General features: G+C 46.6%; 1 protein-coding gene across 1 annotated transcript; it reads left to right on the top strand.

The window, feature by feature from the left end:
* Positions 1-43,352: 43,352 nt before the first annotated feature.
* Positions 43,353-47,579, top strand: LOC125539965 (squamosa promoter-binding-like protein 8). Its single transcript, XM_048703518.2, has 3 exons — positions 43,353-44,482; positions 46,623-46,777; positions 47,036-47,579. Exons 1-3 carry the CDS (start codon positions 43,803-43,805, stop codon positions 47,440-47,442), a joined length of 1,242 nt encoding a protein of 413 aa, XP_048559475.2. The 5' UTR covers positions 43,353-43,802; the 3' UTR covers positions 47,443-47,579.
* Positions 47,580-144,179: the final 96,600 nt, after the last annotated feature.

Genomic DNA, 144,179 nt, shown 5'->3' with positions numbered 1-144,179 from the left:
CCCAGCCATAGAGCGGGAAGAGCCGGTAGACGACGAGAAGGCCTTAGAGCAACCATCCGAACAGGGCAACACGGATAGAGAAACCGAACATCCCTACTCCGGCGAAAACGGCATTCCAGACGACCTCACGCCAAATAAACCTATGGAGCAGAATCTCCAGGAGAGGCTCGTTGCAACTGCACGCAGCCTAAAAAAGCAGAAGCGGAAGCTAAAAACAGCGGAAGATGCACTCCGGATCAGATGGAGCAAGGTAATCAATGCCACAGATAAGTACGGCGACAGTCGCCGCACTAAAAGCTATCCGAAAAGAAAGCTACTGCCTGAATTCGATGAAGAGGCCCTAGAGCCCTCGCATTCAAAAAATGAAAAAGCCACACGGTCGGATAGACGACCCCATAAAGCGGCAAGCGGCGCCGCACCTAAATCGGCATGCGACCCTCTTAAGGATTCACATCATGGCCCAGTCAGGTCCATTTACGGGCCAAGAAAGCAAGCTCTCATAAGCAACGCTATGAAGCCATCATTAGAATCCGGCACACCCAAATACAGGGGCGCCGCACACCCCCTGTGTTTCACCGATGAGGTCCTGGACTATGAATTCCCAGAGGGATTCAAACCCGTAAACATAGAGGCATATGATGGAACAACAGACCCTGGAGTTTGGATCGAGGATTATATCCTCCACATACACATTGCTAGAGGAGATGATCTCCACGCCATAAAATATCTACCCCTTAAGCTTAAAGGGCCAGCCCAGCACTGGCTTAAAAGCCTTCCCGAAAACACAATTGGAAGCTGGGAAGAGCTCGAGGATGCTTTCCGAACAAACTTTCAAGGGATCTATGTCCGCCCTCCGGATGCAGACGATCTTAGTCACATAACTCAACAACCTGGAGAATCAGCTCGGCAGTTCTGGAATAGATTCCTCACTACAAAGAATCAGATAGTCGACTGTCCGGACGCCGAAGCCTTAGCAGCTTTCAGGCATAACGTCTGAGACGAATGGCTCGCCAGACACCTCGGCCAAGAAAATCCAAGAACAATGGCCGCACTAACAAGCCTCATGACCCGCTTTTGTGCAGGGGAGGACAGCTGGTTGGCAAGGTGCAGCCCCAGCGACCCAAGTACATCCGAAACTAGGGATGGAAACGGAAAACCGCGATGCAACAAGGACCGTCGCTGGACTAAGGACAAAAGTCCAAAGAGCACGGCAGTCAATGCCGGATTCAAAGGCTCACGACAAAATCAGGAAAAATTGCCCCCCTGGGATAACAGGGACGATCCATCCAACCTAAATAAAATCCTGGACATGATATGTCAGATACACAGTACTCCCGGGAAGCCTGCTAACCATACCCACAGAGACTGTTGGGTTTTCAAACAATCCGGTAGACTCAATGCCGAACACAAGGGGCTCGACACACCAAGCAAAGACGAGGACGAACCCCAAAAGCAGAGCGCCAGGAAACAAAAGAACTTCCCACAAGAAGTAAAAACAGTGAACTCACTTCACATAACAAAACGTGCGGCGCCCGTAAAGGTACGCACCACACGGCCCAAAGGGTCCTGCCACTGGTTGTCAAAACCGATCATCTTCGATCAGCTAGATTATTCTAGGAATATCAAGAATGTAGGCTGGACTGCCTTGATACTCGATCCAATAATTGGCGGACTCCAGTTTTCAAATGTCCTTATGGACGGCGGCAGTGGACTAAACCTGATATATCAGGATACAATCCAGCACATGGGGATAAACCCAGCAAGAATCCACCGCAGCAAAACCTCCTTTCAAGGGGTAATACCTGGTCCGGACACCCATTGTACGGGTTTTCTCCGGCTCACAGTCACATTCGGCTCTGTCGATAACCTCTGTCGCGAAAAGCTGACCTTCCATATCGTCCCGTTTTCAAGTCGCTATCAAGCACTATTGGGACGCGAAGCTTTCGCTCGCTTTAACGCAATACCGCATTATGCATCTCTTACGCTTAAGATGCCCGGTCCACGAGGCATCATCTCTTTGAAGGGGAAGCACTAAAGTGCGCCTCCCCAAGGGGAGGACTGTGCGGCCGCTTTGACAGCCCCACAGCAAAATGGCCTCACCAGCCAAAAAACTTCGAAATAGGTCATTCATGACCACGAACGCGGATAGACGAGTTCGGTGCAAAATCATCATTGATGCAGGCCTAGAAGCCATATACCCCCGCACTAGGGGCTCCACGCATATACAATAAGAGACAATAAAGCTCAAACTTATATATCTTACTTTATACTTTGCTTATTCTAAACTTTTTCGGCACGACCCGTTTTCAACTCAGTTCCTCTCTTTTACAGATGAACGTCGTGCGGCGCCCGTCCAGGATACGGCACAACGGAGACACAGGCGCAGACGTGCAGTAGGGACCCGTCCTAAAGGATTCTTTTTAGATTAAGACCCTACGTAAACCTTTTTTACTGTCTCGTGTTGCTACACATCCCCTAGTTTTTTCTTTCTAAATATAACCAAGGAGGAGGCTGGCGTCTTGGCATGTGGCCACGTCAGAATTTTTGCACGTACCTGGACACTCAAAGACCTTAGGGAGTGTTCGGCGTCGCGAGTTTTGGCATTATATGCATCAGCTCCGAATCATGTCTTTGGTCAAATGTTGGGTTGCCCGGCTCCTGAGTTCGGCTACCTTACGTTCCGCTCTATCGGCTAAGGTAGCACCAGGAGAACTACTGTGATTGTGCCCCCGGTTCGGCCAGGGCGAGCACCTCAGTAGAGAAAGCCGAAAACTGACTGTCATGATGTAGCGTGAGACTGGTCAGCCACTCGATGACCTATCGAAATCTATCAGATTCCCCCGCTTTAATGAAGGGCCGCTTCCCGGTCAGGCACATACGCGCCCCGAATTCGGACGAGCGCAGTTGCCACCAAGGAGCTACCTAAAGAGTCTCATTGTCAAACACATATGGCTAAGTGAAAGTGTTAAAGCATTATAGTCCGGTTGCCTGGCCCGCTGCGCTATCACCTCCTTTGTAGGACCAAGACGTTGGGTTAAGTGTGAAAATGCGTCTTCTGCGAGCACCCCCGCACTATGTGCGTGGGGGCTGAAGCCAACGACTGCCATCTTTCAGATTCTGTATATATATATATATATCTTAAAACGGCCGCATAGAAGGTGTTCACAATACTTGGAGGCACAAGTATAAAAAAGGCCACTACAGTTTATCAAAATATTACTTTATAATTACATATGCTATAATAACATAGCATCTTTCGGGCACTGCGTCTCTATTACACGAGCGCCTTCAAGAACTTCCTGAAAATAGTGCTCGGAGGGTACTCGGCTTTTGTCCGAATCTCGGGACGCAACAACGGTGGTCTCCATCTCTGCCCAGTATGTCTTAACGCGGGCAAGAGCCATCCTAGCGCCCTCTATGCATGCTAACCTCTTCATTGCATCTATACACGGCACCGCGTCAAGGAATTGCTGCACCAAGCTGAAATAACTCTTCGGCTCCAATCTCCCCGGCCACAGGTGACCCATGATGTACTTCATGGCGAGTCCAGACAACCTATTCAGTTCGGCCCATTGAGCCAAACGATCATCCACTGCCAGTGGACGCTCTGGATTGTGAAACTGCGACCAGAAAAGCTTTTCCACTTCGCGATCTTTCTGATCTTGAAAGTGTTCGGTCGCATCAGCAGCACTCGCTGCCAAGTCCAGATAGGTATCCTCCACACTTCACATCCGGTCCAACGGAGCAAACTTCGGATCACAAAATTTCCTTCGCAGCATAAAGGGCTTTCCAGCCACAATCTGTTCGTCCTGACGCAGCTCCTCCTTCGCAGCTCTCATCGCAGAGCGAGCGTCCTTGGCATCGGCAACGGCCTTCTCTAAGTCCGTCTGTCTCGCCCGGTCTCCTTTCTCAAGAAGTTTGCAACGGTTTGCAGCGCTCTTTAACTTCTCGGCCATCTCGGCCATCTCTTCTTTGCTTCGGCAGTGAGCAGCCTGTTCGGCTCTCAGCTCTTCAAGGGCCTTCTCGGCAGCCGCATCGCTTTTTCTGGCTTGCTCCTTAGCTCGGGCAAGTTCTGCCCTAAGATTCTCTACGGCGACCGTACCATCTGCGTCAAGCACACACATTGTAAGACACTGGCATGAAGCCCCTCTTACCTAATGCCGCCCGAAGAGTTACATACCTTGAGCCTCATCAAGCCGCTTGTTGACAAGCGCGATGTCGGCATCTGCCATGTCCAGTTGCCGCTTTAGTTCGGCCACATCATCAGTTCGGCTTGATTCCAAACACCTCGCCACCTACATTCAAAGGCGACATCTTAGACCTGGGATTATGATCCTCTGCGTGCCGTCATTTCTTGACAACGCGCAGAGTCTCAGGGGCTACTATCTACAAAGGGCGCGTCTTACTTATGCGCAACTGACAAAAGTATACGTTATCTAACGTACCTCAAAACCCGTCAGTAAACTTTTGACGGCCTCATGCAATCCGCTTTCTACGGATGAAATCCTTTCAATCACCGTGCCCATCAATGCACGGCGCTCCTCTGAGATAGAAGCTCGCCCCAGCAGAATCTTCAGCTCCTCCGGCCGAGCACCAGACAATGCCGGACTTGTCCTATGGCCTCTTTCGAAGGCCGGACGCAGAGAGCCTTGGGGGGCCACATAGTTATCTTCCGCCCCTGCCGGATTCAGAGAAACCCTCCGCGACGACACCTCAGGGTCGCCCGCCTCGCTAGGCGGTACGGCAGGGGGAGGCGTCCCGCTCTCCATCATCTCCGGAAGAAGATCCCCCGAAGACGAGCTCTGCTGAGAAGGGCTGAGGTCCGAGCTATAAGGTAAAATTTCGGTTAGTCTTCTCAGATATAAATCAAGGATTTCTCTCATCCCTCAAAAGGAAAACCTCTCTCTACTTACGGCTCGCTGGAGGGCTGATCCCCTTGAGGGCATAGTCCGACCGAGGAACTCCCCGGCGTCGGACCCTCTGACGAGGATTTTCTCCCCCGTTTCGAGGCCATGGTCTCCGGGTCGTCAGAGGCGGCTCTCTTCTTCCCCTTAGGAGAGGAATTGTCGGTTCCTCCCTTCGGAGCAGCCTCCTTCGAGGAGGCCATAGCTTCCTTGTCCTCCCCCTCCAAAGGCATTATCTCCAGCATCCTGACCAGCACGGGATCCGGCCTGGTTTCAGGAAGGGGAGCCGGACACCTGATCAGCTTTGTCGTCGCTATCCACTCCTGTTTAAAAGGACGGCTCTTTTAGGGGCAAGTTTATGACAATTATACGGACAGAAGGTCCGGGCACAAGGTTGCTTACTTGAGTATCCGGGCGATTGCAGCTTAGGCCTGCGTCCTCGGTTAAATCCGGACACATCTCTTGTGATCCGAAGAACAGTCTATACATCTCCGCGGGCATTGCGCCCATAAAATGCTGGAGAGCTCGTGGTCCCTCCGGATTAAACTCCCACAGACGAAGGGAGCGAGGTTTGCCGGGCAATGTTCGGCGAATCAGCATGACCTGCGTCACCTTGACCAGGTTGAGGTCTCCTTTTAAGAGATCCCTAATGCGGCCCTGCAACAGGGGCACGTCTTTGGATAACCCCCAATCTAATCCTTTGTTGACCCATGACGCTAGCCGTGGTGGGGGACCCGAGCGAAAGGCAGGAGGCGCCACCCACTTGGCACTCCTGGGAGCGGTGATATAGAACCACTCTCGTTGCCACAAGCCGAGCTCCTCTTGAAAGGAGCCCTCAGGCCATGGAGCATCGGCATTCTTACTGATGACAGCACCTCCGCACTCTGCGTGCCGTCCCTCGATCATCTTCGGCTCCACTCCAAAAGTCTTGAGCCATAATCCGAAGTGAGGAGTAACACGGAGGAACGCTTCGCACACAACGATGAATGAGGAAATGTGGAGGATGGACTCTGGAGCTAAGTCATGAAATTCTAGCCCGTAATAAAACAGCAGCCCCCTCATGAAGGGATCCATCGGGAAGCCTAACCCCCGAAGGAAGTGAGACATGAACACTACGCTCTCGCCGGGCTGGGGACTGGGAATAGCCTGCCTTTAAGCAGGCAACCTATGCAGAATTTTGGCGGTCAGGAACTTAGCCTCTCTCAGCTTTAGCACGTCCTCCTCCGTGACGGAGGAGGGCATCCATCAGCCTTGAAGGTTGGAACCGGACATTGTCGAAGGTCCGAAGCGCCTGGAATCTGGAGCCTAGGGTGTTGGAACTCGAGGCGACGGGCGAACTCGTTTGAGATTAGAAAAAGGAGTAAGGCCTTGGTCTCTTTATAAGAGGTTGAATACCAGGAGCCCTCCCCATAGCCGTTTGGGACTCGCCTTTAATCGAGAAAACATGCTAACGGGCACGATTGGGTTACCCATGTCCGTATTGATGAGAATCCCGTAAAAGGGGGGCACACGATCTCTGCTTTGACAAGACGTGCCAAGGAAACCGCCTCGCAAAAACATGCTGAGGTGGAAAAGTGAAAACGATTCGAGTAAAGGACTTGGCTGTAGTGTGATAACGCACCGCGGAATATGTCAGCAGATTTGATTTGTGTTAATATTATTCTCTCTATGGCAATATGTGGAAGCTTATTTTGCAGAACCGGACACTACTCTTGGTGTTTACAATCTTCTATGAAGGACTTGGAGGAGGAACCCGCCTTGCAATGACGAAGACAATTTGCGCGCCGGACTCGTCGTCATTGAAGCCTGGTTCAGGGGCTACTGAGGGAGTCCTGGATTAGGGGGTGTTCGGGTAGCCGGACTATACCTTCAGCCGGACTCCTGGACTATGAAGATGCAAGATTGAAGACTTCGTCCCGTGTCCGGATGGGACTTTCCTTGGCGTGGAAGGCAAGCTTGGCGATGCGGATATTCAAGATCTCCTACCATTGTAACCGACTCTGTGTAACCCTAACCCTATTCGGTGTCTATATAAACCGGAGGGTCGTAGTCCGTAGGCAATCAACTCCATACACAACAATCATACCATAGGCTAGCTTCTAGGGTTTAGCCTTCTTGATCTCGTGGTAGATCTACTCTTGTACTACCCATATCATCAATATTAATCAAGCAGGAGTAGGGTATTACCTCCATCGAGAGGGCCCGAACCTGGGTAAAACAAAGTGTTCCCTGTCTCCTGTTACCATCCGGCCTAGACGCACAGTTCGGGACCCCCTACCCGAGATCCGCCGGTTTTGACACCGACACTCTCCGTGGGTCATTGAGTTGCGTAGAATTTCTAGGATCAACCAAAATGCAAAATAAAATATGATATGCATGATGATCTAATGTATAACATTCCAAATTGAAAATTTGGGATGTTACAAACCTAGCCCCCTTAAGATGAATCTCGCCCTCGAGATTCAGGTTGCCTAGAAAATAGGTGAGGGTGGTCTTTGAGCAAATCTTCCTCTCGTTCCCAGGTGGCTTCATCCTCCGTGTGGTGGCTCCACTGAACTTTGCAAAACTTAATAACCTTGCTGCGAGTAACTCGGTTGGCAAACTCGAGAATCTTGACTGGTTTCTCCTCGTAGGTCAATTCTTTATCCAACTGAATAGTTTCCAAAGGCACTGTGTCTCTCAACGGTATGTCAGCCATCTCCGCGTGACACTTCTTCAACTGAGAAACGTGGAACACATCATGAACTCCTGACAATCCTGTAGGTAATTCCAACTTGTAGGCCGCTTCTCCCATACGCTCCAAAACTCGATATGGTCCTACAAATCGTGGTGCTAACTTCCCTTTAACTCCAAAACGCTTTGTTCCCCGAAGTGGAGATACTCGAAGATAAGCTCTGTCTCCGACTTCGTAAACTATCTCCTTGCGTTTAGAATCTGCATAACTCTTCTGTCTGGACTGGGCTACCTTGAGCCTATCGCGAATCAATTTCACCTTCTGTTCAGACTCTTTAATCAAGTCAGGACCAAACAACTGGCGGTCTCCAACTTCATCCCATGACAATGGTGTCCTGCACCTCCTTCCGTGCAAAGCTTCAAAAGGGGCCATCTTTAAACTGGTTTGATAACTGTTGTTGTAAGAGAACTCTGCATATGGCAAATTATCGTCCCAACTAGATCCGTAATCTAGCGCACAAGCTCTCAGCATATCCTCCAAAATCTGATTGACTCTCTCGGTCTGTCCATCTATCTGTGGATGAAAAGCTGTACTGAATTCTAGCCTGGTACCCAAAGTTTCGTGTAACTACTTCCAGAACTTTGAGGTAAACTGGGTTCCTCTATCTAATACGATACTCCTTGGAACTCCATGCAGACATACGATCCTGGTCATGTATATCTTTGCCAACTTCGCACTGGTATAAGTGGTCTTTACTGGGATGAAATGAGCTACTTTCGTCAATCGATCAACTACAACCCAAATTGAGTCATAGCCTGAACGAGTCCTGGGCAATCCCGTGATAAAATCCATGCCTAGCTTATCCCACTTCCATTCGGGTATCGGCAATGGTTGTAACAATCCTGCTGGCTTCTGATGCTATGCCTTTACTCTCTGACATACATCACAAACTGCTACATACTCCGCTATATCCTTCTTCATTCCGGTCCACCAGAAAATATCCTTCAAATCCAAATACATCTTGGTATTTCCTGGGTGAATTGAATACGGTGAGTCATGTGCCTCTTGCAAAATCAACTTCCTGATCTCCGGGTCATTGGGCACATAAATGCGGTCTTCAAACCATAGGGTGTCGTGTTCATCCTCATGAAATCCTTTAGCTTTTCCTTTGCTCAGTTTCTCCTTTATAGCGGCAATATCTTTGTTAGCTTTCTGAGCTTCCCTGATTTTATCCATCAAAGTTGACTGAATCTCCAATGCTGCTACATAACCTCTCGGGACTATTTCCAAACATAGTTCACGAAGATTTTCTGCTAACTCCCTTGGTATTTCTCCCGTCATTAACGTATTGACATGGCTCTTGCGGCTTAATATGTCTGCTACTACATTAGCCTTTCCAGGATGATAATGCAATTTCATATCATAATCCTTGATAAGCTCCAACCATCTCCTTTGTCTGAGATTCAACTCCTTCTGTGTGAAAATGTACTTCAAACTCTTATGATCCGTGTACACCTCACAATGATTTCCAATGAGAAAATGTCTCCATGTCTTCAATGCATGCACTACGGCTGCTAACTCCAAATCATGTGTAGCATAATTCAACTCATGAGGCTTCAGTTGTCTTGAGGCATATGAAACAACTCTCCCTTCCTGCATAAGCACTGCTCCAAGTCCTCGACGTGAAGCGTCACAATACACCTCATAATCTTTGGTCTGGTCTGGCAAAATCAATACTGGTGAGGTAACTAAGCGTTTCTTCAACTCCTGGAAACTAGCCTCACACTCCTCCGTCCATATGAACTTGGTATCCTTCTTCAACAACTCAGTCATAGGCTTCGCAATCTTTGAGAAATTCTCAATAAATCTCCGGTAGTATCCTGCGAGTCCAAGAAAACTCTGGATCTCTCCAACTGTTGTTGGGACTTCCCACTTGGTCACGGTTTCGACTTTAGCGGGATCTACTGCTATTCCTTCTCCAGATATAACGTGTCCGAGGAATCCTACTTCCTTCAACCAAAACTCACATTTGCTGAACTTGGCATATAATTGATGTTCTCTAAGCTTTCCAAGTACCAAACGCAAATGCTCCTTATGTTCCTCTTCATTCTTCGAATAAACCAGGATATCATCAATGAACACTACGACGAACTTATCCAAAAACTCCATAAACACTTTGTCCATCATGTTCATAAAATAGGCAGGTGCGTTAGTCAGACCAAATGACATAACGGTATATTCATACAGCCCATACCTGGTGGTAAAAGCTGTCTTCGGAATATCCTGTTCTCGAATCTTCAAATGGTGGTATCCTGGTCGCAGATCGATCTTGGAAAATACCTTAGCTCCTTGCAATCGATCAAACAGATCATTGATCATTGGTAGTCGGTACTTACTTGTTCTTGATCGTTACTTCATTCAATCCTCGATAATCAACAACCATCCTTAACGATCCATCTTTCTTCTCCACTAGAAGTACTGGCGATCCCCAAGGCGAAGAACTTGGGTGAATATATCCCTTATCCAGTAACTCCTTAATCTGCTTCTTAATTTCCACCAAATCTTTTGCTGGCATCCTATATGGTCTCTTTGATATTGGCCCTGTGCCTGGCAATAGCTCAATCAAAAACTCAATATCTCTATCCGGTGGCATGCCTGGCAACTCCTCTGGAAATACATCAGGGAAATCCCTTACCACTGGTACTTCCTCCTGCACAACTCCTGTTAAACAATTTGCTTGAGTCCTCTTTGGCACATGTCGGGATACATACTTGATCCTTCTCCCTTCTGGTGTGGTAAGCAAAATTGACTTACTAGCACATTCAATATTCCCTTCATACTTTGATAACCAATCCATGCCTAATATCACATCCAATCCTTGAGATTCCAATACAATTAGGTCTGAGGGAAAAACATAGTTACCAATCCTTAATGGTAACCGATCACACCATAGACTAGCCACATACTCTGCTCCGGGCGAGGTTACTAACATGGTGACCTAAGGGCTTGGGTTGGTAGGTTATACTTATCCACAAATCCCCTTGAGATGTATGAATGCGATGCACCAGTATCAAAAAGAACGAGTGCAGTAAATGACTTAACCAAAAACTTACCTATTACTGCATCGGGCTGAGCTTCAACCTCCTCCACGCTAACGTGGTTCACCTGTCCCCTATTAAAAGGGTTCGGCTTCTTCCCAGAACTTCCATTGCCATTTTGGCCTTTAGGACATTCATTGGCATAATGTCCAGTCTTCGAACACTTAAAGCAAGTGACTTGGCTTAGGTCCTTCTTGGCTGGGGTTGAGGGGTTGGTGCGGTTCTGGCCGTTGCTTCCTCCATTGCCATTACCATTCTTGGTGCCATTGTGATTGTGCGAGCTACCTCCTCCATGGGTATGCTGAAAATGTCCTCCCGGTCTAGGGGTAAAACGTGGCTTCTGCTGAGCTCCTGAATTGTACTTTCCTTGTCCATACTTCCTCTTGCGATTCTCAATTTGCTGCTGCTTCCCTTCAATCATAAGAGCATGATCTACCAACTCCTGGTAGTTGTCGAAGGTGGCTACCATCAACTGCATGCTCAACTCATCATTCAGTCCTTCTAGAAATTTCTCCTGCTTAGCTGCATCCGTAGCGACGTCATCTGGGGCATAACGTGCTAGCTTAGTAAATTCCTCCACATACTGGCCAACTGTCCGTCCTCCTTGGCGCAAGTTGCGAAACTCACGCTTCTTCATGGCCATAGCTCCTGCTGAAACATGTGCAGTACGAAAAGCCTGCTGAAACTGATCCCATGTGACAGTGTCAACTGGGAAAGTGGCTGTGAAATTCTCCCACCATGATGCTGCAGGTCCTTCTAACTGATGTGCGGCAAACTTCACCTTCTCCGCATCTGTGCATCCTGTTGTGGTCAACTCCCTAGCTGTCTTGCGGAGCCAATCATCTGCTACTATCGGCTCGGTGCTACTGGAAAACACCGGCGGATTCAGCCTAAGAAAACGGGCTAAGTGGTCAACAGGTGGTGGTGGTGGTGGGTTGTTGTTGTTGTTCCCCTGATTCTGATTCTGGACTAGCAATTGCATCAATGTGTTCTGCTGCTGGATCAACTGGGTGAGCTCCGGTGGAAAGGCAAATCCGGGGTCACGTCTAGGAGGCATCTGAGGGTTTAGAAAAGATGAGATATAATAATAGAGGGGGTCTAAAGAGAAAACACTACCCATATGCACATGAGGCAAAACAAACAATTCACTTCAATCAATCAAACAAGGGCATACAATCGATCTATCTATCGCAAAAGTGCTCGGACTACTATATTTACATGGTGGACTACTACTACTGATGAGGTGGTCTACTAGAAATATTCTTCGGTTGCAGACTCCATGATATCTGCTCCAGCTTCATCAACATAGTCATCATCGCCACTATCTGGTTCCGAATCGGTGCCGTCGATGATGTAGTCTTCCGGGCTAATCTCCTGGGGTTCTTCGTCTTCATCTACTAGCGTAGTGTCTCCCATAAATATTCCAATCTTCTTGATCGGGTCGTCATTCTTCTCCACCAATACTTCAATTTCTTCTTCATAATCTTCACGTGTAGCCTTGAGTTCTTCCTCCAGTTCCTTGATTCTAGTCTTAGCCTTCTTCAGATTTATCATGTCGGCGCACATCTGGTTCTCCTGTCGTCGAATGTGCTGGTTTAGCTCCTGGATAAAAGCTGCGATTGATCTATCCTTCCTGGTGTTGATCATCTCCCAGTGTTCATCTCGGCGCCCACAAATCTGGTAGATAGTATCCTTGAGATCCTTGCGGTAGACTTCTCCAATGCGTCCCATGGTGATGTGAGCTGCCATGCTCTTTCCTAGACTCCAAGTTGGTGCATCAAAAGAAAACTCTATGGGCTCGGTGACTGGCATGAACGTCCTTCCTCGAACTTGAACTTGAATCATCCAGCGCTCTTCTTCAGGTAAAGTGGCGTTGTAGATTCCGGTGAAGCTTGGTACTCCTATATTCAGGTATCTAGTGACTTCCTTCAAGTGGCGTCCAAAGGGTGTATCTTCATCCGGTTGCGTGAACTTGTTCCTTGCATCCGCCATCCTAAAGAGTAGAAAAGATGAGAGGTCAGAAGAGAAGAGAGTGAATAGTGATCTAGGTCTTTAGCTTAGTGGTCATGTCCTACAGTCAGCGTGTGCTCTTATACCATCTCTGTAGCAACCAGACCTCAAACAGTCTGATCTCTGTGCTATGGTGTCATCCCTGGATCAGTAATGCTGACACCACACAGTACTCGGAGGATTTATAGCAGAGTAGCAATCACACACTTATTACATCGAGTGTCTCAAAAGAGAACTTATTACAATAAATATGGCTTAAGGCCATCTAATAACGATAACAGCGGAAGGCTTGGAAGATAAGTGAGTCCATCAACTCCAACGGCATCACTGAGTATAGAACCACGACCTAAAAACTCCTTAATCATCATTTGAAAAGTCTGCAACATTAACGTTGCAGCCCGAAACGGGTCAGCACATGGAATATGCTGGCAAGGTAACACATAGAGAGTAATGGGATGAAACAGCTATACTATATGCATATTTGGCTGGTGGAAAGCTCTATGGTTACAGTTTTTGCGTAAAGCCAATTTTTCCCTACTTCAAAGGAATAAATTTAATTACTATCATGGTGGTTGTTAAACATTGAGAATGGTTGACAGCATTCTCAATCCCAAATAAGCATCATCATTAAACATAACACAACAAAATTAATTTAGAGTAACATGTTGAGATTCACATGATAATCCAAGTACTAGATACTCAAGATGTCCATAACCGGGGACACGGCTAACCATGATTACTTTATTACACTCTGCAGAGGTTTGCGCACTTTTCCCCACAAGACTTGATCGCCTTCATTTGGTTTCTCGCACTACATGGTGTTTGAGAAGACGGATGACCGAGACATAGTCTTTCAGAAGCACTAGCACCTTACGATGGGTAGACCATACCACCTACATCCCCTACCTCTGCTAGTCTACCACTGTAAGAGTTCGCACGACTTAGTCAACTATGCTAGAGCCCATAATAGCTTGTGGCTGCACACGGAAGTTTCTAGTATGAATAGTCTCATGATCCCTTTGAGCCTGGGTGGCGGTCCAAAAGAAAACAGGCAAGTCCTGGAATACCCAGGTGCCTCAATCCACCCAGATGTGTGTTTAAGTTGCCACCTTAGATAAACCATTAATTAACAATCTCACATCTGTCAAGGATTTCACTCACCCAATCCACGTCTACTAGCATAGCATGGCATAATAAGCAAACGTAGAAGTAACTCCCAAAGGTTTGATAATAAACAGGTAATAGGTACTACCTCATCTACTTCCCATCCCACAATTTAATTAGATCCTAGTCATGCAATGTGTGAGGATTGATCTAATGCAATAAGACTGGGTAGTAGAAAAGGTTTGATCAAAGTGTTACTTGCCTTGCTGATGATCCGGAAACCTAACGATTCGAAGTAACAGGCGGCGCACTCCAGGTATTCTATTGCAGACAAACAAACAAGCATACAATAAGTACTCATCTAATGCACAGGTAAAACTCAAATAAGAGATCTATCCAGAAGGTTCAACTTAAGAACTCCGGTTGGCAAAAAGAATCAAATCGAACGAAGCAACGAAAGTCAAACGGCGAAAGAAAACAACTTCGTTCTAGAAATATGGATCTAGGGCAAATTTTACAGTAGCAAAATCTTGTTTAAGTTGGTTAAACGGATAGACGGTTTCGAGACGAATCCCTAGGCGCTTGAATCGCCTGATTCCGATAAACGAGCGAAAAGTTAAACTAAAATGAAAATCGGATCAGGAATCGCGATCAGAAAAATTGCGGAATTAATCCGAGAAAAAGAAAAACAACGAACGCCGATTTTTTTTCTCTTTCTTTTTTCGGCATGGAAATCGAGGCGCGGCGAACCTCGGGCTGCGGGATCGGCGGCGGCGGCGGCGGCTCCGGCAGCGCGCGCTAATCGAGGCGGGGCTGATGGGCTGGGGCGGTGCTATTTAAAGGCTGCCCCCTGGCGGTGTCCCGCTCGGGTACGGCCCAAAGTTGGTTCGTTTTTTTAATTATTCCGCTCGAAAGAAAAATAAAAAGAAATACTAAACAGACTCCAAAAATTTCGAAATAAATTTTCACGGGCTTCTAAAATCAAGCCGCGCAAGGTGAACATTTATTTGGGCCCTAAATGCAATTTTGAAAAACGCACATTTTTCCTCAATTCAAATAAAACACCGAAAAACTCTGAAATAAAATCTTATTTGATTTTTTTATTAAATCCTCAATATTTCTTTATTTTGGGAAAGTCATTTTATTCCCTCTCTCATATTTTTGTAGTAGAAATAATTGATGATAAAATAAATAAAATCAAATGATCCTATTCTCAAAATTTGAGAAAACTCAAATATGAAAATAATGAAATCCCCAACTCTCTCTGTGGGTCATTGAGTTGCGTAGAATTTCTAGGATCAACCAAAATGCAAAATAAAATATGATATGCATGATGATCTAATGTATAACATTCCAAATTGAAAATTTGGGATGTTACAATACCACATCAAAAATTCTGTTTTTATCATTTACCTACTGGAGGACGAGCAAGAATTAAGCTTGGGGATGCTTGATACGTCTCCAACGTATCTATAATTTTTTATTGTTCCATGCTATTATATTATCCGTTTTGGATGTTAATGGGCTTTATTTTACACTTTTATATTATTTTGGGACTAACCTATTAACCGGAGGCCGAGCCCAAATTGCTGTTTTTTTGCCTATTTCAGTGTTTCGTAGAAAAGGAATATCAAACAGAGTCCAAACAGAATGAAACCTTCGGCAGCGTGATTTTTGGAACAAACATGATCCAGGGGACTTGGAGTGGATGTCAAGAAACAATGGAGGAGGCCACGAGGCAGGGGCGCGCCTACCCCCCTGAGCGCACCCTCCACCCTCGTGGGCCCCTCATTGCTCCACCGACCTACTTCTTCCTCCTATATATATATTTACATACCCCGAAAACATCCAGGAGCACCACGAAACCCTATTTCCACCGCCACAACCTTCTGTACCCAAGAGATCCCATCTTGGGGCCTTCTCCGGATCTCCGCCGGAGGGGGCATTGATCACGGAGGGCCTCTACATCAACTCCATGGCCCCTCCGATGATGTGTGATTAGTTTACCTCAGACCTTCGGGTCCATAGCTAGTAGCTACATGGCTTCTTCTCTCTCTCTTTGGATCACAATACAAAGTTCTCCTCGATTCTCTTGGAGATCTATTCGATGTAACTCTTCTTTTTGCGGTGTGTTTGTCAAGATCCGATGAATTGTGGGTTTATGATCTAGATTATCTATGAACAATATTTGAATCTTCTCTGAATTTTTTTATGTATGATTGGTTTATCTTTGCAAGTCTCTTCGAATTATCAGTTTGGCTTGGCCTACTAGATTGATCTTTCTTGCAATGGGAGAAGTGCTTAGCTTTGGGTTCAATCTTGCGGTGCTCGATTCCAGTTACAGAAAGGGAAACGACACGTATTGTATTGTTGCCATCGAGGATAAAAAGATGGGATTTATATCATATTGTATGAGTTTATCCCTCTACATCATGTCATCCTGCTTAAGCCGTTACTCTGTTCTTATGAACTTAATACTCTAGATGCATGTTGGATAGCGGTCGATGTGTGGAGTAATAGTAGTAGATGGAGGCAGGAGTCGGTCTACTTGTCGCGGATGTGATGCCTATATACATGATCATACCTAGATATTCTCATAATTATTCGCTTTTCCATCAATTGCTCGACAGTAATTTGTTCACCCAACGTAATACTTATGCTATCGTGAGAGAAGCCACTAGTGAAACCTATGGCCCCCGGGTCTATTTTCCATCATACAAGTTTCCAATCTATTTTATTTTGCAATCTTTACTTTCAATCTATATCATAAAAATACCAAAACATACTTATCTTATTATTATCATCTCTATTAGACCTCACTCTTGCAAGTGGCCGTGAAGGGATTGACAACCCCTTTATCGCGTTGGTTGCGAGGTTCTTATTTGTTTGTGTAGGTACGAGGTGACTCGCGCGTGGTCTCCTACTGTATTGATACCTTGGTTCTCAAAAACTGAGGGAAATACTTACTCTGCTTTACTGCACCACCCTTTCCTCTTCAAAGGAAAACCAATGCAGTGCTCAAGAGGTAGCAGGTGTCAGGGTGTCGGGGTGTGGTGTCAAGGTGTTGAGGTGTCGGGGTTGGGGTGTCAGGGTGTCGTTTTCTTCTTCTTCTTCTTTTTCCTCTTTTTCCTTTTCTTCTTCTCTTCTTCTTCTTTTCTTCTTCTTATTCTTCTTCTTCTCCTCCTTTTTCCTCTTCTTCTTCTTCTTCTTCTTCTTCATCTTCTTCTTCTTCGTCTTCTTCTTTTCTTCTTCTTCCTCCCTCCTCCTCCTCCTCCTATCCCTCTTCTTTCTTCCTCTTCTTTCTTCCTCTTCTTTCTTCTTCCTCTTCTTCTTCTTCTTCTTCTTCTTCTTCTTTTCTTTCTTCTTCTCCCTCCTCCTCTTCCTCCCTCCTCCTCCTCCTTCTACTCTTCTTCTTCTTCTTCTAAACTAAAACTAAAACTAATCTAAAATAAACTAAACTAAAAATAAAAATAACACTAAAAATAAACTAAAAATAAACCAAAGTAAAACTATAACTAAAACGGAAACTAAATTAACTAAAAGAAACTAAAATAAACTAAACTCAAAAAATTGAGGAAAGATCACTCACCTGCAGGGGATCGCCGGTGGAGGGGGAGGCCGCGGCAGGACGGGGCGGGGACGACCACGCAGGGGGGGCGGGGCGGCTGGACGACCGTGCCGCGGCTAGCCGACGTGGAAGGGGCAGCGGCGGGTGGTGGGGCGAGGGGGCGGCGGTGGGTGGTGGGGCGAGGGGCGAGGGGGGTGGCGGCGGGTGGTGGGGCGACGGGGCAAGGGGGGCGACGGGGCGAGGGGCGGCGGCGGGTGGTGGGGGTGGCGGTGGTCTCGTCGGGAAGAGAGAGAGAGAGAGAGAGAGAGAGAGAGGGAGGGAGGGAGGGAGGGAGGGTGGGGGGAGCCGTTAGTTAGGTTTTCTCTTTGCCGTCTGCCACCCTTTATCGTCCGATTTTTTGCTCTTTGCCGTCTGCAAGAGGGGGCCGTTAGTTTTTTTAAGCTGCTCGTTAGTGGGGCCCACCGGTCTCTTTGCCTTCCGCCAGCTGACGGCAAAGATTCTTTGTCGTCCGCTAGCAGATGGAAAAGAACTGGCTGATGGCAAAGACCTTCTTTCCCATCAACCAGTTCTTTGCCGTCCGTTTTCTGTAAGCGGACGGCAAAGACCTTCTTTGTCGTCAACCAGCAGATGACAAAGAACTGGCAGACGGCAAATAAGCTAATTCCAGTAGTGAATAGGGCTCTAGATTGGATCTCGTGGTTCTAGAACTTGCGGCGGCTAGAACTGTGTTTCATCGACTCCCATAGAGTTTCTGGAATATTTGGGTATTTATAGAGCTGAGAGGCGGTGGAGGAGACCCCCGTGGGCCCCATAACCCATCAAGGCGCACCAGGGGCCTCTGACGCGCCCTAGTATCTTGTGGGCCCTATGGGCCTCCCCCTAGGTGCTTCCTTGGCTCCCAAGTTGTCGTTTGGTCCAAATAAAATCTCAAAAAAGTTTAGCTGCGTTTGGACTCTGTTTGATAGGGATATTCTACGAAGTAAAAAACAAGCAAAAAATAGCAATTGGCACTGGGCACTAGGTCAATAGGTTAGTCCCAAAAAATTATATAAAGTTGCTATAAAATGGATATAAAACATCCAAGATTGATAATATAACAGCATGGAACAAGCAAAAATTATAAATAAACTGGAGACGTACCAACTATCTTAACAGACTTTGTTGTACTTGATATGTCCGATGACGACGACATGTCGATATCCTTGGTAGACCCTTTTTGAATACTGTTGGGGCTGTTATTGATTGCAACAAAAACAATGTCACTTTTCATATCAATGGTAATGAGCATACGGTGCACTTTCTGAAGAAACAATTTCAAGTGAATGGTATTAATGTTATTGAAAAGACCCCGAAAAATACTATTGGAAGTTTTCAACTCCCCCTGCCTACTGACAAAAAGAAATATGAAACACTTATTGATGGCGAGATGCATATCCCCGTTGAGGTAACCTAGTGTTTTACAAAAATTCTTCGGGTTCATGCTAATTGAAAGTGGTTGTTAATAATAATTGATCAACCTTATTAATGAATTATTTCCGAGAGGCATGTGGTCGATGAATTTAGTAGGCACAATCTTTTGTACCCACTTTATGTTTTCTGTTATTTTTAGTTAAAAACAATAAAATGCCATGAATATTATGTTTTCTGAATTATTCGTGCAATCAAAAAGTGCACAAAAATGGAAGTGCTCAAATTGACCTGAAATTTTAACACGATTTTTCCCTGAATATTTGAGAATTTCTGGTACTGAAAACACCATAGGGGGGTGCCCTAGGTACCCACTAGGCACCAGGGCGTGTCACACCCACCTGGCACGCCCGGTTGGTGGTGGGCCCCACAAGTACCCCCTCACTCTCTCCCTTTCCTCACATCATCACTCATCTCTAGAAAAAAATCCCTCTAGCTCTCTCTCTTGTGTTCTTGCTCCCAAGGCTGAGATTTTCGATCACTTTGGTCAGAGCTCAGTTTTCAAAACTGTTTTGGGGAATAGCTACTTGGTATGTGACTCCTCCATTGCTCCAATTAGTTTTTGCTTTAGTGGTTTATATTTTGAGTAATTAGCTACTCTTGGTGCTACATAAAATGAGCTTGCATGTTGAATTCTTTGAGTTTCTAGTAGTTTGAATGCTTGATATATCCTATAGACATCCATATGAGTAGTTGCTATCAATATTGTGAAGTTTTGTTGACATCATTTTGTGGCCCAAAAAAATTCAGAAATTTTTTCATAGGAAAAATGGGTATCATCTGGAGGAGTTCCTCGAAGCGGAATGCCAAGGGAGTCCTTGGTGAATGCTTGGACAATGACCTCAACACCCCTCATAGGACGGAGGTCCGGTCGTGCGAATGGCCCCACATTGCCTTCATGAATGAAGCCATATTCTACCAAGGGTTCGTGTAATTTGTTGCAAATGCCGGACTTACCAACTTTCTCGCACATGAGTGTGACCAACACCACCTCCTTACAAATTCTTTTGTGCAAAGATTTCATTTCCTGAATAGGCTCGAACCCCCTGAAGTGCACTTTGATTTATATTATGAACATCATCAGATACCACTTGTTGAATTCTGTTATATATGTTTGATTCCTTCTGTTGGGGAATTAAGAGAGCCTAGAACGGCCAAGTTTGAGGGCTTCCTCCACACTTTAATAGTGGGTGAGGAAAGGGGCGTGTCAAAAGCCACAGCTACTAGTCTGCAATTTCCTTACGTGCATTACTTTGCCTTATTTATAACTAAATGATTGACTGCCAGAGAGAAAGGCAGTATACTTAGTGCCCTTGACCTTGCCATTTTACGTTGTGCACTTCACAATGACCACACCTATAACCTAGGTGTTATAATTGCACGCCGTCTACATAATAACATAACTAAAGGTAAAATTCATGGTGGTATTTATGATACTCGCCTAGCGAGACACTTTAATGTTCAGATACGCCCCCATGATTACTTGCTGCATAGAGTTTCTTTAGATCACCAAGCGATGGAGGACCACCACTTTATTGATGCTCCTGTGCCTCCTCAACACATTCATCATAACTTAGTTTTTCGTGAGGATACTCATGATATTATCTCATTACCTGCACCTGCTTTGTTTAACTCTTATGCCAGGAATGGATACACCGTCCTACAAGAGAAGATTGTTGCCTACCGGAGCACACAGGTAGTGGCAGAGGAGGAGCCCCAGGAGTGGGACGCCTAGGTACCACCACCTTAGCACTTTCACATTGGACTGGATGGCTAGTACGGATGGTGATTACCAAGCTAGGCGAAAGCCTAAGCTTGGGGGAGTACGTATTTCCCACCGACATTACATTCATGTTCACACACTTCATTCCAGTTCAGTGTTCACACTTTTTCATTGTATAATCCATGTTAGTTTTATTTTCTCGCTTTCTTCTTGTGTGTTTGAAAAACTTTGAGAAAATCCAAAAATATTTCTCCTTCTTTTCAGTTTTTCTTTCTAGTTTTAAATTAGTTGTAGTATTAAAAGAAAACCCAAGAAGATTCCCCATTTCTTCTTTTGGTTGTCGGGAGTTTTCCTATGTAAATAGTTTTTCTCATTTTTGTTTTTCTTTCTTTAATTTGCTTTCTTCAAGAAAAATCAAAAACTCCAAAAATATTTCAGTCTGTTTCACTGAAATTATTTTCTTTTGTTGAGTCATACTGAGGAGAAGACCACAATGAAAATGTTGAGTGGCTCTCATATGCATTATTGTGATCTTATAAAGAGCCCATATTATTTTGTCTTCTCCTTTGAATAAAATGTTTGCAGATTCCAACTTAGTCCACGACACTCTTGCACTATTATTATTTTCATATCATTCGTTCATGCAAGTAAAAGGCAATAATGACGATATTTGATGAAGTGACTGCGGCAAGGAAAAGCGGGTACGAACTCAACTTGTTTTATTTTTGTAAATATGTTTAACTTAGTATCCATGATTCAGTGTATTATGATTAAACATGTTTATGATGATAATTAGAGATTCTCGTTGCTCATGCCATGCTTAAGTAGCAAGGAGTGGATAATGATTTATCTTAGATGTCAATATGCATTAAAATGGTTGTGATTTAGTATGATGATATGGTATCCTCCTCTGAATGTTTCAAGTAGCTTGACTTGGCACATGTTCTCACATGTAGTTGATTCAAAACCAACATAGCCTCCATAATATTTATGTTCATGGTGCTTATATCCTACTCAGGTTAGTATTCAATGTCAATTATTCATAATGCATGATTATGACCATTTTTGCTCTCTAGTTGGTCGCTTCTCAACCTATTTGCTAGCCTTCACTTATACTAAGCGGGAATGCTGCTTGTGCATCAAAATCCTTAAACCAAATTTATTCCAGGTGAGTCCACTATATCTACCTATATGCGGTATTACTCGGCTGTTCTAAGTAAATTTGCATGTGCCACCTCTAAATATTCAAATGAACATCTGTTTTGTGTTCCCGTACCGCTCATGGAGTGGCAGGGGGCGGTCAGTATCTTCCATGATAAGCGGGTTATTCTCACGGTGAGTGTTTATTCACTCGTCCTTGCACAAGAGGGGCTGGTAATTGGGATGCCCAGTCCCATGATCAAAACTATAATGATAATGAAACAAACTCCCCCAGATTGTCATTGGTATGGAGGGAACTCGAGGACTCGGCTAGCCATGGCTTGTCTTTGTTGGTGGAGGGGGGTATACTTTACTTTTACTTCTTGGGAACCGCCGCTAATGTATTTAGCATGGAAGATATTGATAACTCTTGGTCGTAACGTTGACAGGAAAAGTATACCTCCCAAAATTATATTTATCTCTGATTTAAGCTTCGAGTCTGGCACCTCTGCAATTCCCTACTTCCCCCTGGGAAGGGCCTATCCATTTACTTTTATGTTGAGTCATCACCTTCTCAAACAAGCACCAGTCCTGAGAGCACTATTGTCATTCTCATGCATTGTGTATAGTTAATGTTGTGTGCGTCATGACTGGATCTCTTCTACCATGAATTACAATGTTTAGTCACTGCTTGAACTTTCGATGTGCTCTGCATTTATGTTTTGCGGTCTCAGAAACGGCTAGCGAGATACCATTATTGTCATATTATATCATGGTTGCTTTAACAAAGTGTTCGCATTTGAGATATTTTATTATTGCTCGCTAGTTGATTATGCCATTGATATGAGTGGATATAATTTCTAAGAGTTGTTGTTTGCATGGTTAGTCATGATATTTACTGAAAACCTGGGTATTATTTAAGCATATATATGGAAATAAGAATAAAAGAGTTTATAAACGTTTTTCTTTATCAATTTCAGTTTGTCAATTGAATTGCTTGCGGACAAGCAATGAGTTAAGCTTGGGGCAGTTGATACGTCTTCATCGTATCTACTTTTCCAAACACTTTTGCTCTTGTTTTGGACTCTAATTTGCATGATTTCAATTAAACTAACCCGAACTGACGTTGTTTTCAGCAGAACTACCATGGTGTTGTTTTGTGCAGAAATAAAAGTTCTCGGAATTGGGTGAAAGTTTTTGGAGAATTATTTTGGAATAAAAGAAAAATATTGGAGAAAATACCCATTGTAGGGGGTGGGCCTGCTGCCCACTAGGCTCCAGGGTGCGCCCCCCACCACTAGTGCGCCCTGGTGGGTAGTGGGCCCCTCGAGGCTCCTCTAACCCTAACTCCAACTCTATAAATTCTTATTTTCTAAGGAAAAAATAGAGAGGGAGAGAGAGAGAGGAAGTTTCATCGCATTTGACGATACAGAGCCGCTGCCACCTCCTATTCTTCATCGGGGGCCAGATCTGGAGTTCGTTCGGGGCTCCGGAGAGGGGGGATCTTCAGTCTTCATCATCATCAACCATCCTCCACCACAAATTACATAATGCGCACCGCTAGGAGTGAGTAATTCCTTCATAGGCTTGCTGGACGGTGATGGGTTGGATGAGATTCATCATGTAATCGAGTTAGTTTTGTTAGGGCTTGATCCCTAGTATCCACTATGTTCTGTGATTGATGTTGATATGACTTTGCAACGCTTAATGCTTGTTACTAGGGCCCGAGTGCCATGATTTCAGATCTGAACCGTTTATATTTTCACTGATAGATTTGTGTTCTTGATCCGATCTTGCAAGCTTTATGCACCTGCTACGTGCTATGATCCGCATACCCCAAGGTGACAATAATTGGGATTATTTCCAGTGATTACCATAGTTTGAGGAGTTAATGTATTCACTGTGTGTTAAAGCTTTGTTCCGGTTCTCTATTAAAAGGATGCCTTAATATCCCTTAGTTTCCTTATGCACCCCGCTGCGACGGGAGGGTTGGACAAAAGATGCCATGCAAGTTCTTTTTCGTAAGCACGCATGACTAATTATGGAATACATGCCTATATTACATTGACGAATTTGATCTAGTTCTGTGTTGCCCTAGATTATGATTGTTATATGACGAATATTATCCAACGTTATCACCAATCCAATGCCTACGAGCTTTTCACATATTGTTCTTGCTAAGTTACTATTGTTGTTGCTACTGTTATAATTGCTACAAAACTACTACTACTGTTGTTACTGTTTTTATTGCTATCGTTACTACTACTACTATCAAATTACCATACTACTTTGCTACTGATCACTTTGCCGCAGATATTTAGTCTCCAGGTGTGGTTAAATTGACAACTCAACTGCTAATACTTAGAAATAATCTTTGGCTCCCCTTGTGTCGAATCAAGAAATTTGGGTTAAATACTCTACCCTTGAAAACTGTTGCGATCCCATATACTTCTGGGTTATCAGTAAACTACTCACGCATCATCGGAGGGGCAGCAAGGATGATGAAGAACCCCTTCGTGATCGTTTCCCCCTTCGGCAGGGTGCTAGAAAAGGCCTCTAGATTGGATCTCGTGGTTCTGGAACTTGCGGTGGCGAAAAAAGTATTTCATGGACTCCCATGAGGGTTTTGGTATTTTTGAGTATTTATCGAGGTGGAGGTAGGTATAAACAATGCCCATGGGCCACACTACCCACCAAGGCGCGCCAGAGGCCCCTGGCGCCCCCTGGTGCCTAGTAGGCCCCACTTTCATCTTCTCGTGGCCTCTAGAAGCTTCCAGGGTCTCTTATCACCAGAAAAAAATCTCCAAAAAGTTTCATCGCATTTGGACTTCATTTTGTACTCATATTCTGCAAAGTAAAAAACAAGCAAAAACAGCAACTAGCACTGGGCACTAAGTTAGTAAGTTAGTCCCAAAAAATGATATAAAGTTGCTTGTAAATGTATATAAAACATCCAAGATTGATAATATAATAGCATAGAACAATAGAAAATTATAGATACATTGGAGATGTATCAAGCATTCCCAAGCTTAATTCCGGCTCGCCCTTGAGTAGGTAAATGATAAAAACAGAATTTTTGATGTGGAATGCTACCTAACATATTCATCATATATTGTTTTAAAGAAACTATTGATCTCTCATGCTTCACTTAAATTATTTTGAGAGTCTCTTGATAGCATGGTAATTTGCTTAATAATAATATGCTTGGTATTCAAGATTTGTGAAACTTTCTTTTGAGTGTGTTGAATACTAAGAAAAGGTTGAAGCATGATAATTGTTTTGAGATATGGAGGTGATAATATTAAAGTCATGCTAGTTGAGTAGTTGTGAATTTAAAGAATGCTTGTGTTAAAGTTTGTGATTCCCGTAGCATGCACGTATGGTGAACCGTTATGTGATGAAGTCGGAGCATGATTTATTTATTGATTGTTTTCCTTATGAGTGGCGGTTGGGGACGAGCGATGGTCTTTTCCTACCAATCTATCCCCCTAGGAGCATGCGCGTAATACTTTGCTTCAATAACTTCTAGATTTTTGCAATAAGTATATGAGTTCTTTATGACTAATGTTGAGTCCATGGATTATACGCACTCTCACCCTTCCACCTTTGCTAGCCTCTCTAATACCACGCACCTTTCGCCGGTATCATACACCTACCATATACCTTCCTCAAAACAGCCACCATACCTACCTATTATGGCATTTCCATAGCCATTCCGAGATATATTTCCATGCAACTTTCCACCATCTAGTTCATCGTGACACACTCCATCATTGTCATATTGCATATCCCGATACACCGCCGGATGCATTCATATAGAGTCATATTTTGTTCTAAGTATCGAGTTGTAATTGTTGAGTTATAAGAAAAATAAAAGTGTGATGATCATCATTATTAGAGCATTGTCCCAAGTGAGGAAAGAATGATGGAGACTATGATTCCCCCATAAGTCGGGATGAGACTCCGGACGAAAAATAAATAAAAGAGGCCAAAGAAGCCCAAATAAAAACAGGCCATAAAATAAAAAAGGAGAAAAGGCCCAAATAAAAAATGAGAGAAAAAGAGAGAAGGGACAATGTTACTATCATCTTACCACACTTGTGCTTCAAAGTAGCACCATGATCTTCATAGTAGAGAGTCTCTCATGTTATCACTTTCATATACTAGTGGGAATTTTACATTATAGAACTTGGCTTGTATATTCCAATGATGGGCTTCCTCAAATTGCCCTAGGTCTTCATGAGCAAGCAAGTTGGATCACACCTACTTAGTTTCTTTTTGAGCTTTCATATACTTATAGCTCTAGTGCATTCGTTGCATGGCAATCCCTACTCACTCACATTGATATCTATTGATGGGCATCTCCATAGCCCGTTGATACGCCTAGTTGATGTGAGACTATCTTCTCCTTTTTGTCTTCTCCACAACCACCATTCTATTCCACCTATAGTGCTATATCCATGGCTCACGCTCATGTATTGCGTGAAGATTGAAAAAGTTTTGAAAAGGTTAGAGTATGAAACAATTGCTTGGCTTGTCATTGGGGTTGTGCATGATTTAAATACTTTGTGTGGTGAAGATTGAGCATATCCAGACTATATGATTTTGTAGGGATAACTTTCTTTGGCCATGTTATTTTGAGAAGACATAATTGCTTTGTTAGTATGCTTGAAGTATTATTATTTTTATGTCAATATAAACTTTTGTCTTGAATCTTTCGAATCTAAATATTCATACCACAATTAAGAAGATTTGCATTGAAATTATTCCAAGTAGCACTCCGCATCAAAAATTCTCTTTTTATCATTTACCTACTCGAGGACGAGCAGGAATTAAGCTTGGGGATGCCTGATACGTCTCCAACGTATCTATAATTTTTGATTGCTCCATGCTATATTATCTACTGTTTTGGACTATATTGGGCTTTATTTTCCACTTTTATATTATTTTTGGGACTAACCTATTAACCGGAGGCCCAGCCCAGAATTGTTGTTTTTTGCCTATTCCAGTGTTTCGAAGAAACGGAATATCAAACGGAGTCCAAACGGAATAAAATCTTCGGGAACGTGATTTTCTCACCGAACGTGATCTAGGAGACTTGGACCCTGCTCCAAGGAACAAAAGAGGCTGTCACGAGGGTGGCCCCCCCTAGGGCGCGCCCCCTGCCTTGTGGGCCCCTTGTTGCTCGTCCGGCGTACTTCTTCCTCCTATATATACACATGTACCCCCAAACGATCAGAACAGGAGCCAAAAACCTAATTCCACCGCCGCAACTTTCTGTATCCACGAGATCCCATCTAGGGGCCTGTTCCGGAGCTCCGCCGGAAGAGGGCCGTCATCACGGAGGGCTTCTACATCATCATAGCCTCTCCGATGAAGTGTGAGTAGTTTACCTGAGACCTTCGGGTCCATAGTTAGTAGCTAGATGGCTTCTTCTCTCTCTTTGAATCTCAATACAAAGTTCTCCCCCTCTCGTGTGGAGATCTATTCGATGTAATCTTCTTTTTGCGGTGTGTTTGTTGAGATCGATGAATTGTGGGTTTATGATCAAGTCTATCTATGAATAATATTTGAATCTTCTCTGAATTATTTTATGTATGATTGGTTATCTTTGCAAGTCTCTTCGAATTATCTGTTTGGTTTGGCCAACTAGATTGGTAGTTCTTGCCATGGGAGAAGTGCTTAGCTTTGGGTTCGATCTTGCGGTGTCCTTACCCAGTGACATAAGGGGCAGCAAGGCACGTATTGCATCGTTGCCATCGAGGATAACAAGACGGGGTTTATTTCATATTGCATGAATTTATCTCTCTACATCATGTCATCTTGCTTAAGGCGTTACTCTGTTTTTAACTTAATACTCTAGATGCATGCTGGATAGCGGTCGATGAGTGGAGTAATAGTAGTAGATGCAGAATCGTTTCGGTCTACTTGTCACGGACGTGATGCCTATATACATGATCATGCCTAGATATTCTCATAACTATGTTCAATTCTGTCAATTGCTCAACAGTAATTCGTTCACCCACCGTAGAATACTTATACTCTTGAGAGAAGCCACTAGTGAAACCTATGGCCCCCGGGTCTATTCTCATCATATCAATCTCCATCACTTTAATCTTGTTTTGCTTTTTAATTTGCTTTTACTTTTTACTTTGCATCTTTATACCAAAAATACCAAAAATATTATATCTATCAGATCTCACTCTCGTAAGTGACCATGAAGGGATTGACAACCCCTAATCGCGTTGGTTGCGAGTAGCTATCGCTTTGTGCAGGTACGAGGGACTTGAGCGTGGCCTCCTACTGGATTGATACCTTGGTTCTCAAAAACTGAGGGAAATACTTATGCTACTCTACTGCATCATCCCTTCCTCTTCGGGGAAAACCAACGCAAGCTCAAGACGTAGCAAATCATCGCAAACGTGGGCCCACACCCACCACAAGACGTCTGGGCGCGCCAGGCGGCCCAGACGCGTGGTGTTGTGTTGTGCCCTCCTCGTACGCTGGTTGGAGCTCTACTTCGGGCGCAAGGAAGCTTATATCCAAAAAAACCGTATTAAAATCTCAGCGCAATCGGAGTTACGGATCTCCGGATATTTAAGAAATTGTTTTCCGCCAGATCTGGGGAACGCGAAATAGAAGAGAACAGAGAGGGAGATCCAATCTCGGAGGGGCTCTCGCCCCTCCGCTGCCATGAAGGCCATGGACCAGAGGGGCAACGCTCCTCCCATCTAGGGAGGAGGCCAAGGAAGAATAAGAAGGGGGGTCTCTTTCCCTCCCTCCCGGTGGCGCTGGAGTGCCGCCGGGGCTAGGATCGTGACGGCGATCTACATCAACAATCTTGCTACCGTTAACACCAACTTTATCCCCCTCTATACAGCGGTGTAACACCTCTTCTCCCTACTGTAATCTCTACTTGAACATGGTGGTCAACGCTATATATTATTTCCCAATGATCTATGGTTATCTTATGATGTTTTAGTAGATCTGTTTTCCCCAATGATCTATGGTTATCTTATGATGTTTGAGTAGATCTATTTTGTCCTATGGGTTAATCGTGATCTTGGTTGGTATGAGTGTATATTTTGTTATGGTGCTGTCCTGCGGTGCCCTCGTGTCACGCAAACGTGAAGGATCCCCGATGTAGGGTGTTGCACTACGTTTATAATTCGCTCATAGTGGGTGGCGTGAGTGCCAGAATGCACAGACCTGAGTAAGTTGGCTATTGCTTATGGGAGTAAAGAGGACTTGGTACTTAATTCTATGGTTGGGTTTTACCTTAATGATCTTTGGTAGTTGCGGATGCTTGCTAGAGTTCCAAACATAAGTGCATATGGTCCAAGTAGAGAAAGTATGTTAGCTCATGCCTCTCCCTCATATAAAATTGCATGAATGATTACCGGTCTAGTTATCTACCTAGGGACAAATGACTTTCTTGTTGAAAAAAGCTATCTACTTCTATTACCTTGCAATTTATTTGTAGTTTTATTCTCGCAAAGTACTCATAGTATTATTCTTGCAAAATAGTGTCATACTTGTTTTCGGTAAAGCAAACGTCAAGTGTGCGTAGAGTTGTATCGGTGGTCAATAGAACTTGAGGGAATATTTGTTCTACCTTTAGTCCTCGTTCGGTTCAACAATCTTATTTATCAAAAAAGGCTACAAACGATCCCCTATACTTGTGAGATATCAAGACCTTTTTATGGCGCCGTTGCCGGGGAGCAATAGCGTGGGGTGAATATTCTCGTGTGTGCTTGTTTGCTTTGTCAGTAAATAGTTTTTATTTTCTGTTCTAAGTTGTTCTCTATCTTTAGCTATGGATATGGAACACGAAACACCAAAAAAATTGGTAGTACTTGCTACTCATGGACATCGGGAACCTCCTAAAATCCTAGATGCTCGTTATGTGAAATAAATTAAACACTACTTTGATAATCCTGAGAAAACCCCATTCAAATTGATAATGGGAGACACGTTGGATCGACGCGAATACTTTAGGGATTATCGCTTGACTCAAAAAGGGAAACTCTTATAGGATCAAATTCATATGTTGCATTGGTATGCTTGAGATATGATTATACTTGTTGCTCTAGGATGAAGGCCCCACGCCTTCCCCTTTCATGTGAATTTAATGATAATGAAACCTTGGCTTCTTATGCTAATGGGAGATACGATTACTATGATGTGGAATGAATAGAAGAATTTATTGCTTTTAAGGGTGCTTATGAAATTGAATCTTTGTTTGAAAATTATGAAGATTATGATGATACTATTTATAGACCTGAAAATTTTGCTATACTTAAATATTGCTATGAGAATTATAAATACAATTCCGATATTGATGTATTTATTGAGAAAGTCTCCGCTGTCCAAGAAGAGACTAATATTTTTGCAGGAGTCTATGGAAGAAGAAATTGCTGAAATCGTGAGCTCATTAGATGAAAAAGATGAGAAGGAGAGCGAAGAGCAAAAGGAGGAAGAGTGGATTAGCTACCCGTGCCCACCTTCTAATGAGAGTAACCCTCTAACTCATACATTGTTTAATTTCCCTTCGTTCTTACTGAAGGATGAATGCTATGATCTCGTTAATTCATTTGAAATATCCCTTCTTGATGAACTTGACGATTGCTATGCTTGTGTCCATGATGCCAATATGAATTACGCTTATGGAGATGAACTTGCTATTGTTCCTTATGTTAAGAATGAAATTGTTGCTATTGCACCCACACATGATAGTCCTATTATCTTTTTGAATTCTCCAAACTACACTATATCGGAGAAGTTTGTTCTTATTAAGGAATACATTGATGGGTTGCCTTTTACTATTACACATGATTATTTTGATGAATATAATATGCATGTGCTTTCTGCTCCTACTTGCAATTATTATGAGTGAGGAACTACATCTCCGCCTCTCTATGTTTCCAACACAATAAAATTGCAAGAAATTGCTTATGCTATGTATTGGCCTTTACTTATATGCATGAATTGTTGTTTTATGACATGCCGATGCATAGGAAGAGAGTTAGACTTCGTCATTCCATGATATATGTTTCTTTGTGCTCATTACTAAATTATAAATCATTGTTAATTCAAATTGTCTTTGATATACCTTGGGATCTGGGTGGATCAATTACTTGAGCACTTTATGCCTAGCTTAATGGCTTTAAAGAAAGCGCTGCCAGGGAGACAACCCAGAAGTTTTAGAGAGTCATTTTATTCTCTTGTGTGATTTTATAAAGTTTCAAAAGAAAAAATATATAGAGGAGAACCTAAAAACTTTTTCAAAAAGAGAAATGATTGAAAGGTGATGCATTGGAGAAATGAGGGTCGACCTTGAACACATCTGTTCATGCTCATGGAATCAATGTAAATTTTTCATGGAAGTTTCTCACGAAAATAATTATCCCCTTGTAAAAGTCCATTGCATTATAAAAATAATGTGCCAAGATTTGCCTTTAGGATGATTCGATTGCTTGTTGGTATATGCGGTGTAAAAACAGAAACTTTTGCTGTAGTGCGTGAATTTTCGTTTTTTTTACCGGAATGTCAAAAGTTTCTGCAACTTCTACACGGTATTGCTATGCAAATTGTTTTTTTCCTATTTTTCAGAATTTTTGGATTTACAAAATTATGTTGAATGTTCAGATTGCTACAGACTGTCCTGTTTAAGATATATTCTATTTTTTGATGCATTGTTTTGCTTCTTTTGATGAAACTATTGATTCTATCGGTGGTATAAGCCATGGAGAAGTTATAATACAGAAGATACAATGCAAAAACAAAATATCAATAGGTTTGCAACAATACTTAAAGTAGTGATTTGTATTATTATACTAACAGATCTTACCGAGCTTTCTGTTAAGTTTTGTGTGGATGAAGTGTTCAAAGATCGAGGAGGTATCGACATGAGGAGGAGGGAGGCAAGAGTTCAAGCTTGGGGATGCCCAAGGCAACCCAAGTAAATATTCAAGGAGACTCAAGCGTCTAAGCTTGGGGATGCCCCGGAAGGCATCCCATCTTTCTTCAAAAAGTATCGGTATGTTTCCGTTTCCGTTTTGTTCATGTGATATGTGTAAATCTTGAAGCGTCTTTTGTGTTCAGTTTTCATTTTTTTTCTTTTATGCACCATGCTGGTATGCGATAGTCCATGATTGATTTATAGAATGCTCATTGCACTTCACTTATATCTTTTGAGTATGGCTTGAATGCCTCATGTGCTTCACTTATATCATTTAAAATTTGGATTGCCTCTTTCTCTTCGCATAGAAAACCGTTATTTAAGGAATGCTCTTTTGCTTCACTTATATTTGTTAGAGCATGGTCTCTTGTAGAAAGATTTAAGCTCTCATGCTTCACTTATATCTATTTAGAGAGTCAACAGGAATTGGTCATTCACATGGTTAATCATAAAATCCTACATAAAACTTGTGGATCACTGAATATGATATATTTGATTCCTTGCAATAGTTTTGTGATATAGAAATAATAATATGTGAGATGTACTAGTGGATGATCGTGTTTAGTAAGATATTGGTGTTAAGGTTTGTGATTTCCGAAGTATGCACGTATAGTCTCTCGTTATGCCATGAAGTTGGAGCATGATTTATTATTGATTGTCCTTCTTTGCGTAGAGGTCGGGGGCGCGCGATGGTTAACTCCTAGCAACCTCCCTCCTAGGGACATGCGTGGTAGTACTTTGCTTCGAGGGCTAATAAAACCGGATGAAGTTCGTGCAAACCGGTCGGATTTTCGTATAATCGGTAGAGATTCGTGCGAACATGAGGGATTTTCATCACAATTCAGATAGAAAAATAGCACAAATCATTTATACATAGCATGCAAATAAGTCTAGTACAACAATCTCTCAAATTTGACGAGATTAACCGGATGTCCAACAAGTTTTTGATCAACGGATCATGTCGTCCCACACATAATGCCCTTCAGCTTCATCCAACAGTGTGTGTACGTAAATGTCCGTCCTTCTGTCTTGTGGTACATCACGAAGCGCGTGCGGGCTACATAATGTGTACACCAACATTGAACGAATGGATTATTTAAACAAATTAAGTAAGAAGAAGCAAAACTTACAATCTCTTCTTTACCGTGTGCGGATGCAAAACAAAGGAAGAAAGGGACATAGTGCGAAGGAAATGAGACCAAAAAGGAGGATTTAGTGGGCCTCGGCTGTCAGAGTCATATGTGATTGTTGTCCACACTCCCGCAACCCCGCCCCACTTTGTCTCCACTTTACAAGAAAAAATACATCTGACTGATACAGGTCCATATTGAATGGCATAATACGTCCGGACTTCAGGGTTCGGGCGGTTGCAGATGGTTTGAGAGGCGTGCCGTAACTCGTCAAATTTAGGGTCGTCATCGACGATTGGGCAAGGCACGTGTACACAGAGACCAGTCCACTCCAGAAATCACATCGAAGGAAGACGACGATATTCCTCACACGTGACTACACCGAGTAGTAGGTATGTAGCCTCTTGAATCTAGACCTGCTGCACCACGATCAATCGATCTCCTTAACCCCCTGGCAGCAGACTATATAGCACTAGGTAGCATAAAATATGTGTACGTGAGGGGAGCATGAACAGGCATGCACATGCACGTACGTCGTGTATCAATATGCATGTAGCCTTCAGGGCATCTATACCTTGCCAGCTACCTCGGCCCCAGCAGGTCCATTCACCCCGGTCACCACCTAGGTAGGTACCTGCAGCGCAGGAGTACGTCGAAAAACGACGGGCGGACGGGCGGACCAACGCATCCAATGCTAATACATCTCGCTACTTGTGCATGGCGCGCAGGCAAGGCAGGTGATCAGCAGCCGGCAGGCCGGCCAGCGACCTGCGTGTCCGATATAGATAGATATCTCGAGTTAATCACCACTGTTCTGACCCCACGCACACGCACGCACGCACGGGCACGGGCACGGCCTGCCCTCTGCCTCCGGTCTCTGGCGCGCACGTACGGCCGGCCGCTGCGGCGTGCTCGTGCACGCACGCGCACAGCAGCGGAGCGCCTCGCTGACACACGACGCGCTCTGCGAGTTGCGCTGCGCGCGCGCGAGCGTCGCTCCAAATGATCCATCCGCCGATCGAGCCGAAACAACAAGGAACGAACGGTTTCAGGTGGCAGGGCCGGCCGGGTGCTCTCCTAGGCTACAGCGATCCGCCTGCTCGCGCACTGTGAAATCCTCACAAAAGGCCCCCATGCATGCATGCATGCACTGCTTCCGGCGCCTGCCGCCCCTGTCGCGCTCCCTCTTTTTTCCTCCTCTTCCTCTGGGACGCATAAATGCCGCGCTAGATTTGCATGCATGCGTCCTTAATCATGGTTGCGGATGAGGATCTCGACGCACACGCAGGAGATCGGTCGGTCTGGCCTGAGCCGTGCCCGCTTTTCGTTCGCTCTGGCCGGCCGTTGTGGTTCGTTCTTCAGAGTTCGGCTCTTCACGTCACGAGCTTTTCAGCGTCAGCGCGATTGCATGCATGCATGCAATGCTGACACACCCACACGCACACACGACACCAGCCAGCCATGAAGAGGACAAGCTAGAGCACTGTTCGCCGGCCACGCATGAACAGTGCATGCGGCTGAGCTTGCGCGCACGGAGTCTAGTGAATCCGGATTGCTCAAATGTGGAAGGATGGATGGCGACCCGACAGACACGGTCGACTACTTGTGGATACGTGTTCTGCAGGCAGGCTAATCTTTCGCGGCCGGGTGCCTTTCAGTGTGCCCGCGCTGACAACTGACAAAGTGTGTGAGATCCCCGCACTGTGGGTGAGTCAATGCGGGTGATGCCGCCACAGTGAACTGGGATGCTTGTCCCCGCCCGCCGGCCGAGAGATTGATCAATCAACTGCCCACTTGCTAAATTTACCACCACTCAGCGGCTCCATCTTCACTGTGTTGCGTGGTTATCTAGAGTCAACACGTCTACATTCTAGTGAGCGTGCCTCTTATTAGGGCCTGTTTGGTTCCAAATAAGTCACCAGCTTATAAGTTGAAAAGTGAAAAAGTGACTTATTTTGCCAAACAGACTCAACTTATAAGTCACCCCAACTTATAAGTCATAAGTTGCTCCATCCCAATTTAAAACTTATAAGTTACCCCCTTTTGCGTGGGTCCCACCACCTTTATATAAAAATAAGATGAGAAGGTGTGGTCAGGTGACAACCAAACAGACGTGACTTATAAGTCACTGGTTTTAAGTCACCTGACTTATAAGTCAAGTGACTTATTGGAACCAAATAGACCCTTAGGCTATCTCGACACAGAACGATAATAATGCACCTTCGTAGTTCCATTTTAAAAAGTTTTTTAAAAGCCTGCGCAGGCGATCACCCTTTTTTGCGGGGATAAAACTTGTATACTTGTTAGGTAGGTTTACACATGGTTTTACAAGTCAGGATAACACCCGAAGACCCCGTGTCTAGCCAAACTGCAGTACGCTGTTGCGTCCTACCAATGGAAGTCAGAAGTATTTTAAACAGCTACACATCTGTAGTAGTCAATTATTAAATATAGCAAATGTTCGCTTTTATTCACTTCAGCATGTCCTTCCAATCAGCAGGATGATGTAGCGTGTGGTATTGCATGTCGAGGATGTTGGGTTTGAGGAAAGGTGTTTGGGGCTACACACTCCTGTAGGACCTATTTTGAAAGGGAAGTACCAAATCTTTCAGGAGAAACTCACTAAAAATGGGGTATCCGTCTCATGGTGGGAAAGAATTTTTAATCAAGTCTGTTGCCTAGTGAATTCCGACATCCATTATGAGTGTGTTCAAACTGCCATTGGGTGGATGTGAATACCTAAATCAGATGAATAGAGATTATTTCTGGGGATCTGAAAAAATGTAAGAGGAAGGTCCACTGGAAATCTTGGGACCATCTGTTGAAACCAAAGAGTCGAGGGGAATCGGCTTCCGAGACTTGAGGCATTTTAATCAACCTTTACTCGCTCGTCACACATGGAGATTGCTCATGTTCCTCTAAATTAGGAGATGTGGGAGGTGGAATCCCCACCATCATTGCCTAGTTTTTCCCCTCCCCTCGATCATCCTCGCCGATGTCGTCAATGCTACAGCATGGTAGTCTTAACATGGTTGTCCATGCATCCACGTGGGTGGATCTGGTCACAACTATAGGTAGGGCGTTTACATAGGCGATGAGCTAGGGTTTCAGTTGAGGAGAGGTGGGAATGCTGTGGTAAATTAGGTGTGACATTAAGTCATCATCCTCTAAATAATTATGATTCATGTTTTCTTTTGAGCAACATTAAATTGCATGCCTACTAAAAATATTACAAAGAGCTCTTGTTGGAGGCACCCCATAATTATTCCTTTTTTATTATTTTTTTGGTTGTGGCATATTGCTATGATTTTTTAACAATTTTATTTTCTTTCTAATAAAGTGCCAAGAGCTACTTTTATCATTGATGATATGACTATAGTAAAGTTGTTGCGAAACTGTGCTTTTTATGTTACAGTAAAAATCACTCACCTTAACTAGAGTGTGATAAATCTTGAAAATTTCACATAACAGAACCATGTATAGAATATTTATGCTAATAATTTTGATTTGTTTTGGACACACAAGTTTATTTGAGACTTACATCATTACCCGCTTGTCAGTTTCGACAGATTCTTTCACAACTTATCTATTAGCTATATGTTTGCATAGTTCTTGGTTTATCCTTGAATAAGAGAGTCTATAATTTTGTTAATTACTGTAGCTACTCCTATACCATGAGTGCCATGATTTATATACAACAAATAGATGTATTTTACTAATTATTTATAGACTAACCATCTGGCAGTTCCATTTGACTTTTTTTATGAAAGTTTTTCCTACTTAGGAGAGTCATAGATATGAAAGGGACAAATTCAATGTGAGCAAGAAGTCCAAGCATGGGCATGCCCAAGGCACCCCCAATTTATTTTATCAACCTTACCGTCAAATCTGCTAAACCTTTCTATCCATGCATTTCTTTATGTGTAGTTTCTTGGAGCGTTATTTTTCATTTTTTTAGTAAAGGATAATCATTACGTGTGAACTTCACCTATGAGAAGGGAGAGAATTTTGCATGGCATAATTATTTACTCTATGTTATTCACTTATATCTGCATCCATGCATGAGCGGGCTTTTGGCCAGTTTGGCCTTATTACACTTGGGCTCCTTTGCTTGTAGCCTTCATTGATTTTGGCCTTTTATTTTTTGCCTTTCCTTTGACTCGTTGACCATGACTACTTTCTTGGATTTTTTGTTGAGCGGCTTGAGCCTTGTTTACTGAGTTGGACTCTTACTGGCCAGTCTGAACATAGTTGACTAGCTATAAAGGCCTGGCTGGACCACCGCATAGATATTTGTTTTCCCTTGATATATATTTTTCACCTCTTAGTTAATCCATCTTCAAGAATATTTTGGTTTTTTTAAGTCGCGAGGTTGGAGTTTAGGCCTCATGATCAACCAGTCAAAGTTAAGTGTGTCGCAAGTCTTCCCAATACTACACCACACATGGATAGAAATTAGACCCGTCGGTAACAATGGCACTAGTGACGGGTCCACATTTCTGCGCGCCAAGCCTCGGCTTTTTGTTGAAGTCACACCGCCGACGCCTCAAATATCGTTTGCCCGTCGGTGTTGTTAATTAGCTCGATCACGCGTATTTCTATAGCAGCGGTACATGCCTGGCCTCGTCGATTCTCTGCGCCGCCCGTACGTTACAGCATCTACAGCTGCTGGACATGCAAATCCAATCCCTTGAACACCCGCAAACGTGACCTGAAGTGTCCGCGGACAGTAATCAGTCACATCTTAAATTCGCTACTCTGTAACCGAGTCTTTCATATTTCAATCCTTAAATTCATACAAAGCATGAAAAAGAAATCCTACATACTACATACTATGTACTACCGTAGCTAATTTCATATTTCAACCCTTAAATCCATAAATCACGCCATGTCGGGTGGACGGCCCGTAGGAAGGCTCTGGCTCCTCCTCCTCGACCTCATCCATGTAGGCGAGTATCTTCTCCTCCTCTGCGGCGTCCTCTATCTTCATCTCCTGCCGACGACGATGTCTGGCCCCCGCACCCGACTCCGAGCAGAGAGAATCGAGGATGGCTTGCTGCTCCGCATGCAGATCTGCGTCCGCAGCGTCCCCCACATCCTCCTCCTCCAACTCCTCCTCCAAATCCACTGCATCCGGAGGTTGCCCCGTGGCAATCCGGGCTTCGAGCCTTGCCCGGGTCTGCTGAAAGAGTTGCACCCAGCACTCCGGCGTTAGAAATAGGTAGCTCCTCATCCGACAGTGTGGGGGCATGGCTACTAGTGCTGGCAGATGGGGAGTGTAAAGTGGCGGCGGCGGCAGACATGAGGAGGAAAATGTGGAGGGGTAGGGTTTCGGTGCCGGCCCTCGGCTTAAATAGCCGGGCTAGGTAGTACGCGCCCGCCGGAACGGTACCACAAGGCGATATTGGTCCGACAGAGGAGACGAGCTTCGGATCGCCGGGTTTCGGACTGTGTTTGTGTGGGACCGCTGCATCCGTCCGACGTGGCAGACGTGTCCGGGTGCTTCATATCCGTTTCATATTGAACTGGATATGACGTGTGTCGGTCAGCCCGGACGTTTCATATCTATTTGAGACGTTCGTCTAAATCGAAATTTCATGATTAGACAATAACCGGACCGTCCGCCTAACATTTGAGACAGGTTGGAAGAAGCCGGCTGTAGATGATCTTGGCGCGGGCAACCAAACCAAAGGCTTCCACGTTCAACTTTAAGTCTTTAGCGTACTGGTCGCGTGTACGTGCTACGTTATATGCGAGCCGCCCGCGTAATATATGAAGTTTGGCGGACGAGAATTTAAAGAGGCGGTACACGCAACATTTTCTTCGTGCTGTGTACGTACTGCTGAGTAAAAGGAATTTGCCGGTGCCAAGAGTGGGACGTACATGGGAAAAAAGATCGTTTGAACGAACGGGGATATATGTAGCGGGTAAGAGCATCTATATCCGGACGCCCTAACTCGCCTTTAAATGCCCGGGCTGCCTGCCCGGTCACCTACCGGTTATGAATTTTTGACCCAGACAAGTGTCTCAAACCGGTCTCAAACGCCTGAGCTATCTGACACCCTTCATATTCAATCCAAATATGAGACAGATATGAGGACGACCAGGCGCGCTCGGGCGCGTCCGCCACGTCAGCCCGGTCCATCATGACCCCACGCCGTCCCCACATATATCCTCAATCCGGAAATCTTAGCTCACTCCGCTCTCGCTCCGTCTCCCCCCTCCCCTCTGATTCGATCCATCCGACAGCTCCAACAACGAGGACGCCGGCGCTGGCTCCTCCCGAACCGCGCGCAGCACCGCAAGGGCTGCGCACTCCGCCCTGACCCCGCGTCGTCCCCTGCCCCCTTCCCCAGTCCCGGCTGCTGCTCCCCCGCGTGGGCAGCGTTGCATGCTTGTGCCCGCCCCGCCGGAGTCGGAGACGTGCGCCGCCCGCCGCGGGAGGCAGCATGCAAGGGAGAGGGATGCAGCGAAGAGCTTTGCCCACCGCCGCCTCGGGTTACCGGCGGAGCCCAACGAAAACGAGCGGCTACTCGCGTGGGTCTACTGCCGTTGTACCGCTGGTCGCCTACGACGGCGCAGACGGACGCTCGGTGGCTCTGCCGGAAGAACGCGAAGGCTCTCCAGCTTGCCATCGAGCGTCTGAGCGGGAGACTAAGAAGAAGGCGACAGAGACGGCTCAGCTGGCCAAGCTCAGGCGCCAGTATGACCAGGCCGCCCAACGCCTTTGAATCCAGTCCGTATGGCGGACATAATTAGGCTTAGGGCCTGCTTGGAATCGGCGTAAACTTTTACATTCGGATTTAATTTACAGATGTATATTACCAGTCGTACTATGATTTTAGCCCGGAATAAAAACGACAACTCGAGGTCTGTATATATTTCACCGGTATTTAGGACCCAACCGACAATCCAATCGGGTCCTTGTGCTCACTTTAGGCTCAAACTGAGCCCGGTCGTAACAATAGGGCAGACAGCATATCCACTAGCTAAGTAAGTGTTGCTTTCCCTGTGAAAGCTAATTAAGTGATTGGCGGTTTTCCTTTCTTTTCGAAAAGAAAAGGAGGATAACCTCTGGCATCTGTATCAAACAATGCATACAATCATTCTTTACTAATTATTTGACAAAGTCTTATAAAGTAACACATCAATTAGTCTCAAACCACTTTCCTCGCACAACTGCGGCTACACCTATCAATTTGATGAAGGGGGTGCACATGATCGGGGCCGCCTGCCCAAACCTCACACCAATGCTGAACATCAAAACCAGAAGCCCCAACCAAGCCGCCCAACGGCGGGTCGGGGGTACAGACCAGTCCAGCGGACTCTTAGCAGGAACCGCATGCGCACACTCGAGAGGCCGCCGCCACCATCTTCCGTCGATCCATCTTCAGAACGGGTATCAACGATTGACCTTGCTAGGCTTGCCGTTGATGCCACCACGACGCTAGACAACACCACCTCTCTACGCGCGTGCCACGCCGCCGAGACTCCTTGTCGTCGATGCGTCGCATGCAAAGCCGGTCCACCGCAGAAATCGTCCACTGGTCCCTCGAGCCAATTAACCCCTCCAAGAATGACGCACCCATGAGGGGAACGACACATGTGCGCCGCCATCATCCGATGAAGGGTTTCCCTCGGAGATAGCAGAAGGAGGTGGGAGCTTCACCTCAATGATACCTTCAAGAAGGATCAACGCCAAGGGCATCGCCATCGCCGGCTCCAGTCCGGCAGAAGACTTCAACGGATCTGCCTCATGAGATTCCAACCGAAATCATGTGCACTGGCCATACCACCTTCAAAGCCCACATCATGCCACCCAGATTCGGCGACTACCCACAGCAGCACTGCCAATGAGGGTGCCCTGACACACCGACCACTGCCGGTGTGTGCCACCACTGGAGCATGGGGGAGAACTGCCACCCCACTTCGCCAAACCGCAAGACGTCGGGAAGGATCCTGGTCCTGCTAAGCCACCAGATCGCCGGTACAACTTCGCCTTGGACATGGGAACCACCATGCCATGTTGCCGAGGGCTGCCTGAGCTTCACCCGCAGCGACCTACCCGGGCTACTGCCCCGGTATCCAGGCCGGACGTCGTTGCTGGCACCAGCCATACCCTCGTACTCCGGCCAATCCCCACCAGCAACACAACAGGCGCCGCTGCCAGGAGCACCACGCCGCCATAGGCCAAAGTAAGGTCTGCACCTCCACGGATCTAGGCGCCCTGACTGCCCTTAGATCAGGGCGAGGGAGGAGAGGCCCTCCGCCGCCGCACGCACGGGCTTTACCCCGGCGCCAACCACCAGCGGTGATGGAGGGAAGGGCGGGGAGAAGGCAGGTTGTTGACAGCTAGGGTTGAGGCCTCCCATGTCACCCGCAAGGGGAGCGACGCGAGAGGAGTTGCCCTTCATTGACGTTTTTTCAACACCACGTGTAGCATATACATAGGTACACCAAACTAGACGCATGTACAAACTCACACAACATCCATTGAAGAATGAATTTCTGGACCTCAAGTTAGATGAAGATATCATAGGCACCTCCCTAGTAAGGGTTACTCTTCTACAACTAAGAGATAGTCCACCAAGATGTACTCTCCATTTTTATTTACTTCACATATTAGCTTTATGCTAGGTCAATTCTCTAAAGTTTGACTAAGTTTATAGGAAACAACATGAATAATTACAATAACAAGCATATATGATGTGAAATATAATCTTGGTGAAGATCTTATAAAAAAATAGAAACTTGGTCAAAGTTTACGAAGTTTGATTCAAGACAAACCTAATATGCAATAAAATGAAGGGAATAACAAATACGATGGCAAACCTTGTGTTTGAGCATTCACAATAGGATTTTTTAGAATTTTTAACATGCTATTCGAAATGCATTTTTCATCTAGTCATGGGAACTAGAGACACATTATTAAGGGCATCGTTGCCTCTAATCAAACTGACCCATCAAACCTCGATCCACGTCTTGTCCTGCCCAAAGGGAAGCCTCCATCTACATACCCAACAAACCTAGATCCAGGTCCTGTCGTGGCAGGCAGGGGCTAGGAAAACTGGTAGGTGGAGGTGGGATGAAAGAAGATGGGGGACAAGGATTGAGAAGATTGGATGTAGAAGAAAGCTTTAAGGGGAGGGGATACAACTAAAACACACATATATAGGTATGTAAATCATGTCGCAAAAAAAAAAACATGTCTAGAAAAGGAAAGAGAGCAGTTACCAAGTTTTTTCTTTTGCGAGATACTCCCTCCGTCCCTAAACAAATATCTCAACTTTAGCACAACTTTATACTAAAATTAGTATAAAGTTGAGACATTTATTTTGGGACAGGGGGAGTAGTTACCAAGGTATATGAACTATGAAGCATGTTGGAAAAAAAACATGTCTTGAAAAAGAAAGAAAACACTTATCAAGGACGCTAATGTGCAAATTTCATCACCCACATAATGACAATATGTACTCCCCTGGACTAGACAGGCGGTCTCAAAGGGAAAATTAAGTGGGCGATGGAATAAGTTTGAGCGGGGGCAATTGGGTTCTAGATTCGAATTATTTGAATATATATTTTTTGTTAAGAATTACACTTGATTATGTGTTCATAGCGAAGAATTGTATAGTTATATTCTAGCTCCCTATAATTGGGTTTAAAATTTATGATTCCATTTCTTGTGGCAGCTAAACAACGCATTTCTGAAATCAAATTCGAAAAATCATTGAATTATAGAACCAACAATGGGAGCCAAACAAAGTTGGATCCGCAGACTAGTCAATATTTACATTACATTACACCTGGAGGATGAACGTACGTACTTTCCCATATATCTGTCGAACGACTTGCTTGCCACACGTATAATATGATCGGTACAGGACGTACGTCCGCAGTATCCACCTCATTACGCAAGCTAGTTAGCTAGCACCGGTCATGGAATTATGGCGTACGTACAATATATAGCCAGCCGTAGAAAGCAAGTCTGATGGCGACGATCGAGGGCATGCACACATCTGCTGGCCATGGCCGGCCCTGTAGATGGGTAGCAACGGAGGAGGCCCTCCTCCTGCACGTACGCACGTACGTACGTCGTACTTCCCTGGCCATTACTAGATCACATCTCATGAATATATGCGTGAACAGTACACCCCCGGGCCGGCCAGGCCCGGTGTCACACACGGCCGGGCCATGCATGCATGTACGCGCCACCTTCCCTCTGGCTCACATGCACATTATACATGCGTGCTATACGCACGTACGTGCGTACCCCCTCGATCTCGATGGATCGACCCATCTTCTCCAAGGCACACATGCAACAGTGTCGTACTCGTACGTTACGATGAAGCTATAGAAAGGGTGGTGGTGGCGCTGGCGCACAGTGTTGCTGTAACCCTACCCCGCGCCTGGCCAAATGGAAATGGATACGGAGGCGAGCAGTGGAAAAACGGTGGCCGGAGACATAACGCCAGCAGCAGCTATCACCGGCCCCCTCACCAAACTCCAATTAAGTTCCATCGCTCCCATCCCCAGCACAGCACAGCCCCCCTAGCTAGCTACCCATAGCCTTTGCTAGTTTTCCTTGTTGATGGACAGATACAGCTTGATCCCCCTCTCCCTCGCCCTCTCCCCCTCTCTCTCCTGGCCAGCGAGATTCATCGGTCCATATAACCAGAAACGCACTCCACCCTCGCTCCTCACCACTCGTTCCTTCGTCCATGGAACCCTAGACGAAAAGTACGCACCCTCCACTCCCACCTAGAGCTCCCTCCCATCAGAAACAAGCTGCTTGGAGAGCCATCGGTCCGTCGAGCTCCACCACGCGGCATATCACACCACACGCCCCCCCATGGCGCACGCTTGTCCCCGGAGCTCCGTCGATTCCACAGCCTCAAGCCAGTGAGTGAGCGAGCAAGGCCGGCCGGGACACACTGTACTTGCACCGCGTCCTCGCTTCCATTCCTAACCCCTTTCCGGCCGTGTTCTCTGCTCTCTATAGCGGATAAATTAAGCGGCCGCGAGGATGATGAACCTTCCACCCGCAGCTGTAAACTCCTGCGACGAGTTCGGCTATGGGGCTCCCAACCCGCCGCCGCCGTCGCTTTTTCCGATCATGGACCACCAGGAGGGGGGCGGCGGCATCCATAGGGAGCACGACCACCACCACCACCACCACCACCTCGGTGGTTACAGCCTCGAGCCCAGCTCGCTGGCGCTCCTCCCCCCGTCCAGCCACGCCACCATCGCCGCCCACAGCCCCCACGACATCCTCCAGTTCTACCACCACCCCACCTCGCACCATTACCTCGCCGCCGCCGCGGCAGGAGGCAACGGCAGCCCCTACGGCCAATTCGGCGGGGGCGGCACCGCCGGCGGCTTCCAGTCGTACTACCACCAGCAGGCGGGGACGGGCGCGCCCGAGTACTACTTCCCCACCCTGGTCAGTTCGGCGGAGGAGAACATGGCGAGCTTCGCGGCCACGCAGCTGGGGCTCAACCTCGGCTACCGGACCTACTTCCCTCCCAGAGGCGGCTACACCTACGGCCACCACCCGCCCCGGTGCCAGGCCGAGGGCTGCAAGGCAGACCTCTCCGGCGCCAAGCGCTACCACCGCCGCCACAAGGTCTGCGAGCACCACTCCAAGGCTCCCGTCGTCGTCACCGCCGGCGGCCTCCACCAGAGGTTCTGCCAGCAGTGCAGCAGGTTAGTATTCACACTTGATACTATATTAATTCGCCATCCATTTTGCCAGAATTCGTTGATGAATTGCGTGTCTGATCGACCGATTAGTAGCTATTCTAAAGAGAGATGGATAGATCTTGTAGAGCCGTGTTGAGTTGGAAAATGATCTCCCTTTCGTGAATCATGACTTGCATTTAAGTGATCTGCAAGTTGCATTCAGTTTGATTGAATGGTTTGGAACCGGAAACAATCTACCTGATCCTGTCACCTCGTTCGATCGCAAAAATAGCCTTCAAATTACCAATCTAGTTTTGAGATCTTATTAGTTTGTTCTCCTGGATCGTGATACCAACATCGATCACCTCAAGTAATTGCATTTTAGTTGGAAAATTAAACAAAGACGAAATTATGGCCTCGAACTTGATGTTATATTTCTTTGCCACATTTTCTGTTACCCCTTTTTAGCTGGATCTTAGAAGTAACGAATCTACATTGCACCTAGTTAGATTCCTCTTCCACGGACGTTCCTACAGTACCTGTCCGATGCTTAACTGCTAGATCGAAACAAAACAAATATGAGCGAAAATTTCGCATACCCTGTTCTTTCACTGTTCTCCCTCAATAAATTCCAAAGGAAACAGTAGCTATTAAGCAAACAAACAACTGGTGTACTGTACAATATACACCTCACCACAGCAAGCCCCTCGATTACTAGGAGTTGGAAATTTTGCAATGAACAATCTTGGCCCTTTTAGCGATGTCATACACTGCCAGACGTCATGCTCTTTTTTGATAAAGGGAGTCATTTATTAACTCATAGTGAAGCATCAAGAAAATACAAAACACAATGAGTAACACCTGGCCTCTGCCTAAAAAAAACACCTGACCTCTACGTAGTTAAGATGAACACAACCAACACCAACACACATGCAAAGAATCACACTGGCAAAAAGCAAAGCCAGACGTTATACTGGTTGTGCATTCATGCTGCTTGACTGATTACACAGCGGAGAGCCAAGCTAGTCACGCCGTAAGACTTGGCTTGACAACCCACATGTGGGCAAGCAAGATTCATTGCTTTATTTGCATGTAATGTATATGTAAAAATTTCGTGCTACTACAATTCTGGATTTGTTAGTGTACAATTTTATGTAGATTAATTTACAGATTAGAATGAGATATTTAGAATGAGCAAAATCATAATAAGTACGAATTTATTTTTACAATAAATTGACAGATTATGTGGCGCTCCGTGATTCAATCATCCAAATATGATCTTGTGATCTCCTCCTTTCTACATATCTTCGCTCTGCCTGTACATGACAAGAGAACACTTATATGCAGACATGTTGTCCTTTGAGTTGCTCCTTCTTCTATCCTCCTTTGCTTGCTGCTCTCCTTGCCATTTATTTTTGCTTCACTTCTCCTTTGCATGCATGTTGGAGTGGTTACTTCAAACAGTATGACCTGTCTGTACATGCAAATGCCTCCCAAAGTCAGAGAAGCATGGCTACTTTCTCCCTAAGTATTGCAAGTTTGTACCACGTACGAACGTATGTACATACCACCACAGGCAGGTTGCAATCGCAAGCATCTCTCTCTCTCTCTCTCTCTCTCTCCTGCGTGCATGTGGCTGTGGTAATAACAATGTGTTGGACAGACAGCGTAAAGGCATTTCTATCAGACCATCCCTTTTACCTGCCCTTTCAGCGAGATCTCTGTTAGGATGCACGTGTGAAGAGTAGCAACGCATTCAAAGGGAAACAGTGGGATCACTTGCAGTGTGACACACCATATGGAGACACTCCATATGAGTCGGCTGCAAAGCTCCAAGCTGTCTGCGTGGGATCGATGGCAACAGTTTGGGATATATGCTTCTCATGTTCAGGATCATCATTGCCTAGCTACTGCATCGGTCCCCAGCCGGAATGTTCTTTCGGTCCAGAATTGATCTCTGATCATGCACTAATTTGTGTCTTACCTAGGATTAGGATTTGCAGCCAGCTCATGCATGCATGCTATGGATAAATTGATGATACACCATGCACATATGTCCCTATTTTTATGTGTGTTGTCAGCCACACATTAGTATTTCATGTGTATGTCTTTTTATACAGTTCTGCTGTTAATTTGTTCTAACCTATTCTCTTTCTTCGTTCAGATTCCATCTGCTTGATGAGTTCGACGACGCGAAGAAGAGCTGCAGGAAACGCCTCGCCGACCACAACCGCCGTCGAAGGAAGTCAAAGCCGTCCGAGGGTGATGCCGCCGACAAGAGAAGGGCACAGGCCAGCAAAGCAGCAAGTGCCAAAGGCAGTACGTGAAATGCATCCGTCCATGCATTTTTCTCTATCTAATCATGCATTGCCTTGACACATACTCCCTCCGTCCGGAAAAGCTTGTCCCTTAAATGGATGTATGTAGCACCAAGTTAATGCTAGATATATCCATTTAAGAAACAAGTTTGGGACAAGTTTTTCAGACGGAGGAAGTATTAATAAATATTACCTTAGTTTTGCCTTCAACTTACCAAGTAATTGACACATCAAAATACTAACAAATAATTGTCAACAGAAGCAGCCGGAAGCAGCAGCAAAAGCACCGGCACCGGAGACGCGATGGACATACAAGTGCAGCTGGGGAGTGGAGACTTGTCTAAAGATCAGGACGAAACCATGGGCCACGGAGAGGTGGTGAAAGAAATGCAGGTGGATCCCAAGGGGAAAGCATCAATGATGCAGCAGCAGCAGCAGCAGCAGGGACACCATGGCCATGGTCTTCACCTGCAAAGCCAACATGGCTTCCCTTTCCCTTCGTCCTCTGCAGGCTCGTGCTTCCCTCAGAGCCAAGCTGTCTCGAGCACTGACAACACGTCAAATATCGGCCATGTGCAGCAAGAACAGCCAGCCTTGGGATTCCATCAGCACAGCAACATCCTTCAGCTCGGGCAGGCCATGTTTGATCTCGACTTCGATCACTAGCTAATTAGCTAATATAATTGGTGATATTTAATGCTCCCTCTCGTACGTGTGTGTACGTCGATCGGATCATTTCTTTCTATCTTGTCTGTATTAATTACCGTAATATGATATAATAATGGTAGTTTGTGCAGTGGCAATCTCCTACTTATATATATTTGGTAAGCGGCGCTTCAATGCCCTCCCAAAAGGTGGTACTAGTACAATTCATACATTTAGTACCTTCAATTTGCCTCATGTACTTGGCAGTAGTTATGCTCTTTGCACGTCACAGCTGATTAATGAGTTGGGGGATCAAACTTTTTCAGTTTCATATATATGAGAGAACAAGTTTAATTTTTGGAAACATATATGCTTTTTATGGGCCATATTGCACTCAAATCGAAAGGAAAAAATGTTTAGTAGATATTAACATAGTCAAAGATAAATTGTTGAAATCAGGCAAAAGTTCCTTGAACCAGAACTAGTTAATGTATAATTTCTCTCACACAGATTGTATTCTAAATATTACAGGATAGAACGGGTTGGGCGCCCTATTATTGAATGCCGAATGGAGGGGCAAAATAAGCATACAAGAGGAAGATGTTCTTGTGAGTCCTGTGTTGCTATGATTTATTCTTGTGGTACGACCAAAAGTCATTTATTGACATAACCTGTGTTTTCAAATCAAACAGAATTGGAGATAGCACTCATCTTCATGTATTTCATAGTTTCGATTTTATTTCCCCAATTTGTGCAAATCAAACAGACCCTTTTGAACTGGAATTTTTGCGAGGCACCGCCAAAAACTTGGATTAATTTTTATTTTACACATCATGTTCTGTCCAAAACTACCATTTTTTAGTTAAAGTTGGAGGAGTGCAACATAGCGCACACACACACACACACACACACACACACACACACACACACACACACACACACACGCACACACACACACGCACTCACGCACACACACACACACTTGATTTTTGTAAAACAAACCAAACTTTAATTAAAGTTTTAATGCATGCCAACTTAACATCAATGCTGATACAAAATTCCACGGCTGATCACGATTTCTCGATTATAACCATCCTATTTATTAATCTCAGATTTAAGGACCATTGTTGATGGAGATTGGACACTAGGTACATTCGTATACTATTCATGCAGCCGATCTTTCAAGCACATCTTAGCTACTTTTATGATGAAAGATCCTTGTAAACTAACAATTTGTCATTGTAAGATTTGTTGATATTTCTTTTCCATTGAAAAATGCATGCTTGACCTATGGCCAATACCACATTCGCTTAATTTGCGGTACACGCAAAATAATTTTAACTACATTCTAGTTATGAAGAAAGTGGTACTGGTGCTTTTCTAACCAGAGTATAACACAGACACATACACACTCACCCCGCCATCTGGGTACACTCAAATAGCATCTGCTGAAGACTGGAGCTGTGGAGCTTCAAGATTGATAAAAATCAGCACATGTGCCGCTTTATCAATGGAACGTCCCCTTATGCCAAAAGAATAATACAGCCACCTCCACCAGCTACCCACCTCCTTCATACATTTTTTTTTGTAAATTAGAGGTTTTAACGATTTATCAACAAAAGTACCATGAATTTCGGTTTCATAGTTTGTCCAACCATAAAATCATCGATTGAAAGCGCACATGTATAGAGAAAACACGTGGCACAATATGTCTTAATCAAATTAATAACCAACAGAAAACGACACCGTCGAACTTCAAAAGAAAAAACGACGCCGTCCTTCTTGAACAAACGGAAGCAGTATGGGGCGACGGTTTATATATCGAGAGGTGCTAGCTTCTTGGTGATGGTTGCCTAAAGACAAAGATATATTTTTGGCTTACATATGCATGCATCAACCTAATCGATCGTGGCATTATATTTGATCGATGGAGCTAATGACGTTACGGCACCGGTTGTTGAGAGGGTTTGACTTATGCACGCGGCGTAACTAACCCCCGATCAATCGAGCGACTTGATGACGATCAGCTCAATCCATGTCGATCACCAAATTAAACCGACCGATCGATCATATCAACCCGCCTTGCGACCCATTAAGAGACGGATCAATGCATTGCCAAGCAGCAATACTCCTACTCTCCGTTGCGTACCTCATATTCTGGTGGCCTTACGGCCATTAATAGGCTGTAACGTAACGTACGTACTACGTGCGTACGTGCATGCATGCATGGAGTAATAACTGCCTGCATACGTACATACATTACGTAAGGTGTACGTGTTGGCGAGCGAAGATGCGCTGTGGTAGCCGTGGTCGATCCATGGACGGGACATGTCCTAAATGCCAATCCCATTTGTTTACCCAGTAGTTACTCTGCCGCGTGTTGTTGCCGGTCGTACGTATGGTACGTACCCAACTCTCCGGTTTTTACACTTCACAGCATGGTTACCCGGCCGGCAACCCAGGCTGAGCGTAGCTATAGCCTGCCAGAGAGGTTGGCTGGATGAGAGGAATGACCGAACGAGGCTGTAAGCTATGCATGTGGGATCGACGATGGATGCATGCACGTTGTACGTACCCCAGCCGGCCGTATGATTCCCAGAGGGGATTACGTACAGTAAGTACTACATGGACACGGCGATGCACGGGCCGGCCGAGCTAGCAGCAGTGATTGATTGGTAACCTGTCAAGTTGGCCATTAATCGCTCACTTGGCCGACCGATCTCTCCTTTCAAGCAGCACAGGTTGGCTAGGGCTAGCTCCGCGACTTTTTCCTTGGTGCCGTCCGTGCTACCAGTTTCTTTTTGTCTATTCGCAAGACAAATATATAGCCCTGATATATTCGCAAGACACGTATCTGTTGTTCGACTGGAAGAGCTGGGACAAGCTCTGGAGTCCACAAAGATACCTAGATGCGATGGAGAGAATATCATGTGTAAACCAAGTTTCAATGCATGAAAACTCCTTGAAAACCACGTTTGAAAGTTTTAAAATATTCTTGAAAATATGTTTAGGTTAAGAGAGGGGTGTTATAAGTTCAAACACAAAACTATTTACGAGCTATGAAAAAAGTCAGAAATGAATAGTGTGTTTCCTGTCAGCGCTATTTAATGTTGATTTTGTTTTATGTACCTCGTAAATGAAATTGTGTTTGAACTTGAAATTTCACATGCTAACAGAACATCACGCTCTTAACATATTGTATTGTTTTATAAAAAGAGTTAAAACTTTGACTACAGTTTTTCATGTGGTTTCCACTTCCACCTAAACTTTGTTTCCACGTGATATTCTCTCTGCGATGTGGAGGCGGAGATATAGCAATCTAATGTGTTCTAGCATTTTTATTAGAGAATGTGTTCATTCTCATGACACAAATTGTACAGGCCCATAAAGAGACTAATGGTCCCAATGTCAGGTTGTGCAATGCCACGGGAGCTATGTCTCACTTATTGTGAGACGTACCTCCGACTCACATCTGGTGCGAGGCTAATGGAAAGACCTAGTAGACTTTCCGAGTTTTTTTTCCTATGTATTTTTCTTTTTTAGTTTTGACTGTTTGCATCGGTTTCTTTGGTTTTGGTTTGTTTTTGTTCAAGTTTCTTTTGTTTTCCTTGTTTCTTTTTACCATTTTCACCGATTTTCCTCAGTTTTTTTTCCTTTATTCATTTTCCTTTTTTTCAACACATGTCTACTCTTTTTCATATACCTTGTCCAATTTTTTATACATCCTGAACATTTTATATATGTTCAATATTTTTTACATAAATGCTTAATATATTTTTGAAATATGTGTTTTGTGTCTACCTTTTCATACACATTTTACATTTTTATACATATAAAACATTTTTATACATGTTTAATTGTTTGAAAATACATGATTAACATTTAATAAAATGCATGTTTTTGAACATTTCTTTGAATATGTGTAAAAAATTTAGAATGATACAAAATAATATTAAATTATGAGAACATTTTCTTACATAGTATAAACATATTTATAAATGACACAAATATTTTTGAAACACATGAACTTTAAAAAAAACTTATGTGCATATTTTTCAATGATAGAAAACTTTTCTTTGAATTGCACGGTCATTTTTTACATTGTATAATTTTTTTCCAAAATGAAATTTACACTTTTTTGAAACATGTGCACATTTTTTCAATCCTATAAACATTTTATAAAATTACACAAAGAAATAAAATACACAGTGTTAATATTTTTCAAAAATGCGGTGAACATTTTTAAGATTATGTAAAAAAAATGTAATATATGTCTTGCTATTAAAACATGATCTACAAAGAAAGAGCATAAAGTGGTGCACATATAAATTCATTTAACTTGCTATTTCCATGAGAAATAAAATTGACAAGTCGGAGTTGGAGATTTTTCTTCTTGCAAGAGATCCTGCGGAAAATGCTTGCTAATTTTTTTACATCCGTCCATTTCATATGCCACTGTAGGGCGCAAGGAAAAAACTACTTTTCCTTGGTCTTGAGAAAAAAAGTGCGTTGAACATAGACCCTTTTTTTATTTTAGTAAGTTATTGCTTATTATTTTTTCACTTGAATTAAGTTTTTAATTCATTGATACTGCAATTTGAATATTGCAAGAACTTATTGAAAATATGGTAGCCAATTTATTGGCTAATTCAAATTTGTTTGTAGAATTCATAAAATTCTTATTGTTGAAGTCCGCAATTCAAGTCTCATGGCTCTGTTTGCGCTTTCTCAGAACGGATTAAAAGATATTATTATTTTTGAAGTTTGGATAAACAAATACTTCATTATGTACCTACGTGATTATGGGCTGGCCGATTTAAGCACCGCACTGAGGCAAGGGGAACGCTCTTTCTCGCTATAAGCTAGACAAAACAGTGCCCATATGAAATGAGCATAATCACTGCTTCGTTGGAGCTTCTGACGGGATTGGTTCGACTAGGGAAGCAGCCTACAGTGCTCGCTCTCTAGAAATTAAAAGGGGCTACCACCTTGCGTGTGTATCTGGAAAGACTAAAGCTTACATTGACTTTAGTTTGTTCAACAATGTCATATCAGAAGGCTCCATTAGGCGTGAGACCTTGAAGTCAGTCAAGAAAGGGGCTCTGCCATCGGAGGGCCTAATCTTGATCAACGTGGACGCTGCAATCTTCTCTAATACTAGAAAATCTGGGTATGGTGTTGTCATGCATAGTCATCTAGGGGTTATGCAGGCTTCTTGTCGAGGCTTAGCTGATTATGTGCAATGCCCTGAAGGTGCTGAAGTAGTATCCATCCTCCAGGCGCTCACGCTCCGGAAGCATAAGAGTTTAGTCATTTCAAGTGGCGTTTGATTGTTTTTCACTTGTTAACAAGCTGCAACAGGCAGGGCTGGATAAGACTTCGACAGATGCCATTGTTCATGATATTAAACTAAGAGCCAAAAAGTTTATATCATGTACTTTTAAGTATGTTAGTCGCGTATGTAATGAGGCATCTTATGTTCTGGCAAGGTCGGCAGAACATGATCATGGATCATGTTGGTTAAATGAGCCTTGTGAAATCACCAGAGCCGTTATTTGTACTGAACAATTGATGAATGAATGAGAAGCTACTTCCCATTGTAACAAAAAAACGCGCCAAATATTCAAGCAAACACAGGTGCATGTGTTCCCTTCGTTCCATAAGTCTTGTCTGGATTTCTCTAAAACCAAGACAAGAATTATGGAACTACAGGAGTACCTTTTTGCCTATTCATTTTTTCTTTTCTTTTTTATCTTCTTTTCTTTGTCCTGCTTTTTTTTCATTTTTACTTACTTTTTATCTCCATTTATATTTTCCATTGTCTTACTTCCTTTTGGTCTTCGGTATATATTCACATGTGCATGATTATTTTTTCAAATGTACATACTTCAAAAAATCATGAACCATTTTCACTAGTAGAAAAATGGCCTATTGTCCCGGTTCGTAAGGGCCTTTTGTCCCGGTTTCTGAACTGGGACTAAAGGGTCGGTACTAATGCCCTGTCCCTTTAGTCCCGGTTCAATCCAGAACGGGGACAGACGGGCCTCCACGTGGCCTGTGCGCGGAGCCCAGGCAGGAGGGCCTTTTGTCCCAGTTGGTGGCACCAACCGGGACCAATAGGCATCCACGCGTCAGCATTTCTGTGGCTGGAGTTTTTGTTTTTTTAAGGGGGGGTGTTTGTGGGTTTTGGGGGGTTAATTTAGGTGTTTCATATATTGTGTTAGCTAGCTATAATTAATAGAGAGAAGTGTCCTCTCTTATGTCCGTGCTTAGTCGACGCTACGTACTATACATACGTATAGAGAGGACTAGACACGCTAGCTAGCTAGTAAGCAAACGAAGGAAACAGAAGATCGTCATGAACATATATGCATACAGAGAGAAGTGATATCGACCACCTCTCCTTCTCCGAGAGATTGGTCGAACAACAAGTTCTCGTATATCTATCCAACACTACCGGCTACATATATACAATAATTATCTCTTACAAATATAATCTCCTAACATACGGACGCATGGTCCACATAGTATTCTCCGTCTTCAGCGATCACGTGGTCAAGAAGGAATGCCGCCAATTCCTCTTGAATTGCTCGCATGCGAGCTGGTGCTAGGAGTTCATCCCGCTTCCGAAACATCTATTTTGAAGAAGGGGGTCGATACATACATACATATATATATATATGAATGAATGAAACTCAACACAAATGATGGTAATAAAATAAAATTGTGAATGTTGTTATTTACGCACTTCATATTGTTTGTCAGAGTAGCTCCGCTCACAGGTCGTGTGGCGGATGGACTCGCAAACGTAGTATCCACAGAAATCATTCCCTTGTTCCTGCCACAACCACTTTACAAGAAATAGAGGTCAATCAAACTGATAAGCAAGAATGCCAAATGGTATTGATGAAACTAGCGCTTGAATCACTAGAAGATGCGCGGAACATGCTACTATAGTACTTACTTTCGGGTGTCTAAATTGCAGCTTCTTCGGGAGTCCCGGAGCTTTTTTGGTGAATTTTTTTCCAAACCCTGCCAGACAAAGAAAACAGTTACTTGATATATCAGGAAATGAACAAAGTTGCTGATATGGTGGATAATGATCGATTTAACTTACTTCTCGAGCATTTGAGTCATGTCCGCATAGTCCTGGGGATCTTTTCGTCTTGAGTCTAAGATGGTTACTAGTCCCTGCTCAAGCTTAATCTCTAGGAGAATATAGTGGAAACTGCACACGCATGCATAACTCATCAATTACATTACTATAACCTTGACTAATATATAAGGGAAACCGAATATGCACAAGACAGTAACACTCACTTGAAGTTGTAAGGAAAGAGTATTATATCTTTGTTTTCATTTATTACCAACGATCGTAGCAAGTTGGCCTCGGTATCTGCGGCATGAAATTTAACCTCAGTTGCATCTATGAGATTTGTGTTAATGAATCCAATATCACCGATTTGTCTTTTCTTCAATTTGGCGATCTTCAATCTGCATATATAGTGAGGATAATTATAAATACATGCAATGAAAGAGCTGAGCTACATAGAGAGACTTAATGACAGAAGTAGTACTACTTATAGACAGTAGCAGGTGACCGTTGCTTTATTGAGGACCAATTGATTGAAAAACTGAAAGAACTCCTCAAATGGAACATGCAACAGTTCAATTCCAACGAGGTCATGCTCCTTTTTAACTCTCACATACAAAGTACTCCTCCCCCCAGACTCTCTGCAGATTTTCAAGTACCAATCATGCAATCTTCGCATCATCGTTGATAGAGATCTTTCATCTTTGACGAGAGACTTCCCGTACTCGTATCTTTGTATCTGCACCTCCATGAAATCATAATGTACATCGTCGGGCAGGTAATCTCCAAGATTGCTATAACCGGGCACCATCCTCGGATCATTAGCGACGATGTCGCTAGGCACCTTGAGCGGGGGGCATGATTGCTTCGCTTGTTCGCCGAGCTGGGCAATTTGTTTCCCAGCTCGTCGTTCTTTCAGCCTTTGATCACTGATAGTACTTCCCGACCGCTCCGCTTCGGCAAATTCCTTTCCAATAATGCGATCATAGTTGCCTTTCGGCGGAGACTTGGGTGGTTTTGTCAGGGCAGCCAGAGTGCGCTTCGCTTTCACCGAATCTACCTTCTCCTCCGGAGGTGGATGTTTCTTTGCTTTCACCCCTTCAAAGAAGTTCCTCACTTCTTCTCGCGTGATCTCGGCGTTCTCCTCTGGGGTCCTCTCGTATGGTAACTTCTCTGGAGTCTTCAGAGAAGGACCAAATCTGTATGTCCTCCCGCCTCTGGCTGTACTGCTAGACGCCGACAGAGCAGACGGAGCGGTTGTCTTCTTTACTTGCTTACGAGGCGAAGGAGAAGGACTACGATGCGCCGGAGCAGCCGGAGTGGCGGCGGGTCTCTTCCGCCCTTGCTGACGAGGCGGAGAAGGAGGAGGCTAGCTGCTCGGGCGCGCCGGCGCAGGCAGAGAAGGAGGCGGAGTGCCGCCACACGCCGGAGAAGGAGCCGGCCGAGTGCCCTGATTGTCACTCGCCGGAGCCATCAAGACATACTCCGGCTGAAGCAGCTCGGTGGAAGCCATGCTGCTTCTCCGCTGAGATGGCGGGGTAGCTTCGGGGGAAGCTTCAGCAGTTCGTTTGCTACGATTTGCTTCTCATTCCTCTATAGCTTGTACCCTAGCGTGCAGCGCCTGCAGTTGGGTCTGCTCCACTTTCTTCCTCCTCTCGTGGCATTTGTAACCGCCTGCGTCCGGAAACCCATCCTTCCATGGAATGGAGCCTGGTGTGCCTCGTGTCCGTCCAGGGTGCTCAGGATTCCCGAGGGCCATTGTGAGCTCGTCGTTCTCTCTGTCTGGAACGAACGTCCCTTGCTGCGCTGCTTTGATATTGTGCTTAAGCCTCTTGACTGGTATTTCCATTTGCTCGTCCGTCCAAATGCACTTCCCTAATACAGGGTCCAAGTTTCTGCCAGCCCCGAAGAACCAAGTCCGGCAACGGTCTGGCTAGTTAATTTTCTCTAGTTCGATCCCTTTATCAACCAGATCATTCTCAGTCTTGGCCCACTTAGGCCGGGCTACGAGGTAGCCACCTGACCCCGTGAGATGGTGATGCTTCTTCTTCACAACATTTTGCTTGTTTGTCGCTGACATCTTCTTACTCTTTTCTGATGTCTTGTGGGCCACAAATGCGGGCCAGTGATCTCTGATCTTCTCATATCTGCCCTTGAATTCTGGTGTCTCTTTGTTCTCGACAAACTTATTCAGCTCTTTCTTCCACCTCCTGAATAGTTCTGCCATCCTCTTAAGAGCAAAAGACTTGATTAATTGCTCTTTAACTGGCTTCTCCGGATCATCCTCTGCCGGTATGGTGAAATTTGACTTCACCTCAGTCCAAAGATCATTTTTCTGCATATCATTGACATAAGACACCTCAGGGTCTTCTGTAGCCGGCTTTAACCATTGCTGGATGCTGATCGGGATCTTGTCCCTAACCATAACCCCGCACTGAGCAACAAATGCGCTCTTTGTCCGGGGGGGTTCAATCGGTTGGCCGTTGGGCGCGATTGCTATGATCTCAAACCTTTCATCCGAGCTCAACTTTCTCTTCGGGCCTCGTCTCTTTACCGAAGTTGTGCTCGATCCGGAGGGCTAGAAAAAAGAACAAAGACTTAATTAATATGTGTACATGCCAAAACAATGAATGCATCAATTAGCTAGTCAGCACAAGCTTAACTAATATATATACCTGGCCGGACTCGGTTCGGTCACTGGAGACGTCATCACGGTCTCCTTCTTGCACTGGCATTGGGTCACCGGAGCCGTCCTCATGGTCTCCTTCTTGCACCGGCATTAGGTCACCGGAGCCATCATAATCATAGCCAGCTGCTTCCAGACCATCGGTGTCGTTGAGAAACAACGAGCAGACGACATCACTTCCTCGTGCGATTATGTCCCCCAACAACTCTTCTTGTACTTCGTCTCGGGCGGTTTCCATAGTTTCTACAAATATTTACAACATGGCAATTATTATTCAAACATGAAAGATGGATATATTAGTGGCAAACGTAAACTAATATTAATTAGTGGCCTCGACGCTGCTTCTCTAGGGTTTGGGGTGGCCTCGACAACGCTTCAAGGATAAAAAAAGAAGAGGAAGAAGAAAAAAAGAGGAGAAGAAAGAATAAAGGAGAAGATCTCCTCTATTCTTTCTTCTCCTCTATTTTTCTTCTTCTTCCTCTTTTTTTATCGGGAACGAGGGTCGTCAAGGGTCAGGGTCGCCGAGCGGTAGAGGAAACCCTAAATAGCAAGTATCGTGGGTGTGAGATACATGTGGCCGTCGGTGTCGGACACTACATCCACGTCCCACAAGTGACATGGGCATCGAAGCCCGCGTCACTTGTGGGACGTGGATGTAGTGTCCGACACCGACGGCCACATGTATCTCACACCGACGATACTTGCTATTTAGGGTTTCCTCTACCGCTCGATGACCCTCGACGACCCTCGTTCCCGATAAAAAAAAACAGGAAGAAGAAGAAAAAAAAGAGGAGAATAAAGAATAGAGGAGTATCTCCTCTATTCTTTCTTCTCCTCTTTTTTTTTCTTCCTCTTCTTTTTTTATCCTCTTCATCCTCTCATGTTCGACGACCCTCGACCCCTCGGCGACCCTAGACCCCCTCTCGACCCTCGACCCCTCGGCGACCGTCGACCCCCTCTCGACCCTCGACCCCTCGGCGACCCTCGTTCCTGATAAAAAAAAGAGGAAGAAGAAGAAAAAAAAGAGGAGAAGAAAGAATAGAGGAGAAGAACTCCTCTTTTTTTTTTCTTCCTCTTCTTTTTTTATCCTCTTCTTCCTCTACCGCTCGGCGACCCTCGACGACCCTCGTTCCCGATAAAAAAAAGAGGAAGAAGAAGAAAAAAAAGAGGAGAAGAAAGAATAGAGGAGAAGTTTTTTTATCCTCTTCTTCCTCTCATGTTCGACGACCCTCGACCCCGATAACATTTTTTTTCTCTGAGAGAGTTAGTGTTCCCGAGTGAACCGGAGGGGGACATTGGTCATATCGGATTCGTCATATTTTCTACGAATGTTCTATATACATACATCCATCGATAGCATTCCATACATACATAGACATCTACATCATATATGAACAAAAAATATCAAAATTCATTATACATACATCTACAGTATATATGAATAAAAATTATAAACTTTCTCCCCAACTCATACATATATACATACATATATTTTGCAAAGGAGCTATATTTTGCAAAGGAGCAGGGGGGAAGGAAGGAAGGGGGGATGATGGGGCGGTAGCTACCTCTCCTGGCGGGATCGGGGAGGAGACGCGGGCGGCCGACATCGGGGGCGACGGCGACGTGGACGGGCTCGGGGTTGGCGAGGGCGAGGGCGACGGCGGGGCGCGCTCGGGGGCGGCAGACGGGCTCAGGGGCGCAGGGGGTGCTCGGGGGCGGCGGACGGGCGGCCGGCGACGACGGCGAGGCAGGGCGCGCTCGAAGGCGGCGGACGGGCTCGAGGGCGCAGGGGGTGCTCGGGGGCGGCGGACGGGCGGCCGACGACGACGGTGAGGCAGGGCACGCTCGGGGGCGGCGGACGGGCTCGGGGGCACAGGGGGTGCGGCAGGGCACGCTCGGGGGCGGCGGACGGCGTGGGCTCGGGGGCGGGGCAGGGGCAACGGCGGCGACGGCGAGGCGCAGAGGGGCAGCCTGGCGGCATCGTCGGGGCGGGATCGAAGAACTGAACCAAAATTTTCACAAGTGTTGTATATATAGACCGAGCATTGGTCCTTTGGTCCCGGTTGGTGCCACCAACCGGGACCAATGGTCTGCGCCTGCCAAAGCTGCGGTGCGGTGGGATGTTTAGTCCCACCTCGCTAGCCGAGGAGCGGCATGACCTGTTTATAAGCCCTGCCTCTCCATCTTCATTGAACTCCTCTGAATTGCAGGCCTCCAGGCCTAATCTCGCACTGCTATGGCTGTGGGCCTGCTGGGCCTTCTGCGGGCCTGAATCCTGGCCCATGGATGGGTTTCTAGTCGTATGCAGGCCGTGGTAGCCCAGTAGGTGGCATTTTTTTTGCTATTTATTTTTTCATTTCTACTTAGAACTAAATACTTATAGTTTTTAGTGATTTTTTTCTTTTAGGTCATAAAAATTATAAACTTTCTGTTAGTGCCATTAGTTTTAAAATTTGAATAGTTTAAATTTGAATTTTTTAAAATTTGTGTGAATCACTAGTTTATGAATAACTGTACCATAAAAATTGATTTTTGAGTCATTCTTTTTCCTGCTATTTAATATTATTGTGTTTTATCATTATACTCAATTTGATAATTTTAGTTAGTCATAACAAATATTATAGGCATTTTTTTCTTTTTTGCTATTTATTTTTTCATTTCTACTTAGAACAAAATACTTATAGTTTTTTAGTGATTTCTTTTGTCTTTTAGGTCACAAAAACTATAAACTTTCTGTTAGTGCCATTAGTTTTCAACTTTGAAAACACTTTTTTTAGTTTTTTTGCTTTTAGTGCCTATTTTTTTTTCAAGTTTTTTTGTTTTGTTTTCTGCATTATTTATTTTCTTTTGTTTTTTGCTTTATTTTTTAATTCTTTTTGCTTTTAGTTTTATTAAAATTATAAACTTTCTGTTAGTGCCATTAGTTTTCAAATTTGAAAACACTTTTTTAGTTTTTTTGTTTTCTTTGTTGCTTTATTTATTTTATTTTGTTTCTACTTACAATAAAATACTTATTGTTGCTATTTTTTTTCTAGTTTTTTTATTTTTGTTTTCTGTATTATTTATTTTATTTTGTTTTTTGCTTTATTTTTTAATTCTTTTTGCTTTTAGGTCAGCAAAATTATAAACTTTCTGTTAGTGCCATTAGTTTTAGAAAAATTATAAACTTTCTGTTAGTGCCATTAGTTTTCAAATTTGAACAGTTAAAATTTGAATTCTTTGAAATTTGTGTGAATCACAAGTTTGTGGTTAACTTTACTAAAAAAATGAACATAGATGCACCTATAGAGAAAATTTGACCTAAATTCATAGTTTTCAAATGAACTCTGAAAAAGTTGGCATAGCATACTCGTGTGTTACAAAGTTGGCATGGTATCATCATAATAGTTGCGGGAGAAAGTCTTCACTTTTTGTTCGCTTGTGTCATTTGCTTATTGCGCCGTAACCATGGATAATCTTCATCGTTTATCAGGATGCTTGGGTCAGCCTTGACATTGAAGGGAGGAATTTCATGAAACTTTTCATAATCTTCAGACATGTCTGTCTTGCCCTCCACTCCCAGGATGTCCTTTTTCATGAAAGAACTATGTGGCGCTTTGGCTCATCGTATGATGTATTCGCTTCCTTATCTTTTCTTTTTCTCGGTTTGGTAGACATGTCCTTCACATAGATAACCTGTGCCACATCATTGGCTAGGACGAACGGTTCATCAGTGTACCCAAGATTTTTCAGATCCACTGTTGTCATTCCGTACTGTGGGTCTACCTGTACCCCGCCTCCTGACAGATTGACCCATTTGACTTAAACAAAGGGACCTTAAAATCATGTCCGTAGTCAAGTTCCCATATGTCCACTATGTAACCATAATATGTGTCCTTTCCGCTCTCGGTTGCTGCATCAATGCGGACACCGCTATTTTGGTTGGTGCTCTTTTGATCTTGGGCCATCGTGTAAAATGTATTCCCATTTATCTTGTATCCTTTGTAAGTCAATACAGTCAAAGATGGTCCCCAGGACAACAAGTACAGCTCATCACAAACAGTGTTGTCACCTCTGAGACGTGTTTCCAAACAACTGCTAAAAGTCCTGATGTGTTCACATGTAATCCAGTCGTCGCACTGCTCCGGGTGTTTGGAGCGCAGACTGTTCTTGTGTTCATCGACATATGGGGTCACCAAGGTAGAGTTCTGTAGAGCTGTGTAGTGTGCTTGAGACCAAGAATATCCGTCCCTGCATATTATTGAGTCACTTCCAAGAGTGCCTTTTCCAGTCAGTCTCCCCTCATACCGCGATTTAGGGAGACCTATATTCTTAAGGCCAGGAATGAAGTCAACACAAAACCCGATGACATCCTCTGTTTGATGCCCCATGGAGATGATTCCTTCTGGCCTAGCGCGGTTACGGACATATTTCTTTAGGACTCCCATGGACCTCTCAAAGGGGAACATATTGTGTAGAAATACGGGCCCCAGGATGACAATCTCGTCGACTAGATGAACTAGGATGTGCGTCATGATATTGAAGAAGGATGGTGGGAACACCAGCTCGAAACTGACAAGACATTGCGCCACATCACTCCTTAGCCTTGGTACGATTTCTGGATCGATCACCTCCTGAGAGATTGCATTGAGGAATGCACATAGCTTCATAATGGCTAATCGGACGTTTTCCGGTAGAAGCCCCCTCAATGCAACCGGAAGCAGTTGCGTCATAATCACGTGGCAGTCATGAGACTTTAGGTTCTGAAACTTTTTCTCTGGCATATTTATTATTCCCTTTATATTCGACGAGAAGCCAGTCGGGGACCTTCATACTGAGCAGGCATTCAAAGAAAATTTCTTTCTCTTCTTTCGTAAGAGCGTAGCTGGAAGGACCTTTATACTGCTTCGGAGGCATGCCGTCTTTTTCGTGCAAACGTTGCAGGTCCTCCCGTGCCTCAGGTGTATCTTTTGTCGTCCCATACACGCCCAAGAAGCCTAGCAGGTTCACGCAAAGGTTCTTCGTCACGTGCATCACGTCGATTGAAGAGCGGACCTCTAGGTCTTTCCAGTAGGGTAGGTCCCAAAATATAGATTTCTTCTTCCACATGGGTGCGTGTCCCTCAGTGTCATTCGGAACAGCTAGTCCGCCGGGACCCTTTCCAAAGATTACATGTAAATCATTGACCATAGCAAGTACGTGATTACTGGTACGCATGGCGGGCTTCTTTCGGTGATCTGCCTCGCCTTTGAAATGCTTGGCTTTCTTTCGACATTGATGGTTGGTCGGAAGAAATCGATGATGGCCCAGGTACACATTCTTCCTGCATTTTTCCAGGTATATACTTTCAGTGTCATATAAACAGTGCGTGCATGCGTGGTATCCTTTGTTTGTCTGTCCTAAAAGGTTACTGAGAGCGAGCCAATCGTTGATGGTCATGAACAACAACGCCTTTAGGTTAAATTCCTCTTGTCTGTGCTCATCCCACGTACGTACACCGTTTGCATTCCACAGTTGTAAAAGTTCTTCAACTAATGGCCTTAGGTACACATCAATGTCGTTGCCGGGTTGCTTAGGGCCTTGGATGAGAACTGGCATCATAATGAACTTCCGCTTCATGCACATCCAAGGAGGAAGGTTATACATACATAGAGTCATGGGCCAGGTGCTGTGTTTGCTGCTCTGCTCCCCGAAAGGATTAATGCCATCCGCGCTTAAAGCAAACCATACGTTCCTTGGGTCCTTTGCAAACTCATCCCAGTACTTTCTCTCAATTTTTCTCCACTGCGACCCGTCAGCGGGTGCTCTCAACTTCCTGTCTTTCTTACGGTCCTCACTGTGCCATCGCATCAACTTGGCATGCTCTTCGTTTCTGAACAGATGTTTCAACTGTGGTATTATAGGAGCATACCACATCACCTTCGCAGGAACCCTCTTCCTGGGGGCTCACCGTCAACATCATCAGGGTCATCTCGTCTGATCTTATACCGCAATGCACCGCATACCGGGCATGCGTTCAGATCCTTGTATGCGCTGTGGTAGAGGATGCAGTCATTAGGGCATGCATGTATATTCTCCACCTCCAATCCTAGAGGGAATACGACCTTCTTTGCTGCGTATGTACTGTCGGGCAATTCGTTATCCTTTGGAAGCTTCTTCTTCAATATTTTCAGTAGCTTCTCAAATCCTTTGTCAGCCACAGCATTCTCTGCCTTCCACTGCAGCAATTCCAGTACGGTACCGAGCTTTGTGTTGCCATCTTCGCAATTGGGGTACAACCCTTTTTTGTGATCCTCTAACATGCGATCGAACTTCAGCTTCTCCTTTTGACTTTCGCATTGCGTCCTTGCATCGACAATGACCCGGCGGAGATCATCATCATCGGGCACATCGTCTGGTTCCTCTTGATCTTCAGCAGCTTCACCCGTTGCAGCATCATTGGGCACATCGTATGGTTCCTCTTGATCTTCACCAGCTCCCCCCATTGCAGCATCACCGTATTCAGGGGGCACATAGTTGTCATCGTACTTTTCTTCTTCGTCGTCTTCCATCATAACCCCTATTTCTCCGTGCCTCGTCCAAACATTATAGTGTGGCATGAAACCCTTGTAAAGCAGGTGGGAGTGAAGGATTTTCCGGTTAGAGTAAGACCTCGTATTCCCACATTCAGTGCATGGACAACACATAAAACCATTCTGCTTGTTTGCCTCAGCCGCATCGACAAACTCATGCACGCCCTTAATGTACTCGGAGGTGTGTCTGTCACCGTACATCCATTGCCGGTTAATCTACGTGCATTATATATAATTAAGTGTCCAAATTAATAGAAGTTCATCATCACATTAAAACCAAAGTACATACATAGTTCTCATCTAACAACATATAGCTCTCCAGAGCATCTAATTAATTAAACCATACATTGAAACTATGTAAAACATTTCAACGCAAAAACAAATGCGATCATAATCGCAACCATGGTAACAATTGACCCAATGACATAATGATACCAAGCCTCGGTATGAATGGCATATTTTCTAATCTTTCTAATCTTCAAGCGCATTGCATCCATCTTGATCTTGTGATCATCGACGACATCCGCAACATGCACTCCAATATCATCTTCTCCTCCTCAATTTTTTTTTATTTTTCCTTCAACAAATTGTTTTCTTCTTCAACTAAATTTAACCTCTCGACAATAGGGTCGGTTGGAATTTCCGATTCACATACATCCTACATAAATAAAATCTATGTCACGTTGGTCGGCATAATTTTCATAAACAATAAATGAACCAATAGTTATAAAGATAATATATATACCACATCCGAATCATAGACAGGACGAGGGCCGACGGGGGCGGATACCAAAACCATCACACTATATAAGATGCAATAATAAAAGTAAGAAAATAATACAAGTATCTATGTAAACATACAAGTAAGAATATTTTTTCCTTTCAGAAAGAAGATAAGAACAAGAGGCTCACCACGGTGGTGCCGGCGATGAGCTCGGCGCGGGTGATCGACGACGGTGAAGACGGGGACGGGGCGTGACAGACCGCTAAACCTAGACAAATATTATGGAAAATGGAGCTTGGAGGTCGAGCTTGGAGAGGAGAAAGCTTAAGTAGTGTGGCTCGAGCATTCCATTGAACACCTTGTGTGCATAGGAGGTGAGCTAGAGCACCACCAAGCCCTCTCCCCCTCGGCCAGAAAAAAACAGAGCAGTGTGCTCTGCTCTTACGTGAGGGGGTATATATAGACACCTCATTGGTCCCGGTTGGTGGCATGAACCGGAACTAAAGGGGAGCCTTTGGTCCCGGTTCAAGCCACCAACCGAGACCAATGGTGGTGGGCCAGAAGCGAGGCCCATTGGTCCTGGTTCGTCCCACCAACCAGGACCAAAAGGTCCAGACGAACCGGGGCTAATGGCCCACATGGCCCGGCCGGCCCCCTGGGCTCATGAACCGGGTCCAATGCCCCCATTGGTCCCGGTTCTGGACTGAACCGGGACTAATGGGCTGACCCGACCTGGACCTTTGCCCCCTTTTCTACTAGTGTTTAAAAACAAAAATATGACTTTTTACATATATGGTTTTTTAAATATGCAACATGATTTTTTTCAATATCATATGTATAAACATGAACTTTTTTCCCATTTTCCCTATTATATTTTTTTCTATTTTATAAAACTAATTAAAAATTACAGGATCTGTTAAATAAGAATGACTTTCGAAGACAAGCTGAACACCAGTCCGGGTCGGCTGATGGACGCGCACACACGTGTTTGCCCAGCAGCAAATAGGAGCTCTACTTCATGTTGGCTAATTATATTCTAAGCGCATTGCGAATAATAGGGAGCGTAATACCTGAAACTTGTGGCAAGGAGCCGGTCCATGATGACGATATTATTATTATTATTATTATCTTTTAAGAATAATATTTTTTATTTGTCACACATGTAGTTATAGCAATGTTGAGGAAGAGAGATAGCTATTCAGAATGTTATATAATTATAAATTTTTAGTACAGTTCCAGCATTTTTTAAGAAGATACAGTCCTAGCACTTCAGTAGAGTCAAACTGTGCAAGCCAGTAATGAAACTAATGGCCCCAGTAGCAGGGCCGACCCGGCGAAACAACAAAGCTAGGAGCTAAGAGCATCTCCAGCCGCGTCCCCAACAGGCCCCCAGGGCGACATTTTTCGTGCCGGTGCTGAAAAAAACCCCAGTCGCGCCCCCAAGATGCCGAAATCCGCCGGCTCGGCCCGTTTCTGGGCCCGACGATCCCGGGCCGAACCCAGCGCACTCAGGGGCTCCAGCGGAAGGGAAAACCACGTCTGGGCCACACTGTTAGGCAAAAATTCAAGACAATCGTCCAGATTCACCCGCCACCACCGCGCCCTACCGCCACCCTGCTGATCCCGACGCCGCCCACTGCCCACCACCGCTAGATAGGCCATTCCCCGCCAGAAAAGAGAGAAGGTTTCACCGCGGCAACCTCTCCACCACCTTCATGGGTGAGTTTTCCGGCGATCGGCCCGCGCAGGGTGGGATACCGGTGGCTGTGCGCCCACCATGCCTGCTAGGTGTTCGGTGATTTGTCTGCTCGGCGATGGACTCAGACGATGAGCAGGCGCTTGCGGCACTTCTGGAGGAGGAAGCCAATGCCGATGTTCAGGATGAAGAACATCTCATGGTCCTCGCCGGCCTGCTCGCGAGCAATGCAAAGTCGTGGCGAGGTGGCTCGGCACCTGGGCGACTGAAAGAAAAGAACCGACATCGACTTGATGGCTATTGCATGGTCTATTCCGACTACTTCGCCGGCGCTCCACTGCACGATGATAAAGTGTTCCAGCGCTCTTATCGGATGGGCCGAAAGCTTTTCCTCAGGATTGTGAATTCCATCTGGGAGTTCGACAGCTACTTCAAGTGCAAGAAGGATTGCACTGGCAAACTTGGATTCACCTCAATCCAGAAGTGCACGATAGCTATGAGGATTCTTGCATACGGAGCTCCTGATTGACTCGACGACTATGGGCGCATGGCCGAGTCCACGACAATTGAGTGTTTCTACAGGTTCTGTAGTGTAGTGGTGGCAGTGTTTGGACCGCAATATTTGCGATCACCCAATGCTGAAGACACTGCTCAGATCTTAGCACAGAATCCAGCAAGAAGATTTCCTGCGATGCTTGGAAGCATCGACTACATGCATTGTAAATGGAAAAACTATCCATTTTCTTGGAAAGGGATGTACAAAGGTGGTTGCAGTGTGGTACTTGAGGCAGTGGCCTCACAGGACCTCTGGATTTGGCACTCCTTCTTTGGTATGCCAGGAACTCACAATGACATCAACATGCTGCATTGCTCCCCTATCTTTGCCAAGCTTGTTGAAGGTCATTCTCCTCCGGTGAACTTTGAGGTCAATGGGCGGCACTACAACAAGGGATACTACCTAGCAGATGTCATCTATCCAAGATGGTCTACATTTGTGAAGACTATCTCAAACTCTGTGCCATGAGGCAAGAACTGACACTTTGCGAAGGTTCAGGAGGCTTGCAGGAAGGATGTCGAGCGAGCATTTGGTGTGCTCCAATCTCGATTTACCATTGTCCGGCACCCCGCTCAGACCTGGTCGAAAGATCAAATGTGGGAGATCATGAGTTGCTGTGTCATCTTGCACAACATGATCATTGAGAGCGAGCATGAAGAGCCAGTGTTTGACATTGAACCATATTACATGTAGGGTCCTCTTTCCCAAGTTGATCACCAGCTACCAGCAACCTAGACTGCCTTCCGTAATATGCGTCAGGAGATTCAAGACCCACAGGTGCATCAACAATTGTAGCAGGATCTGGTGGAGCACCTATGGAGGCTCAAGGGCAACAGCTAGCTCAACATGTGATGAAATATGAGTTTTTATTTGTTGAACTATTTGATATCTATTGATTTTCTATGATGAACTATGTGATAAAAATGACTTCTTTTATATTTGTGCCTATGCACAATGAATATGGGCTGATTTGCGCCGATAGCAGGCCGATTTTGCGCCAAAAGTGGGCTGAAAAGCGGGCAAATTTGCGCCCAAATTGGGTCGATATCGGCGGCTGGGAACCAAATCGCCCCCATGCTGATTTTAGCACCGGCTCGCCCCCAGGCGGCAATTTTTCAAGCCCCCTGGGGGGCCAACGGATGGAGATGCTCTCACCTCCCCCGCGCCATGGGAGCTCGTGGTGGACGCTTAGGGCATCTTCAACGGCAACTCGTAAAATTCCTCCTACATCCGTCTGCGAAGACGGGGATCTGTCCACGTACACGGATATGGAAGGATGCCATCCAACGCTAGCTGTGCACATCCAGCTAACAATTCGAACCAATCTCACGAGATTTGATCAAATCGAACGGAATTCATTCAAGTTTGGATATAATTTACATAAAAAGGTCGATAATTCGATTGTTTTAACTAAAAAACTAGAAAAAACCTAAACCCTATACCAGACGACCACTTCATACGTGTGGGTCCCCTGCCCTGTTGCACCGCCGTCTCTGTGAGTGATGTCGTCGTCATGGTCCCTCCGGCGATGATACGGCACCGGAGGGCCGCGACAGCCTTGTCCGGCGGCGGCCTGCCGCTCACGGAGGAGCCACTCCGCCTCCTACTACATCATGCAGAGTGCCGCCGCGGCCAGTGCCGACGTGGCGTTCGGATCCCTGGCGATGGCCTTGCTGCGGTCGACATTGGCGGAGTAGTCGCTAAGCGACCACTTCTCGCCAATCTTGGCGAGCTCGCCGTCAAGGCGGCGGCGATGCCTGGCGGCCATCTCCACGGTGGTCACGGAGCGGTCAAGCACCCACACGGCGGTGAGGTCTGGGTCATTGTGGACCTAATCCAGCGCGACGTCGCTCTTGGCGAATGCGGAGCGACGACTGGCATTATGCGGGTCGTACCACTCCTGCTGCTGAGCCGCGCACTTCACCTCAGACACGACGGCCCTCGAGCCCGAGGGACTACTGAGGTAGTGGTGGAGGCCGCCCGCGCCTTCTTAATCGCGGGCGACAGCTCCTCCTTGACGACGAGGCGTTGGCGGCACGACAGAGACAACTACGCATCGATGGCGGCTATAGGATCGAATGTATGTCTAGAGGGGGGGGGGGTGATTAGACTACTTGACCAAATAAAAATCTATCTTTTCTCAATTTTAGTTGTGGGCAAATTTTAGCAATTAGCACAAGTCAAGCAATCAACCTACACATGCAATTCTAAGAGTATAGCAGCGGAAAGTATAACACTACACGTGAAGGTAAAGGGAAGGGTTTGGAGAAGGCAAACGTAATGGAGACACAGAGATTTTTGGCGTGGTTCAAATAGGTGGTGCTATCATACGTCCACATTGATGGAGACTTCAACCCATGATGGCTAACAGCTGCGCGAGTCCACGGAGGGCTCCACCCATGAAGGGTCCACGAAGAAGCAACCTTGTCTATCCCATCATGGCCATCGCCCACAAAGGACTTTCCTCACTCAGGTAGATCTTCACTAAGTAGGCGATCTCCTTGCCCTTACAAACTTCTTGGTTCAACTTCACATCACAACGGAGGCTCCCAAGCGACACCTAACCAATCTAGGAGACATCACTCTCCAAAAGGTAATAGATGGTTTGTAGGTGATGAACTCCTTGCTCTTGTGCTTCAAATGATAGTCTCCCCAACACCCAACTCTCTCACACAGATTTGGCTATGGTGGAAGGGGGATTTGAGTGGAAAGCAACTTGGGGAAGGCTAGAAATCAAGGTTCAAAAGTTGGAATGGAATCTCTTGATCTCAACACATGAGTAGGTGGCTCTCTCTCAGAAAATAGATGATGGAAGTGTAGGCACGTTCTGATGGCTCTCTCACAAATGGAGAAGGGGGTCAAGGGGTATATATAGCCTCCACACAAAATCCATGCGTTACACACTTTTGACCCATCTCTGTGGCACCGATCAGAAAACTCGGTGGGACCGATCTGTTCAAAAATATGAATGTTAGGAATCTCGATGGGATCGACTGGAACAACTCGGTGGGACCGATGTGCTAGGACTTAGGTCAAACATCATCTCGATGGCGCTGATTGTATCAACTTGGTGGGACAGAAGTGAAGCAATAAGCAATAGAGAATTTGTCAAGCCAACTCGATGAGACCGATTGCATAAACTCGGTGAGACCGAAGCGAATGCAATAGATCACAGAGCGCTGGCAAGGCCATCTCGGTGGGACCGAGATCCGTATCGATGTGACCGAATCGTTAGGGTTTAAGGCAGCGGCTATGTCAAATGAACTCAGTGGCTCCGGGCAGAAAGAATCAGTGGGGCCGAGTTTGGATTTAGGGTTCGGACATATTTGTACGAAGAAAGTGGTTGAGGTTTTTGGAGCAATATCACTAAGCACTTTGAGCAAGTAAACCATTAAGCAACACTCATCCCCTTTTAATAGTATTGGCTTTCCTATATATGGACCCAATGTGATCTTGGATCACTTAAATAGAAATGAAGAATATTGAGCTTTTGCCAATCTTTGTCCTTATCATTTTGAGGGGTCCACATCTCTAATCAATGCCATGCCAATCATTGAACATCCTGAAATATTTATCTTGAATGCATATTAGTTCAATGAGCTATATGTTGTTATGAATTACCAAAACCACCCGGAGATTAGTTGCACTTTCACTCTCCCCCTTTTTGGTAATTGATGACAACATATAGATCAAAGCTTCAACAAGTGATAAAATGAATGAAATACATCATCTGTTTGAGAAGTATGTGATAACCAAGAGCTCCCCCTAAATTTATGCATTATTAAAAATTTGCGTTTGAATGCAAATGCACAATCGATTAGGATCATGGGTCATTCTTCCATGTCACATACATCTTGGTGGAGCGCACAAAATGATATGAGTGAAATAACATGCATGCATCACCAAGTGAATGATCATACACAAATAATCATAGAGATAAGCGTAAATCACACATTAACCATAGTATGAACAACCACACAACCAAACGTAGTATCTCAAGGGCATAAACACAACCAAGTAGCATGAAACAAACAAACATAGTAGCAACGGGCAATAAAACCCAATGAGCAAAATAACAAGACACTCTCTCTCGAAGCCTATGATCTATACATTTTCTCCCACTTTGGCAACAAGTTAGCAAAAATCTCGAAAAAGTATAGTGCTATACGTCTCTCTAGGCACGATCCTCCGGAGCTCCTGAAGGGATCTTCTGGTTCGTGGCTCCGGTGTGCGTAGACAGCGTTGAGAGAACTGCCTCTGCGAATGGTTCTGCTGAAGTCTGCTGCACTGGTGGTGTAGATACTGGAGGTGGCACTGTAACAGTAGTGGCAGGTGGAGGTGAGTAGGTCTTTTGTCTGCAACTAGCATAGCTGAGGATCTGGCTACCCTTGGCACTGTCTGAAACCTGTCAGTGGTTGGTCTCTCATCTCCATCCTCAACATCATTTCTCAGCTTTTGCACAATAGACTGAATCTCTATGACCTTGACATTGATAGTACATCTTGTCCTCCACAATCCCCTCTAAGCTCTCCTGGTTCTTGGCTAAGTTGGCCAGACTTCGCTCAATCATCAGTGTTTCTTCCAGAAGATATGTCATTTGGTCTTGCTTTGTCTCGAGATTTACTATTGGGGCATTGGGTGCACTGGCTTCCTTTACTGCCCTTGTTGCTGCTGCCCGAGCCTTCTCTTGAGCCTCAATTGAAGTAGGGTGTGAGGGATCCATCACCACTACATTGTCCTTGAACTCTGACTGAAGAGGAAGGCGCTCACGATCAAGTAGATATGTATCTGTACCAACCTTAGAGTTGATAAGCATCTGAATGTGAGGGCCATATCCAGAAGACCTTTTTTGGTTAGCAGCAGTCCTCTTAACTGTCTCAACAATTAAGCTCATAACTTTGAACTTCTGAGGTGGGAGTCAAATAAGTGAAGCAGGTTTATGGAGTGGCCACGAATCATCCTCTCATCTCCAGATTTTGGGCAGAAGAGTGAATCTCAGAATAGTGTTTGTGGTGGCCAACCCTGCTAGCAAATGCTTGACTGACCCATGCTTGTGAGTTTCCAAATCATCATCAGGAATTGTCTTGTACATGTTAGCCATAGAGTTGTGGTCCATCCCGGGCTTCCCATAGACATCAACATCGTCTTCATCTTCTTCAGGGGCATTCAAAAGAGCAGTCCACTCAGAGATCAATGACTGGTACCTGTAGCCCTCAGTCATCCATGTGATCCTCCCATCTGGATAGAAATATGTTGTGGAGTAAAACTACATGATCATCTCATCATTCCACTTTGTAAGATTTTGAACAACAAATGCATAAAGTCCAACAAGTCTGAATCTCTCATGAATGTGGGGGAAGTAGTCTTCATTGGCATCGATGTACTTCCAGTCCACCCACTTCGTGTCATTGACGATGGGCTTCTTATCAAGTAGCACTGTCTCATAGAAGTATTGTCGTTCCCTAGTGTGGAAATGGTAGTCATAGGCTGTCCTCCTCCTCACTGAATATGGATCCACTTTCCTCCATTCCGTCAGACCTTTGTCCTTCCTGAGCATCATGTTCTCAGCAACTAGATGAACATCATCATGGTCTCGGATCTTGGGCTTCAACTTTCTGAGCACTAGTGGCTCATCATCATCCTGAACCTCGGGCACTGGGGTCTGGTTCTTCTCAGCAGCTGGAATGTTTCTAGTTGACCTCTTGGGTGCAAAAACTTTGGGCACTGACTTGGACTTGGAGGGAGAAGCAGCTGATTTCATGGCATCAGCCATGAGCTTCTGAGTTTTAGCTCGAGGTTCTTCATCTTGTTCTTCCTCCTCTTCTGCTTCCCTCATGGAAGGCTTGCCAAGCACTGTGGCAGTGGTTTTACTAGCCCTCTTCTTTTTCTTACCAGCAGCAGCTCCTTCATCATCTGATTGCTCAAGAGTGAATGTCATTGTCTCTTGTGGAGCTGTAGTTTTCTGAGGTTTTGACATAGGAACTCTTTTGGCAGGAGCTTTCTTATTAAGACAGGCTTGGTGGTGGCTGGAGAGCCATATTCCTTCCTAAGAGCTGCTTTCTTCTTGGAAGTGACCTATTCATCTGCAACAAAATCCTCATGCTCACTCTATGAGGTTCTCTTCTTCCTTGTTCTGGTTGCAGTTTTTGGCAAGTTACTAGGAGTGCTTCTAATGCCATCATCATAGTTGTCACTAGGGCTTGTACCCTCACTCAGATTAACATTGTGCTTTGACTGATTCTGACTATCACTGGCATCTGACATCTTGCAAAGCTAAACCTGTGAATAGATGGGTATGGGCAGAGTAGATGAGTATCACAAAAAGTAGATAGTTTTTGAAAAAAATTGAGTCCAAACTTTAGTTTTAGTTTTCCACAGAAAGCATTTCGGAGCTACCGAGTTGATCATCTCGGTGACACTAAAGCTCTCATAGAACCTAAACACACAATATTGGTCAGATCAAGTTGTGGTTCGGTGGCTCTGAGATGCTAGGGTTTCACTGAGATTTTACTTTCGGTCTCACCGATCAATACGTTTCGGTGGCACCGAGTTGTACTTGTGCAATGGCCTGAGCCAATCGATGGGACCAAAAATTTCATTTTGATCGGTCCAAGATGAGTTCGGTGGAAACCTAATCCTAATTTTTTTGTTCAAATCTATTCTAATGGAACTTTCTGGTGGATAGAAGTATTGCAGTCATGGCAAGATACTAGGCATTGTCCTTGTGCATTGAATCGGAAGGGGATAGCACGAGGAGATCGAATCGTACCCTAGCTTGGTGACGATCCTCTATGGCGGCAACGGCGGCGTTGAATGTCGTTTACGGCGATGGAGTCTTGCAACGGTGACGCACATGAAAAGACGACAATGATACGGAGACCAAGGGGGCGACAGCAATGGGGCGCGGGCGCGTGACGTTTGAAGATTTTTTCCAACCGTACGGGTCCACTGGAATATATACCCATGTGTTGTTGGTGGCATTGAGTGGAATAAATCGGTGGCACCGATATGCGAAACTGTGTGCAGTTACATCAACTCGGTAGGATCGAGTCGGTCTAATCGGTAGCACCGAGATGGAAAACCTAGATCAGTCTAATGCTTTTGGTGTGACTGAGTTTGAGTGAATTGTTCTGACCGAAATGTAGTAGAAGGTTTTGAAAGGCAGCCCTTGACAGATCGATGGCTCCGGGTACTCCTCACCCGGAGGATCCAAAAAATACTTGTTCATTTTTTGTGATAAAGAATGAATAGAATATGAGAAAATAAGAGCATAGATAGCTAGAAAAGGTTCTTAGGCATTCTTGTCCATCCATTTGGTCAATAAAAACCAAAACAATCCAAACAAGAAATGGATGTCCTCGAATGGAGAAAATATGCAACCAACATGCTCACACAATAAGATAGCAAATGAAACATGTGTCAAAGCATGCACAATCAATTCTAGCATCTATCAAGCAATTGGTAATGACTAGGTCATCTATATATGAGTATATTGACTGAGGAGTCAAATGAGAACATTTGATCGTAGGTCATACTCATCGTTTAAGCACAAGTGGGGTTACCACTTTTACATAAAGCATTAATGTGTTCACATCATATTTAGAGCAAAGCCCCCTAGATGCGGTATCCCCCCTAAGAGGGATGAACTAACCTTGGGTTTTGTCGATGATGACTTCATGTAGATAGTGAAGATGTGGATGCTCAATATTGATGTAGATCATTTGGAGCAATCCTTTGGAGTGTTGCACTTTCAATACCGACATGGGTTAGTCCCACAAGGAAGATACAAGGATACCCATAGACATAGAGTGAATTGCACAAATGATGATGTCCATGAAAGTATTAGGTTATCTTGTCCCTTGTCTTAACAACAAGAGGGTTTGTGACTCCATGAACTAGTGTAAGATATGAAAGTTGATTGCACAAGTCCTTGCCAAAATGAATATGAGTGAAGTATGTTGGCGGAGACACCCTCAAGAACACTCTAGTTCTTCTTCTTTGGGACCCACATCAAATTGATGGGAATCCTTGGAGTTGTAGTTGTACTTGATGAAGTAGAGCTTGACGTAGTCTTGGGAACTCACTTGACCATGGACTTAGGAGCTTCTTCAAATGACTAAATCTCTTAAGCTTGTCCTTGCCTTTTAGCTTGCGGTCTTGTGGTAGAAGATCATCTTGAGCTTGTGTTCCCTCAAAAGAAGTGGGGTCATACTTCTCTTGTCGAGGAACAAACTTTTTCCTGGGGTATTGATCTTCTTCCCATTCAACTACATTGGCATTGAGCTTTCGTTCAAAACCAATACCTTGATTCTTCCTGTGTGTTCCTTGCTTGCGTAGAATTTCCTCAAATTGCTTACTCCCGGCAAGGCTCTTGTAAACACCTTTCTGTATAATTCCCTTCAATAAGATATTTTCTTGCTCAAGTGTAACTTGGCTAAGAGAATCATTAGTGGAATCAAGAGAACTACTAGAAGCAACAATATTGGATTTAGCATGGTTATTGTTACTGGGGAGTCCTGGATTAAGGGGTCCTCGAATGGTCGGGCTATGTGACATAGGCCGGGCTGATGGGCTGTGAAGATACGAGATAGAAGGCCTTCCCCCGTGTCCAGATGGGACTATCCTTTGCGTAGACGACAAGTTTGGCGATTGGATGTGTAGTTTCCTTTCTCTGTAAACCGACTATGTACAACCCTAGGCCCCTCTAATGTCTATATAAACCGAAGGGTTTAGTCCATAGAGGCAATCATAATCATATAGGCTAGACATCTAGGGTTTAGCCATTACGATCTCAAGGTAGATCAACTCTTGTAACCCCTATACTCATCAAAGTCAATCAAGCAGGAAGTAGGGTATTACCTCCATTAAGAGGGCCCGAACCTGGGTAAACATCGTGTCCCTTGTCTCCTGTTACCTTCGATCCTCAGATGCACAGTTCGGGACCCCCAACCCGAGGTCGGCCGGTTTTGAACATTGGTGCTTTCATTGAGAGCTCCTCTGTGCAGTCCATAGAAGGATCGATGGCTCACCTTGTCGTCAACGACAAAATCACCTCTGGAAGGGCCCTAGCTCCGGGGCAGATCCTCCAGCTCGGCAGCTTTTCCGTGGGCGCCCGCTCATCCGTTAAGCCAAAGTCGGTCCCCCAAACCACCAAAAATCATCTCCGCATTGGCCCCGAACACTCCGACAAGATGGATCCGACAGATGTTTCATCTTTGAACGAACTGCTAGATCGCATTGCCGCCCTAGGGGTCGCGACAGACTACAATAGGATCGGGATTAAATCCGATCAGAGGGAAATTCAAGTCCCCACCGATCACCCATCTGGTTCCGTTTGTGGAGGAGCAGGACAAGGATAACTCTCCCCCTATGCTGAGAACAAGCTATGTTCTGATTTCCGAGCCCTGCGAGCCGGATACCCATCTTCGGGAAGAGACTCCATGTCCTCTGAACATAGAACCAGGCGTCAAGCCTGAAAACCCCCAGGACACTCCGGATCCTGGGCTAGTGACCTCAGAAATTCTTAAAACTTCAGATCCCACAATGCGCCAGGGTTCGGATTTAAACCCACCCACCCACCACAGGCAATATTCCCCAAGCAATTCCGGACCTCCGGACATATGCGACCTAATGTATGTGCGGCAGCAACCTCAGGAAACAGTCCATCACTTTTGGGCCAGATTCCTCCTTGTTAAAAACAAGATCAAAGATTGCTGGCACGACGACGCGATTTTAGTATTTTGCCGCAAATATACGGATGAGGGTATCCTTAACGCCCTCAACCGACACCGCATACTGCACTTTACAGATTTGGCACACATAGTACAGAAATTTTGCGCCATGGAAAGCGCCTGGAAAGCCCAGACAACTCGATGGGAACTGCCTACCTTTAAGCCACCCACCGGACGGGCAAAAAGGTTGCACCCTCACGGGGCACCTGATCATTACTCTATGGACAAGGAAATTAAGCCCTCAATGGGACACGTAACTGTCCTTGATGAATGGCTCGACACGCCCTGTCGGATACACACGACGCCGAATTCCGAACCAACTCACAACCTTCAAGCATTATGGGTGCTCTGGTAGGTAGCCAATAGTGGTGAAGCTATCCTCACTAGTACGATATCTGAGAAGTGCCCTCTGGAGGACGACAACCTCAATGTCTTTACGGTTTTCGAGACCTTCTCTTCAAATAACAGTGTAAAAGGGTACTCCGTGACCTCGCCGAAGTCAACCAAGTAGCCGCAGTAAACCCTTGGAATGATATGGCGATAACTTTCACTGCCAACGACGAGCCAAGGGCTTGATCAGTTCGCGCACCAGCCGCTTTGGTCTTAAACCCAATCGTCGATGGCTTTCGGCTCGCGAAAGTACTCATGGATGGCGGCAGCGGACTGAACCTCATCTACAAGGACACGCTCGATAAAATGCAAATAGACAAAAGTCGCATCGAGCAGAGAAGCACAACCTTTTGAGGCATTATCCCCAACCGAGAAGCATGATGCTCGGGGAAAATTAAACTTGATGTGGTATTCGGCACGCCGTAGAACTACAGGTCTGAAGAGTTAATCTTCCACATGGCACCTTTCAACAGTGGATACCACGCCCTGCTGGGGCGAGACGCATTCACACGCTTTCAAGCCATACCGCATTACAGGTACATGAAGCTCAAAATTCCCGGGCCCAATGGAGTTATCAAAATCACCAGTGATTCGAACATAGCACTCCGCACCGAAAACAAAACTGCATCCCTAGCCCTGGAGGCATTATTCAAGGCCCTTGCGACCGAGGGGCTCACCACTCTGCGTTCCATTGTGGATAGAGACAATGTAATCCTTGATAAAAGGCCTAAGTCCACTTCTTTCAAGCGAGCAGACAAAATAATCAAATTCCAAGTTCACCCGACGGATCCTAATAAAACATCAGCCATTGGAGCACAGCTAGATCCGACGGCCGACGCCGCTCTAAGAGCATTCCTGCTTGAGAATTGGGACATCTTTGCCTGGCATCCCTCGGACATGCTGATACGTGCATTTTGCATCATGCTTTTATATTGATATTTATTGCATTATGGGCGATTATTTCACATCATGTCACAATACTTATGCCTATTCTCTCTTATTTTTACAAGGTTTACATGAAGAGGGGGAATGCCGGTAGCTGGAATTCTAGGCTGGAAAAGGAGCAAATATTAGAGACCTATTCTGCACATCCTCCAAAAGTCCTGAAACTTCACGGGAGCATGTTTCAGAATATATAAAAAATATTGGGCGAAAGAAGTACCGGAGGTGGGCCACCCACCGTCCACGAGGGTGGGGGCACGCCCCCCTACCTCGTGGGCCCCTGGTGGCCCTCCGATGCCCATCTTTGGCTATATGGAGTCTTTCATTGAGGAAAAAAATCATAAGCAAGCTCACGGAAGAAACTCCGCCGCCACGAGGCGGAACCTTGGCGGAACCAATCTAGGGCTCCGGCGGAGCTGTTCTGCCGGGGAAACTTCCCTCCGGGAGGGGGAAATCACCACCACCATCATCACCAATGATCCTCTCATCAGGAGGGGGTCAATCTCCATCAACATCTTCACCAGCACCATCTCATCTCAAACCCTAGTTCATCTCTTGTATCCAATCTTTGTATCCAAAGCTCAGATTGGTACCTGTGGCTTGCTAGTAGTGTTGATTACTCCTTGTAGTTGATACTAGTTGGTTTACTTGGTGGAAGATCATATGTTCAGATCCATTATGCATATTAATACCCCTCTGATTATGAACATGAATATGCTTTGTGAGTAGTTACGTTTGTTCCTGAGGACATGGGAGAAGTCTTGCTATAAGTAGTCATGTGAATTTGGTATTCGTTCGATATTTTGATGAGATGTATGTTGTCATCCCTCTAGTGGTGTCATGTGAACGTCGACTACATGACACTTCACCATCGTTTGGGCCTAGAGGGAGGCATTGGGAAGTAATATGTAGATGATGGGTTGCTAGAGTGACAGAAGGTTAAACCCTAGTTTATGCGTTGCTTCGTAAGGGGCTGATTTGGATCCATATGTTTCATGCTATGGTTAGGTTTACCTTAATACTTCTGTTATAGTTGCGGATGCTTGCAATAGGGGTTAATCATAAGTGGGATGCTTGTCCAAGTAAGGGCAGTGCCCAAGCACCGTTCCACCCACATATCGAATTATCAAAGTACCGAACGCGAATCATATGAACGTGATGAAAACTAGCTTGATGATAATTCCCATGTGTCCTCGGGAGCGCTTTACTTTATATAAGAGTTTGTCCAGGCTTGTCCTTTGCTAAAAAAAGGATTGGGCCATATTGCTGCACGTTATTTACTTTTATTACTTGTTACCCGTTACAAATTACCTTATCACAAAACTATCTGTTACCGATAATCTCAGTGCTTGCAGAGAATACCTTACTGAAAACTGCTTATCATTTCCTTTTGCTCCTCGTTGGGTTCGACACTCTTACTTATCGAAAAGGCTACGATAGATCCCCTAAACTTGTGGGTCATCACATGCCAGGAATCCCACGCAGACTGGCCGAACACAGCATCAACATAATAAAGGGGTTCAAGCCAGTTAAGCAAACGCTACGGCGATTTTGTGAACCCAAGCGACAAGCTATGGGGGAGGAGTTAGCCAAACTACTCGAAGCTGGGTTCATCAAAGAGATTAAACACTCGGATTAGCTAGCTAACCTGGTTATGGTGCCAAAGAAGGACAAATCCTGGCGCCTTTGTGTCGATTTCAAAGACCTCAACCAGGTGAGGGAGTCCTGGATTAGGGGGTGTCCAGGTAGCCAGACTATACCTTCAGCCGGACTCCAGGACTATGAAGATACAAGATTGAAGACTTCGTCCCGTGTCCGGATGGGACTTTCCTTGGCGTGGAAGGCAAGCTTGGCGATGTGGATATTCAAGATCTCCTACCATTGTAACCAACTTTGTGTAACCCTAACCCTCTCCGGTGTCTATATAATCCGGAGGGTTTTAGTCCGTAGGATGACTTCATCATACAACAACCATACCATAGGCTAGCTTTTAGGGTTTAGCCTCCTGGATCTCGTGGTAGATCTACTCTTGTACTACCCATATCATCAATATTAATCAAGCAGGACGTAGGGTTTTACCTCCATCAAGAGGGCCCGAACCTGGGTAAAACATCGTGTTCCTTGCCTCCTGTTACCATCCGGCCTAGACGCACAGTTCGGGACCCCCTACCCGAGATCCGCCGGTTTTGACACCGACATTGGTGCTTTCATTGAGAGTTCCTCTGTGCCGTCGCAATCAGGAAGGATGCCTCTTCCCGTCTTTAAAGACGGCGCCGTTACTAAGGGAGCCTTGGCTGTCGGCCAAACACTCCGGCTAGGCGGTTTTCTCATGACCGCCTGTTCGGCCGTTGCGCCGACGGTGACCTCTCGGGTCATCAAAAGCAATCTTCACGTCAGCTCGGAACTCGTCGAGCAGTTGGATCCAATGGAGCTCTCTTCCGTAAACAAGCTCTTGGATCGCATCGCCGCCTTGGGGGTCACTACGGATTATGACCAGGTTGGGCTTAAACCCGATCTAAGAGAAATTAATTCTCCCCAAGTCACCCATCACGTTGCCGTGGTAGAGGCACAGTGCGGCGACTCTTCATCTACCTTAAGGACTAGCTATGTCCGGATTCCCGATCCCTCCAAGCCGGATACCCGCGGAGGGGAGGATGTAACTCAAGACCTGAACTTAGAATCAGGCAACGGGCTAGATTCACTGGACAACATCCAAGAATCCAAACTTCAGAGTTCGGAAACTCCTTGGCCTCTGAGTCTTAGATTGGGTGAAGTTCCGGATTTAATTGCACCCACCCACCCGAACATAAGCGATCTATCCCAAATCAGGCAAAAGCCCGAAGAAATAGTACATCATTACTGGGCAAGGTTCCTCCTAGTTATGAACAGGATAAAGGACTGCCGCGAGGAAGACAGAATCTCAATCTTTTGCAATAATTGCACGGACAAGGGAATCCTCAACGCCACAGGTCGTCGTGATATTACACGCTTCTCTGACTTGGCGTCCATAGTACAAAAGTACTATGTGATGGAAAGCACCCAAAAAACTGAAACTAAATTTTGGGACAATCCGGCCCTGAATAGAAACCTCGTCCGAAATAAAAGGGTGCATCATCATCAGACACCCGGGTTAAAAACCAAAAAACCAAAACCCTCTACAGGGCATGGAACCGTACTGGAGGGATGGCTTAATGGACCCTGTAAAATTCATAGTACAGAGGATGCCACACCAACTCATAGCCTTAGAGCATGTTGGATACTCTGGCAGGTGGCCAAAAGGGGCGAAGATCTCCTAATTCCGGAGGCCGCAGAAAACCACGTCAGGGACTCCAGTACAGTCTTAACAGTCTTCGAGACTTTCGCATCATATAATATGCGAAAAAGAACACTCCGCAGCCTCGCCGAAGTCTATCAAGTAGCAACAATAAACCCATGGAGTGACACGGCTATTACTTTTAATGCCAGTGATGAACCTAAAATCCGAACAGCTCGAGCACCAGCCGCATTGGTACTCAGTCCTATAGTGGACTGCTTTTGCCTCACCAAGGTACTCATGGACGGAGGCAGCGGATTGATCCTCATTTATGAGGAAACCCTTCAAAAAATGAAAATAGACTGGAACCACATTGAGCGAAGTAGCACAACCTTTAGAGGAATAATCCCCAGTTGGGAAGCGCGCTGTGCAGGAAAAATCACACTAGATGTGGTGTTCGGCACGCCGGATAATTATAGGTCCGAAGAGGTCACATTCCAAGTGGCCCCGTTCAGTAGCGGATACCACGCTCTGCTGGGGCGGGAAGCGTTTACAATCTTCCAAGCAATACCCCATTACGGTTACATGAAGCTCAAGATGCCCGGGCCGAACGGAATCATCACTCTTGCTAGTGATCCGGACATAGCACTCCGCGCCGAAAACAAGACAGCCGCATTGGCCCTTGAGGCACTGTCCGAAGCCCTAGCGGCTGAGGAACTGACTACGCTGCGCTCCACGATAAACAGGGACGATGTGATACTCGATAAAAGATCCAAGTCCACCTCCTTTAAACCAGTGGATGAAATAGTCAAATTCCAGGTCCATCCAACGGACCCCAATAAAACAGCTTCCATCGGGGCACGATTAAACCCCGATGTAGACGCCGCACTGCGAGAATTCCTACGGGAGAAGCGGGACATTTTTGCCTGGCACCCTTCAGACATGCCAGGAATCCCACGCAGGCTGGCCGAACATAGCTTAAATATCCTAAAATGATTCAAACCTGTCAAACAACCCCTTCGGCGTTTCTCTGAGCCCAAGAGACAGGCAATGGGAGAGGAGCTAGCCAAACTATTGGAGGCCGGATTCATCAGAGATATAAAACATCCGGACTGGCTAGCAAACTTGGTGATGGTACCAAAGAAGGACAAATCCTGGCGCCTGTGCGTTGACTTCAAAGACCTTAACAAGGCTTGCCCAAAGGATCCCTTCCCCCTCCCCCGCATCGATCAAATTATCGACGCCACTGCAGGACACGATTCGTTGTGCTTCCTCGACGCATACTCCGGTTACCATCAAATCAAGATGGCCGAGTTAGACCAAGCCGCAACGACATTCATCACCCCATACGGCCCATTCTGCTTCAACACAATGCCTTTCGGGCTCAAAAACGCCGGCGCAACATATCAGCGCATGATTCAGACATGTCTGGCAAACCAGATCGGCAAAACAGTAGAGGCATACATGGATGATATGGTCATAAAAACAAGACATGTCGAATCTCTAGTAGACGACTTGAGGCTTACATTTGACAACCTCTGAGCATATGACATCAAGCTAAATCCGGAAAAATGTGTTTTCGGCGTTCTAGCCGGAAAGCTCTTGGGCTTCATTGTATCCGGTAGAGGAATCGAAGCAAATCCAGCCAAGATCCGAGCTTTGTCACAATTGGATATCCCAAAGGACCTCAAACAAATACACAAATTAACCGGATGGGTGGCGGCTCTAAGCCGCTTTATCTCCCGGTTGGGAAAAAAGGCGCTACCCCTCTATCGCCTCCTTCGGCGCACCGAACACTTCGAGTGGACAGATGCCGCCACAGCCGGACTCGAGGAAATGAAAGCCATATTGGCAACAAACCCCGTCCTGGCCGCGCCAAACATTGGCGAACCAATGCTATTGTATATCGCAGCAACCCATCAAGTTGTCAGCGCAGTACTCGTCGTCGAGCGGGAAACGGACGGACACAAATCCCCCCTTCAAAAGCCGGTTTACTATGTGTCCACTGTCCTCACCCCATGCAAATCACGGTACCCACATTATCAAAAGATTGCATATGCGGTATTCATGGCATCCCGGAAGCTACGACACTACTTTCAAGAGTGTTCAATCACAGTAGCATCGGAAGTACCACTCAACGATATTATAAACAACCGTGACGCAACGGGCCGGATTGCAAAATGGGCCATCGAGCTCCTCCCGTTCGACATAACTTATAGGCCACGGCGAGCTATCAAGTCGCAAGTTTTGGCCGACTTCGTCGCAGAATGGACGGAGGCCGAACTCCCTAAAGAGTACGGCACATATTCAAACTGGATCATGCACTTCAACGGTTCCAAAATGTTGGCCGGACTAGGGGCCGGCGTCGTTTTGACGTCCCCCACAGGAGACACAGTTCAATATGTAGTCCAGATTATGTACACGGACTCCAACAATGCAGCCGAATATGAGGCCCTTTTACATGGTCTCCGGATGGCAGTATCCATGGGCATTCAACGCCTAGAGGTGCGCGGGGATTGGAACCTCGCGATATCCCAAATAAATGGAGATTTCGATGCCAAGGATCCAAAAATGTTAGCTTACCGCAACGCCGTCCTCAAAATGTCAGCTCGGTTTGAGGGGCTCGAATTTCACCATATAGCCTGAGAAAACAATCAGGCGGCAGATGTCCTGGCACAAATCGGCGCAAAACGCGATGCGGTCCCCCCCAACATCTTCCTGGAAAGGTTGTTCAAGCCATCCGTAGTATGGGAAGGGGAACATGGCAATATTAGCCCGGACCCAACCGCACTGTCCGACGCCGAACAATCTGACATAATCGGAGGCTCTGCCAATGAAATCACAACCTCAGCCCACGTACTAATGGCCGTTATCGCCCCGTGGACAGAACCATTCCTAGCCTACCTTACTAGGCAGGAACTCCCAGAGGACCAAAACGAGGCACACTGTATAGTGCGGCGATCTAAAGCCTATAAAGTCCATGAGGGAGAACTTTATAAGAAAAGCACTACCGGAGTCCTTCAAAGGTGCATCTCCGAAGAGGAAGCGCGGAACCTGATGGCTGAAATTCATGTTGGACTCGGTGGCCATCACGCCGTAGCTCGGTCCCTTGTAAGCAAGGCTTTCTGTACAGGCTTTTATTGGCCGACGGCCCGGGCGGACGCTCACGACTTGGTCCAACGATGCGCCGGTTGCCAGCTTTTTGCAAACCAAAGCCATATGCCACCCACCGCCCTCCAAACTATCCCCATCACTTGGCCTTTCGCGGTCTGGGGGCTTGACATGGTGGGACCCCTTAAAGGCAGAACCCACAAGAAAAAATACTTACTGGTCATGGTGGATAAGTTCACCAAATGGATAGAAGCCAAGCCTGTTAAGACAGCCGAATCCGAACCTGTGATAGACTTTATATCCGGGGTCGTACACCGTTATGGCATCCCCCACAGCATCATCACCGATAACAGCACAAACTTTACGGCCGATGAGGTAAAACTCTGGTGCAAAAACATGGGCATCAAGCTCGATTATGATTCCGTCTATCACCCACAAACTAACGGTCAGGTCGAACGTGCAAATGGTCTCATCATGAGCGGCATCAAACCCAGATTAGTGTGGTCCCTCAAGGAATCTAACACGCACTGGGTAGAGGAGCTCGACTCCGTACTCTGGGGGCTGCGGACCACGCCGAATCGCACCACCGAATACACACCATTTTTTATGGTGTACGGCCCAGAGGCAGTCTTGCCCTGCGACATAATTCATGACTCACCTCAAGTATGCATGTACGAAGAAAGGGAAGCCGAGCTCGATCGGTAGGACAGTTTGGATGCCTTAGAGGAGGAGCGCGACGTGGCAAAAGCCCGTTCCGCATTCTATCAACAGCAGGCTCGAAGATATCAAAGCAGAGAAGTGCGGGCCAAAAACTACAACGTTGGCGAATTAGTTCTACGCCTACCGGATAAGAAAAAGGACAAGCTGAAGCCCAAGTGGGAAGGTCCCTTCATAATCGGACAAGTCCTGATTGGTGGAGCATACCGCCTGCGAGATGCGTCGGATAACCGACTCGAGCCGAACCCATGGAACGCAGCCCGTCTCCGAAGATTCTACGCCTAGCACCAGATTCTGTGTTTGTCTCCTTCCTCTGTCCATTTTTTTACATTTTCTGTCTTACATTTCTCTGCTTCCCCTCTTTTCTTTTATAGCCCTTAAAGGCTCCTCAAGTGATGTGCTACTCGCCCTCATTAAACCTAGGGGCTTCTTTAACAGAAGCTTATTTATACGGGCTTCACGCCCACCACATGTGTCAAACTTCCGCATGTACCTTTTCTTCACCATTATATGCATCGATATGACTTAAGTTTTGGCCAAGCTGGGTTGCCTGGCTCCTGTGCTTACCCCTACGTTCCCGATTGTTCGGCTAGGTGGTAAAGGGAGCACCTCTGCGATTGTTACTGCCGGATCAGCCGGATGTGTACCTCAGACTGGGTGAAGCCGAAAGCTAGCGTTCTTAAGGGAATATTCGGTCGGTGAACTAAAAGATGACCTTTTTTACTTATTTATATATATGCCCCCAGATGATTTTCCTGCGTTTGCAGTCCGGACATGCACTTTAGGGCATGCCTCCCAGAGAAAGGAACCCCTAACAGAACTATTCTCTTTGCAAGATGTTTCTTACTAACCATGTAATATAACATAACTAGTTGGGCACTTGTCTGATAAAGCACTAATGACCCCTACGTCTGGTCTCCATGCATACCCCGGTTCTTACATAACCGGTAGGGTATTCGGACACACTCCGGACCGTCAGGTCCTGAGGTTGAAGCGAAAAGGTCGGCAATGACAAACGATCTACAATCCGGCTAGAAGGCATTACACATGTCAATTAAAAATTACATAGTCACTCTGACTGATTGTATTCCTCTTCAATACCATCTAACAGGCTGTCTAACTTACTGTCCTGCTGGGAATACATTGCGCCTAATTCTACTTGGTCGTACACTAAGCTTACAGGGATCTCCTTCCCGTCAGGCCCCACAGGTCCGACCTCGGCCATGTGGTTTGGGTCAGACTTTGTGTACCGCGTCTTCACCATGGCCCAGGCCTCCCTAGCGCCTTGTCGGCAGGCCGATATCTTCCACAACCGGAAGCGCCGCCGTGCTCCCTTAAGCTTCTCCGAAAGCTCTCCAAGGCCCTTGGGCATGGAGTGGGAAGGCCATAAGGCTCGGGCAACGCCTCGCATCGCCTGCCGAACTCGCTCGTGCAGTTGCGAGAGCTCGGGAAGAAGGTCACCCGTAGAACCGTGCATCTCCTCTGTAGGACGACCCATTAGCATACCTACAGACATTACTCTGTTAGTCGACTTCCTCGCCGAACTCTTTTCTTTCAAAGATTCGCTTAAGCACTTACTAAATATGCCGCGTCGAAGCCGCCGATTCTCCTTAGTAGAGTCCGACAGCTGGCCACGAACATCTTTAAGTTCAACATCCAACTTGGTGTTGGCATCCTGAAGATCATTCTTCTCCCGCCTCACCCTTGTCAACATACTCTCACCGGCCTTTAGCCGGCGCAAGAGTTGTTGCCTCTCCGGATCTAGTCCGGCGCCATCTGCAATATGATTTGTCAGATTTACACCCACGCCGCACTTCGCAAGATACTAATCTTTCGAAGTGTATCTTACCAGAGGGGGTCTCTTTGGGCTCCCCTGCCACGACTAGTGCGGCCTCCAGTTGGGATTTGCACTCTTCCAGCTCCTGGGACAGTACGGTATTCTTCTCTGTAAGAACTATTTTAACAAATGATCCTTAAATTAGTTACCCTAACTGTTTCAAGTCTCGGGGGCTACTGGTATATATATATATATATATTTCCCAAAATTTTCTTACCCGTATGTCTTTTACATATTGCTCCGTGGCTCTGGCTAAACAATTTTGAGCGGAATGGAGATACGCATCTCCCGAATTGAAGGCATCTAATGCCTCTTGGGAGAAACAAGTGTCGCGAAGAACTGTCCGGCGACGCCTGTGGTTCATGGCACTCTCCACCTCGGAATTGGTGGCAGACAGCCTGTCCGCATCCTCTGTCGGAGGAGCGTCCGGTGCGCGCCTTGTGTTCGCTTCCGCTTCCGGGCCAGGCGTTGGAGCCTGGCTGGTGGGGGCGTGATTGGCAACCTCTCCGGATGTAGTCCGGCGAGGTCTCTTCGTCCTGAAGACAGCACGAACGTTAATATGCCCTAAAGGAATAACACTAGGGAAAAAGAGGGTGCGCTATACCTTTGTGCCGGCCTCTCAGTTCGGACTACATTCCTTTTTACCCCACGGGGCCCTACGGCCCCTCGTTGGCTAGCCGCCGCAGGTTCGGCCTCCCGCCTTGGAAACCTCCCCTTCAAAACACAACATTGTCAGGAAAACTGGAATGCATGAGAATGGATTCCTTCTCAAGGGGATGAGACTCTGCTCTCTGTTACCTGGGAGGCCGGGATTAACCCTGGGTAATCAGCCGTAATGGCCACCAAGGTATTGTCCTTTCTTAGCTGATGAAACACCCCGTCAATCAGCTCCACCTATATGTCCGGATCCTCTTCGGAATCCGGTTCGAGGGACCGTTCTGGATCCTCGGGCTATGGGGGACGGCTGTTTATATCCTTTACTTCCTGACGCAGTTCCTGCGTTGAAATTGGAAGACTACATATTTAATCATGGGAATATAAAATGGATGGGCAAGCACAATTGTCCACTTACCCAACTCGGAGGGTTGTACATAGAAAATCCGCCCTGCGGGTTGACGTGGAGGAATTCCTCCTCTTCTCCCTTGTACAAAGAGGATAAGATCTCTACTAGAGCGGCAGCTGAGGCTGGCCCCTTACGACCGTAATGGGTGGCGTCATCCTCCCCGTTAAAATCCCACATGGGGTGGCCTCTATATTGAAGCGGCTGCACCCCCCGCATAATGCATGCGGCCATGACTTCAATCATGGTTAGTCCGGAATGAGCCAATAGTCTTATCCGACCCATCAGGTGAAGGACGTCCCTGTTGCCTTCTCTCTGAGAGCTCCGCGGACGCCAGCTTAGGCGTTTCTTTAAGGGAGCACTGTTGAATTCGGGGTGACCGGCCCGGATAGGATCCGACAGCGGGACATCATCTATATAAAACCATTCCGAAGGCCAGTCCTCAGACGCCTTCTTTGGGGTTCCGGATAGATATCCGGTCCCGGCGATACGCCACACTTCGGCTCCACCCACTTGATATATAGACCCCTCTTGAGAGCGGGGCACCAGGCAGAATAACCTCTTCCACAGCACGAAGTGAGCCTCAACACCCAAGAATAGCTCGCGAAGGGCGAAGAAGCCCGCGATATGCAATATAGAGGCGGGCGTGAGATTGTGCAGCTGGAGGCCGTAGAACTCCAGAAGCCCACGGAGAAATGGATGAATTGGAAATCCAAGTCCTCTTACTAGATAAGGGACGAGGCACACCCGCTCTCCTTTGGAGGGATTGGGGGTGCTCTCCGCTTGCTCTCCGCCATTATAGGTGGCGAGTCCGGCTCGGACCGGGACCATATAGGCCTGAGGGAGAAATCCCTTGGCCTGAAGCGACACTAGCTCGCTGTGCGGGATGGAGCACCTCTCCCAGTCTCCAGGTTTAGGACTGGAAGGGCGAGAGGAGGAGCTGCGACGGCTGGCCATGTTGGAATGGACCTTTGCTGGAGGCGCTCTGATGATTACTCACGGAGAGGAGAAGGTGTGGTTTGGATCTGAATCCCCATCCCATTAAATAGGCGGCTCGTTTATGCGGCTAGGGGTGTGAATGTAAAAACACCCCGACTTTTCGCATTCGTTTAACATGTAGAAGACGGACATTGTTGGGCGTGGCAGCCAAGGTGCGCTACATTACGAAAATCGAACATTATTCAGCAGGTACACGGAATTTGGAGAAGAACCCGCCTTGCAATGCCGAAGACAATCTGCGCGCCGGACTCGTCATCATTGAATCCTGGTTCGGGGGCTACTGAGAGAGTCCTGGATTAGGGGGTGTCCGGGTAGCCAGACTATACCTTCAGCCGGACTCCAGGACTATGAAGATACAAGATTGAAGACTTCATCCCGTGTCCGTACGGGACTTTCCTTGGCGTGGAAGGCAAGCTTGGCGATGCGGATATTCAAGATCTCCTACCATTGTAACCGACTTTGTGTAAGCCTAACCCTCTCCGGTGTCTATATAAACCGGAGGGTTTTAGTCCGTAGGACGACTTCATCATACAACAACCATACCATAGGCTAGCTTTTAGGGTTTAGCCTCCTGGATCTCGTGGTAGATCTACTCTTGTACTACCCATATCATCAATATTAATCAAGAAGGACGTAGGGTTTTACCTCCATCAAGAGGGCCCGAACCTGGGTAAAACATCGTGTTCCTTGCCTCCTATTACCATCCGGCCTAGACGCACAGTTCGGGACCCCCTACCCGAGATCCGCCGGTTTTGACACCGACACCAGGCTTTCCCTAAGGACCCCTTCCCATTGCCCCGCATTAACCAAATCATTGATGCAACTACATGACGCGATTCAGTGTGTTTCCTCGACGCATACTCTGGATATCATCATATTAAGATGAAGGAATCCGATCAGTCCGCAATGACATTCATTACCCCATACAGGCCTTTTTGCTTCAACACTATGCCTTTCGGACTAAAAAATGCCGGCGCCACTTACCAGCGCATGATTCAAACATACCTGGAAAAACAAATTGGCAAGACTTTGGAGGCATATGTAGATGATGTAGTCATCAAAACTAAACATATCGAATCATTGGTGGACAACTTACGCCTGACATTTGACAACCTTCGATTATATGACATACGGCTCAATCCGGAAAAATGCGTTTTCGGCGTTCTGGCCGGAAAGTTCCTTGGATTCATTGTTTCCAATAGAGGAATCGAAGCAAATCCGACCAAAATCCAAGCCCTGTCACAGTTGGCAACACCAACAGACCTAAAACAGGTCCAAAACTAGCTGGGTGTGTGGCAGCCTTGAGCCGCTTTATTTCCAGATTGGGAGAGAAGGCGCTGCCGCTATATTGCCTGCTTCGACGTATCGACCACTTGCAGTGGACGGACGTGGCAACAGCCGGGTTGGAAGAAATACAAACTTTGTTAGCAAACAACCCAATCCTCGCCGCACCTAACGTCGGTGAAGCTATGCGGCTGTATATATCTGCAACTCACCAGGTGGTGAGCGTTGTACTCGTCGTTGAACGAGAGGAAGAGGGACTCAAGTTCCCACTCCAAAAACCAGTATATTATGCATCGGAGGTCCTCACACCATGCGAATCCCGATACCCGCACTATCAAAAGATAGCATATGTGGTTTTCATGGCATCTCGGAAGCTGCGACACTACTTTCAAGAGTGCTCGATCACGGTGGCCTCCGAGGTACCACTCAATGACATCATAAATAATCGAGACGCCACCGGCCGCATTGCAAAATGGGCCATCGAGCTCTTACCATTTGAAATAACATACAAGCCATGCCGAGCTATTAAATCCTAGGTGTGGGCCGACTTTGTCGCCGAATGGACAAAAGTCGAGCTCCTTAAAGAGTACGGCACATACTCCAACTAGGTGATGTACTTCGACGGCTCTAAGATGTTGGCCGGGCTGGGTGCTGGTGTCATCCTAACATCCCCCACAAGGGAGACTATCCGTTACGTATTACAAATCATGTATACAGACTCCAATAACGCAGCCCAATATGTGGCACTACTACATGGTCTCCAGATGGCTGTTTCTATGGGCATACAACGCCTGGAGGTACGCGGGGACTCGAACCTCGCAATATCCCAAATAAACAGAGAATTCGATGCAAAAGATCCAAAGATGGTGGCCTACCGCAACGCCGTACTCAAAATATCAGCTCGGTTTGAGGGGCTCGAGTTTCATCATGTGGCCCGAGAAAGTAATCAAGCAGCGGACATCCTTGCTCGAATGGGCGCTAACGTGACCCCGTCCCGCCTAACACCTTCGTGGAAAGGCTCTTCAAGCCATCCGTGGTATGGCAGGATGAGAGCAGAAATTCTAGTCCGGCGCCGACCACACCCTCGGATACTGAACATGACCCGGATATCATCGGCGGCTCGGGAACTGAACCAACACCTTCCGCCCATATAATCATGGCGGTGATCGCCCCATGGACCGAACCCTTCTTAGACTACCTCAATAGGCAGGAGTTCCTTGATGACCAAAACGAGGCCCGTCGCATAGTTCGACGCTCTAAAGCCTACAAAGTCCATGAAGGCGGACTCTAGAAGAAAAGTACTACTGGAGTCCTTCAAAGATGTATCTCCGAAGAGGAGGGCCAGCAGCTCCTGGCCGAAATACATGCTGGTCTTGGCGTCCATCATGTCATAGCTCGGGCCCTTGTAAGTAAGGCCTTCCATACATGTTTCTTTTGGCCCACGACCCGAGAAGATGCACAGGACCTCATACAACGTTGTGTCGGATGTTAGCTTTTTGCCAATCAAAGCCATATGCCTCCCACTGCCCTACGAACAATCCCCATTACTTGGCCTTTCACGGTCTGGGGGCTGGACATGGTTGGACCCCTTAAAGGGGGAAGCCATAAAGAAAAAATACATGCTGGTTATGGTAGATAAATTCACTAAGTGGATAGAGGCCAAACCAGTCAAAATGGCTGAAGCCGGACTGGTGATAGATTTTATATCCGGTGTCATACACCGTTACGGTGTCCCACCGGCATTATTACTGACAACGGCTCTAACTTTATAGCCGACGAGGTGAAATCTTGGTGCGCTAATCTGGGCATTAAGATCGATTACGCCTCCGTATATCACCCCCAAACAAACGGTCAAGTTGAACGGGCCACTGGCCTGATAATGAGCGACACCAAACCTAGACTAGTGTGATCCCTAACGGAGTCAGACAAACACTGGGTCGAGGAGCGTGACTCCGTACTATGGGGGGTGTGGACCACACCCAATCGCACAACTGGACACACACCGTTCTTCATGGTGTATGGCGCAGAGGCTGTCTTGCCCTGCGATATTATTCATGAATCACCTCGAGTGCGCATGTATGAGGAGAGAGAGAGAGAGGCCGAGATCGATCAGCGGGACGACATAGATGGCCTGGAGGAGGAGTGCGATGTCGCAAAAGCCCTTTCCGCATTCTACCAACACCAAGCTCGAAGATACCAAAGCAGAGAAGTACGGGCGAAGACTTATTTTAGGATCGAAAGTATGTCTAGAGGGGGGGGTGATTAGACTACTTGACCAAATAAAAATCTAGCCTTTTCCCAATTTTAGTTCTTGGCAGATTTTAGCTATCTTAGCACAAGTCAAGCAATCTCCACACAATTCAAGCAAGCATGCAAAAGAGTATATGAGCAGCGGAAAGTAAAGCATGCAACTTGCAAGAATGTAAAGGGAAGGGTTTGGAGGATTCAAACGCAATTGGAGACACAGATGTTTTTGTCGTGGTTCTGATAGGTGGTGCTATCGTACATCCACGTTGATGGATACTTCAACCCACGGTGGGTAACGGTTGCGCGAGTCCACGGAGGGCTCCACCCACGAAGGGTCCACGAAGAAGCAACCTTGTCTATTCCATCACGGCCGTCGCCCACGAAGGACTTGCCTCACTAGCGGTAGATCTTCACGAAGTAGGCGATCTCCTTGCCCTTACAAACTCCTTGGTTCAACTCCACAATCTTGTCGGAGGCTCCCAAGTGACACCTAGCCAATCTAGGAGACACCACTCTCCAAGAAGTAACAAATGGTGTGTTGATGATGAACTCCTTGCTCTTGTGCTTCAAATGATAGTCTCCCCAACACTCAACACTCTCTCACAGGATTTGGATTTGGTGGAAAGAAGATTTGAGTGGAAAGCAACTTGGGGAAGGCTAGAGATCAAGATTCATATGGTTGGAATGGAATATCTTGACCTCAACACAAGTGTAGGTGGTTCTCTCTCAGAAAATGTGTATTGGAAGTGTAGGTATGCTCTGATGGCTCTCTCTACCAATGAAGAGTGGGTGGAGGGGTATATATAGCCTCCACACAAAATCTAACCGTTACACACAATTTGCCAAACTCGGTGGGACCGAATGGTTAAACTCGGTCGGACCGATTCAACAAACCTAGTGACCGTTAGGATTTTCGGTGGGACTGAGATGCAACTCGGTAGGACCGATATGGTTAGGGTTAGGGCATAACGTAATCTCGGTGTGACCAATTACACAAACTCGGTGGGACCGATTTTGGTAATAAGCTAACCAGAGAGTTGGTCAGGTAAACTCGGTGGGACCGATTCGCTCATCTCGGTGAGACCGAAATGTTACAAAAGGGAAACAGAGAGTTTACATTGCAATCTCGGTGGGACCGATCACTCATCTCGGTAAGACCGAAACGTTACAAAGGGAAACAGAGAGATTACAATCCCATCTCGGTGAGACCGAGATCCCTATCGGTGAGACCGATTTGCCTAGGGTTTGTGGCAGTGGCTATGACATTAGAAACTTGGTGGCGCCGGATAGAAAGAATCGGTGGGGCCGAGTTGGACTTTTGGTTTAGGTCATATGTGGATGTGGGAAGGTAGTTGAGGATTTTGGAGCATATCAGTAAGCATTTTGAGCAAGCAAGCCATTAAGCAACACCTCATCCCTCCTTGATAGTATTGGCTTTTCCTATAGACTCAATGTGATCTTGGATCACTAAAATATAAAATGTAGAGTCTTGATCTTGAAGCTTGAGCCAAACTTTTTGTCCTTAGAATTTTGAGGGATCCACTTTCGTCATCCATGCCATGCCATTCATTGAGCTTTTCCTGAAATATTAATCTTGGAATAATGTTAGCTCAATGAGGTATATGTTGTTAGGAATTACCAAAACCACCCAGGGATAGTTGCACTTTCAATCTCCCCCTTTTTGGTAATTGATGACAACATATAGATCAAAGCTTCGACAAATGATAATAAGAGTGAAAGATATTGTCGCTTTGAGAAGTATGTGAAAAGCAAGAGCTCCCCCTAAATTTGTGCATATCTTAAGATTTGCTTTGGACTACAAATGCACAAGGAGTTAGGATCATGGGTTACTCTTCCATGTCACATACATCTTGGTGGAGCGCTCAAAATGATAAGAATTAATTACATGCACTCATCACCAAGCAAAGTGAATGATCATATAAGGATAAGTAAGATAATATCATCTAACAAGCATAAGTGTAGCTTATGATCAACCAAATGATCATCAATGTCTCACAGATAATAGCATAGTATCTCAAGCAATCAAAAGACAAACAAAGTTCAACCAAGAAGACAAGAGAGAACAAAAGTAAACTCTCTCTCTCTCTCTTGAAGCCTATGATCTATACATTTTTCTCCCCCTTTGGCAACAAGTTACCAAAAAGTTCATAGAAAATGCATAGCACTAAAACGTCTCTCAGGCTTGGTCTTCAGGTGGTGGTGTCTGGAGAACGCCAAGGACGAAGGCTTCGGTTGATGTGGATGGAGCCAAAGGAGTTGGTGCTGGAGCTGGTTGCGCTGGAGCTGTAGCTGGTGCAGATGAAGTGACTCTAGTGTCTAGAACAGGCACTGCAGCAGACCTCTGAGCTCTAGGCACTCTGGCAAATGCATCAGTGGTTGTCTTGCCCTTCCTCTCCTGCATATCATCTTGAAGTTGCTCCACAACAGACTGAATCTCAGTTACCTTCACATCCAAGTCATAGAATTTTTGCTCCATGATTCTTTCCAAGCTCTCCTGGTTTTGAGTTAGGGTGGCCAGTCCCTTCTCAATCCTCAGAGTGGATGCAATCAGGTAGCCAAGCTGATCTTGCTTGCTTTTCAAAAAGTACTTAGATGCCTCCTCTTGAGTTGGCATCTTGGCAGCATTCTCTTTCTTTGCTTTCTCCCTTCTTCTCTTGAGCTTGTACTGATGATGGTTCATTCTCATTCATCACAACTTGATTGTCCTCAAAGTCAGGATAGATAGGCAAGTGTTCCTTATCCAACAAGTATGTGCCTGTGCCCATCTTTGAGTTTATCAACTCCTGGATCTGTGGGGCATATCCACAACTTCTTTTCTGGTCAGCTGCAGTCCTCTTGATAGTCTCAACTATAAGGCTCATGACCTTGAACTTCTGTGGCACATCAAATATATGTAGCAAGTTAATTGCATGGCCTCTGATCATTCTGTGATCACCAGACTTGGGCAAGAGAGTGTACCTAAGGATCCTATTGATTGTAGGCAGCCCTGACAGCAAGTGTTTTACCGACCCAAACTGGTGAGTCTCAAGATCATCTCCAGGAATCTCCTTGTACATGTTTGCCATAGAGTTGTGATCCATCTTCTTCTTGGCATAGACATCCAAGTCATCTTCTTCTTCCTTAGGAGCATTGATCAGATTTTCCCATTCCTCAATAGTTGAGTGGTACCTTGTACCTTCAGACATCCATATTATCCTGCCATCTGGATAGAAGTGTGATGTGGAGTAGAATTGCATTATGAGCTCCTCATTCCACTTTGTGAGCTTCTGCCCAACAAAGTCTGCAACTCCACAAGCACTGAAGCTGTCAAACACACCAGGATAGTGTTCCTCATTTTCCTTGATATACTTCCAGTCGACCCACCTCATTTCACACACTATAGGCTTCTTGTCCAACAACACTATCTCATAGAAGTCCTGTTGTTCCTTTGTGTGGAACCTGTAATCAACAACAGTCCTTCTCCTGGTAGCATATGGATCTGTCTCTCTCCATAGCCTCAACCCTGAGTCTCTCCTGATCTCCATCTTCTCAGCCACAGGATGAGTATCATTGTGGTCTGGAATCTTGGGTTTGAGCTTTCTCAGGACTTGTCCTTCATCATCTTCATCAACAGCAACTTCAGGCACTGGGGCCTTGTTCTTCTCAGCAGCTGGTATACTCCTGGTATTCCTCTTAGGTGCACTCTTGGGCTTGGAGGCTGCTTTGGGTGCTTCTTTGGGCTTTGATGAAGTAGCCCCTGTCCTGATAGCATCACCCATAAGCTTCTGGGCCTTAGGTGCTGGTGCAGCAACCTCTTCTTCCTCTTCCTCTTCAGAATCTCTCATGATTGAGGATCTCCCAAGCACTCTAGCAATGGTCTTTTTGATCCTCTCTTTCCTCTTCTTCCCTTCTGCAGCAGCCTCTTTGGTTTCAGATCCCAAAGGGACTTGAGTAGATGCTCTGGCCTTAGACATTGAAATTCTCTTTGTAGGAACCTTTTGCTTCATGCCTGGCTTGGTGGCAGCAGCAGTGATATATTCCTTCTTATCCACTTTCTTCTTGGAAGTGGCCTCATCCTCAACTGCCACATAGTCTTCATCCTCAGACTCTGAAGTTTTCTTCTTCCTTGTTCTGGTGGCAGCTTTGGGCAAGTTGCTGGGAGTGCTCCTGCTACCATCATCTGAACTGCTAGAGGGACTAGTGCCCTCACTCAGGTGAACCTGCTCCTCTGACCTGTTCTGGCTGTCACTCTGATCAGACATATTGCAAACACTGACAGCAGACCCTGTGAATAGATATAGATGAGATAGAGTGGATGAGCATTACAAAATGCAGATGTTTTTGCAAAAGAATGAGTCAAAAACTTAGTTTTAGTTTTCCACAGAAAGCATTTCGGATCAACCGATTTGTAAACTCGGTGATACCGAAGCAGCTGTTGGAACCTAAACTAGTGAACTCGGTCAGAACGAGTTACAGTTCGGTGGCACTGAGACTGCTAGGGTTTCACAAAGTCCTGAACTCGGTCACACTGATTTGCAATTCTCGGTCAGGCCAAAAATTACATGTGCAATGGCCTGAGCCGAATCGGTGGTACCGAGTTCCACAACTCGGTGGGTCCGAGATGGTTTCGGCGAAAACCTAACCCTAAATTTTCAATTCAACTCTAATCTATGGAGTGTTTTGACTGGATAAGATCGTTTCAATCGTGGTAAGAATCATAATGAACACAATGTGCTAGGAATCGGACGGGGATAGCACTGTGATCAAGTCCATACCCTAGTTCGGCGATGAACTCGCTACGGCAGCAACGGCGGGGAAGAATTCCGTTGACGGCGGCGGAGACCAGTGACAGGAGGTGGCTGGCGACGAGGAGGACGATCCGGAGACCCAGGAGGCAGAGCGAGCTATGCGCGGGTGAAGGGGTTTCGGAGAAATTTCCAAAATTTTGCCCGTGAGTATATATAGCCCAACCCTGTCGGTGTGACCGAGTGGAACAACTCGGTGGCACCGAGATTCATAACTGCAAGCAGTTACTGAAACTCGGTGTGACCGAAAGGTTCAAATCGGTTGCACCGAGATTGAAAACCTAGATCGACTTAGTGATCTCGGTATGACCGAAATGGATGAATCGGTCAGACCGAAACGCACAAAGAAGTTTTGGAAGTTTAAGTCTATGACGAATCGGGGACTCCGAGTACTCCTCACACAGAGTGGTTCGAATCTGACTTGATCAAATTTTGTGATGTAGCATGAATAGAGTTTGAGACGAGAAAATCATAGATAGCTAGAGAGGGTTCTTAGGCATTCTTGTCCATCCACTTGGCAAAAGAAAAGAAAACCAATCAATCAAAACAACAAGTGGATGTCCTCGAATGAGTAAAATATGCAATCAACATGCTCACACAATAAAATGGCAATTGAAATATGTGGCAAAGCATGCACAACCAATTCTAGCATCTATCAAACAATTGGCGACGACTAGGTCATCTATATATGAGTATATTGACTTAGGAGTCAAATAAGAACATTTGATCATAGGTCACACTCATCGTTTAAGCACAAGTGGGGTTACCACTTTTACATAAAGCATTTGTTGTGTTCACACCATTAGAGCTGCTTTAGCTCAATTCTTAGAGTAAAGCTCCCCCTAGATGTGAGATCCCCCCTAAGAGGGATGAACTAACCATGGGTTTTGTCGATGATGACTTCATGTAGATGTTGAAGATGTGGATGCTCAATGTTCATGTATATCATTTGAAGCTATCCATTGGAGTGAGTTGCACTTTCAATACCTACACGGGTTAGTCCCACAAGGAACAAACAAGGATATCCGTAGACATAAAGTGATGAACACACAAGATGATGTCTATGAAAGCTTTTAGGTTACCTTGTCCCTTGTCTTACCAACAAGAGGGTTTGTGACTCCTTGAACTAGTGCAAGATGTGGAAGTTGATTACACTTGTTCTTGCCAAGATGATAATTAAGAGTGAAGTATGTTGGCGGAGTCACCCTCAAGAACTCTCTAGTTCTTCTTCTTCGGGATCCACACCATCTCGATGGGAATCCTCGATGTTGTAGTTGTACTTGATGAAGTGGAACTTGAAGTAGTCTTGGGAACCCACTTGACCAAGGCCTTAGGAGCTTCTTCAAATGCATCAATTTCCTCTTGAAGCTTGTCCTTGCCTTTTTGCTTGTGGTCTTGTGGTGGAAGATCATCTTGAGCTTGTGTCCCTTTGAGAGAAGTAGCATCATACTTCTCTTGTTGAGGAACAAACTTCTTCTTGGGGTATTGATCTTCTTCCCACTCAACTCCATTGGCATTGAACTTTCGTTCAAAACCAACACCTTGATTCTTCCGGTGCCTTCCTTGCTTGCGTACAATTTCCTCGGATTGCTTACCTCCGGCAAGGCTCTTGTAAACACCTTTATCTATAATTCCCTTTGGGCCTTTAGCCATGAAGCCTGTTCCAACTCCTTCATTTGGTGAGTCAAATATGTCGTAGGAGTTGGTTGTCGCAAGTGCTAGACCGACAACACCTTCATCTTGAGTATATTCGGAGTCGGAGTGATAGCTTCTCTCGGAGTGGTTGTCGGAGTCGGAGCCAGATACCCATTCACCAACATGAGCTTGATGTCTTCGTTTTGTGTAGCTCCTTGATGACTTGTCCTTTCTTTCCGAATCCTTGCTTCTCTGTGAGGGTCTTCGTTCATAACGATCATCTCTACTCCTTCTTTCTCTAGATGGTGATTCTTCTCTTCTACTTATTCTCTTGGGAGAATCTTCTCTTCTCTTGTAGGGGGCCGTACACTCATTGGAATAGTGTCCGGGCCTTCCACAATTGTAGCAATTTCGCTCTTCTCTAGAAGATCTTTTGTCATTGTAGGACCTTGACTTGGAGCTTCTCTCTTTGCTTCTACTCTTGTAGAACTTGTTGAAGTTCTTCACCATTAAGCTCAATTCTTCATTGAAGGTTTGTTTCTCACTCGATGATGTGGGGGCTTCACATGAGGCTTTGTAAGCACCACTTGATTTGTTGTGAAGTTCCTCTTTATCCTTGAGTGACATCTCATGACCAACAATTCTTCCGATGACTTCCGTTGGCTTGAGATCTTTGTAATTGGGCATCATTTGGATCAATGTGCACAAGGTATCATATTTTCCATCCAAGGCTCTTAGGATCTTCTTGATGATGAATCTATCGGTCATCTCTTCACTCCCTAAGCCGGCAATCTCATTTGTGATAAGAGCAAGCCTAGAGTACATTTCAGCGACACCTTCACCATCCTTCATTTTGAACTTGTCAAGTTGACTTTGAAGAACATCCAATTTGGATTCCTTGACGGAGTCTGTAACTTCGTGCATATCAATAAAAGTATCCCAAATTTCCTTTGTATTCTCAAGACGGCTGATTTTTTTGAATTCTTCGGGGCACAATCCGTTGAAGAGGACATCACAAGCTGGAGCGTTGTATTACATCATTTTCAACTCTTCTGTGGTAGCTTCACGGTTTGGTTCTTTCCCATCAAAGAATTCACCTTGCAAGCCAATACACACAATAGCCCAAACGGCGGGGTTATGTCCAAGAATATGCATTTTCATCTTATGCTTCCAACTAGCAAAATTAGTGCCATCAAAGTAAGGACCTCTACGGTGATAATTTCCCTCGCTAGACGCCATACTCTCCTAGGTTGTGAAACCAAGGCTATGATCACCAAAAGCTATGGAAATCAAAGCAAATGGAGACTAGAGCTCTGATACCACTTGTAGGATCGAAAGTATGTCTAGAGGGGGGGGTGATTAGACTACTTGGCCGAATAAAAATCTAGCCTTTTCCCAATTTTAGTTCTTGGCAGATTTTAGCTATCTTAGCACAAATCAAGCAATCTCCACACAATTCAAGCAAGCATGCAATAGAGTATATGAGCAGCGGAAAGTAAAGCATGCAACTTGCAAGAATGTAAAGGGAAGGGTTTGGAGGATTCAAACACAATTGGACACACGGATGTTTTTGTCGTGGTTCCGATAGGTGGTTCTATCGTACATCCACGTTGATGGAGACTTCAACCCACGGAGGGTAACGGTTGCGCAAGTCCACGGAGGGCTCCACCCACGAAGGGTCCACGAAGAAGCAACCTTGTCTATTCCATCACGGCCGTCGCCCACGAAGGACTTGCCTCACTAGAGGTATATCTTCACGAAGTAGGTGATCTCCTTGCCCTTACAAACTCCTTGGTTCAACTCCACAATCTTGTCGGAGGCTCCCAAGTGACACCTAGCCAATCTAGGAGACACCACTCTCCAAGAAGTAACAAATGGTGTGTTGATGATGAACTCCTTGCTCTTGTGCTTCAAATGATAGTCTCCCCAAAACTCAACTCTCTCTCACAGGATTTGGATTTGGTGGAAAGAAGATTTGAGTGGAAAGCAACTTGGGGAAGGCTAGAGATCAAGATTCATATGGTTGGAATGGAATATCTTGACCTCAACACAAGTGTAGGTGGTTCTCTCTCAGAAAATGTGTATTGGAAGTGTAGGTATGCTCTGATGGCTCTCTCTACCAATGAAGAGTGGGTGGAGGGGTATATATAGCCTCCACACAAAATCTAACCATTACACACAATTTGCCAAACTCGGTGGGACCGAATGGTTAAACTCGGTCGGACCGATTCAGCAAACCTAGTGACCGTTAGGATTTTCGATGGGACTGAGATGCAACTCGGTAGGACCGATATGGTTAGGGTTAGGGCATAACGTAATCTCGGTGCGACCAATTACACAAACTCGGTGGGACCGATTTTGGTAATAAGCTAACCAGAGAGTTGGTCAGGTAAACTCGGTGGGACCGATTCGCTCATCTCGGTGAGGCCGAAATGTTACAAAAGGGAAACAGAGAGTTTACATTGCAATCTCAGTGGGACCGATCGCTCATCTCGGTAAGACCGAAACATTATGAAAGGAAACAAAGAGATTACAATCCCATCTCGGTGAGACCGAGATCCCTATCGGTGAGACCGATTTGCCTAGGGTTTGTGGCAGTGGCTATGACATTTGAAACTCGGTGGCGCCGGATAGAAAGAATCGGTGGGGCCGAGTTTGACTTTTGGTTTAGGTCATATGTGGATGTGAGAAGGTAGTTGAGGATTTTGGAGCATATCACTAAGCATTTTGAGCAAGCAAGCCATTAAGCAACACCTCATCCCTCCTTGATAGTATTGGGTTTTCTTATAAACTCAATGTGATCTTGGATCACTAAAATATAAAATGTAGAGTCTTGATCTTGAAGCTTGAGACAAACTTTTTGTCCTTAGAATTTTGAGGGATCCACTTTCCTCATCCATGCCATGCCACTCATTGAGCTTTTCCTGAAATATTAATCTTGGAATAATGTTAGCTCAATGAGCTATATGTTGTTAGGAATTACCAAAACCACCCAGGGATAGTTGCACTTTCACTTATAATGTCGGTGAACTCGTTCTACGCCTACCAGAGAAAAACAATGACAAGCTCAATCCCAAATGGGAGGGTCCCTTCATTATAGATGGAGTTCTCACCGGAGGAGCCTATTGCCTTCGCAATGCACCGGACAATCGCTTAGAGCCGAGCCCATGGAACGCTGCTCGACTCCAAAGATTCTACGCCCAAGTCCAGACACATACCTTTGTTCGTCCCCCTTTTCTCCTTTTCTTCTTTTTCCGCTTTTTCCGTTTTTTCTTATGATTTCTAGCGTGTGTTTGGGTAAGCCGCACACTTGAGGGGTATGCATCCTTAAATGTACACACCCCATCATAACTGGGGGCTTCTCTCAATAGAAGCTTATTATTTTGAGAATAAATCTCACCATATATATGTTGTTTTCTCACATACGTCCTGTCTTCGCCATTATATGCACCTCTATTAATTAAGTTTTTGCCAAGCTGGGTTGCCTGGCTCCTGTGCTTATGCCCTACGTTCCCGCTTGTTCGGCTAGGGCATAAAGGGAGCACCTCTGCGATTGTTAAACCGGGTCATCCAGACATGTACCTTAGACGGGTGAGGCCGAAAGCTAGCGTTCTTAAGGGAATGATTGTTCGGCGAACAAACGACGAACTGCCTTTATGGCAATACAAACTATAAAAATACAAAGACTCCGGTGATTCTTCCGCACCACGGCTTAGGCATGTATACATAAGGCATGCTGACCCAGGGAGAGGAACCCTTAACGGAACTATTCTCTCTGGAAGATGTTTCTTACGTTAAAACGTAATATAACATAGCTCCCTGAATACAGTTTGTCTATTCACGCACTATGACCGGATCGCCTGGTTTCCGAACATACTTGGTGTTTCCCACAGGTATAGTATTCAGAAACACTCCAACCTTTGGGTTTCGGAGGTCGAAGCGAAAGGTCTGCCATGACAATCTATTACAATTCGGTCGGAGATAAGCTTGATGATAAAGTGTGTTGTTACATGAAATCACACGCCTACTCTTTATCTATACCATCTATCAGGCTGTCTAGTTTACAGTGCTGCTGGGAGAATTTGGCAGCTATCTTTACTTGACCGTACACCAAGCTAACCGGAATTTCCTGTTCGTCTGGTCCCTGAGGTCCGACCCGGGTCATATGGTTCGGACCAAGTCCAGTATACCGTGTTTTCACCATGGCCTAGGCCTCTCGCGCACCTTCTCGACATGCTGATGCCTTCCACAGCTCAAAATGAAGACGAGCTCCCTTAAATAACTTCGCGAGCTCCTCCATCATTCCTGGAGGAGAATTGGATGGCCATAACGCCTTAGCCATGTTCCTCATTGCTTTCCGAGCTCGCTCGTGCACTTTGGATAGCTCTTGCAGCAAGTCTCCTTGAAATCCGGACACTTCTCCTTCGGGCCGCCCAGTTAACAAACCTATAGGAACAAATCTCGTAAAACTTTCCATCAGGGAATCTTATGAAAGTTAGGTTAAGGGACATACTAAATATTCTGCCTTTTAGCTTTCTATTCTCCTTCAAGGCATCCGACAGTTGGGCTCGTACGTCCTTTAGCTCTTCGGCTTGCTTGATGTTGGCATCCTGTAGCTTGTTCCTTTCATTAATGGTCCGTGTTAATACACATTGACCAGCAGCTTCTTGCCCTTCGGTGTGTTGTTTGTCCTCCTGAGCAGCCTTCAACATCTCCTATAATTGATGGGCCGATCCTGCAGCTGTAAACAAACCAATCCATATTTAACAATTATTGTTGGCATAGAATCGTATTTTTCGGACAGTGTTGTGCTTACCATCCGGCTGATAACCCAGAAGTATAGGGGATCACAACAGTTTTCGAGGGTAGAGTATTCAACCCAAATTTATTGATTCGACACAAGGGGAGCCAAAGAATATTCTCAAGTATTAGCAACTGAGTTGTCAATTCAACCACACTTGGAAACTTAATATCTGCAGCAAAGTATTTAGTAGCAAAGTAATATGATAGTAGTGGTAACGGTAGCAAAAGGTAATGGTAGCAAAAGTAATGTTTTTGGTATTTTGTAGTGATGATAGCAATAGCAACGGAAAAGTAAATAAGCGAAGAACAATATATGGAAAGCTCGTAGGCAATGGATCGGTGATGGAGAATTATGCCGGATGCGGTTCATCATGTAACAGTCATAACCTAGGGTGACACAGAACTAGCTCCAGTTCATCAATGTAATGTAGGCATGTATTCCGAATATAGTCATACGTGCTTATGGAAAATAACTTGCATGACATCTTTTGTCCTACCCTCCTGTGGCAGCGGGGTCCTAATGGAAACTAAGGGATATTAATGCCTCCTTTTAGTAGAGTACCGGAACAAAGCATTAGCACATAGTGAATACATGAACTCCTCAAACTATGTTCATCACCGGTAAGTTTCCCGATTATTGTCACTTCGGGGTTATCGGATCATAACACATAATAGGTGACTATAGACTTGCATGATAGGATCAAGAACTCTCATATATTGATGAAAACATAATAGGTTCAGATCTGAAATCATGGCACTCGGGCCCTAGTGACAAGCATTAAGCATAGCAAAGTCATGGAAACATCAATCTCAGAACATAGTGGATACTAGGGATCAAACCCTAACAAAACTAACTCGATCACATGATAAATCTCATCCAACCCATCACTGTCCAGCAAGCCTACGATGGAATTACTCACGCACGACGGTGAGCATCATGAAATTGGTGATGGGGGATGGTTGATGATGACGATGGCTACGGATTCCCCTCTCCGGAGCCTCGAACGGACTCCATATCAGCCCTCCCGAGAGGTTTTAGGGCTTGGCGGCGGCTCCGTATCATAAAACGCGATGAATCCTTCTCTCTGATTTTTTCTCCCCGAAACCAAATATATAGAGTTGGAGTTGAGGTTGGAGGAGCTCCAGGGGGCCCACGAGGTAGGGGGGCGCGCCCTAGGGGGGCAGGCGCGCTCCCCAACCTCGTGGACAGGTGGTGGCCCCCCTGGTCTTCATCTTTTGCAAGGATTTTTTATTATTTCCGAATAGATGTTCCGTGAAGTTTCAGGTCATTCTGAGAACTTTTGTTTCTGCACATAAATAACACCATAGCAATTCTGCTGAAAACATCACTCTGGGTTAGTTCCATTCAAATCATGCAAGTTAGAGTCCAAAACAAGGGCAAAAGTGTTTGGAAAAGTAGATATGACGGAGACGTATCAACTCTCCCCAAGCTTAAACCTTTGCTTGTCCTCAAGCAATTCAGTTGATAAACTGAAAGTGATAAAGAAAAACTTTTACAAACTCTGTTTGCTCTTGTTGTTGTAAATATGTAAAGCCAGCATTCAAGTTTTCAACAAAGGTTATGACTAACCACATTCATGATAATGCTTAGGTCTCAAGTTTACTCATATCAATGGCATAATCAACTAGCGAGCAATAATAATAAATCTCGGATGACAACACTTTCTCAAAACAATCATAATATGATATAACAAGGTGGTATCTCGCTAGCCCTTTCTGAGACCGCAAAACATAAATGCAGAGCACCTTTAAAGATCAAGGACTGACTAGACATTGTAATTCATGGTAAAAGAGATCCAGTCAAGTCATACTCAATGTAAACTAACAGTAACAAATGCAAATGACAGCGGTGCTCTCCAACTGGTGTTTTTTAATAAGAGGATGATGACTCAACATGAAAATAAATAGATAGGCCCTTCGCAGAGGGAAGAAGGGATTTGTAGAGGTGCCAGAGCTTGATTTTGAAATATAGGTGAATAATATTTTGAGCGGTATACTTTCATTGTCAACATAACAACCAAGAGATGGCAATATCTTCCATGCTACACACATTATAGGCGGTTCCCAAATAGAATGGTAAAGTTTATACTCCCCCTCCACCAACAAGCATCAATCCATGGCTTGCTCGAAACAACGAGTGCCTCCAACTAACAAGAGTCCCAGGGGGAGTTTTTTTTGCAATTATTTTGATTTGATTTGCATAAAGCATGGGACTGCGCATCCCGGTGACCAGCCACTTTCTTGTGAGTGAGGAGCGGAGTCCACTCCTCTTGAGTATAACCCGCCTAACATGGAATATACTGAAAACCCTAGTTGATACATGAGCTATTCGAGCATACAAAACAGGATATTTATTTGAAGGTTTAGAGTTCGGCACATACAAATTTACTTGGAACGGCAGGTAGATACAGTATATAGGTAGGTATGGTGGACTCATATGGAATAACATTGGGGTTTATGGAGTTGGATGCACAAGCAGTATTCCCGCTTAGTAGAGGTGAAGGCTAGCAAAAGACTGGGAAGCGACCAACTAGAGAGCGACAATAGTCATGAACATGCATTAAAATTAATCAACACCGAATGCAAGCATGAGTAGGATATAATCCACCATGAACATAAATATCGTGAAGGCTATGCTGATTTTGTTTCAACTACATGCGTGAACATGCGCCAAGTCAAGTCACTTAAATCATTCAGAGGAGGATACCACCCTATCATACCACATCATAACCATTTTAATAGCATGTTGGCATGCAAGGTAAACCATTATAAGCTCCTAGCTAATCAAGCATGGCACAAGAAACTATGATCTCTAATTGTCATTGCAAACATGTTTATTCATAATAGGCTGAATCAGGAAAGATGAACTAATCATATTTACAAAAACAAGAGAGGTCGAGTTCATACCAGCTTTTCTCATCTCAGTCAGTCCATCATATATCGTCATAATTGCCTTTCACTTGCATGACCGAACGATGTGGATAATAATAATAGTGCACGTGCATTGGACTAAGCTGGAATCTGCAAGCATTCAATAAATAGGAGAAGACAAGGCAATATGGGCTCTTTTGTCAGATCAACAATAATGCATATAAGAGCTACTTCAACAATTTAATTATGGTCTTCTCCTATCGACCCCAAAGAAAATAAAATAAAACTATTTACACAGGAAAGCTCCCAACAAGCAAAAGAAGAACATGAAATCTTTTTGGGTTTTATTTTTTTAATTACTACTACAAGCATGGAAAGTAAACTAATTAAAATCTACAACTAATTTTTTTGGCTTTTCTCAAGGTTTATTAAACACACAAGAACAAAGCATAAAAAGGAAAATAAACTAGCATGGATGATACAATGAAAAAGTATGAGCACCGACATCTAGCAATGAGTGTGTGAACATGAATATAATGTCGGTGAGAAATATGTACTCCCCCAAGCTTAGGCTTTTGGCCTAAGTTGGTCTATGGCCACGGCTGGCCTGTCGGATATCCATAATAATAGTTGGGGTCGTACTGCGAAGAAGAAGACTCTGATTGCCACTGGTTGGCAATCATCTCCGGATCCCACAGATAATTAGACTGTCGTGGAGGATCAACTTGTGGATCCGACTCTGGCTCTGGGGCTGATGTAGGGTTCCGGTAGCATAAATAGCCTCTAACGGAACAAGGTACTTACCTGCAGATAAACCAGACAAGGAAGGAGCAGGCAGGGTAATAATCTCAGGATGATGTTTATCAAAGAACATTTTGTATTTAAGCTCTCCTTCCCTATTCTTAACAATAAAATCATGTGCCACCATACTCTTATAATCTAAATAAACAATGGGCAACAATTTTTATTCATTCTCATAATGCCTAATAGGTATGTTGAAATGTGCAGCTAGGCATGAAGCATAAATGCCTCCAAAGATGGGCCCTTTGGTACGGTTCAGATTTAACCGTTTAGCAATAATACCACCCATACTAATAGAGTTATCACTGAACAAACCATGGAACAGAATAATAATATCAGGAATACTAAGGTTTCCACAGTTTCCGCGACCAATTAAGCAACGACTAGCAAATATTGTAAAGTAGCGTAAAACATGAAAATGTATGCTAGTGATTCGTGCATCAGAAACCTTCCTCGTTTCCCCTATGGTGATGGTATTAATGAACCCATCCACATCATCACGATGTGGTTCCTCTACGCTGCCCTCGAAAGGGATCAAACAGACCCGACAAAAATCATAAAGTGACATCTCCTTATGCTCATCATATAAATAAAATTCCACCGCAGGTGGCGAGCTCCTAGCATGGAAATGAAAGTTTTGCACAAAGATATTGGTGAGTAAGAGATACTGTTCGCGTCGGTCGTGGAGGAAGGCAGTGAGGCCTGCATTCTCAGCCAATTCATAAAAATCTTCATAAATCCCGACTGCTCTCAAGAAATCATTTGCACACGACCGAACCTCCGCGGTGCGAGGCAGATTATATTTGGGCTTCTGTGCCTTTTCCTTCGAGCTTTTGCTTGATGAGCCCCTCAAAAGTCTCTTCATTATTTTCTGAAAAATGCTGAAATTTTTAGTAACTTCAAAATAAAAGTAAAGCAAACTCAACAAAATTGATAGCAACTACTCCTACAAGTGCCTAGAGCCTATATCATGCATCATAACTACTTTGGACCATATAAATTTGACATGCAAGCTCAAGAACAGGGTCACCTAAGTAGCAAAAATTTGCAATGAATAAAGCACTAGAACAAAAACTAATTGGACCAATGGAGGAGTCACATACCAAGGAACAATCTCCCCAAGCAGTGTTGTGAGAGGTGCTTTGAGCAAGGAGATCGAAAATCGCAGCAAAATGAGCTAGAACTCGTGCTTTAGCTGGATATTCGTGTTTGCGGGAGGAAGGAGAAGTGGAGCGTGCAGGAATAAGTGGAGGAGGGCCACCGTGGGCCCACGAGGCAGGGGGACGCGTCCAGGGGGGTAGGGCGCGCCCCTGACCCTCGTGGCCAGGTGCCAGCTCCTCCTGCTGTGTTCTGAGTGCCAAATATTCTCAAATATTCCAGAAAAAATCATATTTAAATTTCAGGGCATTTGGAGAAATTTTATTTTTGGGGTATTTTTATATTGCACGGATAAACCAGATAATAGACAGAAAAATACTATTTTTATTTTATTTAATATAATAACGCAAATTAAGAGAAGGGTACAGAAGGTTGTGCCTTCTAGTTTCATCCATCTCATGCTCATCAAAAGGAATCTGCTAACAAGGTTGATCAAGTCTTGTTAACGAACTCATTCCGAATAACATGGAACCGGAGAAATTTTGAATAACACTATGTTACCTCAACGGGGATATGCACATCCCCAATAATAAGAATATCATATTTCTTCTTGACAGTAGGAAGAGGAAATTCAAAACCTCCAAATATAGTCGATGGAATTTTTCCAATAGAGTTGATACTATGAACTTGAGGTTGTTTACTCGGAAAGTGTACTGTATGCTCATTATCATTAATATGAAAAGTGACATTGCCTTTAGTGCAATCAATAACAGTCCCTGCAGTATTCAAAAAGGGTATTCCAAGAATAATAGACATACTATCATCCTCGGGAATATCAAGAATAACAAAGTCCGTTTAAATAGTAACGTTTCCAACTACAACGGGCACATCCTCAAAAATACCGACAGGTATAGTGTCGGAGTAATGGGCCATGGGTAGGCCAACCCGAGTCCCGTAACCTTTCAAGACATCGGGGCAGGCTGTGCCCCTCAAGACCCCAGGACAAAGAGCCGCCTCCTGAGGAGTCGACGGCAAGGCGGCCGACTGCCCGCTCACGGCCGGGTCCCAGGGACGACTTCCAGAGAAGCCGGCTTTGGGGAGTCGGCCTGTGACTCCAACAAACCCCATGACCTCATCAAAGGGGACGAGGCAGGGGCGTGCCTATAGCAAAGCCCACCCCCGCCCGTCACCAAGAGCAGGCATGGCCACAGCACACCGTACCTCGGAAGATCTCCGTGCGGCGTGGCACTGTTGCCATGCCGGCCCTGACATCAGCACCGCAGGGCCGAATCCTGCACCCACGACGGCTTGTCTATACGGCCTGGAGGCAGCAGGGCCCACCAGTCAGTGAGACCTCGGGAGACGGTAGGAGAACCACCAGTCGGACCCGTCGGGAGTCGGCCCGGGGGAGTCGGCCGAGCCCTCCCCCAGGGCCCACACACCATTAATCAAGATGGGATGGGGAGTGGCAACAGTGATCGCCCGCCAGGCGGCGGGGCTATTGCCACGACCTCATAATCAAGCCCGCGTCATCAGAAGTACGACTACAGTAATCAGCAGCCGGCAAGACCCGCCCGCGGCGGACGCGGCCTGTCGGCTCTGTACCCGGCCAGTCAGCGGGGCGGTAGGCCTATATAAACCCCCCAGGGCACCCATGCCAAGGGTTGGAACCCATTAGCTCTAGACCAAATCATATAGGAGGGAGAGAGCTAGTCTTGCCCTCTCCCACCACCATAAAAGCGCTCAAGGAGCAACCGTGTAAGCACTTTTCCATAGCGATCATGCGGAGACCCCGCAGAGCTGCAGTAGGGGTATTATCTCCCCGGAGAGCCCCGAAGCTGGGTAAGATTCGCTGGCGTGCATGTCTTCGCCTCATCCCGTTTCCAGGCACCGGCGACGTTCTACTCGCCCCCACCATGATAAGCCATCCGCTGGCATATGTCGCACCAAACCCCCGACATTTCGCGCCCACCGTGGGGCCTGGTGCACCGCCGTCCGGAGATCTGTTCTGGACGGGAACCCTTTTCCTCCCTGGCGAGCGCAACTAGCCAGACACGCCAGATGGAGTTTGCGCCGACGCGCTAAGCGGCGTTGAGATCGCCTGCATGGTCAGCTCCTTGGCCGAACTCGTCGGCGAGGTCCGCCTCTCCGACGGACCTGCATCCAACGCAGGCACGGAAGGCCCCGAGAACCTCCTCGTGGGCCTCCTCAATCAACTCCACGTTTCCGGCGAGCCTGCCGTAGACTTGGAGTCTGTAGGCTCCACTGACCCGATGCTGGTCGACTCCGATACCGCGTCGCTCGACGCGTTCCCCACCAACGTGGTGGTCTACGACGAACCTCTCCCCCATGCAGAGAGCGATGGAAGCACCGTCACTGAGGTGCTAGTCATCAGTCATGACGAGTTCCCCGGCGGAGGAGCGCCCGACTCACTCGGCGCGGCGCTGCAAGATCTAACTGCGCCCATTCCGGAAGACGCTGATGCAGAGACGTTGGAGGCATGCCGCCTTCAGCTCGTTGAAGGCGCGAAGAAGCTGGCCAGCATGAGGTGCTTGTTAGAAGCCTACCAGCGGGAGATGGATCGCGCCATCGGCGGCTCGCCGGCCCCGGCGGAGCCCAGCCGCCTTGGCGCGGTCCGGCAGCGCGGCGTAGCCATCGCCAACCTGTTTGGGGCAAGCCGCCCTGTGTAGGCTACACCAGCAGAGAACATCCAAGCCGCCCAGGCAGCGGCGGACGAGCTAGAAAATTTCGAGGGCGAAGAACGCCACCTCATGATGGAGCGAGTCCAACGGCTTCTCGACGCGGCCGCCGCATAGAACGAGGCTGGCTGCAGCGTGGAGGCGCCTCAATGGCCCATCGACGACCTTCACCGAGATCAAGGCGCAACGTCTCGGACGCTGACTGGCGGTGCCCGAGGAAGAAGAGACAAGGAGCCGACTGTCAGCCACAGTCGGACTCGCATCACCATAGAGCACGACCGAGACGGCCGCCCAAGAGCAGTGGAACGACGGGACGACTGTCCGCCTCCCCTCTCCGCAAGGAGAGGCGAGTCTCCCCGCCGCCTATTGGCCATCCTACTCTCGGTGACCGCCTTGGCCGCCGAGAGGGAGTTGGAGAGAACGACGCCCACCACCGGATCGACCGACTCCACCGATCCTTAGCGCTGGAGGAAGAAGACGAGCTGGGTCCTCCTTGTTTCGGGCCCCGCATTCGGGACGAACCCTTTCCTAGAGGGTTCACACTCCCAAGAGACACGCCCAAGTATACCAGCTCCGTGAAGCCAGAAGACTGGCTAGTCGACTACTCCACGGCTATTAGCATAGCAAACGGCAACAAGCGTGTCACCGTAAAGTACGTTCCGCTCATGCTCCTGGGCACGGCCCGGACATGGCTGAACAGCCTAAAGCCCTGCAGCATCAACAGCTGGGTCGACTTCACCGAAGCGTTCGTCCGCAACTTCACCAGCACGTACAAGCGTCCTCCCAAGCCTTGTCAGCTCTCCTTGTGCGTGCAAGGCCCCGACGAGTGTACTCTTGATTACCTCACGCGTTGGGCCGAGCTCCGGAACTCCCGCGAGGGCATGCACGAGGTGCAGGCTATCGAGTACTTTACAGCCGGGTGCAGGGAAGGCACCCTCCTTAAGCACAAGCTCCTCTGCGACGAGCCAAAAACCCTCGACGAGCTGCTGATCGTAGCGGACAAGTACGCCACGGCCGACTCCTCCATGAAGGCGGAAATTCAAATCAGCACAACTGGCAAAGTGGCACCTCAAGCTCCAAGAACTCCGGCAGCAGACGCCGGCCGGCGACAACAGCAGGGCGACAACAAGCGCAAGGCCCCGCAGCCGGCAGGTCGCAACCGTTGAAGCCCAACAGCCAGAAGGGCAGCCCCCGCCCAAGCGACAGAAAGGCGGCAAGCCAAACTGGTTGCCGGCCTTCTCCTATGAGCAGACCTTGGATGGACCTTGCAAGTTGCACAGCGGCGCAAAGCCATCGAATCACACCACCTGGAAGTGCCACTGGCTCACCAGGATCGCCAAGGGAGACGGCCTCCTGCCTTCCCCGCCTGCTGGGCAGCTGCCTCCGCCTCCGCCCCAGCAGCCGGCAGTCAGGCCAGTCGGTGCAGTACAAGACGAATACCCTGAAGAGCATGGAGCCTATGTGATGTTCACCAGTGTGGCTGATGATCGACGCAGCATGCAGCTGCAGCGACAAGAGGTGAATGCAGTAGCGTCGGTGATGCCAGCGTTCATGCACTGGTCTGAGAAGCCCATCAGCTGGAGCAGGGCTGACCACCCAGAGGTGATGCCGAGTCCGGGCTCCTACGCCTTGGTCCTGGACGCCACCTTTGCTACGGACAAACAAGCCGCGCGTTTCTCGCGAGTTCTGATAGACGGGGGCAGCAGCATCAATATCCTGTACAAGGACACCATGGAGAAGTTAGGGATCAAGCAAAGACAGCTTCAGAATAGCCGAACTGTGTTCCACGGCATTGTTCCTGGGCTTTCCTGCTCGCCAATCGCCAAGATCCTGATGGACATCCTCTTTGGGGACAAAGATCACTTCCGTAGAGAGCCCGTTTGGTTTGAGGTGGTAGATCTTGAGAGCCCATACCATGCGCTGCTTGGCCGACCTGCCTTGGCCAAGTTCATGGCGGTCCCCCACTACGCCTACCTCAAGATGAAGACGCCCAGTTCCAAGGGAATTCTGACTGTGGCTAGTGACTACCGGAAGTTGTCTGCTTGTGCAGCAGAGAGCAGTCGGCTGGCCGAGTCCTTGGTAATCGCGGCTGAGAAGCAGCTCCTTGAGCGAGTTGTGGCGATGGTCGGCAAGCAGCCTGAGGTGTCGCCCAACCCGAAAGAGTCGGAGGCTGAAGGTTCGTTCAAACCGGCCAAAGAGACAAAGAAGATACCATTGGACCCGGAGCACCCAGAGAGGTATGCCGTCGTAGGTGCAAACCTCGACAGCAAATAGGAAGGCGAGCTCGTCGATTTCCTTCGTGAGAATCGAGACATCTTTGCATGGTCCCCCAAAGACATGCCAAGTGTACCGACGGAATTCGCCGAGCATAAGTTACATGTCCGATCTGATGCAAAGCCGGTCAGGAAGCCCCTGCGCCGCCTATCAGAAGAGAAGAGAAGAGTTGTCGGAGAAGAGATAGCCCGACTCCTAGCAGCCAGCTTCATTATGGAAGTGTTCTTTCTAGAATGGCTAGCAAACCCGGTCCTGGTACTAAAGAAGAACAAGCAGTGGCGAATGTGTATTGACTACACGAGCCTCAACAAGGCCTGCCCCAAGGACCCGTTTGCTCTACCAAGAATCGATCAGGTGATAGACTCCACAGCCGGATGCGAGCTGTTGAGTTTTTTGAATGCATATTCAGGATATCACCAAATCAAGCTAAACCCGGCCGACAGACTGAAAACCGCCTTCATCACGCCGTTTGGAGCCTTCTGCTACCTCACCATGACATTCGGCTTAAGGAATGCCGGCGCCACCTTTCAGCGTTGTATGCAGAAGTCCCTCCTCAAGCAGCTCGGTAGGAACGCCCATGTTTACATGGACGATGTGGTGGTGAAGACGGAAAAGCGTGGGACACTGCTGGAAGACCTAAAGGAGACTTTTGAGAACCTGTGTTGGTTCCAGATCAAGCTCAACCCCGAGAAGTGTGTCTTCGGAGTACCAGCCAGCCAGCTGCTAGGTTTCCTGGTCTCTGAACGCGGCATAGGATGCAACCGAGTAAAAATCAAGGCCATTGAGAGAATGGAGGTACCCAGCCGACTGCTGGATGTGCAGAAGTTCACCGGCTGCTTAGCGTCCATCAGCCGATTCATCAGTCGGCTGGGCGAGAAAGCTCTCCCCTTATACCAACTCATGAAGAAGACCACCTTTTTCGAGTGGAACCATAAGGCGGACGAAGCTTTTCACTAGTTGAAGAAGATGCTGACTACCCCACCCGTCCTGGCGGCTCCGACTCCCAAGTAACCTATGCTCCTGTACATCGCCGCCACCAGCCAAGTAGTCAGCACAGTCATTGTAGTGGAGCGCAAGGAGGAAGGCAAGGCGCTGCCTGTCCAGAGACCGGTATATTACCTGAGCGAGGTACTGTCGACCTCCAAGCAGAACTACCCCCACTACCAGAAGATGTGCAGTGGCGTACACCTTGCTGCCAAGAAATTGAAGCCTTACTTTCAAGAGCATCCAATCACGATGGTCTGCACGGCCCCACTTGACGAGATCATCGGTAGCCGAGATGCTTCTGGTCGACTGGCCAAGTGGGCCATAGAGCTGGCTCCTTACACCATCCACTACCAGCCCCGCACCGCCATCAAGTCACAAGCACTGGCCGACTTCCTCGTCGACTGGGCCGAGACCCAGTACCTACCTCCAGCACCTGATTCCACCCATTGGCGGATGCATTTCGATGGCTCCAAGATGCGCACTGGCTTGGGAGCCGGCGTCTTCCTCACCTCTCCCAAAGGCGACAAGCTCAAGTATGCGTTGCAAATCCACTTTGCCGCCTCCAATAACGTCGCCGAGTACGAGGCGCTCATTCACGGGCTCCGGCTTGCCAAAGAGCTTGGCATCCGCCGGATCTTGTGTTATGGCGACTCGGACTTAGTGGTCTAGAAATCATCTGGCAACTGGGACGCGAAAGATGCAAACATGGCAAGCTACCGTCTCCTCGTGTAGCAACTCAGCGGGTATTTCGAAGGGTGCGAGTTCCTCCATGTGCCAAGGAATGACAACGACCAAGCAGATGCATTAGCACGAATCGGCTCTACCCGCCAAGCAATACCATCTGGTGTTGCCCTTCAACGCCTCCTCAAGCCGTCTGTCAAGCCTTCACCAGAATCAGACTCCATTTTTGTGCCAGCTCCTCCCGAAGACGTCGGATCCGACCCCAGAGCTCCGGCAGCCGGAACGAGGATTTTGGCGGAAGACCCCAAAGCTGCCAGAGCCAAATCCGGCCCGGGGACTGCGGTGGCAGACTCGAAGACTCCAGAACTCAGCCCAAGGACCGCGCTAGTCGGCCTAGGGACTTCAACAACCCAGCAAGCAGCTGTTGACTCCACCCCGCCACCTCCTAGCCCAACCGGCCTTGTCCAAGTCACAGTTCTGGCAGTCGAAGAAATAGCAGCACCCTCATGGGCCTAGCCCATCCTCAAATTCCTGGTGAACAAAGAGCTGCCGACCGATGAAACTTCAGCTCGGCAAATACAATGCTGGGCGACAGCCTACACCATAGTCAACAGAGAGCTGGTCAGGCGCAGCGTCACTGGTGTCTACCAGCGCTGTGTAGAGCCAGAGCAAGGCCAAGCAATTCTCAAAGACATCCATCAAGGCGAGTGTGGCCACCATGCGGCTTCAAGAGCACTCGTCGCCAAAGCCTTTCGACACGGTTTCTTCTGGCCAACTGCCTTGGAAGAGGCCAAGGAGCTGTCCAAAAATGCAAAGGGTGTCAGAAGTTCAGCTCCAAGCCGCACCAGCCACCTTCTGCACTCAAGACCATCCCCATTGCCTGGCCTTTCGCAGTTTGGGGTCTAGACATGGTGGGACCATTCAAAACAGCACGAGGGGGTTTAACTCACTTACTTGTCGCATTGGACAAGTTCACCAAGTGGATAGAAGCAAAGCCAATCAAGAAGCTGAACGGTCCGACTGCCGTAACTTTCATCTTCGATATCACAATCCGGTATGGCATACCACATAGCATCATCACCGACAATGGCACAAATTTTGCCAAGGGCACCTTGGCCCGTTTCTGCGCAACACAGGGCATCCGACTGGACCTAGCGTCTGTCGCCCATCCGCAGTCAAACGGCCAAGTGGAGCGAGCAAACGGCCTCATCCTGTCCGGCATCAAGCCTCGGTTGATCGAGCCTCTGGAGCGCTCGGCTGGCTGATGCCTCGACGAGCTGCCAGCCGTCCTCTGGAGTCTGTGCATGACTCCAAACAAGTCAATCGGCTTCACGCCCTTCTTCCTCATCTACGGTGCCGAAGCCGTCATCCCAACGGACATAGAGTTCGACTCCCCACGAGTCACCATGTACACCGAGGAGGAAGCAGAAGAAGCATGACAAGACGACATCGATCTACTGGAAGAGGGCCGGCTGTTGGCACTCAGCCGGTCCAGCATCTACCAGCAAAGCCTGCGCCGATACCACAACAGGAAGGTCAGGCCAAGATCTTTCCAAGAAGGCGACCTTGTGCTCCGGCTGATCAAGCAAACAGCCGGCCAGCACAAGCTGTCGGCGCCTTGGGAAGGCCCTTTCATGATCAGCAAAGTACTGGGCAACGATTCCTACTACCTGATCGACGCTCAGAAGCCCTGAGCATGCAATAGGGACGACTCTGCAGAGCGGCCATGGAATGCAAATCTCCTCTGAAGATTTTACAGTTGATGCAGTATGTACCACGGTACCTTTTGTATAAAGTACCAAGATTTCGTGCCCCCCGAGGCGAGCTCGGGGACTGCCCTCTTTTGTCTGTATGATAAAAATTATGACTGCGAGTATGTTACTCCTGTTTTTGCCGTTTGGCACCGGGCTCGACAAGTCGGCCCGAGGACTTGCCGCCTTGCACTATGAAATGCTTCCTGCAGTTGGACAAGTAGTGTGTAAATGCCTAAACCGTCTCTTGTCAGAAGCCGCAGCTCACAGAGCGACTATACGGTGGGCAGCAGTAAGGTAGAATGGGCATTCGCATGAAAAATGGCTAAGGACTCAAAGCATAAAACATAGCTCAAGACAGCTTCCAGCCTTTCTCGCAAACCGACTCTTGGATAATCGGATTGCCGTCTTCTATCTAACTTGCTCAAAAAATCTTGAAAACGGCGACAGTCCGCAGAGCGGCTGTCCGATTGGCAAGGCAGGCAACTAAGAGAAAGCGGCAAAGGAAAAAAAGCGAAAAGAGCAATGAGCAAGAAAAGATAGATATATATATATATATATATTTACATAACATAGGCCCTTGGCCGAATTGTCGAGTAGAGGTTCAAAATACACCCCGCGGGTGGAATTGTGCGAATTAACAAAGTTCTTCAAAGACTACTGAAGCAGACAAAACAAAGATACAGCGGCAGCTTAGGAAGCAGCAGACGGACTCAGAGGGTCGGAGGAGGCGCCAGCGCCAGGCGTCGGGGCGGCTGGCTGGCTAGTCTCGGCTTGATCGCCTCCGGCAGCAGTCGGGTCGGCTGCACGTGGCTCGTTGCTGGAGGTATGGTCGAGCTGAGGCTGGCCGTCTGCTCCGTCTTCTGGTGCCTCCGCCTCGCCTCCGTCCTCCGCCTCGCCCTCTTCCTCGACGCTGGAGCCAATCACCTCCGCCGAGTCCTCGCCGTAGTCTGGGTTCATCCCAAACCACTCCGGCGGTACCTCCTCGCCGTCTTCAGACCGCTCGGGGACGAAGATGGTGGTGTTGGTGTACTCGGCGATCGCCGCAGCACGCTTGATGAGGGCGTCATCCACGGCCGCCAGCTCCGGCTGGGCCTCCGACCGAAGCGTGGCCAGCCGGTCTAGGTCCAGCCCCGGATACCATGCCTTGACGAACTCCAAGGCCCGACACGCTCCAGCTCGGGCCGAAGAGCCCTTCCAGGCCTCAAGACGACCAGTCGCGACCTCCAGCCAGTCGGCCATCAGGCTGGGGGTGCACGGAGCCGGCATATCCGGCCACAGGGCGGCAATCGCCTAGGCACCGACACGCTGAAGCCGTCGCAGCATCCGGTGAGCCGGCCGAAGGCGAGCCTCGATGCTCAGGATGTGCTCGTCAAGAGTTCGGGGGGCATCGATGGCTTGGATGGCGGCCTGCGACTGCCTAGGGAAGAAGTCTGCAAAGACGCGAAGAAACGAAGAAGCTAGTCAAAAACCAGGAGTTGGCACGACTTAAATCGGCAGCTCGAAGAAAGAAAATAAAGAGGCTCACCATCAACGATGTCTTCAATCTCGTGGAAGCCGGAGGACAGCTACGCCTCCTTGTCAGACCAGGAGGAGCACTCGCTCGCGAACTCGGCCAAGAGGGTGGTTTCCGTCTCCTCCGCCTCCCGCTGCGACTTCACAAGAAGCTCCTTCTGCTCTGCCAATTGAGTGGCCAGCAGATCGTGCTCCATGGCGAGCTTGCTGCACTCCTCCTCTTTGGCGCGCAAAGCGGAGATGGCGTCGCTCAGCTGCTGTTGAAGAGCAGCGTTGGCCCCTGAGAAGAAGAAAGAAAGAAGGCGTCAAGCCACCAGTAAAGAAGGTCGCCGGGGAGATCCGGCCCGACTACTCAGCAGTCGGCCCGAATCTCGGGTACTACAGCCCGCAGGTGCGCCAGCGCGCCCCCGCGAAGAAGGAAAAGGACTTACTCCGGCTCTTCGACAGATCGGCAGTCCGCTTGCCCAGCTCTTCAACGTTATGGTTGAAGGCAGTGACGCAGAGGTTGTGGTAATCCTGTGACGAACGTTTCAGACAAAAAGTTAATACCCAGAGTTCATCAATTGGAGTTCCGGGCTGCCTGCTCAGTAGCCAGCCCGAAACTCAGGGACTACACCCAGTAGGTGCGCTGGCGCCCCCCACGGAGAGGAATAAGAAAAACAAAGGCCAAAAGGAAAAACATACCCGGACGGCTGCCCGCAACGCCAGGTACGCCTTGGTGCAATTCTGGAGAGCATCGCCCTCGGCACGAAGCTTCGCCTGGACGTCCAGAAGCGCCTGGTTCAGCGGCCCTATGCCGCCTCCTCGCACCCACCCCATGGGCACGGCGCTCGTTGCCTCGGCGTCTGGGATCGCCGAGCTGGCAGCGCCGGTTTCCAGGGGACGGGGCGCCGAAGTCGCCTTCTCCAGACGGCGGCGCGTTGGCGACCGACTTGGAGGAGTAGCCTCGCCATAGCCTCGTCTTTGGTCGGCGGCACCGGAGGGCCCGCCGGCTGCTCGCCCTGCGCACCTTCAGACGGCGGCGGAGGCGGAACGTTCGCATCCGGCGTACAGGGGTCACCGCCCTCCCCCTCCACGACGGGCTTCTCCCCGCCGGCTTCCCCAGTCTGCCCCGTGAACTCTGGAGGCAGCGACGCAGAGTTCAAAAGGGTGACGAGCACTGCCGACTGGCGGCGTGCGGCTTCCTCAGCCTGCTGCTTCACCGCGGCGGCAGCTCCGGCCTCCGCTAGTTTTTTCTTAGCAGAGGCCTCCGCCCTGTCGGCCTCCGCCTTCTCCAGGCGGAGGGCCTCTTCTTCGTTGCGCTTCTCCTGCGCATTCCGCTCCGTCGCCTCCCGGAGGTCAGCAACGGGGTCAATCCGCCGAGTGGTGGCCGACGTCTCCGCTGACCCCATGATGGAGGTGGCGGTGACCCTCTCAAGAGAGAGGGGAGCCCTGAAGCAAGAGGGGCAAGCAGAGACTCAGACAAATCACGAAGAAAGAATAAAACTTTGAAGACAGAATACTTACGCGGAGACCAACGGCGGCTTCTTCACTTCCTTACGGAAGCGGATGGCCTTCGCGGCCGCCTCGTCCCGCCGGGTCACCGCAGCCGAACCCTTGGGCTTCTTCGGCTGACTGCCGAACAAGGTCGGCATGGCCCTGCGCTTCTTCCCGCCGCCTGGAGTGCCCGGCGCGGCAGAAGAACGCGCACCCGGCTGGGTGGCTCCTGGCCGATGGCGAGGGGCGACTTCTCCCTCAGCATCATCGTCAGGCCTGTCAGCGAAAGTGGCCGAAGGCCTGAAGTCGCCCTCTGTTCCTCCTCCCCCCTCGGTGTCATCTTCCAGAGCCGCCGCCCCCAGATCGGGGTCGTCGACATCGCTCTCCACCCGGTCGGCGAGGAACTCGCGGGCCGGCCCCGAGGTGCCGGCTGGTGGGTGAAGGAGGGGATTCTAACCAAAGCCGACTGGTCAAAACAAAACTCGGCAAGAAGAAGACAATCCAAAGAAAGAAAAGAAAGGCGACTCACCATGGACGTGGGGATTTACTGCGCCCACAAACCCACGACCCCCACGATCCACGATAAAGTTACTGCACGCAGTAACTCCACGGGAATCCCAACCGTCCACCGGGGCCGCAGCGGATCCGCTCGGGCGCCAAGGCGCGGTAGTGGTGGGCCCCGCCTATGGGCCTGTCCCGTCGCGCGCGTAGGCTGGCAGGACGGCCTAGCCACGTGCCCTCGCGTGACAGGCCAAAAACGGGCGGCGGCCTGGAGGCTTAGCTAGCACGCCACTTAAATCCCGCTGCGACGTTTGAAATACTGAGCGAGTCGGAATGGAGTGAGTCCGAGTTGAGCAAGTCAGACTCCTTCTAGTCGGCCCGGCAGAAGTCAACCAAAGACCATGTGTTGAGCACCCGGAAAGAGAAACTGCTGAGGCTTCTCGGCCGATCATCCGCGGCGTCTCCCCAGCTTCGGGGACTACTGTCGGAGTAATGGGCCACGGGTAGGCCAACCCGAGTCCCGTAACCTTTCAAGACATCGGGGCAGGCTGCGCCCCTCAAGACCCCCGGACAAAGAGCCGCCTCCTGAGGAGTCGATGGCAAGGCGGCCGACTGCCCGCTCACGGCCGAGTCCCAGGGACGACTTCCAGAGAAGTCGGCTTTCGGGAGCCGGCCTGCGACTCCAACAAACCCCATGACCTCATCAAAGGAGACGAGGCAGGGGCGTGGCTACAGCAAAGCCCACCCCCGCCCCTCACCAAGAGCAGGCATGGCCACAGCACGCCGTACCTCGGAAGATCTCCGTGCGGCGTGGCACTGTTGCCATGCCGGCCCTGACATCAGCACCGCAGGGCCCAATCCTGCACCCATGATGGCTTGTCTGTACGTCCTGGAGGCAGCAGGGCCCACCAGTCAGTGAGACCTCGGGAGGCGGCAGGAGAACCACCAGTCGGACCCGTCGGGAGTCGGCCCAGGGGAGTCGGCCGAGCCCTCCCCCGGGGCCCACGGGCCATTAATCAAGATGGGATGGGGAGTGGCAACAGTGATCGCCCGCCAGGCGGCGGGGCTGTTGCCACGACCTCATGATCAAGCCCGCGTCATCAGAAGTACGGCTACAGTAATTAGCAGCCGGCAAGACCCGTCCGCGGCAGACGCGGCCTGTCGGCTCCGTACCCGGCCAGTCAGCGGGGCTCGCCAGTCGGCGGGCCCCAGTGTTAGGGAACGCAGTAATTTCAAAAAATTTCCTACGCACACGCAAGATCATGGTGATGTATAGCAACGAGAGGGGAGAGTGTTATCTACGTACCCACGCAGACCGACTGCGGAAGCGTTGACGCAACATAGAGGAAGTAGTCGTACGTCTCCTCGATCCGACCGATCCAAGCACCGTTACTCCGGCACCTCCGAGTTCTTAGCACACGTACAGCTTGATGACGATCCCCGGGCTCCGATCCAGCAAAGCGTCGGGGAGGAGTTCCGTCAGCACGACGGCATGGTGACGATCTTGATGTTCTACAGTCACAGGGCTTGGCCTAAGCACCGCTGCAATATGATCGAGGTGGAATATGGTGGCAGGGGGCACCGCACACGGCTAAGGAACGATCTCAAGGATCAACTTGTGTGTCTAGAGGTGCCCCCCTGCCCCTGTATATAAAGGATCCAAGGGGGAGGGGGCGGCCGGCCAGGAGGAGGGCGCAGGAGGAGTCCTACTCCTACCGGGAGTAGGACTCCGCCCCAATCCTAGTTGGAATAGGATTCCCCGAGGGGGAAAGAGAGAGAGGGGGGCCGACCACCTCTCCTTGTCCTAATAGGACTAGGGGAGGGGGGAGGCGCGCGGCCCACCTTGGGCTGCCCCTTTTCTCCTTTCCACTAAAGCCCACTAAGGCCCATATAGCTCCCGGGGGGTTCCGGTAACCTCCCGGTACTCCGATAAAATCTCGATTTCACCCGGAACACTTCCGATATCCAAACATAGGCTTCCAATATATCAATCTTTATGTCTCGACCATTTCAAGACTCCTCGTCATGTCCGTGATCACATCCGGGACTCCGAACTAACTGCGGTACATCAAAATGCATAAACTCATAATAACTGTCATCGTAACGTTAAGCGTGCGGACCCTACGGTTCGAGAACAATGTAGACATGACTAAGACACATCTCCGGTCAATAACCAATAGCGGGACCTGGATGCCCATATTGGCTCCTACATATTCTACGAAGATCTTTATCGGTCAGACCGCATAACAACATACGTTGTTCCCTTTGTCATCGGTATGTTACTTGCCCGAGATTCGATCGTCGGTATCCAATACCTAGTTCAATCTCGTTACCGGCAAGTCTCTTTACTTGTTCCGTAATACATCATCTCACAACTAACATATTAGTTGTAATGCTTGCAAGGCTTATGTGATGTGCATTACCGAGAGGGCCCAGAGATACCTCTCCGACAATCGGAGTGACAAATCCTAATCTCGAAATACGCCAACCCAACATGTACCTTTGGAGACACCTGTAATGCTCCTTTATAATCACCCAGTTATGTTGTGACGTTTGGTAGCACCCAAAGTGTTCCTCCGGCAAACGGGAGTTGCATAATCTCATAGTCATAGGAACATGTATAAGTCATGAAGGAAGCAATAGCAACATACTAAACGATCAAGTGCTAAGCTAATGGAATGGGTCATGTCAATCACATCATTCTCCTAATGATGTGATCCCGTTAATCAAATAACAACTCTTTTGTTTATGGTTAGGAAAGATAACCATCTTCGATTAACGAGCTAGTCTAGTAGAGGCATACTAGTGACACTTTGTTTGTCTATGTATTCACACAAGTATTATGTTTCCGGTTAATACAATTCTAGCATGAATAATAAACATTTATCATGATATAAGGAAATAAATAATAACTTTATTATTGCCTCTAGGGCATATTTCCTTCAGTCTCCCACTTGCACTAGAGTCAATAATCTAGTTCACATCGCCATGTGATCTAACAGCAATAGTTCACATCACCATGTGATTAACACCCATAGTTCACATCGATATGTGATCAACACCCAAAGGGTTTACTAGAGTCAGTAATCTAGTTCACATCGCTATGTGATTAACACCCAAAGAGTACTAAGGTGTGATCATGTTTTGCTTGTGAGAGAATCTTAGTCAACGGGTCTGCTACATTCAGATCCGCATGTATTTTGCAAATTTCTATGTCAACAATGCTCTGCTTGGAGCTACTCTAGCTAATTGTTCCCACTTTCAATATGTATCTAGACCGAGACTTAGAGTCTTCTAGATCAGTGTCAAAAACTTGCATTGACGTAACCCTTTACGACGAACCCTTTTTTCGTCACGTCCATAATCGAGAAACATATCCTTATTTCACTAAGGATAATTCTGACCGCTGTCCAGTGATATACTCCTAGATCACTATTGTACTCCCTTTGCCAAATCAGTGCAGGGTATACAATAGATCTGGTACACAACATGACATACTTTATAGAACCTATGGCCAAGGCATAGGGAATGACTTTCATTCTCTTTCTATCTTCTCCCGTGGTCGGGTTTTGAGTCTTACTCAACTTCACACCTTGTAATACAGGCAAGAACTCTTTCTTTGACTGCTCCATTTTGAATTACTTCAAAATCTTGTCAAGGTATGTACTCATTGGAAAAACTTATCAAGCGTCTTGATCTATCTCTATATATCTTGAAGCTCAATATGTAAGCAGCTTCACCGAAGTCTTTCTTTGAAAAACTCCTTTCAAACACTCTTTTATGCTTTACAGAATAATTCTACATTATTTCCGATCAACAATATGTCATTCACATATACTTTTCAGAAATGCCGTAGTGCTCCCACTCACTTTCTTGCACATACAGGCTTCACCGCAAGTCTGTATAAAACTATATGCTTTGATCAACTCATCAAAGCGTATATTCCAACTCCGAGATGCTTGCACCAGTTCACAGATGGATCGCTGGAGCTTGCACATTTTGTTAGTACCTTTTGGATTGACAAAACCTTCTAGTTGCATCGTATACAACTCTTCTTCAATACCCATTAAGGAATTCAGTTTTGTTTATCCATTTGCCAGATTTCATAAAATGCGGCAATTGCTAACATGATTCGGACAGACTTAAGCATAGATACGAGTGAGAATCTCTCATCGTAGTCAACACCTTGAACTTGTCGAAAAACCTTTTGCGACAATTCTAGCTTTGTAGATAATAACACTACTATCAGCGTCCGTCTTCCTCTTGAAGATCCATTTATTTTTATGGCTTGCCGATCATCGGGCAAATCCATCAAAGTCCATACTTTGTTCTCATATATGGATCATATCTCAGATTTCATGGCCTCAAACCATTTCGCGGAATCTGGGCTCATCATCGCTTCCTCATAGTTCGCAAGTTCGTCATGGTCTAGTAACATGACTTCCAGAACAGGATTACCGTACCACTCTGGTGCGGATCTTACTCTGGTTTACCTACGAGATTCGGTAGTAACTTGATCTGAAGTTACATGATCATCATCATTATCTTCCTCACTAATTGGTGTAGTAGTCACAAGAACATATTTCTGTGATGAACTACTTTCCAATAAGGGAGAAGGTACAATTACCTTATCAAGTTTTCTACTTTCCTCCCACTCACTTCTTTCGAGAGAAACTCCTTCTCTAGAAAGATTCCGAATTTAGCAACAAAAGTCTTGCCTTCGGATCTGTGATAGAAGGTGTATCCAATAGTTTCCTTTGGATATCCTATGAAGACACATTTCTCCGATTTGGGTTTGAGCTTATCAGGTTGAAACTTTTTCACATAAGCATTGCAACCTCAAACTTTAAGAAACAACAGCTTAGGTTTCTTGCCAAACCATAGTTCATACGGTGTCGTCTCAACGGATTTAGATGGTGCCCCATTTAACGTGAATGCAGCTGTCTCTAATGCATAACCCCAAAACGATAGTGGTAGATCGGTAAGAGACATCATAGATCGCACCATATCTAATAAAGTACGGTTATGACGTTCGGACACACCATTACATTGTGGTGTTCCAGGTGGCGTGAGTAGTGAAACTATTTCACATTATTTTTAACTGAAAGCCAAACTCGTAACTCAAATACTCTTCTCTACGATTAGATCGTAGAAACTTTATTTTCTTGTTACGATGATTTTTCACTTCACTCTGAAATTCTTTGAACTTTTCAAATGTTTCAGACTTATGTTTTATCAAGTAGATATACTCATATCTGCTCAAATCATCTGTGAAGATCAGAAAATAATGATACATGTCGCGAGCCTCAATATTCATCGGACCACATACATCAGTATGTATGATTTCCAACAAATCTGTTGCTCGCTCCATTGTTCCGAAGAACGGAGTCTTAGTCATCTTGCCCACGAGGCATGGTTCACAAGCATCAACTGATTCATAATCAAGTGATTCCAAAAGCCCATCAGCATGGAGTTTCTTCATGCGCTTTACACCAATATGACCTAAACGGCAGTGCCACAAATAAGTTGCACTATCATTATTAACTTTGCATCTTTTGGTTTCAATATTATGATTATGTGTATCACTACAATCGAGATCCAACGAACTATTTTCATTGGGTGTGTAACCATATAAGGTTTTATTCATGTAAACAGAACAACAATTTATTCTCTTACTTAAATGAATAACCGTATTACAATAAACATGATCAAATCATATTCATGCTGAACGCAAACACCAAATAACACTTATTTAGGTTCAACACTAATCCCGAAATTATAGGGAGTGTGTGATGATGATCACATCAATCTTGGAACCACTTCCAACACACATCGTCACTTCATCCTTAACTAGTCTCTGTTTATTCTGCAACTCCCGTTTCGAGTTACTAATCTTAGCAACTGAACTAGTATCAAATACTGAGGGGTTGCTATAAACACTAGTAAAGTACACATCAATAAGATGTATATCAAATATACTTATGTTCACTTTGCCATCCTTCTTATCCGCCAATCACGTGGGGTAGTTCTGCTTCTAGTGACCAGTCCCTTTGCAGTAGAAGCACTTAGTCTCAGGCTTAGGAACAGACTTGGGATTCTTCACTTGAGCAACTTGCTTGCCGTTCTTCTTGAAGTTCCCCTTCTTCCCTTTGCCCTTTTCTTGAAACTAGTGGTCTTGTTAACCATCAACACTTGATGTTTTTCTTCATTTCTACCTTCGTCGATTTCAGCATCACGAAGAGCTTGGGAATTATTTTTGTCATCCCTTGCATATTATAGTTCATCATGAAGTTCTGCTAACTTGGTGATGGTGACTAGAGAATTCTGTCAATCACTATCTTATCTGGAAGATTAACTCCCACTTGATTCAAGCGATTGTAGTACTCAGACAATCTGGGCACATGCTCACTAGTTGAGCGATTCTCCTCCATCTTTTAGCTATAGAACTTGTTGGAGACTTCATATCTCTCAACTCAGGTATTTGCTTGAAATATTAACTTCAACTCCTGGAACATCTCATATACTCCATGATGTTCAAAACTTCTTTGAAGTCCCGATTCTAAGCCATTAAGCATGGTGCACTAAACTATCAAGTAGTCATCATATTGAGCTAGCCAAACGTTCATAACGTCTGCATCTGCTCCTGCAATAGGTCTGTCACCTAGCGGTGCATCAAGGACATAATTCTTCTGTGCAGCAATGAGGATAAACCTCAGATTACGGATCCAATCCGCATCATTGCTACTAACATCTTTCAACACAATTTTCTCTAGGAACATATTAAAATAAACACAGGGAAGCAACAACGCGAGCTATTGATCTACAACATAATTTGCAAAATACTACCAGAACTAAGTTCATGATAAATTTAAGTTCAATTTAATCATATTACTTAAGAAATCCCACTTAGATAGACATCCCTCTAATCCTCTAAGTTATCACGTGATCCAAATCAACTAAACCATGTCCGATCATCACGTGAGATGGAGTAGTTTCATTGGTGAACATCACTATGTTGATCATATCTACTATATGATTCACGCTCGACCTTTCGGTCTCCGTGTTCCGAGGCCATATCTGTATATGCTTGGCTCGTCAAGTATAAGCTGAGTATTCCGCGTGTGCAACTGTTTTGCACCCGTTGTATTTGAACGTAGAACCTATCACACCCGATCATCACGTGGTGTCTCAGCACGAAGAACTTTCGCAACGGTGCATACTCAGGGAGAACACTTCTTGATAATTAGTGAGAGATCATCTTATAATGCTACCGTCAATCAAAGCAAGATAAGATGCACAAAAGATAAACATCACATGCAATCAATATAAGTGATATGATATGGCCATCATCATCTTGTGCCTGTGATCTCCATCTCCGAAGCACCGTCATGATCACCATCGTCACCAGCGCGACACCTTGATCTCCATCGTAGCATCATTGTCGTCTCGCCAATCTTATGCTTCCACGACTATCACTACCGCTTAGTAATAAAGTAAAGCATTACATCGCGATTGCATTGCATACAATAAAGCGACAACCATATGGCTCCAGCCAGTTGCCGATAACTCGGTTACAAAACATGATCATCTCATACAATAAAATTTAGCATCATGTCTTGGCCATATCACATCACAACATGCCCTGCAAAAACAAGTTAGACGTCCTCTACTTTGTTGTTGCAAGTTTTACGTGGCTGCTACGGGCTTTAAGTAAGAACCAATCTCACCTACGCATCAAAACCACAACGATAGTTTGTCAATTTGACTCCGTTTTAACCTTCGCAAGGACCGGGCGTAGCCACACTCGGTTCAACTAAAGTTGGAGAGACTGTCGCCCGCAAGCCACCTATGTGCAAAGCACGTCGGGAGAACCGGTCTCGCGTAAGCGTACGCGTAATGTCGGTCCGGGTCGTCTCGTCCAACAATACCGCCGAACCAAAGTATGACATGCTGGTAGGCAGTATGACTTATATCGCCCACAACTCACTTGTGTTCTACTCGTGCATATAACATCAACATATAAAACCTAGGCTCGGATGCCACTGTTGGGGAACGTAGTAATTTCAAAAAATTTCCTACGCACACGCAAGATCATGGTTTTGCATAGCAACGAGAGGGGAGAGTGTTATCTACGTACCCACGTAGACCGAATGCGGAAGCGTTGACGCAACGTAGAGGAAGTAGTCGTACGTCTCCTCGATCCGACCGATCCAAGCACCGTTACTCCGGCACCTCCGAGTTCTTAGCACACGTACAGCTCGATGACGATCCCCGGGCTCCGATCCAGCAAAGTGTCGGGGAGGAGTTCCGTCAGCACGACGGCGTGGTGACGATCTTGATGTTCTACAGTCGCATGGCTTCGCCTAAGCACCGCTACAATATGATCGAGGTGGAATATGGTGGCAGGGGGCACCGCACATGGCTAAGGAACGATCTCAAGGATCAACTTGTGTGTCTAGAGGTGCCCCCCTGCCTCCGTATATAAAGGATCCAAGGGGGAGGGGGCGGCCGGCCAGGAGGAGGGCGCAGGAGGAGTCCTACTCCTACCGGGAGTAGGACTCCCCCCCAATCCTAGTTGGAATAGGATTCCCCGAGGGGGAAAGAGAGAGAGGGGGGCCGGCCACCTCTCCTTGTCCTAATAGGACTAGGGGAGGGGGGAGGCGCGCAGCCCACCTTGGGCTGCCCCTTTTCTCCTTTCCACTAAAGCCCACTAAGGCCCATATAGCTCCCGGGGGGTTCCGGTAACCTCCCGGTACTCCGGTAAAATCTCGATTTCACCCGGAACACTTCCGATATCCAAACATAGGCTTCCAATATATCAATCTTTATGTCTCGACCATTTCGAGACTCCTCGTCATGTCTGTGATCAAATCCGGGACTCCGAACTAACTTCGGTACATCAAAATGCATAAACTCATAATAACTGTCATCGTAACGTTAAGCGTGCGGACCCTATGGTTAGAGAACAATGCAGACATGACTGAGACACATCTCCGGTCAATAACCAATAGTGGGACCTGGATGCCCATATTGGCTCCTACATAATCTACGAAGATCTTTATCGGTCAGACCGCATAACAACATACGTTGTTCCCTTTGTCATCGGTATGTTACTTGCCCGAGATTCGATCGTCGGTATCCAATACCTAGTTCAATCTCGTTACCGGCAAGTCTCTTTACTCGTTCCGTAATACATCATCTCACAACTAACATATTAGTTGTAATGCTTGCAAGGCTTATGTGATGTGCATTACCGAGAGGGCCCAGAGATACCTCTCCGACAATCGGAGTGACAAATCCTAATCTCGAAATACGCCAACCCAACATGTACCTTTGGAGACACCTGTAATGCTCCTTTATAATCACCCAGTTACATTGTGACGTTTTGTAGCACCCAAAGTGTTCCTCCGGCAAACGGGAGTTGCATAATCTCATAGTCATAGGAACATGCATAAGTCATGAAGAAAGCAATAGCAACATACTAAACGATCAAGTGCTAAGCTAATGGAATGGGTCACGTCAATCACATCATTATCCTAATGATGTGATCCTGTTAATCAAATAACAACTCTTTTGTTTATGGTTAGGAAACATAACCATCTTCGATTAACGAGCTAGTCTAGTAGAGGCATACTAGTGACACTTTGTTTGTCTATGTATTCACACAAGTGTTATGTTTCCAGTTAATACAATTCTAGCATGAATAATAAACATTTATCATGATATAAGGAAATAAATAATAACTTTATTATTGCCTCTAGGGCATATTTCCTTCACCCAGCGGTCAGCAGAGAAGACGGAGGCCAGAGACACTGACGGCTGGGCCCGCGCCCAGCCGGATTACCATTGTACCCCTGGGGGGTAGGCCTATATAAACCCCCCCAGGGCACCCATGCCAAGGGTTGGAACCCATTAGCTCTAGACCAAATCATATAGGAGGGAGAGAGCTAGTCTTGCCCTCTCCGACCACCAGAAAACCGCTCAAGGAGCAACCGTGTAAGCACTTTGCCATAGCGATCATGCGGAGATCCCGCAGAGCAGTAGTAGGGGTATTATCTCCCCGGAGAGCCCCGAAGCTGGGTAAGATTCGCCGGCGTGCATGTCTTCGCCTCATCCCGTTTCCAGGCACCGGCGACGTTCTACTCGCCCCCACCATGATAAGCCATCCGTTGGCATATGTCGCACCAAACCCCCGACATATAGCCATTGTTTTATCAACCATTTGCAAAGATATTTCAGTAGGTGTCAACTTATTCAAATCAAGTCTACGATATAAAGAGAGAGGCATAACACTAACACCGGCTCCAAGATCACATAAAGCAGTTTTAACATAGTTTCTTTTAATGGAGCATGGTATAGTTGGTGGAAATTTCAAGCATGGTGGAAATTTCAGCTTTAGGTATGTTTCTTTTATTTGTAACAATATCTTTCATATACTTAGCATAAGGATTCATTTTGAGCATATCAGTTAATCGCATACGCAAAAAGATAGGTCTAATCATTTCAGTAAAGCGCTCAAAATCCTCATCATCCTTTTTCTTGGATGGTTTGGGAGGAAAAGGCATGGGTTTCTGAACCCAAGGCTCTTTTTCCTTACCGTGTTTCCTAGCAACAAAGTCTTTCTTATCATAACGATGATTCTTTGATTGTGGGTTATCAAGAGCAACAACAGGTTCAATTTCTATATCATTATCATTACTAGGTTGAGCATCATCATGAACATTATCATTAACATTATCACTAGTTTCAGGTTCATTACCAGATTGTGTTTCAGCATCAGAGATAGAAATATCATTTGGATTCTCAGGTGTATCAATAATAGGTTCACTAGAAGTATGCAAAGTCCTATCATTTTTCTTTTTCTTCCTTTTAGAAGGACTAGGTGCATCTATATTATTTCTCTGAGAATCTTGCTCAATTCTCTTAGGATGGCCTTCAGGATACAATGGTTCCTGAGTCATTTTACCACCTCTTGTCATAACTCTAACAACGTTATCATTATTCTTACTATTCTATTCATTGAGCAAATCATTTTGAGCTTTAAGTACTTGTTCTACTTGAGTGGTAACCATAGAAGCATGTTTACTAATAAGTTTAAGTTCACCTTTGACATTAGCCATATAATTACCCAAGTGTTCAAGCATATTTGAATTGTATTTCAATTGTCTACCAAAGTAAGCATTAAAATCTTCTTGCTTAACCATAAATTTATCAAACTCATCTAGGCATGGGCTAGCAAACTTAGTAAATGGGATTTCAGCTTTATCATATCTATAGAGAGAATTTACCTTTACTACCTGTGTCGGGTTATCAAGACCATGTACTTCTTCAATAGGTAATGGATTAAGATCTTATGTTTCTTCAACAGGCGGTAAATTAAGACCATGTATTTCTTCAATAGGAGGTAAATTCTTAACATCTCCGGCTTTAATACCTTTTTCTTTCATAGATTTCTTTGCCTCTTGCATATCTTCAGGACAGAGAAATAGAACACCTCTCTTCTTTGGAGTTGTTTTAGGAATAGGCTCAGGAATTGGTTCAGGAAGTGTCCAATTATTTTAATTTGTCAACATATTACTCAATAGAATTTCAGCTTCATCCCGCGTTCTTTCCCTGAAAACAGAACCAACACAACTATCCAGGTAATCTCTGGAGGCATCGGTTAGTCCATTATAAAAGATATCAAGTATTTAATTTTTCTTAAGAGGATGATCAGGCAAAGCATTAAGTAATTGGAGAAGCCTCCCCCAAGCTTGTGGGAGACTCTCTTCTTCAATTTGCACAAAATTATATATATATATATATATCCCTTAAAGCAGCTTGTTTCTTATGAGAAGGGAAATATTTAGCAGAGAAGTAATAAATCATATCCTGGGGACTACGCACACAACCAGGATCAAGACAATTAAACCATATCTTAGCATCACCCTTTAATGAGAACGGAAATATTTTAAGGATATAAAAGTAACGAGTTCTCTCATCATTAGTGAACAGGGTGGCTATATCATTTAATTTAGTAAGATGTGCCACAACAGTTTCAGATTCAACCAAAGTAATTATATCAGGATCAACAGAGAATTCATAATCCTTATCAGTAACAAAGATAGGTGAAGTAGCAAAAGCAGGGCCAGGTTTCATCCTAGCATTTAGAGATTGCTTATTCCATTTAGCTTATAACCTCTTAAGTTCATAACTATCTTTGCAAGCTAAAATAGCTAAAGAAGCTTCTTTATCAAAAACATAACCCTTAGGAATAATGAGCAAGTCTTCATCATCACTTTCATCAATATTATCAGATTCAATATTTTCATTCTCTCTAGCCCTAGCAAGTTGTTCATCAAGAAATTCACCAAGTGGCACAGTAGTATCAAGCATAGAAGTAGTTTCATCGTAAGTATCATGCATAGCAGAAGTGGCATCATAAATAACATGCGACATATCAGAACGAATAGCATAAGCAGGTTTAGGTGTCGCAAGCTTACTCAAAACAGAAGGTGAATCAAGTGCAGAGCTAGATGGCAGTTCCTTACCTCCCCACGCAGCTGAGGGATAAATCTTGGTTTTTGGATCTCTCAAGTTCTTCATAATGATAAGCATATATAAATCCCAAGTGACTCAAAGAATAGAGCTATGCTCCCCGGCAACGGCGCCAAAAAATAGTCTTGATAACCCACAAGTATAGGGGATCGCAGCGGTTTTCGAGGGTAGAGTATTCAACCCAAATTTATTGATTCGACACAAGGGGAGCCAAAGAATATTCTCAAGTATTAGCAGCTGAGTTGTCGATTCAACCACACCTGGAAACTTAATATCTGCAGCAAAGTATTTAGTAGCAAAGTAATATGATAGTAGTGGTAATGGTAGAAAAAGGTAACGGTAGCAAAAGTAATGTTTTTGGTATTTTGTAGTGATGATAGCAATAGCAACGGAAAAGTAAATAAGCGAAGAACAATATATGGAAAGCTCGTAGGCAATGGATCGATGATGGAGAATTATGTTGGATGCGGTTCATCATGTAACAGTCATAACCAAGGGTGACACAGAACTAGCTCCAGTTCATCAATGTAATGTAGGCGTCTATTCCGAATATAGTCATACGTGCTTATGGAAAAGAACTTGCATGCCATCTTTTGTCCTACCCTCCTGTGGCAGTGGGGTCCTAATGAAAACTAAGGGATATTAAGGCCTTCTTTTAAGAGAGTACTAGAACAAAGCATTAGCACATAGTGAATACATGAACTCCTCAAACTATTGTCATCACCAGTAAGTATCCCGATTATTGTCACTTCGGGGTTAACGGATCATAACACATAATAGGTAACTATAGACTTGCAAGATAGGATCAAGAACTCTCATATATTGATGAAAACATAATAGGTTCAGATCTGAAATCATGGCACTCGGGCCCTAGTGACAAGCATTAAGCATAGCAAAGTCATAGCAACATCAATCTCAGAATATAGTGGATACTAGGGATCAAACCCTAACAAAACTAACTCGATTACATGATAAATCTCATCCAACCCATCACCGTCCAGCAAGCCTACAATGGAATTACTCACGCACGGCGGTGAGCATCATGGAATTGGTGATGGAGGATGGTTGATGATGACGATGGTGACGGATTCCCCTCTCCGGAGCCCCGAACGGACTCCAGATCAGCCCTCCCGAGAGGTTTTAGGGCTTGGCGGCGGCTCCGTATCGTAAAACGCGATGAATCCTTCTCTCTGATTTTTTTCTCCCCAAAACCAAATATATAGAGTTGGAGTTGAGGTCAGAGGAGCTCCAGGGGGCCCACGAGGTAGGGGGCGCCCCCCCCCCACGCTCGTGGACAGGTGGTGGCCCCCTGGTCTTCATCTTTTGCAAGGATTTTTTATTATTTCCGAATAGATGTTCCGTGAAGTTTCAGGTCATTCTGAAAACAGCGCCAATCCGGGTTAGTTCCATTCAAATCATGCAAGTTAGAGTCCAAAACAAGGGCAAAAGTGTTTGGAAAAGTAGATACGACGGAGACGTATCACCGGCGCCTTTTGGGATTTCTTCAAATCTTCCAGTTCGACAGTGACAACAGTTAGCTTGGTCCGGCATTCTTCAAGCTCCTTTGATAGCAAGCTATTTTTCTCTGTGAGTACCTGATGATATAACGACCCTTAAATCAGTTGGGCCAACTGCTTCAAGTCTCGGGGGCTATTCGCACATGGTATTGAATCTACACAAAGTACTTACCCGCATATACTTTGAAAGCTGGTGAGTGGCCCCGGCAAGTCCATCCTGAGCAGCTCGGGTTTATGCATCTGCAGAGCTGAGGGCATTGAACACCTCTTCGGTGAAACTTAGGTCGCGCATGGCCTCTTTCCGCCGTTGATGATTCATCGCGCTCTCCACTACAAAAAAATACACTTCCATGATGATACGTGTTTGTCACAGTAGGTCACGTTTTCTGTCATGCATGTACATCCATGACAATTTTATGACAGAATCAAGATAGTCATACCTGTGCTGTCATAGAAGTGTTCCATGACATTACCAAAATTATCATCACAGAAGTGTCCACTTCCATGACAATAAATCGCGCGTCACAGAAGTGCTTTCGTCAAGCGTGACCTACACGTGGCATCCACCGTAACGGAACACCGTTAAGCTATCGGGTCCGGTTTTGGATCCGATAACCCGTTAACAGCCCGGACCAATGGGGATTTTCCACGTGTAAAATTCTGATTGGCTGACGGAAACACGTGTCAGCTCCGCGTTGGCACATGTGTCACTCATCCAATGGGCGAGATGCACCTATGATATGTTCACACGTGGACCGGCCCAAAAGTGGCCCATAAAGTTTAAATGGGTCGGCCCAACTAAAGGCCCGCAAGATTTTACGGACCATAATGGGCTGGCCCAGCTAAAGGCCCACAAGATTTTGCGGGCCATAATGGGCCGGCCCAGGTAAAGGCCCACAAGATTTTTGCGGGCCATAATGGGCCGGCCTAGGTGAAGGCCCACAAGATTTTTGTGGACCATAATGGGGCGGCGTAGCTAAAGGCCCACGAGATTTCACCGACATTAATGGGCCGGCCCAGCTGTAGGTCCACACGATTTTGAGGACCCTAGTAGGCCAGCCCATTAACTGGCTGCCATGTTTTGGGCCAAATGCCGGCCCATATTTGATCCGGTCCATTAATGGCCTGCCATGTTCCAGGCCTAACAATGGCCCATATGAGATCCGGCCCGTTAAAAGTCTACCATGTTCTAGGCCAAATTACAGCCCAGATCAGGTCCGACCCTTTAAGAGGCTTTGGGCTAAATTATGGCCCATATCAGATTCGGCCCGTCAACTGGACGCTATGCTTTTGGGCCCACTTTCTAAAGGCCAATTTAGTAATTCGGTCTGATAGTAGTTTCGGCCTGTTAAGGGCCCGTTTAACATATCGGCCCTATATTAATTCGGCATGTTAAAAGCCCGTCATATAGTTGGGCCTAACCATGGCCCGGTTTGCATCCGGCCTGCTCGCAGCCGATAATATGATTGGGCCAAACAAGGGCCATGACAATTTTGGCCTGTTAAAAGCCCGTGATTTGATTGGCACAATCATGGGTCGGGGTCCATTTCGGGCTGCTGCCGGCCCGTGAGCTGTTCGGCACGTTTCAGGCCCAACCTACTTCTCAGCCTCCTAAAAGCCCATTGAGTTTTCTCTCGAAAAGAGGGCCGGCGGTTTACTCAGCCTAGTAAAGGCCTGAATCTACTAGTGGGCCAGTTTACATTTAGGCCTTATATTGTACCAAGATGATGGGGCCCATGATGCGGATCATACATCATGATTGCATGACGACTCGATTATGTACCGTATTTTTACAGTTTGGCCGATTTACTGCGAAGGCAGGATATATATACAGCAAAATAACTGCAGCATTGTGAATAAGAAAAAACCTAGACTATACAATAAAGAAATTACGGCATATTACATCCACTGGGCATCAAAGTTCACCACTATGATAATAAAGCACAAGCAGACATCAGATTACATACACAGGGCATCAAAGATCGCCACCAGTGCAACTAAACACGCCGACAAAATAATATACAAAACCGACATCACTTCAATAGAGTTCAAGAAAGGTAAGCCCCACTGGAGAGCTGCAGCACAAGCAGCTGAGCAAGCTGATGAGACTGCGCTTGTTTAACACTTATATCCTCCTCACTCTGAAAGATGAACAAGCAGATAGATGACAGGTTTTGCACATAAAAGTATCGGTTCTGACAATTCATCACATTTCTTACTAACCAATAAAGTGACACATTTTAAAATTGCATTAACACAATATGGTATTGTTCAGGTCAAGACATTGCAGGAAATGACATTGTGAAGGAGTTGGCAGCTTCACGACATCACTTGATTACAAATCAAGAACTCATAAGTATCAATGGTTAGTGTGCTGTCAATTTATCCCATTTCAGATTGGCAAATAAAGAGACAGTTTAAATAATAGTAGAATGATATGACATTGTTCATAGTTAAGACATTGCAGAATATGACTTTGTGCTATCGATAGATTGAATACACACTCTACAGAGGTTAGCACACTGTACCCACACCACGGAACCCATGGCCTCGCACTCCCATACGTGTGGACCAACGGCATTCCAACAAAATGGATCTACCGCCATGACACTCTCCCGTCCACTGTCGGTGTCAAAACCGGCGGATCTCGGGTAGGGGGTCCCGAACTGTGCGTCTAAGGCAGATGGTAACATGAGGCAGGGGACACGATGTTTACCCAGGTTCGGGCCCTCTCGATGGAGGTAATACCCTACTTCCTGCTTGATTGATCTTGATGATATGAGTATTACAAGAGTTGATCTACCATGAGATCGTAGAGGATAAACGCTAGAAGCAAGCCTATGGTATGATTGTTGTTTCCCTACGGACTAAACCCTCCGGTTTATATAGACACCGGAGGGGGCTATGGTTACACAGAGTCGGTTACAAGGGAGGAGATCTACATATCCGTATTGCCAAGCTTGCCTTCCACGCCAAGGAGAGTCCCATCCGGACACGGGACGAAGTCTTCAATCTTGTATCTTCATAGTCCAATAGTCCGGCTAAAGTATATAGTCCGGCCATCCGAGGACCCCATAATCCAGGGCTCCCTTAGTAGCCCCTGAACCAGGCTTCAACGATGATGAGTCCGACGCGCAGATTGTCTTCGGCATTGCAAGGCGGGTTCTCCAAAGTCTAGGTTCCTGTTGAGTAGTGTTCGGCCTCCCATAAATGTTGCACTCCTTGGCTTCCGTGCCTAATAATGGCTATCTTTCACGCGTCGAGTGAATGCGAGAAACCAGGGCATTTTTACATTTGCTACCCTAACCATGTGAGTAAACTGTCTATTAAAGAGACGGGGATTCTCAGATCTAGATCACACCATCCTCCCACAGCGAGTATCCGTCGAAGCGCGCCCGAAAAAATCCACTCCAACATGGCCGGCCATCGCAGCTCCTCCTCTCGTTCCTGTAGACATAAGCCCGGCAATTGGAAGAAGTGTTCCGTCCCTCACAGCTAATTAGTAGAGTTATAGACCCAGGGATTTCTCCCTCCAGTGTATATGGTCCCCGTCCAAGCCGGGCTCGCGGCCTATAATGGCGGGGAGCAAGCGGAGAGCTTACCCAACCCGTCCAATGGGGAGCGAGTATGCCTTGTCCCTTTCTTATTAAGGGGACTCAGGTTTCCAATTCATCCGTTCCTCCGCGGGCTCCTGGAGTTCTATAGCCTCCAGTTACATAACTTTACCCCCGCTTCCATATTACACATTGCTGGCTACGTCGCCCTTTGCGAGCTGTTTCCGGGCTGCGAAGCTCATTTCGATCTATGGCAGCGGCTATTCTGCCTTGTGCCCCGTACACAGAAGGGGTCAATATATCAAGTGGGCGGAGCCGAAATATGGCGCCTCACCGGGACCGGATACCTATCCAGTACCCCGAAGAAGATGTCCGAAGACCGCCCTTTGGATTGGTTTTACATGGAGGACGTCCCCCTTTCAGATCCTATTCGGATGGGCCTTCCCGAGTTCAGCAACGCCCCTTTGAAGAAACATCGCAGCTGGCGCCCTCGGAGCCCCTAGGTGGAAGATAACGGGAAGTCCTTTACCTGATGGGCCAGACAGAAATGCTGGCCAAATCAGGATTGACAATAACCAAGGTTATGTCCATATGTATAATGCGGGGGGTGCAGCCGCTTCAATATCAGGGACAACCCATGTGGCACTTCAATGGAGAAGACGACGCCATCCGCTGCGGTCGCAAGGGTCCGGACTCCGCCGCTGCCCTAGCGAAGATACTGTCCGATTTGTATAATGGAGAAGAAGAGGAGTTCATCCATATTAAGCCACGGGATGGATTCTCCATGTACAACCCCCCAAGCTGGGTGAGCTGCTATTTTCCACTCCAAACCTTTCCGCATTCTTTGTCATGAGCATTTACCTTGCTATTCCATAACAGGAACTGCAAAAAGCTGTGAAGGAGGTCCACAACCCGTCTCCACAACCAGAGGATCCTGACCGGACCCTCAACCCCGGACTTGAAGAAGATCCAAACACATTTGTGGAGCTCATCAACGGTACCTTGGTGTCCATCATAGCCGATTACCCTGGACTACTCCCCGCATCGCATGTAAGTAAATCCGAAGCCCTAACTTCCAAAAAGGATCCCTTTTTCTGCACTTCACCTACCGCACACATACGGTGTCTTACAGGGAAGGCCCTCGGGACGCCGTGCCGAACCCGCAGTGACTCACCAACAAGGGGCATCGAATCTGGGTAGGCTCAAAAGGAAGGCGGTCAGGACTGAGACGCCGTCGCAGAGGTACAAAAGAGAACCCTGCTACGTGGTAGTCGTCTTTTAAAATATAATAACGCACATGTTCCCTAATAGGAAAAACGCTCGCCGGACTATACCCGAAGAGGTTGCTGGTCACGCCTCCACCAGTCGGGCTCCAGAGCCGGACATAGAGGCAGACGCTAACATGGGGTCAACGCCGGATGTTCCTCCTACAGAGGATGCAGATAGGCTATCCGCTACATATTCCAAAGTGGAGAGTGCCATGAATCATAGGCGTCGCTGGGCCGTACACCGTGAGGCTTGTTTCTCCCAAGAGGCGTTCGATGCCTTCAACTCAGGAGATGCATAAATCCGAGCTGCTCAAAATGGCCTTGCCAGAGCCACGGACCAGTATGTAAGAGATATACTGGTAAGGAAATCTAATAATGATGTATATCAGTAGCTCCTGAGACTTGAAACAGTTGGCACAACTGATTTAAGGATCATTGTTTGCATAGGTTCTTATGGAGAAGAATACCCAGTTGTCTCTAGAGTTGGAGCAGTGCAAAGCCCAACTTCAGGCTGCAATTGCCGCGGTGAAGGAGTCCGAGAAGGCCCCATCTGGTAACACTTGTTTTCATTGCAAAGAATGTCAGTTATCAGGTAGTATGCGGCATGCATGCAAATATAACAATAGATTATGCAGATATTTCCCGGAGTGAATCTGGATGAACAACATCCTCAACGACAGCTAAATGCTAGCGAGCGCGTGCTTACAAAAGTTAGGCGGGAGAAAAACGATCTCCAAGAAGCCAATACCCGGCTGAGCATTGAACTAAAAGATGTTCGGACCCAGCTTGATGACTCCGTAAAGGAGAATAAGAGGCTTCGACGCGACATTTTTAGTAAGTGCTTGAACGAACTTTTATAGAGTTCGGCGAAGAAACCGGCTGACCGAGTTATATCTGTAGGTATTGAGGGAGTCCTGGATTAGGGGGTGTCCGGATGGCCGGACTATATCTTCGGCCGGACTCCTGGACTATGAAGATACAAGATTGAAGACTTCGTCCCGCATCCGGAGGGGACTTTCCTTGGCGTGGAAGGCAAGCTTGGCGATATGGATATGTTGATCTCCTACCATTGTAACCGACTCTGTGTAACCCTAGCCCTCTCCGGTGTCTATATAAAACGGAGAGTTTTAGTCCGTAGGAGGAACAACAATCATACCATAGGCTAGCTTCTAGGGTTTAGCCTCTCTGATCTCGTGGTAGATCTACTCTTGTACTACCGATATCATCAATATTAATCAAGCAGGACGTAGGGTTTTACCTCCATCAAGAGGGCCCGAACCTGGGTAAAACATCGTGTCCCCTGCCTCCTGTTACCATCCGGCCTAGACGCACAGTTCGGGACCCCTACCCGAGATCCGTCGGTTTTGACACCGACATTGGTGCTTTCATTGAGAGTTCCTCTGTGTCGTCACTTTTAGGCCCGATGGCTTCTCCGATCATCAACAGCGATGCGATCCAGGGTGAGACTTTTCTCCCCGGACAGGTCTTCGTATTCGGCAGCTTTGCACTGCGGGCCAATTCGCTTGGTCATCTGGAGCAGATTGAAAGCTACGCCCCTGGCCATCAGGTCAGATTTGGAAGTTTGAACTACACGGCCGACATCCGCGGAGACTTGATCTTCGACGGATTTGAGCCACAGCCGAGCGCGCCGCACTGTCACGATGGGCATGATTTAGCTCTAACACCGAACAGTGCCCTGGAGGCCGCACCCGTGTCCGCTTCGACCCCTAGCTCGGAGCCGATTACACCAACCGAGGATGGGTGGTTAGACACCGCCTCGGGGGCTGCAATCTCTACGGCGATCGAGCCAAACACCAGCCCTATTCTCTGTGAAGCCCGTGACTCCAAGGAGCAGGACTCCTCTCCGGACTCCGAGCCCTGTGCGCCCCGACCGATCGAACCCGATTGGGCGCCGATCATGGAGTTCACCGCCGCGGACATCTTTCGGCACTCGCCCTTCGACGATATTCTGAATTCACTAAATTCTCTCTCTCTCTCTTTGTCAGGAGAGCCCTGGCCGGACTATGGTCGGCAAGGTTGGGATGCGGATGATGAAGAAGTTCAAAGCCCACCCACCACCCACTTCGTAGCCACTGTCGATGATTCAACCGACATGCTCGACTTCGACTCCGAAGACATCGACGGTATGGATGCCGATGCAGGAGACGATCAAGAACCAGTGCCTATAGGGCACTAGAAAGCCACCTCGTCGTATGATATATACATGGTGGACACCCCAAAAGAAGGTAATGGCGATGGAACAGCGGAGGATGACCCCTCCAACAAGTAGCCTAAGCGCCGGCGTCAGCGGCGACGCTCTAAATCCCGCCAAAACAAAAACGGTGATTCCGGCACTGGGATAATAACACCCCGGACAGTGCCGAAGACAACCACCTCCAGCAAGATTCATCACAGGAGGATAGAGAATCCAGCCCTCATGAGGGAGCGGCAAACAGAGAGGTCGAGGACGATAATTATATGCCTCCCTCCGAAGACGAGGCAAGCCTCGACGATGATGAATTTGTCGTTCCGGAGGATCCCGTCGAACAAGAGCGTTTCAAACGTAGGCTTATGCCATGGCGAGCAGCCTCAAGAAAAAACAGCAACAGCTTAGAGCTGATCAAGATTTGCTAGCCGGCAGAAGGACTGAAGTCCTTGCGGCCGAAGAGTATGAACTCGAACGCCCCTCCAAGAGCTACCCAAAGCGCAGGTTGCTACCCCAATTAGAGGAGGAAGCACCTAAATCACCAGCGCATGATGCGGCCGACCGGCCACCCCGTGGCCGCGACAGAGAGGCCTCTCGGCCCTCCACTCAAGCCGCACCCCGGTGCCGCTCAAAAAATACCAAGGCATGGGAAAATGCGCCAGACCTGTGAGACATATTGGAGGACAAGGCAAGTCAAACAAGATCGATCTACGGATCACATGGGCGCCCCACGACACGACACGGTACTCGTCACGCCGGATATAGTAAATCCGGCCAGGCCGAACACAGTAGACAAAGCTCGTTTGAGCTGCGTCATGATATAGCCCAGTATAGAGGTGCCACACACCCACTATGCTTCACAGATGAAGCAATGGATCATCAAATCCCCGAGGGTTTCAAACCCGTGAACATCGAATCATATGATGGCACAACAGATCCTGCGGTATGGATCAAGGACTATCTCCTTCATATCCACATGGCCCGCGGTGATGACCTACACGCCATCAAATACCTCCCACTCAAGCTTAAAGGACCAGGTCAGCATTGGCTTAACAGCTTGCCAGCAGAATCAATTGGTTGTTGGGAGGACCTGGAAGCCGCATTCCTCGACAATTTCCAGGGCACTTATGTGCGACCACCAGATGCCGATGACCTAAGCCACATAATTCAGCAGCCAGAGGAATCGGCCAGACAATTCTGGACACGGTTCGTAACCAAGAAAAATCAAATTGTCGACTGTCCGGACGCAGAGGCCCTAGCAGCCTAAACCAGGTCAGTTAATGCCGGATTCAAAGGCTCTAAACCAGGTCAGCAGAAAAATCCATTCAAAAGAAATACTCCTGGCCCATCCAGTTTGGACCGAATACTCGACCGCTCATGCCAGATACATGGCACCCCCGAAATACCAGCCAATCACACCAATAGGAATTGTTGGGTGTTCAAGCAGGCAAGCAAGTTAAATGCCGAAAGCAGAGACAAGGGGCTGCATAGCGATGATGAGGAGGGGCCCCGGCCACCGAACAATAGTGGACAGAAAGGTTTTCCCCCACAAGTGTGGACGGTGAACATGATATACGCAACCCACGTCCCCAAGAGGGAGCCGAAGCGTGTGCTAAGGGACGTATACGCGATGGAGCCAGTCGCCCCAAAGTTCAACCCATGGTCTTCCTGCCCGATCACTTTTGATCGAAGGGACCACCCCACTAGCATCTGTCATGGCGGATTCGCCGCATTGGTTCTAGACCCAATTATTGACGGATTTCACCTCACTAGAGTCCTTATGGACGGCGGCAGCAGCCTGAACCTGCTTTGTCAGGATACAGTGCGGAAAATGGGCATCGATCCCTCGAGGATTAAACCCACCAGAACAACCTTTAAAGGCGTCATACCAGGTGTAGAAGCCAATTGTACAGGCTCAGTTACACTTGAAGTGGTCTTTGGATCTCCGGATAATTTCCGAAGCGAGGAGTTAATCTTCGACATAGTCCTGTTCCGCAGTGGCTATCACGCACTGCTCGGGCGAACCGCATTTGCCAAGTTCAATGCGGTGCCGCACTACGCATACCTCAAGCTCAAGATGCCAGGCCCTCGAGGCGTCATCACGGTCAATGGAAACACCGAACGCTCTCTCCGAACGGAGGAGCATATGGCGGCTAACGCAGCGGAAGTACAAAGCAGCCTCTCAAGGCAATTCTCCAGTCCGGCCATTAAACATCCGGACACCGTCTAGCGCGCCCAGAGTAACCTACAACAAGACCGCCTGGCATGTTCCGAGCAAGCGTAGCAATGCGGCCCCAACCCCAGCCCTCGCGAACTTGCGAAACTAGTGTTGCGCGTACATAACTATGCTCTAGAAGTACCATGGGCACAGGGGGAGGGGCACCATCACGGCACGCCCGAAACGCGGCTTAAACCGCACTAGGGGCTGCCGATTTCTTAATTTTCTCTTATTTTCAGGACTCCATTCTTCGGAAGGCTTGTCCGGCAGTACAATTGCCGCACAAACGATACAACTAGGGAAGCAAAAAGCTACGCCGCACTACGGAACTCTAAGGTGGTCTCTATAACGAGCAGTATACCTGTTTCGCATAACATTCCGCAGCTCGCCCCTGGAAAGGAAATATTTGATAGTCCCATCTTTTGCTTATCGCACTATTTTTATCGTTCTGCTTTGATCACAGCTTTTCTAAATAAACAATGCATAGCTTTCGTCTATTATTGCATTACCTTTTTTACGAATATATGTTCATTAATGACATGTTGCACCCATACACTTTGGTACGGCCAATATGCTAGGGGCTCAAGTACCCCACAATACGGCGTGAGAAGTCCGAACACTTTCACAAGTGTGGCACCCCAAACTTATAGCATTATATGCATC

The sequence above is a fragment of the Triticum urartu genome, chromosome 2A (genome assembly GCF_056163025.1).
Source record: "Triticum urartu cultivar PI428250 chromosome 2A, HENAU_Tu73, whole genome shotgun sequence".
Taxonomy (NCBI): Eukaryota; Viridiplantae; Streptophyta; class Magnoliopsida; order Poales; family Poaceae; genus Triticum; species Triticum urartu.
The sequence above is the reverse complement of the archived record's forward strand: the minus strand, read 5'-3'. Positions and strand labels throughout refer to the sequence as shown.

What these genes read in the sequence shown, in the direction of transcription:
- LOC125539965 (XM_048703518.2), top strand. Translation starts at nt 43,803, where the DNA reads ATGATGAACCTTCCACCCGCAGCTGTAAACTCCTGCGACGAGTTCGGC. An exon ending in TTCTGCCAGCAGTGCAGCAG is followed by an intron (nt 44,483 to 46,622) that starts GTTAGTATTCAC and finishes TTCTTCGTTCAG; the next exon opens with ATTCCATCTGCTTGATGAGT. An exon ending in AGCAGCAAGTGCCAAAGGCA is followed by an intron (nt 46,778 to 47,035) that starts GTACGTGAAATG and finishes AATTGTCAACAG; the next exon opens with AAGCAGCCGGAAGCAGCAGC.